This window comes from Phoenix dactylifera, chromosome 9 (genome assembly GCF_051530095.1).
Source record: "Phoenix dactylifera cultivar Ajwa chromosome 9, Ajwa_hap1_PhDact_Kaust_v1.1, whole genome shotgun sequence".
Classification (NCBI taxonomy): domain Eukaryota; kingdom Viridiplantae; phylum Streptophyta; class Magnoliopsida; order Arecales; family Arecaceae; genus Phoenix; species Phoenix dactylifera.
In genome coordinates, this window is record NC_143198.1 from 33629775 (window position 1) to 33746818 (window position 117044).

Consider the following 117044-nt stretch of genomic DNA (forward strand, 5'->3'; position numbering starts at 1 on the left):
CATGCCAAAGTACTTTCCTAGGCATCCTCTTCCTAGGAATTTATTTTCCAGGAATCATATTCTTAAGAGGAATGGAGCTTAGGACTAATTGTACCAGAGTAACTCTGCCCATCATCGATAGCGCACCCACCTGCCAGCTCTCCAGTCTACGTCTGATGCTCTGCTCCATGCTTGTACACTCCCCCCTGCGCAGTCGGCATCCCATGATCGAAACCCTGAGGTACCTAAGGGTCCCCTCCTGCTCACCAAGCCCCAGGATGCTCATGACAGACGCCTTCACCGCAAGCTCAGTCTTCGGGCTAAAGCATATGGCTGATTTGGACAAGTTGACCTGCTATCCTTCTGACCAGATATCCGACTGTATGCGCTCAGGATCCTCCTGATGGCTAGTGTCGACCCCCTCGTCGCACGAGCCAAAAGCATACAATCATCCGTGAATAATAAGTGTGAGATCGGGGTTGTCCCCTGCATCGGGCTGTAGGCCTCTATCTTCTGCATCTACGTCGCCTACTGTAGAAATCGGGATAGAGTATCCGCATATATGATGAACAGAAGGGTGATAGAGGATAACCCTATCAGAGTCCCACCGATAACTCGAAGAAGCGAGATGCCGAGCCATTGATTAATGGTACAAAAAATGGTGTCAGAATGCAACCCTATATTCATCTGATATACCGTGGATGGAAGCCAAATTCCTCCGGACAATGCACCACGAAGTCCCACCTCATGTTTTCGGCGTGAGGTATCCTCCCACAGCTCCGTGGCCGTTGGAAGGAAGAAAACCGCTTGCTAGTCCACCGACTTTATTTTCCCGGGTGCTGTACGGATGCTTGACAGTGACACGTGCAATCATCTAGGAGACGTTGTGTGATGCGAACCCACCGTTTTTTCCAGCCCCCAACTTACCACGTCCAAAACCGTCGGTAAGGTGCCTTTTTCTAATCCACGGTCTTCTTTGCGTCGTTGGGGCTGGGGCCTGGGTCTGGGAGCAGATATATCACGCCACCCCTCCCATTACGGTTACAGGAGACGACAGGCATGAAACACGAAAGGATAAAACCCCTCTTTGCAACAATATTCACGAAGAAAACCCACACCGACCTAGCATGGATACATCTCCAAACGTCAAGAAAAAAAAGAAAAAAAAAATTGACACGAGGGAGACTTAAAGTCTTATAGTCACTGCAACTCTAGACATTTAAGTATTGTACAACAAATAATGCAATCAAATCAGCAGTTTCGTCTGTCTCGTGATATATAAAGATGACCTATGTGGCCACACCATATTTTTTAGAACTTATTATTTATATAAAAATGAAGAATCATCATCAAAAAAAAATAATCATGGTATAACATTCTTTGATTCGAAAAATCTTTGCCAACAAATCAGTTTAACGCTCAAAATACTATATTAAAGAGAATTCATGTACTTATCAAATTTTTAAATACTAATTTGAGATTTTGATCTATCCCGATTTAATTAGAAGATTGGAAGTCTGTGGAAAGAATATATATTGCGATTTTTGATATATTGAAATTGACGTAACGGTTAGTATGAGTTGGTATGTTCTGTTTATCTATTATGCACGACAAACTTCACTCTTCGAAAATGATGCATAGATAACTTTTGATTTATCATATATTATATAATAATTATCTCACAACTCAAACTTCATTGAATAAGAAAGGTAAGTCTGAAGTAGAAATTAAGTTTCTGCTCCACAAAATACCTAAACTACTTCTAGTAATAGCATCTTAAAATCAAGAAAGATTATTTGTACCAGCTCTTCGATAACTCCTGTCATCCTGGAGAGAGTTTTCAATACAAATGAAGAAGGTAGAATTGCCGTCGTTGAAAAAAAAAGCATCAGCTATTTTTAATTATCTATCTTTATATATTCAAAAATACCAACTATTTAGTCCGGCATCAAAGCTATCATATCAATGAGTTTGGACTAGACTTAGCTTCAATTTTATTAATTTCAAAACTAATTAAAAAAATAGATCAACGGGAATAATTTTGAGTCTAACAAATGTTGAAAAAAAGAATAGCCAACATGGAATCACGAATGCCATATGATTTGTTAATTAGTCTTTTTTCTCGGCAGTCATTTGTTATTTTTATTTTTATTTTTGCTAAAACTTATTTTTTGAACTTTGAGCTATCGTAACTACAAATTTTCAAAGCACAGGGGCATGCGTATGTCATTCCCGGCAACTTGAGGGGCGTCCTAAGATGAGGACTGCATGTGCTGCAAACCCCCGCGGGACTTCGGGAGCAAAACAAGCGACTGCCCACCAGAGTCTCGAGGATTCCAACCAAAAACCATCAGCTGCGACTCTCTTTCCCCCACCTACACTGGGGCCTATAAGACGACACCCATCTCTCTTCCTTTACTCACAAGCCCAAGGCTCGAACCTTGAAACCCCTCCTCTTAGCAAAAAGAAAAAAACTCCCCTCCACCCATCCCCAAATTAGAGATCGTTCTCAGGAGGAAGAATGGGTTCCGTTTCTCGCTCCTCTCTGGATCAGAAGCTGGCCATGGCAAAGCGCTGCTCCCACGGTAAGCCATTGTCCTGCTGGATCAGAAACCATCCTGGTCCCAGATATATATAGTACATGATGGGGACGAAGTTAACCCGGCCCTCATTCATCTTTCATAGTAGCTAGCTTGTTGTCCCTCTAATTTATCGCCAAGCTAGCTAGGAGACGGGCTTATTAAACTTGCTGTACGTTTCCTTGACATTGCTAATCTCATGGATGGCGTTCTCTTTGTTGGAATCGCTGGCGCAGAGGGAGTTGTCGCGGGAGCCAAGGCGGCCATGGTTGCAACCGTTGCCTCGGCCATTCCCACTGTAAGCATCTCAAGTTCCACGCTCTCATTACATATTATCGTCTGAGTTAATCATCATGTATTCGTTACTTGTATGGATCTAGCCATTTGAGAATGTTATCTTTGTTTTTTCTTTAATTAGTTGGCTAGCGTGAGGATGATCCCATGGGCGAGGTCCTTCCTTAATCCCGCAGCTCAGGCCCTCATCGTTTCATCAGGTTTTCAAGCACTTCTCTTCTTGATTGGTCCCCCATATATATATATATATATTATGCGAGAGCAAATTAAGCAAATAAATGCTTTTTTTGTTTTTTTGGAAAAACGAATACTTTCATCATAAAAAAAACAAACAAATACAAGTTGTATATGTGATTGATAAAGCATGGGACTTTGGCTGCATGCAGCGGCGGGGGCGGCATACTTCATAGTTGCGGACAAGACGGTGCTGGCTGCAGCGAGGAAGAACTCGTTCAGGGACGCTTACCAGGCTTGAGAGTCCCGCATTATATCTAGCCGTCTGCTCGTAGAAGTTGATGCAGATATCCGTCTTCTCTTTGTAAAAAGTGCAAGCTATTAGTGAATAAATGGAGGTTTGAGATTGAAATTCGGTGTCGGGCCAACTTGTCTTTCCTTTATTTTTTTGGACTTTTGAGAGAGATTGCATCAATTTCTCAAGCTGATCTGAAATTAATGGTGCATAAGTCCCCATCCTTGGTTAATTGGGCTTAAGATAAAGCAAAAGCGCACAACCCGAAAAAAAAAAGAAAAAAAGAGAGAAAAAGACAAAACCTGTCCCCTCTCCTCCACGCCTAATCCGCGTAACAGTAATAAAAAAAAACAGCTGATCCATACAAATCAAATGTGGAAGCCAGAAAGATACGAGAAGTTCGATTTATCAGACCTACGCTGCGTATGATATGATTCATAAAAAGCGTCAAGAACTCAAGATATACGACACTCACAGACTGTAAATAGGTGTCGGAACTTATGCCATCATTTTTACCTTGTTTTGCTTTAGCATTCAAGGAATGCCATGTAAATGTTTCTTGCTAGCGAAATCTCAAGGACTTCTACTGCTGTGAGCGAGCGTCGTTCTTCGAGAAAAAGATTAAATAGATTGGTTTCAGATTTTTTGGGAATATGGGGCCAGGAAAAGTAGAATGAGCGTCTTGGATTGTGCCAAAGAATGCCTGCAACTTTAGATGACTCATTCAAGTGCGACGCTTGATATCTAAGTAGTCCAAAATGCGCTATGTGACATACAATGTGGACTCTTGAAGTTGGTAAATTTTGCTCTATATCATGAATAAGCATTTTATGAGTAATATAAGGTATTAAAGAATTATAAAATACTGTGAAGCAAGGTTCTTAATAGGCTATTTTGATATTTAAAATACCAGGAAAAGGAGGAAACTGCATCTGCTCTGCTGAAGAAAATACACAGGCACTAGAGAGAAGGCCGAGTGCCTAAATATTGTTTTCTTTATAATTCACCAATTTTGCACGGAACCCCTCCGGAATTTTAGGATGGGTTAGGGTGTATTGTGCAGCACCTATAACATTAAGTTTGAGTTAACCCCTGTGTTGAGTTTATCAAATCTAACATGTGAAAAATTTCTGTAACATTCTAGTTAGGTGTCATAAAGTCGTTCTAAGTTTTAGCTAATTGATCGATTCCAACAAACATTGAAACATGGACCAGATTAAAAGAAACACGAACCGGATTAAAAGCTATAATTTGGTCTACCAAAGAATCGATTATGGTGTCTCTTGCAATAAATGTTATATTAAGTTTCCACTGGTCCCAGCATGATGCACGCCGCAACTAGTTCAGGTTTTAAGTGAAGGATTACTGAAAAAAAATACCTCTACTGAATTTAAATATTCCAATTTAGTTTATTATTTTTTCTTACTAACTTCGGTTCCAGTCACGATCCCCGCACCCATTCTCTTTTCGCTCTCCCGTTCGCCTCCGGGAAAAGGCTACAAGCAGCAGTTGCAACCCTCCGCCCTAGGACCTCATCCCAAAAACGTGAAAGTCATGGTCTAATAATATAAGACCTCATCCCAAAAAATTAGTCGGAAGATTTTTTTTGGGTTTCTTAATTCTGTATGAATATTCAAGATCTTCTCAGTGAATAACCAATGTGGGATTAAACACACGCCCGCACGGATCCTCACATACTTTTTCCGTTCAGGCCTTAATGTTCTCGTCAGGCTAAATATTCAAATCTATTCAAATCTAATTACAAGCACCACGATCGATCTATGGTCAACCTCCATAAATCCATATTGCAGTGTCCTTTAGTCCACATGTGCTATGGGCCAACTTCGCTCTTATGCCATTTATAACAACTCAAGACCCTACTCAAAAAAACTAGTCGCAAGATATTTTTTTGGATTTCTTAGTATTGTATAAATACCCAAGATCTACTTGGCGAATAACCGATGTGGGACTAATATACGCTCGCACGGGTCCTCATATACTTTTCCGTTCAAGCCCTAACGTCCTCGTAAAGCTAAGGGTACAAGCACCACGATCAGTCCGTAGTCAACCTCAATAAGTCTGTGCTGTAATGTTTTCCAATCCATATAGGTTATTGGCTAGGTCCGCTCTGATACCATTTTGTCATAATCTAGGATTTTATCTAATTATGCTCTGATACTATTTGTAAGTTGTAACAACTTAAAATCTCACCCAAAATAGCTAGTCGAAGGTATTATTTGGATTTCTTAGTCCTGTATAGTGTCCAAGATCTTCTCAGCAAATAACCAATGTACGCCCGAATGGATTCCCACACATGGATAATATTAAGATTGAGTCAAAAGTATCATATTGTTTATTACGCTTGGTTTTTTTTTTTAAGGAAATGGAGGAAGCAAGCAGCCTACCACTATTTATTAAGGGAAAAAAAATGTGGAAAGGTTTAAAAGAAAAGAAAAACAAGAAGAGTGAAGATGGGGAAATACAACACGAGCAATCCACTTGAGGAAGGATGTGGAAGCACCAAAGATCCGAGGCTATTCCAAAGATTAGCATGGCTTCCTAAAGCTTTAGCAGAGTACAATTAAATGCTTCCAGCAGTGTAAAGTATGAGGCGTCTTCTGAAGCACAGTATAGATAGAAGAGCTCCGCCTTGTGAAGATCCTAGCATTTCTTTCCTTGCAAATCTCCCAGCACAGAGCTGCACAAAGCTGATCTCTTGCCTTTCTTAGAGTTGGTTGAAACTTCCTCCTCCTCCAATCGGTCCAAAGGTCATGTACGTTTCATGGCCAACCTCTCAAATGGAGCTGAATTTTGATGGAGTTCCAAAGACTTCTCAAGAAAAGGCATTTCAAATGTAAGAATGTACGTGATTCCACCCTTTGTAAGCTACAACCTCTCCTATGCGAAGCTTGTTCTTAGGTATGGCTGCTTTTCATATAACCTTATAATGTGGATAAACGAGACCACCATTATTAATGAATCTATGGTAAGAGTCTATAGAGAAAATGCCATTCTGAGTGAGTTTCCATGTGGGAACATCTGCAATCTGAGATGGTCTAATGAAGGAGAGGAGGCCTCTCAGAGCCTCTGACTGGTTGGTCTGCTCTCTAGTCAGTGGTCCTGTAAATCCTCCACAACTATTGAGAAACAACTCGGCTGTCTGGCCTTAGAGCTCTAGAATAAAGGTCCTCTCAAACAATGAAGACAACGGTACCAGGCCAAATCCAATTATCCTCCCAAAAGCGGATGTCTCGCCCATTCTCCAATTTGAAAGATAGGCTGTTCGAGAAGGCACTCAATTGCTTCATTGCGAGATCCTCTCTCCTTTACACTTGGACTCTCTCTCTCTCTCGATTCATCGAGAAATGCTGAAATTGTCTCGCTTTCTTTTTTTTCCCCCTGCTATATTATCTCCCATCTCTGTTTTGCCTTATGCTATTATTTCCAGGAACTCTGTTATCCTTGGGCACCACCAACGTGAAAACGAGTGCTCTAGTAAACTCAAAATTTATTCTTTCCACACGTCTGGAAATTCATGCGACGATTGTTGGTCAACGTGCCCTTTTCACTGTACATTTTGACCCATCTTGATCTCTTATTGTTGTGAACAGAACCAGACTCTTTCTAATTCAAGAGCGTGCACATCATCACTGATGGTCTCTCGAAGTGGGTTTTCCAAGAAGAGGGCTGAGTTGGTGGCGGAAAACAATTGTTGGAGCGCAACGGAGAAAAGGTTTTTCTTGTTATTTCTCAAAAGAAGAAGAAGAAGAAGTTTTGTTGTTGGACGAGGCATAGTTCGTTGATGAAAAAGAGTAGGAAGAAACCATATTTTTCGAAACATGAACTCGCGCATGCCTGATAGCCTGAATGCAGGACGCATGGGGCAGAAAATAAGTACACAAGATGGCACACAAGTGCGCACACAATGCTCAGAAAATATCTGTAAACACTACCTAAATTTAAGAATTTGGTCCATATAGACAATTATAGTACAGGTTGGTTCTCATTGTTAGCAGAGTATGTTTTTAGTGCTACGTTGTGTATCCGCGTATATTATGTGCGTAGGCCGGTATGATTAGGTTTTTCTTTCTATGCCTGCACACAAACTTTGTAGCTGGACGCTGCTATAGAAGAATTTTTAGTTAAATAAGAGAACTTTTACATTCTATAAATAAAGACAAATGTGCCCGAAAATAATTCAGACTCCTATCTTCCCTTTGTGGACAATGAATCCTCCTGATGTGTCCAAACTTCACACCTCTTCTTTTATTTCAAACATGGTTAAAATTTGTAATTATCGATACATTCATTTAATGAAAAAAAAAAGAAAAAACATGTCGCTTCATCCGTTATCTCTTAAAAGTGCACGGATCTTCTCTAGTGTGGAGGCTACATGACAGAATGTTAATGTATAGCCCTCGATGGTTGCACATCACTCTACGATGTGGCCTGTGCACTGCAGAGAATCTTAGTTGTTCTCAAAAAGAAGCGTCAAAGGAGCTTTGATGAAGAAAAAAAAATTTCTTACCAAAAAAAAAGGGATAAAAGAAAACTCGAAATTTATTCCAAATCCACCTGACCTACTTATTGTTCGTTTTTTTTATTTTTCAATTTTGAGGGAAAAGGGAGGTTGTTAACACTTGCATTCGGTAGCCTTCACAAATCCAGTCAACAAAACCGCATCAATAATTGTCACGTAAACTAGGAATCTGGTGTATCCTACAAAGATGTGCATACAGGTATGCGTACGTATATACACATGAAAAATTTCTATGGAGGAAGGAATATTCTTGCAGGAAAAGATTTCTGAATTAAAAAGAGCTATAGTTGTTGTGGTTGACCGTTAGGATGCGTGTGCGGTGGATTTTCGGGTGTGGGCGTGCGGTATGAAGTGATGAAGCGGCGACGTATGGTTGCGGTGGAGCTGGGGGAGTAGGCGGTAGGTTCTTAATTAATTTCCTGCCCAAGGTTGGAAGGGCGTTTGAAATATTCATTTGGTGCGCTGAGATGGTGTTGCGTTCCGGTTCCTTCTTATCCAATTAATCCAAGGTCCGAGATGGAAGCACCCGAGCCACGCCCAACTCCTGGCATCTTAGCTACGAGCTACTCGGGGACGGTGTGTCCTCCCGTCACCGCTGGGCTAGTGGGATCTAAAGTTCCTTAGAATCATGTACGCATGCTAAAGGTGATGGCACGCTCTGCACATGCCGATCGAGCCAAGAATCTCATGGGCAACTCAGTAAAGCACGTGTACGCGCGTTATGTTCCCACGAATTAGATTTGGTTGCGTTTCTTGTTTGACTCAATGATGTCCCGGTAAAAATCTATGGGAGTCGAATGAGAATCTTTCTAACCCTAGATTATATATGACGCAGGTTAAATATGATTCGAGCGGTCGCATCTAGCTTGCGGAATCCTCGGCATTTTGTATCTAAACATTTTTCCAGCATTTTTTTTCAAACAAAAAAAAGGGCGTCCAAACGACCAGAGCATCTAATGCCTAACATTGATTTGCATGTATGAGATGAGATGCATTTACCGAAAGTTGGAAGACAGAGGGGATGCATTCATTAAGTAAGCGGATGCTGCTTTACGCCTCAGAGCCATCAAATGCACGGAATTTGGAAAGTTAGCTTGGATGGAATGCAGTCGGCATTTACTCTGCTCTTTTGCACACAGGCTTATCTAATTTCAAAGTTGACAAAGCCGTGATCTAAATTATTGATTTCGTTATCTACCAAGTAACTAATCATGCATGCATGACGTAATATTCTTTTCATTTCATTCAAGTTTGCATCGATTTTTTCGTGCCTCATTTTTTTTAATAAGCAGAACCTCCATCCCCACATGAAACCTTCCTCGCAACATTTCATCACTATTTAGGATGAGGGAATCAAATAAAGAGTAGAGGTTCGTCGTCAAAAAATCTGAAATTCCTATAATCATATCGTCCATCCCCTCCAAATATCCCCCAGGACACATATATGCCAGAAAAAGATGAGCTGAGAAAACCCTTGGCACACCAACTTTATATAGCAGCCCCTTCCCCCAAACCAGAAGGGAGCATTCCCCGGTCCCAAACGCCACACCTTATAAGAGCGCACGCCACAAAACCATCCAAGCTCGTCAAGCCATCTCGTGCTCTGCTTCACCTTCTTCTTCTGCGACCCTGTCGCGCGCTTCTTCTACTACCACCAAGTGAGTTTTCTGATAATTATATCCCGCCTTCTCCGGTTCCCGTTGGTTTAGAATTATGCGGAGTTGAGTAACTCAGTTACAAGTGGATATATATATATATATGTATGTATATTTAAATGTTTGCTCACGCGAGCATGCAGGAGGACTACGTACGTACCAGGGAGATGGACAGGAAACCAGGAGACTGGAACTGCAGGTCATGCCAGTACGTCAACTTCTGCCGGCGGGACTCATGCCAACGATGTGGGGAGCCAAAGCTGGGCGTCGACCGGCCCGACTACACGAGCATCGGTGGGGCATGGGACGTCAAGCCTGGTGACTGGTACTGCTCATGCGGCGTCCACAACTACGCAAGCCGCTCCAACTGCTTCAAGTGTGGCGCGGCGAAAGATGACTCCGCCGCAGAGGTGGCTCGGTCTTGGGGATTTCGATGTGGTGAGCCGGCCGGATGGAAATCAGGGGACTGGATTTGCACCAGGTCTGCTCCCCTCCCCGTATTCAGATTTTTCCTTGTCTCGACTTCTCCGGCCTATAAACTACAGTTCCTAGTATGCTCGTATATATATATATATTTTTTTTTTACTACCATGCCTTCGATGTCTCGGCGCTGAAAATTTTAGCCACCAATCCAGCCTTGTCCCAGGTATATGGGAGCAGCTTTATGAATCAAAATGTGATCCATGGAAGTTTCAAATTAAGTAGTCTCGCGAGTGTTGGCTAGACGTCCATCTTCGGAGAATTTGGTGCGATCGAGAAATTCCCAGCCACAAGCCACTTTGGTGTGTGTGTGTGTGTGTGTGTTTGTGTGTGTGCGTGTGTGTGTGAGAGAGAGAGAGTGTGTCATGAAACCTAAAAGGCCATTGGGACCACATCAAGCAGTCGATTCCCACTATATTACTCCGGTAGCGACATGCGTCCTGATTTGATTCGGGTACTGGTCAGCCAATACGACAGTAAGTATTGAATAGAAGTTGCCAGCTAACCTGCTGGTAAAGCCTTCCATAGTGGTACCTGTATCAGAGACGGGATGGTAATAGTTAATTATACGAGCTAGAGATGTGGAGTTTGGGGGGAATTCGGGGGTATAGGGAGGGCTACGTCCTGTTTCATGACCCACTAATCAACACGGAATATGCACAATATACCAGACATACATGTATGTATACGTATACATACATATTGCATGCATGCTACTTGGAGTGGGATATGGTGAATGAGCTAAAGCAAAAAATGCCACTGCAGGTCATTGACTGACTTAATGCAGCGCATGCATGTCGATTCTTTGGTATCTGTACTGAGTGATTTATATCTGCTTATGAACAGATCCGGGTGCAATAGGCACAACTATGCAAGCAGGACAGAATGCTATTGGTGCAATGCACCAAAGGACCATGGTAACTAATCACTTTAACAAATTCACAATCTCCCATTTTGGTCATGCTTCTGCCTTAATTTTGTTTCATAAGGGCATGTTATGCTATTTTTGCCGTTCTCATGTTATATGGCTTTTCGTTTGGGTGCAGATGCTAAGGAGAAAACTGCAGGAGATGAAGTCGGCTAAATAAAGTCTTGGTCTCATATGTATCCAAGTTTTTACTAACTCTGCCCCAGCTTGCCCATCTCGTTGTCCTCCTAGGGCTTCTTGCCTTCTTCAACAGTAGTATGGAGGGGAACTCGTAGGGAAGCGTCTTTTTTCCCGCAACTTTGTTATCTTTCCATGTTATATCTGCCCTTTAATCTTGTTCAAGTAGCAATGTATCAGAAGGGCTTCTAGCTATTTGTAAGACATGCAGAATTTGAACCTCATAAAAGCTTATCGAAGTCGCCCTTTCTACCATAAGAAGAGTGGCATGGCATACCTAGCTTCTGCTTGTATTCATGTGGACGAATGAGCCTATCTGATGGCATGACGGCAGCTCTTCGTTCTTGGGTGATCAAAGGAATGCAATGACAACTAAAGCTGAGCTCACATCACCAAAAATCAATCAAATATGCAGAGAACCTCAAGGCATCAAAACCCGATAAGAACTCGTATCACAATGCTAAAAGTGGCAATGCTTCAAAAGGAGGGTGACGAGATATCAAGTCAAGAGCCAGGGCAGTCTAATCTGCCTCTCTTTTCACTGGTATCCCGGGATCGGACCAGATGCTAGAGAGATTTTGAATTTCACCTAAAAATTCGACGAAGAAAAGATATGTTGATGCAACCGATTATGATGAAGTAGAAATTCCACCACTGGCAGAATATCTTGGTTGGACATTCAAAGGATATAGCTTTCATGCACTCGCTTGCGAATCTTAGAAATCCATTAAAAAAAAAACAGAGAGAGTAGAGAGAAGGCAAGAAAAGAATAATTTGCCCAAATGAAGGTATTTATAAGTAGTACAAGAAGACCATTTTCTTCAACCTTTCAATATAAAATTTTAAATTCTATTCTAATTCGAAGAACCTTAAATACTAACTTTTCTAATAACATCAACATTCTCAAAAATAAAGTTCCTAAAAAACAAAATTACTTGAAATTAACTAGCATCAAACTTTCCTAAATGAGATAGAAAAATAACTAATCATTAAAAACTAGTCATGTCCTGAGACTCGTGCGTACAAAACCTGCAACTCATGCAGCTGCACGTGCACCCTAGACACTTTGGTATCAGAACCTCAATATTTTGATGTAAATATATTATAGTTATAACTAATAAATGAATGATGATTATTTGCATGGTTTGAGTTAGAAATAAGAACATTTTGGTGTGAAATCAGCGATAAGAATTTGTGGAAGCTTTTGCTTGAAAAAAAATGGAAGCTGCTGATTGTTGCCATCAAAACCTGGTCTGAGAGGTAGAAGAGCACCACTTAGTCTACATGGGAAGGAGAAGCACTGACTGGTGATATGAAGGGTGCTGGTAGATCCACATGGTAGATGAAGAGGCATTGGTTTGCACGTAGGAAGAAGAAAGCAAGAGGTGGTCGGAGCTGAACAGGGCTCTGGCATGGGGAATAGAAGTTGTGAAAAGACGAATGAGAAGAGAGAATAGAAAGCTTGTACCTCATGTGCGTGCTTGGAGTTTTGAGCCTTTCTATATACATGAAGAGTCCCCATCCCATCTGAATTGGACTTAAAGAGTCTAGAGCCAGATGCAGAACTATTCTTTTGACTTTTTTTTATCTAGATCAGCCTGGAAATATGAATCTAATTGAAAGAGGTCTCCTTGACTCTAGGCTGATTGGTAGGTTGAATTTGGGCTGCATCACCGACCATATCTAGAGCATCTTATTCTTTACCATGAGCATCTATGTCTGACAAACCAGGATTCATGTCCATGGTGTCGGTTCATGGACTAGCTGCTTAATTTCCATCAATCCGACGCACCATTAGGAGTTGAATGTCTCGGTATGAATTGAACGACTTAACAGGCAATGCATTGTTATATCTACAATCTGATGCATCACGTGCATTCGCCTTAACTTGTGTTTGGTGCCATTCGGATCCACAGTATCCATAGCCTATACCTGATACTATGGGCTTATCTGACTTAAGCCCCATCTTGGTATAATCAATTGGAATTCTCAACATAATTTATGCGGCCTCTTGAATGTGCTATTTGCACAACCAGGCCGTTGGCATGGTCTGCCACCAAGATTACTCTACAGCTGACCAGGGGCCTCGTCTCGATTTGTAATTTATTTGATATATAAATAATTTAGAGATAGTAAATCACATCCAACAACTCAGATTGTTAACATTCTCCGAACCCGTCACCCGGGTCCGGCACGCGACCGGCCGCATGAGCCCTAGAGCAAGGCCCTAAAGATCATGCAAGGCCTAAGATAAACAACAATTCCAATAATTCCATAAATGCCAAAATCAAAGATTGATGTAATTCAATCAAATCCAGCTACAATGTACGGATTTATTACATAATTTCAAATGTCCATAAATAAAAGATAAATTGACTTCTAACTATCTAGCAGTCTGACTCCAGATCGAGCTCACTTCTTGTCCCATCCGACAGATTCTACGAATCCAGTGCCTCTGAAAAAAAATGGAAGTGTAGTATGAGCTTTTCCAGCCCAGTAAGAATCCCAACAGCCATACACAACAAAATCATAAAATAATCAAGTATCAAAATATATATATCATTTCATCATTTCAAAAGCTCAACAAACAACAAATGTATGTAATCAGTACATATACACAAATCCTTTTTCACATTATGTGATCCATTCCCGTATTACTCAAATTCCAAAGTTTTCAAACTTTTCATTTCTGGCGTTGGACTAACCAAGATCATGTCCCAGTCCAAGACTGCACAAATCCCACGCATAAGCTCGTGGCAGCTATCCTACGCGTAAGCCCGTGGAGGCTATCCTACGCATAAGCTCGTAGAGGCTATCCCACGCGTAAGCCCGTGGAGGCTATTCTACGCATAAGCTCGTAGAGGCTATCCCACGCATAAGCCCGTGGAGGCTATCCTACGCATAAGCTCGTAGAGGCTATCCCACGCGTAAGCCCGTGGAGGCTATTCTACGCATAAGCTCGTAGAGGCTATCCCACGCATAAGCCCGTGGAGGCTATCCCACGCATCAGCTCGTGGCCGCTATCCTACGCATAAGCTCGTAGAGGCTATCTCATGACAAGGTTAGTCCAACCCATATTACATGTCTAGTTTTACATGTTCAATCACATTCCCATCACATCACATATTTTCATAAATTTTCAAAAAATATGTTATTTCTTCCCAAATGAATTTATCTCAATATTTTCATTATAAACAACATGCATGCCTCATAGGTGCCGCATCAACTCATAAACAATAACAACATAATAATGAAAATATGTTGATAAAAATTCGTCTCATATGTATCATATCAACTCACAAGCAATAACATCAAAACCGTAAATAAATCCAACGATAAATCAATATATGCATAGAAGTGCTCAGATGTAGGGATTCTTACAGAAATTGTAGACTGACTCAAACACAGTCCGAATCGCAACCTACGCGCTGGGGTGCTGAGTCCCCTGATCAAAACCTCCTGGCTCCGCCGACTCTTCCTCTACAACATCAATTATATTTCACAAACTAAATTATTCAATATTTAAATATTCTAAACCATAATTCTCATCTGTTATGGGGTCCATCATCAGGTCCCCAAACATCTCAATCCTCCCAGATCTAGGGCAGTCGGGATAGTCCGACTCCCATCTTGTACCACCGGCCTACGTCGTCGCCAGCCGTGGCCGCTGCCATGCCGGCGATGATGGCCGGTCCCGGTAAAGAGACCAACATAAAGGAATGATTCCTCTCTCTTCATGGTTGGGAGTACATCTCCCTCCTTCAAATCTCTTTGGTCTAAGGGTAATAGCCATGGTGGCTGTGCCCTTTCCTTCCCCAACCCGACAACACCACAGCCACCACTAGCCACATCATCGCCGGCCAAGAGAAGGAGGGAAGAAGAGATATCTTCTTCTTCTTCTTCTTATTCCCCCAAGAATCGGCATGCTTTCCTCCCTTCCTCCTCCCCCTTCACCCACGGAAGACCACCCTGAGGGTGGCTCGGCTCCCCCCACCCGCCAGCAACCACCTCACCGTCGTCGCCGGCCGGCAGCCAACCGATGAGAGGAAGAGAAGGGAGATGGGATCACGAGGTAGGAGATCTCGGTCCACCTCTCTCCATCCCCTCTAAAACCCTAGAAATCCCTCTCCGATCCTCACAGCAACCTGACCAACCCCACCGCCATAGATCCCGGCCAATCCCGGTGGCCGGCGGCGGCACAATCCGGAAGAGAGAGGCCGAAACAGGGGTACCCTGTTTCGGGCTCTTCTCCGACGATTCACCGACCAAACACCCCATCAACAAGGCCCTAATCCTAGCAAATGAAGCATAAAGAAGGAAGCCACACTTACCTCGGTTCGACGGCGTGCTCCGGCGGCCTTTCCGGCGAGCAATCGGAGGAGGAAATCCGTGAGCACACGCACGGGTCCAAAGCTTTTTCTCCCGTTTGCGGGAGGTCTTCACCAAAGAAAACTTCCTCCGTGGCCGGCCGGATCTCGGTCTCCTCTCCGGCGATCAACCCCTCCAGCGACCAACCTCTCCCCGGACGCTGCCGCCGCCGCTCTCCCCCTTCCCTTTTTTTTTTTTTGTGTTTCTTCTCCCACGATCGTGCCCTAGGCACGATCGTATATGGTGGATGGGCCCGGTCTTTTCGGGCCGGCCCGTCCACCTCTCTCTTTTTCTTTTCTTTTCTTTTTTTTTTCCTGGGTATCACACATTGGATCCCTATTATTGAATCATGACTTTATCAGATTTCCATAGAAATCCATTCGGTTGGTTCCCAGTCTACCTCAACAGCTCTTTTTGTTTGTATGTATATTTTATGTGACTGCGCGCGTGTGCACGTGCAGGATGTTAAAAGGTTTAGCCTCTCAATAATAGAGATTCCAGCAAGTCAGATGGCGTCCGAACTCGGATCGACTTTCACTCCACTGTCTTGAAAAGTCAAGATCCATGGGCGGGGCATGGTTCCCGACGCTAGAAAGATATTCCAGTCTGCTACTGTATGGAACTCGTAATACTTGACGCTTAAGAAGGCTGGATTTTTGAACCCAGGAAAAAAAAAATGAAGGCTGGATTTAATTTACAACAATGAACTGAATTCAAACGCAAACATGGGACGAGAGTCATAGGCCCATCAAGCGACGTCTTATCTTTGGTCTGGCTGGCCCCAATTTCAGCCCTGCTCCTCAGTGACCATAGTCGCTGTGCGTTGTGAAGCTGGGCTGGGTCATTGAACACAACCCAATTTGGTCTCTGGTCCGGCCGGCCGGTCTTGGATTTAAGGCGGCCCGGCCTATTTACATCGGTAGGCCGTTAGGATCAGACGGCTTGAGTAGGACTTGACAAGATGATCACAGTCAGTGAGAGGCAAGATCCCCCGTAGCTTACATAGAAAAGCAACCCACCCTGTCCCATTACCATACGAGACTCCCACACACAGAATATCGCCTCCGTTTCTGTTTCTGTTTCTGCTGGAGGCCCGAGTGTGCTCCCTCACTCGCTCCTATAAATACCAAGAAAGGGAGAGAAAAAGGGAAGCGCCGGAACAGAGAGAAGAAACGAAGAAACGGGAAAGAGAGGGAGAGAACGAGAAGAGAAGAATAGCCATGGCTACATGTGAGTCTCACATCGGCTCTTCCTTCCTCCCGAATAATGAAAATTTCCATTCTTTCTTTCGGTCGATGATATTGTTTGATGGGTTTTTCCTTCGAAAACCTAATCATAAGTGGTTTCTTTGTTCGAACGCCATCAAACGTTTCTTTAAGTTTTTTTTGCAAATTCTTCAGCTTGATTGCTTGACGGTTCTTTGAAAGTCGAATCCTGATTGGTTTATACTTGAACGCTATCAAAGATTTTAATTATTTTTTTTGTTGTTTTTTTTCTTCTGCGTATTTTGATCCCGTGTTCTTCTTGCTGTTCGCACGATGTAGCGGCAATGTTCGGTCATGCCCTCTTGCATGCTCTTCTTGACTTCTCCATTGTTGTTGAAACTTCCTTTTCTCTTATTTTCCCTACTTTTCTTTTCCCTTTTACCTCATTTTTTTCAGTGTTCTTTTTCGTTTGTTTTTTTTTTGCCCCCTACTGCTCTTTGATATGGATATTAGTCTTCTCGGGGAATTTGTGAGTGCTTGAAATCTTGTTACTGACTCAGTTTCTTGAATATTGAAACTTATAGTCGTTCTTTTGTTTGATTTCATCTGTGATTTCTTCTACTTGTTCGTCTTCTTCTTGAAATCTTCTTCTTTATCTTCTTTCTTTCATTGACGGGGATTCAGCCTCCACCTGTGAGACAGCATTGCAAAAGCAAAGATTGGGATTTCATGACTTGCAATTTCTTTACTGATTGCACAAATCGATCTTTTTGGTTTTCTCGGGAACCAAACCCTACACAAACAAAAGCTGTTCTCTGTTGTGTTTTAAGATTCTTAAATTTTGAGGATCTTGTGTGTTTCAATGGATACTATCAGATCAAGATGTACGCCAAACTTTTTGCACCAAGTAGGACGCTTGGGACATGCTATCTTTCTTCTCCATTCACTTTCACCATCAGTATAAATGGTAGCAACTTGAATAGACTTAGAGATAACCGTAATTAGGAATAAATTCTTATTGAGGATTCGTATAATGCATCTTGATTAGTTGGTGCAAGGATTGATGGCTATGGCTATGGAACGTATTTAGCTGATTATTCTCAGCAGTCGCTTTGATACTTTGAATCTGACATGTTCTCTTCTGGATAGAATTTAGTTATTTAACACCTTGAAGCCAGGTGAAGCAGATCGGTATTTCTGTTCCTACCATGCTACACCTCACACAGAGATGAGGGAAAGAACTTATACCCCAATGTGTCATTGATGTCTTCAAAGCCAGTTATCTGGAAAAGCATGATACTTATTGGTTGCATCAGGATGAGGAACCCAGTTACTTTCTCTCCTCTGAATTAAGTAATACTTTATTTGGACAGCTTGAGTCCATGAATCAAACTGTTTTTTTTTGTTTGAATTTTGAAAGATACTATATTGTTCTTAAAATTTTTAAGGATGCTATATTACTTTCACATTGTCCTGTATCTTATGCAGCCACGATGAAAGATTTCTTGAGTCCAATCAGTTGTATATTTTACTGCATAACTATTCCAGAATTTTGCACTGAGAATCTTCTACATCTTTCCATGGTAGGAATATGTTCACAACTTGCTTGAAAGGAAAACTGTAAAGCAGGACATCAATAACCTCAGGACAAACTGGCTGGTTATTGTAAAAATATTACTGGGACATGATGAACATAATTGTTAGATCAAGGAAAAATGTAAAACAAGTGGGCAGGCCATGTAGTGCTATTGTCAAACCAAAGCTGTGAGAAATTTGACATCTTTCTGGATATGGAACAAGTGATTCATGAGTGGAAAAATTGCCATCATGAAAGAACAGATATAAAGAGACCTTACCAGGAGGCAGATTTGAAAATGTGGCGTGGGAGAAAATTTGCCAGTGTATGCTTGGTCAAACAATTCTTCATCCCTTCAAATCAAATGCTTCTTAATATAAAGCAGGAGAGATATTTAACTCTTGTTGCAGCAGTGTATGGTCAACAGTGCTGGTGTACCTTAAAACCCTCCATAAATCCTTGGTATACTTTGTTGTTGAAATAACTAAAGCTATTGGTTTTGTTTCACCTTTGGTTTATTTTGCAATTCAGTCACATACTCATGCACGGTTATATTTTTTATGCTGACCCAAACATTAGTGCTAGATTAGTTTCCCATGACTCTGCATTATTAGTTTACCACGATTTTGCATTCTTGAATCTTCTATCTGTTAAGTGTTGCATCAGATATGTTGAATTAACTGGTAAACATCTTATATAGTTTTACATTATGTCTTGTTTCAGGTGGTCTAGGAAGTACATCAAATGTCAAACTGCTCAGTTTTTACCCAGACTTCAAAAAGCTGAGGAGCACTGCACTGTTGACTCCTCATAATCTGAAATGCGGCGGATTAGAGACACTGAATGGGTCTAAAGGAACTCAGATATGGAAAGAACCAGTGCATGCTGCAGGATTTGATAAGCAGGCTCAGAGATTCTCAAACTCATTGGTTGCAAGATGCTGCATATCACCAGGAAGTGTGTTTTTCCATAATTTGCAACTATCTGTTCAGATCTCAAATATTGTTTTTAGATTTCTCAGACAGATAATTGCAATTGGTTAGACAGATGGTTGCAATTTGTTTCAATAGTTTTTCTCATAATGGAGGGTAAGTTTTTTCATAATAGATGGAAAACTTAAATAAAGCTTGAGGTCTTATATCTTATACTACACTAGCAACCGGGCACATACGTTTGAGGGGGAAAAAGAAAATCAAATCTTAAATTACATTAATACAAATAATAAATAAATTAATACTATATTTTTCAAAAAGTAGTTCTGCAAAAATAGGATTTGGTTTGGGAGGAATATTTTCATATATATATATATATATCATATTTGGTTTTCAAAAATAATCCAAAATCTTTCCATATTTTTTATCGGATCATTTTTTTTCTCAAATCAGTTTTAAAAAGTAATTCTCCACAAATGCGGTATGATTTGGAAGAAATATTTATGCATTTTTATCAAGCTGGGTTGTCAAAAGCAATTTGAAATCTTTCCAGATTTTTCCTTTTATTTTGGATTTGGATGCTCTCTACCAGGGGTTGGACTGGAGAGGTCCAATCTTTAATCACGGGCCACCTGCGATTGGCATGACAGCTCATGATGCAGCGGGCCCTATGCCTTATGTCGACTGTCCAATGTGCGGAACTTGCTGGCGTCACGGACTGTCGTGCCAATCACGAATGGCTTGTGTTGGAGACTGGACCTCTCCCGTCCAGTCCTTGACTGGAGGGGATCTTGGTCCTTTTTTTTTTGATAGTATATTTCCTTTTCCCTTTTTTAACAAACGGAAGTAATGAGGGGGATAAGTTATATACTGTGGAAAAGTGGGAAGGCATTTTCAGTATAAAAAAGTGATTGACGGAATTCACAGATGATATTTTTCTAATTTGGAACTGTCATTTTTTTAATAAAGTACAAATTGTTTGCAGCAACCTTCCCACTTCATGACACCCTGAAACTTTCTTTTTAAAAACCTTTTTTATTTTTCTTCTACTACCTACCAAGATAGGTTATACCTAAGTATCAGAAATGTTTAGGAGGTATACTATTTTTTGAATCATTAATCATATAAACCAGAAAATGTAATAGAATATAATTTGATAAAATATATTCTGCTACGTATATACACACATGTAGAAATTTTGCAAGCTTTTTCTGCTATGGCATTATTAGACAATTTGATGTAATCCTGATGGATATTTAGGGGTTGCTTGCAATGTTGCTTGGACATGCGACAAGGGTGTCGTATCCAAGATTCCAGAAGAATGAAACATGGGAATTTCTAAAAATCAGTTGAAGGGTTATATCTGTATGTTATAAATGTATATCTAAATATGTACTGATGTATGCATATGATCAATAATGAGCTAGACCCATTTTCTAAGTTCATAAAATTTGATGAAATTGTTATTGCTGGTTATGGTTTAATTAAAAACTTTGACATATAAGTGCCAGAAGTAGAAGTGTAAAGATGATGGCATCATAATTTGATGCTACGAAGTTTCAAAGAGTGTCATGAAACATCCAAAGTGTGCAGGTGTCTGGCATGCCGTAAAACCTGAAATTTGGAGTGTCCACGTAACACTGGTCACTCGTGAATAAGCAGATGCAAATTCAGTTGAGGTCTGGAATGATCTGAATTTTCTTGCAGTATTCAGCCTTCCTACTTGGCCGAAATTGTAAAGCAGCTTCAAAACTGATCACAGATCTGACATTGAGAGGCAGACTGAAACAGATTTATCCTCAGATATGATTTTCACCCTGATAACCAGCAACGATCTGCTGTATACTGCTGTTTTTTATAACAGCGAAGGGAAAAATCGAAGCAAAGATCAAAGGGAGGGAAAGAGTAGAAAATAGAGAACAAGATGAAGCACAAGGGTTGGGAAAGAGGTGATACAGATAGAAGAAGACTTGCATTGAAATGGTTTAATGAGCTTACAAGCATTTTTTCCTTTTCAGATAACCAGGCTGTGGAATGGGACCTATTATGAAGTGGGATCCTCCCATATAGATGCTATAGGGCTAGTGATTTTTTATGATGATTATGTAACCAGGATATGCTCAGACACATTTAGACCATTGTTTTGAAATGTCAAATGCACGTGTATGATTCCTTTCTGCAAAGCTACTGCTGCTCTTGCCTGCTTATTATTCTGTTTTTCTCGGCTTAGCTGCTTCAGGCATATAATTAGATATTGACTCATTAAAACATTTGCATTTATTGTGTGCACAGATTGCATAATTTCAACTATGCAATTTTAAGGAGAAAATAAGATGGTGGATTTTTCTCTATATTGCCTAATTTATGGTTGTTTCATATCACTAAACAAATTACTTTATATCATTCTTCCACCTCTAGCCAAATTTGGTATCTAAGTTTTGAACTGTTATTTGACCATGCATTGAAATTCACACTTGTCTGCATGAAGGTGAGAGTCATATGAGCATTTACTTTTAATTGGTCGAAGAGTCTCTGTTGTCTGATGTTAATTGTCTGCATGAATCTGTGCTAACATGTCTCTATTTTTTCTAAATAGCAGAGAACGATTCAAAAGTTATTGAGTTGGAAGAAAATAAATCTAATGGGGACCAAATTATCCCAGTTTCACTTGAAGTGAGTACCTCCTTCTGATTTGATTGATAATTGTAGCTTTAAACGTGAATACTGCATAAATGTCCTGCTGCATGTGCTCTTATAAAACCATGGAAGTGGATTTCATGTTTGAAATCTGCATTTATTAGAACTTCAAATGAAAAAAAATAATTAAATGTTTAAATTTGGCAAGAGGAATATGATTGACTCGAATCCCATATCCTAAGTCCTGATTTTTCCTAAATTTGCTTCTCAACATATGAATTTTTCTAAATTTTCATGTTAACAATATAGTGTTTGTATGGTGCGTGGAAATATTAAAAAGGATTGCGTAATACTGACATGATGACTAAAAGGATAATCCTTAGTAACAAAATACAGCTCCATTACCTATTGTCATTATACATAATGTCAATCTACGATCAATTTGTTAGCCTAATAGTTTTTTATCTTGAAAAAAATGGTTTCCAGTTCAAATATCTGCAGCTATTATAAGTTAACAAAGATGATGATTTATTTTCTTCTTTAAGTCATGAACCATAAGTAGCAACAATTTAGTAATACCGATTACAGGGGATTATACATCATTCCATATTTGCTGGAAAGCTTATTTGTCTTTCCAGTGATAATTTATGTTCAAATTTCTCAGGTGGAGCCATTGCTCACAGCTGTTTGTGATACAACTTCTATCGCAGAGTTTAAACTGGATGTAAGCCATTGCAAACTATAAACATTATGGAAGAATAGTCATTGTTATTTTATTTTCTAAAAAATATAATAAATAAGATTAATTTTGTTTATCTGTGTATTTATCTTTATGCTTAGTTTGCAGGCTTTCGCCTCTATGTCAAAAGGGACTTGGTTGAGAAAAATGTACCCCCACCTATTCCAACTCTTCCTCCAACCCAAACCAATACTACAAACCAAACTACTGATTCAAATGGGTCTGCTGCTACAGCTTCGCTAGCCATCTCCAAACCAAAACCTTCTACAGGTGGTATCCAGAGAACAGCTTCAGATGAAGGTTTAATGATGCTTCCATCACCAAAGGTGACTGTTCATGAACTTACTGCTCTTTTTTTCTCCTAGAGGAAGAATTAGGCTTTTATTCAACCACAAACAATAAACAGGTAGCCAAGGCTAACCGTTTACAAGATCATTAGAAAGCAAATGGACTTCGTGTTCTTCATTTTCTTTCTTTTTTGAGTGGTGTTTGCACTGATTACATGTTAAGCAGGTTGGTTTCTTTAGGAGATCCCGAACCATTAAAGGAAAGCAAGCACCTCCATCATGTAAAGAGGTAACTCTTTTAACTATGCACATGCTCAAGCTTTTCACTATTGGAGCTAACTAACCAGAAGCGGCTGGTCAGGCTTATACTGGGGCCTTATCTGGTCTGTTTTGACAGTCCGGAAAATAGTCAAAATTAGATTTTAGTCCTTGGCCTCGCCTATCTCTTCAAACTATTTTACTTTTAACTGAAATTTCGGCATACTTTTTAAAATGCTGTTATATGTTTTTGGTTTTTATCAACTTATGGATCTCTTAAGTGATTGAGCCATGAGGTCCCAGAATTAGAATTGATAACTGGTCTGGAACAGGCTGAAAAGGTGCTCAGTGCGTTCAGTTGGTGGCCTAGCTTAAACATTGCCTAACGTAAAAGTAGCTCACATTTTTCTTTGAAATGTCAGTATTAGCCTGGATGAGTATGATTTCAGTACAAGCACAACAAACTAAGTTCACTTTACTGATTGAACAATAGTAAAAGTTTAATATTTTTAATATCTTTGATTGTTTTTGAAAGTAGATTAATATAATTACTGATCAATGAGTTATAAGCTTGGCAATGATCATCTCAGAAAATAGTTAGCAGCAAAATACTGGACGAGGAGATGCTCTTGTACTATTTACCAACTTATTTTTACCCTTTTTTTTTTGTTCTCTTTAAATACTGCACTTGTGTCTCTTACATACCATTTCCCACTCCTTTTATTGATGCAATCCCATGTTACTCTAGAAAAGAATTTATATTTTTCACACCAAGACCTAAATTAGTTTCATTTGCAAGTCCGAGTAAATCCTGGTATCTCATGAATCTTTTAATTTGTTAATTGCTAGCATAATATAGGAGAATCTTTCTCTCTAAGTCCTAACTCAGTTGTCTTTGCAAATTCAATTTCATGCAATTTATATGTCTATCCTTGTTTTCCGTGAATCTTTTTTCCCCCTTTATGACCTTACATAAAATTTTTACAGTGAACTATCATTGATCTGTCTGTGATTCTTTAAGATTTGACAACATTAGCTTTTCAAAGTTATTTAGCACCATGGTTGCTAAAAAGGTGCATCGAACACCCCCCCCCCCCCCCCCCCCCCAAACTCTATAATCGTCACTACCTAACAAAATTTGAAAGAAAGATAAGTGATGCACTTAGCATAATCACTGGTTGAGTTTGCTTACTTTAGAATCCAATAAGATGGAAACATGTGGGGACTGGATAGTTTTATTTTCAAACTTTATCAGCTTTCTAGGATGTAATTGAAAATTGAAAATCGTGGTAGTTACTGCACAATCATTGTGTAATTTCAGATTATTTAGTTTGCTTAGATGCTCTAGAGAATCATGCTGAAGGTGGTGACACAAAGTTGAATATAACCATTGTTTTGAGAGATTTCTGTTGATACTATGAGAATTAAATTAGCCAAGCCATGCACAATAACAAAGTGACGAGCATTGATTGCAAGGTTGTGCTGAAAACACTTGACTGGAGCTTTCCTTTTCTTCGTCCAGAGCCACTTCGCTTCTTTGTGATGGTTAGTGTGACTCCTAATGATTTCTTTCATGCTTCTAGAGGCCTTCATGCTTCTTTTTTGGCCTTGAGATACAAGTCATAGATGTACTATAGATATGTCCCCTCCTCAGTATTCTCATGGAACAGTTGTGGATTAATAAATAAGGTTCTATGAATATGAGAGAAATGCATGAGACGCACCCTAGAAATTCAAGAACAAAGGACTGTGAAGGAATGAGAAACTGCTGCAACACTTCTTAAGATTTTCTGTTGTGTTTTCATATATTCTTTTATAAAAGCTTCTTGCTTCTTTTGGACAGCTGTCTGGTAATCAGTCCAACTTATGTTTCTTGTACTGCTGCCCACAACCATTTCCCCTTCTTGTATTTTTGGTTTCATGTAGGCTTTTCCCTCCTATACCAGGTGCCATTTATTCTTGAGCTTTAATTGGTCAAGCATTCATCTGTTTACAGTTCATGGATGACGAACTCCTTTTGTTGTGGACCTTCTGCAAATGAAAAACTGAGATGATTGTCTCACCATCAAAGGGACCTTCATGTTTTCATACAAAGTTATATTTGCTGAGATTTATATTATGTCTATCAAAGTACAATATTGATTGCCTTAGCAAAAAAAAAAAAAAAGAAAAAAAAAGAGTACAATATTGTTTTTCAATGGCGGATGATTTTTCCAATCATTTCTAAATAACGAGACTGTTTATGAGTTTTTCGATCCCAGCGTGATTGGACTTGAGAACATTCAAATTGCTATAAATTTTTCTAGGTTTTCCGAGATCAAGACTCTATATTTGCCTGTCTTGTGCGCCAACGTTTATGTTTTCAGAACTTACTTTTGCCCTTAATGAGGCGTTGTATGAAAAGAAGATCTAAGACTGTCTTGCGCATGCCACCTTGCTATTTTGTTTGCTGTTCCAGTAAGATAATGCGTCTGATCAGGTTGAAGTGATCCAAACTTGACATGATAACTGACAAAAGATCACCATGGCCTGGTCAACTACCTGACTCATTGATGCCTTTTCTTTGTCCTTCATTTTTTCAGTTACTGCTGTTCTTCTTTTGCCCAGTTAATGCTACAACTGTTCTTTATAATAAAACTAATAAATCTTGATCTACCTTGTTGTCCTTCTTAGGCCGTATCTAATATTTTATGAACTTACTCTTGGCAGGGGCAAGACGTCAGGGAAGACCAGGTTCTTTGTTACATTGAACAACTTGGTGGAGAGGTTCCCGTAGAGGTACTAACTTGTGTCCATTTGTAGAAACTCTTGGATCAAGGCCAATCTGGCGGGCACAAGTTTTTTATTTTAGTGCACAGTTAGAGCTCGCTTTGATTTTCCTTTTATTACCTGTTTCAGTCTGATGTTTCTGGGGAGGTAATCAAGATACTGAGAGAAGATGGCGGTAAGGATGCCAGGGTACAGTTTTGTGTCATTGTTTATGTCGTGGCTATTACATGATGCTCATTGACGTAATTTATGTTTTTTGCTGTGCTCTGCAGAACCAGTAGGATATGGTGATGCTATTATAGCAATCCTCCCTTCCTTTCCTGGGATAAAAAAGCTTCAGCAGGCAGGTTCTTTCCCATAGTTTACATAAGGTTATCGACGGAACTAAGGTCTCACCGGGTGTTTTGGTAGCCAACTTATACATACAGAATCTTTTGAGCTTTTGGCTGGTTACAACGGGCTTGCGCTGCTATTTGAGGTGCTTTCTGAAATGATGAAGTCTCAAATATTTGTATGGACCATAGATGCCAGAAACTTTTCCATGGTGCTGCACCTACTTCATATTCTTGCTCTTTTTTCACCCAGATTTATATGTTTCGAATTTTCGGGAACCTCTGATTGCAGGGATAAAGTTCAGTTTGTGCTCAATGATACTATTATCATACGTAGTTTTATCATTTGAAAATCGCATATAAACTTTTGCTTAAAATACCACCAGCAAGCATGTGGTGTTACAGTATGGCTGCTGATGGGTGAGACGGAGGTGTAGGCTTCGTCATTCGAGATCATGATTCCAAGCTAGTGGCGTTGGGGGACAGCAGATTTTCGATTCGTCGATGGTGTGTGCTGAGCTCCGAACCGCCTGGGAAGGCATATCTTATGCGAGACGGACACTTGGTGCAGACCAGATTATTCTTGAGGGCGACTCGGCCACGGTGATTGACTGGATCAGGGGTCGGGGTCGTGCAGGTGAGGGTAGGCCGCTGCTTCTGGACATTCGTAGATTCTTGCAGGCATGTGACACCCATCAGGCTACATACGTCTACAGGAAAGCGAATTGTGCAGCTGATTGGGTCGCTTCCTATGCGGCTCACCATTCTAAAGTCCTTGTTCGGAGGGAGCACGACACAGTGCCGGAGTTTCTTTCTGATTTGTTATTTTCAGATTTTGCTGGTCGTATCCACACCCGTAGGGTGTGAGCTGCCGTTGTACCTACGGGTGTGTGTGAGCTGCCATTGTACCAAAAAAAAAAAAAAAGGAAAAGCATGTGGCGTTAGGTAGATGAGCATGTTTTCCAGTATTTATCAACCCTGCTGTTATAGCTTTCTGCTTGTGTGGTATATCCATGCTTGAAACATTCCTCCCTCTTTTCTACGTGACAGACATAGCCTGTGCTTAGATAATCTAGCATATAAAGTTAGAAGCGATCTGGATCTGCAGGTGGGATGGAATTTTGCCCATGTTGTTTTAAAAGAGACATGATATCAATGAACTCCATCAGACTTCGGCCGGTGAGGGTTATTAAAATGGTGCATGGCCTCGTGGCGTCATCTTCTGGCTTCTTTACCTAGCTGTAATGCTTCTAATTAATGGAAGTCGTGGAGGTGTGGGCACATATTTCACCCCTATGTATCACGAAGAAATACCCACCATCATCGTGTACAGACTCTGGCGCGTCATGACATGATTGGGATGCACGGAAACGTGTTTTCTTCCATCTTATTACGGAATTCTTTTATTGTGTTTAACTGAACTTTGGAGGAGGCGAATTTGTCCTCTCCCTCTCCCTCTCCCTCTCCCTTGGAGTAAGAACCGATCCAAATAACTTGTATTTATTTATTCAAGACAAAAGTACTAATGATAGCAAGGAAGAAATAGTAGTAATGACGTGGTCCAAAGAAAGAAACATCTGCAGAATGGGAGGGAGACCGAGCGATGGGGCTCGGTTAAGAGGTGAGTTTTTAAAGTCACAATGAAATCTTAAGGCCATATTTCCTTCCTCAACCTTTCTTTCCTTCTTTTTGATCTTTCTACCGTCCGTCGCACACCGTGGCCCATTGCATGCCGCGACTAACAGAGAAGAGGAGATGAACGGGTTTCCTTCTTCCCATCCGAGCATGACGCAAGATGACTGCCGCGAGTTCTCCAGGTACCACGGCCGCTCAAACTATTCCCATCGCCTCTCCTCACGACTGTTTTATCTTGGATTTCTCTTTTTAGCATGCTAAATGTGGAGGTCGTTAGATGGATACAAGCCATAACATGATGCCCATCAAAGAAAGAGAAATTATATCCTATACCACGTGAGGTAGTGCGCCATGCCAATCCGACTTTGCCACATAATCCGATGCATCACATCAGCTTAAATGTCGGCCCGATCCACCACGTTGGCCAAAATTAAGATAGCATTTCGTGACCCAAAAAAGATCTCCAAAGTAATCTTAGATCACCGGAGATTTTTATCCTGAGATAATATAATTTTTGATGATTTAAGATCATTGCGTTTGGTATGCTATATTCCAGTGATTAAAGATTCCTAGATATTCATAATTGACCTATGTGGTATTTCATCAAAATCCAAAATCACTCACTATATAATACCAAAATTATCTCTAATATATTCTATAAAAATATATTAATTAATTATATAAAATATATTATTATATATATATATATATTAATTATTAATATCTTCTACAAAATATATTTATTAGTCCTATATATTATTAATCATATAAGATATATTAATTATTATTATAGAATTAATATTTTTATTTATACTTATAATATATTTTTAATACTAATAATTATTTTGACTAGAAAAATAAGGCAAATAGAAGTAAGAGATTAAATATTTTCATTATATAAATATAAAGTACAATAATATCTTTTTATTATAATTTAAAATTATCGTTGAATAATAATATGACAATAATATGATTAATAATATATTATAATATATCATATCATAAATATAATATATATAAGGTATATTAACGGTATATTGATATACCAATATTTTCATTAGATTAAAAGGTATTTTTGACTTCAACTTTTAGCCTAAGATCACTGCCTAGGTGATCTTGGATTTCCGGCCTTAAAGGCGGGCATCTTATCACTGGGTTGGGCGGTGATTTGAGGAGTGAAGATGATTTGGAACCAATGCCACGTAGATTCTGTGGTGTAACTAAATACAATAATTTTATTACCTCCATCCATATTATGCTTGATCTTGGAATGATACCCTATACCAAATGCCCCTAAGGGAGTAGAGGAAAACCCTAGCCGTTTTGCTCCCTTCCCACCTTCCCATCATCGCCGCTAGTGGGGCTTGCATCCCCATCATCGGGTAGATGTCCCCCTTGATCTCCTCCCATGTGAGTGCGACCGAGAACTTGGGCCGCTCCCTTCTCTCAGAACTCTCCGATCTAAGGCGGACCGTCTTCTCCCAACCACCTCTCTCCACCGCCGCCGCCGCCGCCGCCACCATCAATAGAGAATTGTTACTAATATAGTGGGATTGCCATAGTTGTAGCTTGCTCTTGCTAATGATATCAGTTGAATATCTAAAGCCAAGAGTTTAAAAAAAATTAACCACAAGTATATCTAATTTTTGTAACTAGGTTACATCTCCTATGTACATTAAATCTTTGAAATTTCAGATTTCAGAGCAAATTCCATTCCTATTAGGTAATCTAGGTAATGTACTTTCTCTTTCGTGGGAATTGGAGGAATAAACTTTTAATTTTTAACAAGCTTATGGACATATATGTTGGAGTGAATGAAAGAAGTCTTGACAAGCTTGTTTATACGAGTATGGAAGTCAGAATCATTTCCTATAGACTTAACAGCTGGTAAAGTCTTAGAATTTTATGAATACAAGATAAAGTGCATGACCTTTAAAAGCGTGGTCTGTTAAACAGCAATACCTAAGTATGACGTGGATTTAATCTTCATACAACTCTATTAGCAAGATCAAGGTTTAATCCTCTTATTCTTAGAGTCTGATGAGATATATTCAAACTATAGGTTTCTCTACCTATAGTACTTCATCATAGAAACACATATTATTAATATGAATAATTTGTTTATTTTGAAAATAGTAAGAGATTATTATAGTTTTATTTTCAAAAAACTTTTTTTTCTTGTTGTCTATTAGAGGTTGTTATTTTTTTGAATTTTTGATCGTTTGGTTCCCTTAATGAAGAGACACTTTGTTTACAGATCTTCTTAACCGTCGAGAGGAAGTTTTAAACTTGGACATGCTATGTTTCTTTTAGGAAAAGTCATTTTTTTTTCCACTTCTACATAATACGATGTACTTTGGCACATACTGGATAACTCTTCCTTCTCTTTTTTCTTACAACCGCAAACACTCTCCCTTGCAACCATACTCTCTCTCTTACAACCACGCCCTCTCTTACAAATTAATAAATGCAAGTATTTGTGTGCTATACTTTGGGGTACAACCTAGAGAATAAAGGTATGGGGGCTTTACAATCATGCGGATAATATTTTTCACAAATTCCACCTGCAATATACTGGGAAAATAATTATCTTAAAAGGCGCCTTTAGTGGTGTGCCTAACTCAATTATTTATTCCTATTTTTTGCAAGTTTTCTTTGAATGTGGTATGTGAAGTTTCCCTTGCCCTTTCCAATGCCGACTCCAATTGCTCGCTCACCTTTTTGCTAGCTCCACTCCTCCATCTTTGCCACCGTTGTCAAAAGGGTGACTGAACCAAGATGATCATCAGACACAATGAGAACCATTTTGGCCACTACAAGCAGGGCTGGATAGGATTCGGGAGCAAGATTTCTTCATATTGGAAAGCTGAGTCGCAGACCAAGCTTTCAAAGGCCATAACTTGGTCAGACAACGTTCTGATTGAGATGATTTTTTTTTTAATCGGATAATTTTTTGAGATCTATAACGTGATGCCAAGCCCTTTAGGAGACGATGCCTCTAGCGATCGAGCCCAAATTCCATCGTTTAGGGCTCAAAATGGCCCGGTCAAACAGAAAGTTTTTTTTTAGGCAAAATTTTGACCGGACATAGCTCTCTATCTGAGAAGAATCAGGCGGATCGACAGAAGGCAGAGTTAATATATAAGTCGAGATCTACCTCCTCGAGATTTTTAGCTTTTATAGAAGATTTTTACTAGCGATGTATATTTTAGGAAAAAGAGTCCTGCTAGGATTAGAAAGAGAAATCTGACCCAAATGGTGTTGGACGGATCTTACATTATAAATAGAGGCTATGAACCTCGCTTTTTAATCATTAATAAAAGAAAAGAGGACTTAAGTCCTACTTACGAAATTCTACTATCTTTTTCTAGTTATCTTTTGTTATTTGCTCCCTTGCCTTTCTTTCTGTTAGTGCCGTCGTACTTGTTGCCCACCCCGCTACACCATGTCATCAAGCTCTCCAAGTAGGCCAGCAAAGACTCCCGCTCCAAGCTCAAAGTTGCTAGGGAAGCTTCTTTTTTTGTTTATTTATTTGCTTCCACCATTGTTCTTTTATCGACTCATGGAAAGGACTAAAGAACATGTATTGATATGAAGCTTCCTTTTTTGTTTATTTATTTTCTTCCACCATTGTTATTTTATTGACTCATGGAGGGTACTAAAGAACATGTATTGATCTAGTCAGTGATGGAGAGGTAAAAGCATCCAAAGCGGATATGGATGAAAATAACACCCCTAAAAATTTTCTTCTCATGAAAATGACATCTTGTATTATTTTCCCATTATTTACCCATTTTTGTATATTAAAATATATAAAATCGCTACTGTACAAAATTATGTGTTTTGAATTTGAAAAATATTTCTTTCAGATTTCATCAATCATTTTTTGATCCTAAAAATACCACTTTCATTTTCTCATAGATTATCTATATAATCTTGGCAAAAACAAAATTAAAATCCTAGGTTTAGAGAAATAAAAAATTTCATTTAATTATAATCGTGGCAATAAATAATTAAAGAATAGAATATTCTAACATATCGGTATATCATCGTTGTCATTCTCCTATCATTATTGAAACAATGGAGGGGTCACACATATCGGTATAGGTAGCTCGCAGTGGAGCAGCACTGGATCGTAAACAAATGTTAGCCTTCTGCGGTGGTGGAGTGGTACTGACAGATCACGCCCTACTATAAGGTTGCTGCAGCAACCTCGAAATCGGGGGGCAAAAAATAAAACAAAGGGAAAGAAAAATGTGGATGAGGAGGAGAAAATCGGGGATATCCGATCTCTTGGTGTGTTGTTTTTTTTTTTTTTTTGCTGTTTCTCTGTTCCTCTTCCTCCTCTCCATCTCAAGTCGTCGTGAGTGGATTCAGACATCCTCCAATCACCCAACAGCTCCTTCACTCTCGAGGTGGCTGCAGAATTGGATCGTCCAACAACAGCAAGAGGGTGCTCGTATCCGTGGATGATTTCGGAGCAAAAGGGGATGGCTACAATGATGACACCAAAGTACACACATCAATGCATTACATTGTGATTACATTTTCTTTCTTTTTTTTTTTCTTTTTGTGCTGCAAATTTCTGTTTCCTAATTTGATTTTCCTTCCTTCTTTTCTAATAATGCATGGAGAAGAATCTTTCTTTTTTTCCTCTTTATTTTCCTTGCGGGAGAGGGGTTTAATCATAAACTATCAAGACCGTTGTCCCCAATTGATTTAGATAGAAGAAACCAGTATTATTAGATAGAATTCCTATTGGAAAAACTTCTTTTATACATTGGAAATCTCTTAATTTAATATTGCTATTTAGTCTTGATTATTTAATAATTAGCTTTCTACATGCATAGAATATAATAATTTAAATTATAGATATTATCCGATTCGAGGCACATTATGGAATGTACTCTCTTTAGAGTAGAATTCGTCCTATTTAGGTGCAAACCGTTAATAGCAGTCTACTTCTAAGATACAAAGAGTCGCTTCATCATTTTTCTAGAAGTACAGTCTAATAAAGGAGAATCAAAATCGAACTTGAACCAGTCAAATCTAGATATAGTAAAAATTAGCAAAATAAATTGAAGAAATCTCTTTTAATCTTTTCTTATATGAGCCCAATCCTTTCTTCTTAAATGCTCAAAAGGCGCACTTAAGTTCACTCACTTATTGTTCAATTTACTCTCTCAATTCTCTCATCATACTTGTGTTATAATTTTCAAGTGGATAGACATGGCGGTTCTCTTTCCCATTTATAGTTATGAAAGGATGAATGTGATAGGGTGTTTACTCATCCCTTCACTAGGTGCATTCCTCCACCACATGATCCATCCAATTATCAATGGTTGTATCTCTTGGAATCATCAGTCGATCAAATTCGTCAAGATGCATATTTTCGTCAATCTCTTGTGGCCCCTTGTATAGAGCATGTCTGCTTCATTGATGTGATCTTAGCCCCTTGTGATTCATGATCATGATTTATGCAGATTCTTCAAATTCCAGCAGAAAATGTATGTTTGGAATATGAAGAATACGAGTAGATTTCAGGAACCATCATCCATCCGCTCCGAAAGATGCTGATACCGGGGAGGGGCCGGATCCTCAAAAGATGGCTATCAGCAGCTGGGGCAATAAGAGGCGGAGGGCATGGGGACAAGACTAGCGAGCAGGGTCTTGCAAGAGAGACCGAACGAATGTAAATAGTGTTCTGCTTGCTAAAAAGTTGCATTGCAGAGAAAAATTCTGTGCTGAGCTAAAAAAAAAAAAAAAAAAAGTGAAAGGAAGGTGGTGGGGTGAAAAGCACTCCGAATCGCTTTTCTGAAGTGAAATATATTTGTGTGTGTGTTTGTCTGGCGGTCGTCATGCGCGCGTGTTGTCAGAATTTGTCGTTTGCGGCCATGGCCCCGCGCGCGGTTAGTGGTGTGAACAAAACTCACGCATTTCTGATGTTTTTGACTGTAGTCATGTATGTATCTCTGCTGGCCTCCTCCGGTCCTCGACATTACTCGATCGGAACGTCCGGCCTTCTCCTTATTCGGATCCGGATCCGGATCCGGTTACAGTTAATAATACTATCCGACTCGAATACGAGTCGCGACCCCTCGAGTTAGCTAGCAGCAACCTAAGCTCCTACCCATCTTAACTCCTCTCCCGACGGCTCCGGGAGAAGCAGCGGAGTGATATCGTTTTCCGTTATTTATTTAGGGTTCCGTTTTCTCTTCTCCTTCCGCTTTCCCCTCCCTCCGGCGACTATCAGATAGGATCGGATCGCATAGGAACGAGCGAGCGATGATGGAGGAGGGGAGCGTGCGGATCGATCTCGACAAGCTCCCGATCAAGCGCCTCGACGCCATTGATGAGTTAGGAAACGAACAATTCCCTCCGTGAGTCACAGCCTTCTTCCTCTTTTCCTGCCTCCCTTTTTTTTTTCTTTTTTATAATTCCAGCAGCAGCAGCAGCAACAACAAAACATCAGATCTGATCAGTTGAGATCTTCCTCTCTCCCTCACCCAACTCTCTCTCTCTCTCTTCGCAGAGAAATCGGCCATGAAGAGAAGCGTCTCTCCATGATTCGCCGGATCGATTTCTCTTTCGTCGTGGGGAAAGATGAGAAGCAGGCCAAGAGCTCCAAGGAGACGGCGGCGGCGGCGGCTCAGCAACCAGCTTGGCCGTGGCAGGGCTTAGTCGAAAATCTGCAGCTCGCTCATCAGGAGCTATCCATCATCATAGATCTCATCAACACGGTCGGTGAGCTTTTCACTTTTCTTTTCTTCTTCTTTGTTTTCAAAATTTCGCAGTAAAAAAAATCGTGAGTTTGTAAAGTTAGGAAATCCTGGGAAAGGTATTGGTTTTTGGGTTTGGAAATCTTTGACTGCGAGATTTCTATTGCAATCATCGAGGATGTTTTAGAAAGCTAACTAGATTGCGAGTTTCATGAATTGGATGGTGCTGGATCCTGGACTCTTCTCTTCTGTGTCAATCACATTTGTATATACACCTTGACAACTCTTTCAACATATTCTACTCCGTATAAAACCTCAGAAATACATGATTTTGCGTTTGGATGAGAATCAGCTTAATCATATACCGTGCTGTCTTTTAGTTGCTCTTTGTTGATCGCGAATGACGCTAAGTGGCTCCTATGCAACCAAAAATCACTATTAATTTTAACTCCTTGTTGATTGTGATAAACAGACCCTAGGACTGGGGTTTCGATATATTAGTCTGCACTCATTTTCTTTTTCTTGAAGATGCTTGTGTAGGTTGAAGCAAATGATGCTGTAGCAGTGGCTGGAATGCAAAGACCAAAGCCTTTGCCAAACGAAGTTCTGTCAGACCTTTCAGTATCTGCAGCAACTAAGCTTCAACGACTTCGGGTATATGTCTTGGCATAAAATCATGAACATGGTAATTCGGTGCAAGTTGTGTTCAGATTTGATCCGTGATTCTGTTTCCTCATTTGCACAGCATTTGGAAAGATGATGATAATTGTAAAGCAAAGCTTCTGACATGATAGTTAGAGAATTCATAATGAGTGCTGTGGTCTCAAACATGGACTGCATGTGTGTTCCTACACACATGTATTCACTACACTATTTGCTCTGATTATGAGTGGTATGGTCTGAAATTCAGTGTTATATCTGCATTCTCCCCCCTCCCCAATATATAGTCTGTTATATAACTGGTAATGATTGTTGTTTTTGAAAATCAATGTCCATGTAAGTGTGTGCACACACATGCATGCATGTTTGTGCTCGTCAATATGAACTGGCATTGGACAAAATAATGCACATATTGCCTTGATCTGGAAAGAGAGCAATTGAATGAATGCCTTGATCCAGTTTCTCATTTGTTTGCCTCTTTCATATTTTTTGAGGCAATATTTTGTTTCTTATTTTTAAAAATAATTTTACCAAATTCTATGACACTTTCTTTTCTGGAGCACCTTTTTAATTTTCCTCTTTCTGTGATTCTAACTTTTCTTCTACTTTTCCAGAGAAATATTATTTATGTGTGTTCACACATCTTAGCCATTATTCCCACTGCTATAGTTGGTGATTTTGCGGCTGCCTTTCCCCACAGTTGTCATTTGGATCCTCTCTACAAACCATCTTCGCTCACAAAATCAGCTTGCATCCTCAATTGCTGATTTTGCCACCTTTGCCCTTGTTTGCACCTTCGTTCAATCTCCCAACTGTTTCCCTAATGTTATCGACTACACAGCAATTAGATTGAAGGGATGTTTTTAAAAAAGAGTAAGAATGTCGGTACAATGGTGGAAATTTAAGGAGTCAAAATTTTGATTTGCGATATAAGAATCAGGTTTGTCAGTATGATTAGGATCCAAGCATGTTAGGAGCCGAATTTTTTTGCATTAACAATTAATGCATCCAGATATCCCTTTTTTCTTTTCTTTTTTTTTTTTTTGGGGGGGGGGGGGGTTTGATATCTTTTATTTCTTAGACAACTGTTGGGTCATAATGTTTATTTGCAGTTTTCTTTTTCCATTATATGTCTGAGGGTTTTTTTATGAATTGTTTAAAGTTTATAGGAGTCTTTTGTAATTCATATTGAGATAAGATATGCAGAGCATAAAATAAGGGGGTTAGGCTGTCAATGTATTTAATGCTCTATGTTTTATATGCTCTTTTTTTTTCCATTAATTGAGTGGTTTTAAAGTGCGGTCCTTCTGCGTTTGGGTTTCATCTATGTTATGCAGCATCTTGGAAGATATTTTAAGCAATCTTCTAAGGCAATGGAGCAGCAGGTCTCTCGGGATGCAAGGTTCTATGGTTCACTTATCAGGTATCTACACCTTGTCACTTGTCAAAGGCGCCAACTTTCTTGTTGAACAACATATATCATTCTTACTTTTGATGAACTGATAGGTTGCAGCAGAATTGGAAAGTAAAACGGCAGCGTATGGCAGCAATAGGTCCAGGAAGTGAGGGCTTCTCTTTTGATCTGCTAGATAATTCGTTCTTAGACTTGACTGCTTTATCTCGTCCATCATCGATATCTACAGTTCGTGTTGATCATCACTATTCAGGCATTTTGTCTATACAAAGGCCTCAAAAATCATGTCGCTCTATATCTCTTAGATTTATTGGGGCCGATCCTCGTTGCAAACAGAAAAGCTTCAGTAGAAAGAAAGTATATAGCTCAGCTGAGCATCCTCGAACAGCTAAAACAGAAGCTTTGACTGATGAAGATGTCAATGAATGTGTTAAAGATACTCATTCAGTTCTTTGTGAAATCCATCAGTCTATATTTGAAGAGCAGGTAGATTTATTTGAGGTCCTCTTTGCAATCCTTTTTGTACTTTATGACATATTCGATCATCAAATTTCAGGTTTTTGACATGGTAAACCATGAGACGTACAACCCATTGCCGGGTGTAAGTGTGACTGGGATGCGAGAAGATTTTTTACAACTAGCAATTGGTCAAGAAACTTCAGTATGTCTGTGCCTCGTGCCTTCTGGGAAAGAAGATGTCTCTCAAATGGTTGACCCCTTGGGAGACAGTCAGAATGGAGAAAGCGGACTTCTAAATTCCGACTCGATGGAATTGTCAATTGTTGGAGATGATAAACCTGATTTCCTTAAATTATCAGGAATGCCCAATCCAGTCAGTCTGGAAATTTATTTGCTATTTATTTTTCTTGAAAATGTTCTTGCAAGGGCAAAGGAGAGACGCTCTTGTCCGGTCAGAGCTCAAGTGTCCGGTCAGCCTGCAGATGACAGTTGTGGTGTCCTAGGTCACTTCTGTATGACGGTAGCTCATAGAATCTTTTCCAACAAAGTGTTGTCAGAACTAGAATCCCTGGTATGAACTGGTTTTCATTTTACACATTCAATGAAACAAAGAGCAAAAAAAAAAAGAAAAGTATCGAATATTCTGTTATCGATTTTTCTCTGTCTGTGTATGCAGGTGAATGGAGTTCCATATATCCAATTGTTATCTCATCCTACCTGGCATTCTCGAACGTCATCATGGTCTCTCTCCTTGAAGGTTCCCCAGTCAGTTCATGCTGCCAGGCGATCCAAGATTTCAGACGATCATTATCTGAAGCATGGAATGAGGTCACAGTTCCACACCAAGGTTGTGGTGAAGGATGACCAAATTAATGTAAGTGGCGAGGGTGCACCTAGTATCATTTGTTCATTTAGGGGCAGTTCTTCTGATGTATTCTCGATGAACTGTTATGGATGTGACTTGGAAGATCTGCCGATGATTCTTCTGCAACAGGTATGGTTTTATTTATAATATATCATATCAATTTATTCTTGAAGAAAGCATAAATATCCAAGAGCTAGTGAACTATAGTGCTTGAGATTGAGTAGTTTATTCTGGTGAGCAAAGGTGACATTGCAACATCAAAGGGTCTATGTCAGTTCAGATCCTGGACAATATGCTTCACATTTTACTCAAAATCTTTTAAAGGTGCAGCCTTATAAATTCTACTTGTGAACTGTGATAAGTAACTTTTCAAAATATTGTTTCATCAACAATCAGGTTCCTGCTTTTAGCAAGGTCCTGAAAGGTAGAGACAACTCCCAAATCAGAGAATGAGATCAACAAATTTATAAGGACCATAAACAAGAACTTGGAGATGCTTCGACTAACAAACTTCCTCTTAGTTCCTCGTTCAACTGAAAACTCGTGTGATCTCCAGCTATTTTGATGATATTATCATCTGAAGAAACTTTGGAATCTGTAATCAGCTTGTCTCACCGGAATCATGCATGTTTGAAACACAGTTCACCATAGCATACCATATTGTCCTGGCCATATAAGACTCTTTTCAAGTTATAGGTTAATTTTGATGGTTTGCTTATTGGCTGCGTGAGCTTAGACTTTGTATAAGGTAGGTCTGCTTGCTTCTAAACCGGCTTTCTAGGTTTTGTGATAGCTCCCATCTTTTTCAAAAGTTTTCTTAACTAGGAATTTGCACCTATTAGATAAGGTTGATGTCATGTTGGCAACAGAAGTAAGATGTTCTTTAACTTAGATGCATCATACTTCTAACTATAATCTGGTACATGTGAAATTCTCGCTCGATAAAATATCATAGTCTGTTATTCTTGCCTGCAAGTTCTCTTCCTTGTGCCAGCAACTGTAGAAGAATTACCATAGAACAATTCCATGCAGTTTGGCATCAGAATATGACCTATAAGCGAGCATGATTACAAATTGTGATGTAGAACTAGACTGAAGATTCCAAGTAGGAGCTAGGTGGTTGGTGAAAAAAGCTTATGGGCATAGAAGAATTCCTTGTGCCAGCAACTGTAGAAGAATTACCATAGCACAATTCCATGCAGTTTGGGATCAGAATATGACCTATAAGCGAGCATGATTACAAATTGTGATGTAGAACTAGACTGAAGATTCCAAGTAGGAGCTAGGTGGTTGGTGAAAAAAGCTTATGGGCATAGAAGAATTCCTTGTGCCAGCAACTGTAGAAGAATTACCATAGCACAATTCCATGCAGTTTGGCATCAGAATATGACCTATAAGCGAGCATGATTACAAATTGTGATGTAGAACTAGACTGAAGATTCCAAGTAGGAGCTAGGTGATTGGTGAAAAAAGCTTATGGGCATAGAAGAATTCCTTGTGCCAGCAACTGTAGAAGAATTACCATAGCACAATTCCATGCAGTTTGGCATCAGAATATGACCTATAAGCGAGCATGATTACAAATTGTGATGTAGAACTAGACTGAAGATTCCAAGTAGGAGCTAGGTGGTTGGTGAAAAAAGCTTATGGGCATAGAATTACATGAATGTTCAAAAAACTATTGCATTGAAGAGAATCTCTCACAAATCTGTTGAGAGCAGAAGAGCTTTCTTTTTATAAAAAAAAAAGGTTCTTTGGATCTTTTTGAATATGTTCATTACCATCTTTTGTCGAAGAATTTGACATTTTAGCAGATTCAGTCTTTCTGCTTGCTATATAATTTTCAATGCAAGAGCTTACTGAGAAGATGGGGATCTTCGTACTTTTCTGAATATACTTGTTACCGTCTTTTGTAAAATAATCTTGGACATTTTAGCAGATTCAATTTCCCACTTGTAATTTTCAGCATAAGAGGAGCATTCTGGATTCTTGCACATTTGTGCCAACATTGTCGTTATTTAGTTGACAAATAAATCAGAAAGAAAAAGAAAAAGAAAGATCATTACATGGAATTTTGCTAGCGCTTTCTTGTCAACAAGAGCATAAAATAAAAATAGCATTTATTCAGATTTGTTTATGTTTCTATTGATTATTTGAAATTTTAACAACATGGAATTTCCATTTCTTATGGCTGCAAGAAGTGACGAGGGAAAACCTTCTTGAAACTGTACATCTAATATGTGTTGAAACAAAATGATTTTCGTATCTTCCACTGAGGGACAAAGAACTTGCTGCAAGTAAGATTGTGGATTGGCTGTTTGCTCAGGAGTATTTCAAATAGAAGATACCAAGTCATATTGATTCGTCTACTTATGTCATGTCAGTCATTATAATTTTATTTTTGCCTAAATCATGACTCCCTTCCGACAGGTAGCGAGCCAGGTTATTCGGTGGCTTCATGAGGAAGCTTTGGTAGTTGGAATGAAGGCAAGTAGGGACTTCTTGTGCCTGTACTTCGATTTGGACCATGGAGACACTCTTGGCCTAGTGGCGCACGTGGACCCTGATGACATCAATGGGTGTATTTCGTGGTGGGTTGTGATGGATGATGGTTCGGCGGAGGGAAAAAAATTGACGGACTATGGTGAGTCCGAGGGTCGGAGATTTTTGGGGCATTTGTCTCTTGAAGCTTTATATGCCACAGTAATGGATCTAGCAAGCTTGTGCAGCATCGGTGGCATTCACTGATATGTATTGACGAGAACACGACATTTTGCTTAAAAAGGATTATGCTCATACATATGGTGGGTAGATGGGGGCGTAAGCTGAAATCCCCGGCTACGGTTGTATTGAGACAAGCCGTACCTATTGGGGTTGGCTCCTGGAATTTTTCTGTCCTGCTTACATATTGAAATGGTATGTATTTATTGTCTTGATTTTGCCCTTCGCTTTGACAATTTCCATTCAAAGCGCTTTAAGGCTTACCCGTCCGCTCGGGTTCTCGCGCGGGGCTACCGAGTGAAGTCATGCCTCTGGAATCTGGGGATGTTTAAGTTCCATCTGTTTCTCATTGGCCTCGTAGGCCTCGTATCTGCAGCAAATTTTACGTGTGGAATGCGAGTATTGCTACCAATCAACGGCGCATGCATTCGCTAGCCCGATGGTGCCGTGCGCGAGGCAGACGGTCTCAGATATCGCTTGGCTAATTACTGACTTCCTTATAGAATTGGTGATCTGAGCGGTGATCCAAGTAAGAATCATCATCTGACATGTGGATGCATACGGTGGTGGCCGTCTCTGCACCGTGGTGATTTTTATTAAAATATTTTTTTGAAATTTTTTTTTTTTGAGAATATGATGTTTGAGAAAATGGTTTTAGCATACTTGCTTGATCATGAAAAGTCGCATGTTTCAGAGTGATTTATATTTGGTTGAGCATCTATTTTTTTTGAAAAAAATTGTATGAAATATATATTATAGTCTTAATAATAATAATAAAAAAAAGGATCTTACTCATAAATTTTAATAGCTTAAACCACATATTTTCTCCCAGCGAACCAAACAAGTTTTTAGATTTTTATTCGGCTTCTTGGTCTTTGATGTCATCTCTTGGATTCCTCTTTCATGCAGAGGAGAAATTTTATCCTACAGGGAATACTCAAGGAAATAAAGTGTATTGGAATTTATGGCAAGTTGGATTTTTTTGCGAAGACAAAGGAGTTGACCCTGCTATTTTTTGGTTAGATTAGAAAGCGGATAGGGGGAAATAAAAAAAAAAAGAAGAAGTAATTGTAGAGATAGAGGTAAATAAAAAAAAGGCTCACTTATTGCCCTCGCATGGTATAATTATGGAGGATAAGTTTCTCCTATTACTCTACTAAATAGTGGAATAAAGTTATTCTGTCTAGGCTCGCTTATAGCCCTCGCATGGTATAACTCTTAGGCTTGCTTTTGTTATTTAGCAGCAAAAACATGGAAGAAGGGCCTTATTGCATGAGTTATTTTGCCCACCGCACAAGCCTTTAAGAAGGGCCCTGTTCCATGACTTATATTGCCCACGACATAAACCCTTGGACTGTATATTTTTTTCTTCTAAAATCTCTTCATATCATTACCTAATTCCTGTTATAACTGATTCTTTTTAAAATGATCCTTGTTACAACTAATCTTTTGTTCCTTTTTATTTTTTTCTTAAAATAAATACTAGCAATTAAGCACATGCAATGCACATTTCAGGGAGGTGAGAGGAGTGTGATCAGGTTCAATAAATTTAGGAGTCAAATCAAAGATCAACCTGTTTATCAATCGAAGTAGAGAAAAAGATGGAGTCGTGTCTATTTTAGATTCTTAAAAAATATATTTGATTGGCAAGCTCCCCTTCCGGAGTCATTCAGTATTCCAATGCAAGCCCTGATGATTTCCTCCAATTTGTTAAAGAGAAATTCCTTCGAAGAAATCAAACGAGGGAGAGTACTCTGATATGCTATATTTCGTATAATATCTAGTTGGCTATGGATGCATCTTACAAAATGTAATCCGAAGCCCTGGATGGATCCTTTGAAAGATTCAATACAAACCTATGAGCTCACCTAAGTGACCAAGATAAAAGGATCCTTGACAGCTAGGGAAATCTGTGGCGCTCTTTCTATAGGTCCGACATCCCAAAAGATGATTTTCTTCATTTGGAAATCACCGTCCTCCAACTTCTTAAGATAAACTTTGATGGTAGTGTGCATGAAAGATGATTCTATGGTGGAGCTAGTTTCGTCATCACGAATCATAATTATCATTTGATTGCAATAGGTGGTACCTAGGTTTTTGACTCTACTGTCTGGTGGTTGAGCTTTATGGAGCATGGAGGGATTGGTGTATGCTACATAGATTTTGAGAGCTTTCCACATTCTGCTAGAGAGCGACTCCTCAATAGTAGTGAAGTGCCTATCAATGCCGATGCATAATCATGTCAATTATCACCCCATACTTCAGGACTATTGGTGGATGGAAGGTAATCTTTAATCTTTTGAGGTGAAGCATATTTACAACGAAGCTAATAGTGTCACCGACTAGGTGGTCACTTATGTAGCTAATCACACGAGCTATTTTATAGGCCTTTGTTTCTAATGCTCCAACCCGTCTTTTGGATATTTTGTCTTCCAACTCTCGTGGATGTATTTACATGAGGAAAGTATAATATTTCTATCCTATCGAAAAAAATATTTGATTTACCCGGAAAGAAAGAGAGTGGATGTGTAGTTAATTAATTTTTATAAGACAAACTCTTTTTGGTATAAAAGAAATGATAGACAGAATTAATAGAAAATATTCTTTAAGGTCAAAATATCATTTTCATATACATCATTAGATTTTCATCTACTCTGCTATAATAAATGTCCATTATTATATTGATATTAAGATTGCTTTGTCCAAAAAAGTGCAATCCATGTTTAAAAATCAATTTTTTTATTAATTTATACAGTATTAGTATGGTCTTAAAATTTTTATATTAGTTTAACAAAGATAAATTATTTGGAACATGAATAAAAGATAAAGTGCATATTTTTTTTTTCCTAAGAACATGAATAGTAGCTCTAAATTATTAAAAATTCAATCATTGATTGAATACATTTTTCTTGAAAAGTATTCCTAAGTTTTCTCACCATATAGCTTAAGTTTTGTTATTTTAAAATATATTTTCTTGATCTAGGACAAATCTTAAATTTTTTTTTTATATTTTCTAATTGTATAAATTAATTTTTGATAATGCATATTGTTGGTACTTTCTAAGGAAAAATTTCATTATGCTCATTAAAACTACAAATAGATTAGGTTGACCCGTGACCTAACCTCACCAGACCCAATTTGACCTAATTCGGACCTAGTTTAAGGACTTGTGGGGCTAGGTCGGTTTCCAAATTTAGACCTGTTCCATATTTTGGATCGGTTTGGGCTTATTAAGCTCTGACCTAATTCGACCTGATTGTTATATGGGTTTAATTTAGGTCTTTTGACCTATTACCCGACCCAACCGGATCCAAACTCGATATACCCATCAATCTCTAGGTGGTTGGCGGGTGTTAAGCCGATCTCCTATCTACAATCTACTCATCTGAAGTCATATTTAGAGATTAATTCCATATAATGGCGGCATTTAAATGGTGCCATCATCCCACCAATTCAAGCTTCTTGATTTGATTTTTTCACATAACATAGGGGATGTTGTGGCAAACTAGATAACTGAGTCATATCCTTGAATGGAAAGTTTGACTTTTAGATTGTAGATTGATACCGTGACTTACTTGACATTCTATCTATGCTCTATTCCGGTCTATTAGATATCTTTAAAAATAATAATTTATATAATTTATAAGGGAATGCTTAACTTTTGGAATTTTTTAAAAATAATATTTTTAAGTCTTCTTGGAAAAAAATATCACGCTAAATATATTATAATATGCTTCTAAAAAGATATTAATATTTTATGATGAAGTTAGGGTCTACTTTTGTTCAAATTTAACTCTCTCACTTTAAAACTTTATATGTATGGTCTGGATCCGATCCGGATCTGAATTTTGAAGATTGAAAACAGTTTATATGTGAATCCAATCTGATCTGAATAAACTATTAGGTTATAAATTTTAGCCATACATCTGATCTAATTGAATCTGATCCGGACTTCTATTGAAGAATTAGGAAGAATTTACACCAGGACGACAAATGGGAGATTTACAAAGGTATGGGCGGATAAACAAAGTAGAACAAGAGGGGACTATGACGATTCCATGCAGCCACAGCAGCGAACAAGAAGTCAAGTACCAAATGGAGTCCGCCTCTAGCTACTGTAGGCTGTAGCCCAGCTAAAGTAGTGAAGTGTCATGATTCAGCTAGGAGGATGGACCGGCAAACTAACAGCAACAACTTCCAACCATCTTCCAATCCATCCAGATTCCCATGAAAGCCACAAAGATTCAAATATTATGCAGAGAGCTTGGGATGTCTTTGAAAACCACAAAGATTCAAATCAACAGCACTTGTACACGGCACCATGTTGCAATTGTCTAGGCCACTATGCATCCTTCATGAACCTTCATCTAATTGATTATTGGACAGTGATTTCCCACGGTTTCAGTTCTATATGTTTGTTTTTATGAGAATCATCGTGGTTTACAGCTTGTTACAATTGGATGCATATCTTTATTAGATTTCGGGGAAACCATATTTGTGGTTAAGGAGTATGAATATAACAAAGGAAGAAAAGGTCTGGGACATGGCTTCATCAAAACTCATAAGTAGGCGTAGGCCACCCCTCCTTTCGATTGGCCATCTAGGCTCCATGGCAGGCCCTCTCTCGTCTAAAGTTGCCCTGTCTAGGAACAGAACGCCAACTGTTGGATGGTTGACATCGGGTTGTCAGGGAGAAGGCCAAGAGGCGCTTGCTCGATCCTTCAGTTTTTCCCGGACTATGAGATATGAATCAACATTGTGATATTTGATGCAACAATGGAAACTTAAGAGAACAATCTGTTTTGCGGCTGGTTTTTCCCTTGTTGCTGTTGTCATCCACCATGATAAAGACTCGAGGCTCTTTTTGTTTTAGTGGGTCGTGTTATTCGCTTCAGATATCATGAGAGCTTGAGTTCTTAAATCCTCTTTAGAACTATGCATGGTGCGCTTCATAGATTTTTTTTTTTGCATATGTAGCTTTCAAATTTAAATTGGATAAAGGTTCCAATCTCTCTATATATGATGTCATGCGTACTTGGCATCTTGATACCCTTTTCTGCATACTTCAGAGGATATTTCAGTTTATTTACCTTTTTTTTTTTTTTTTTTTACTTTAGTATCAGCGTTTGAGGTAAAGCTCGAGCATTTTGGAATGAAAATAGGTCGAGCAGACCAGTGGGATGGAATGTTTCTCTAACATAGTCATGATACTCTTTTCAACTTATTATGCATGGTTTGATATCGCTTAGGGTGGCACAATTCAGTCGCATGCTGGCTTTTCTTTTGCACTACTGCATAGCATCTAAGTTCGCCAGTGCTCCCTAATTTATTTTTTTGCTGAGCAAACCAACTTTCATTTGAAAGGTCGTATGCGTGATTTACGGTTACAATTTGTTGTAAAAGAGACTGGTTGTGCTGGAAATTGGATTTATTTTGCATAAACTGGGTCGCATGACCTGAACTAAATGCAGCATCAATTTTGCTTTAAAAGAACCTTGCTTGCTCATTTTTGTTGCTATCCAGCATATTTTAATGTATTTCCTTATCTCGAATTTGCATGGCTGCGGAAATCATTTATAAACATTAATTAGAATATGCATATTGTAATTTATTCTAGAGCAATTTGTGGGGAATATGGAACTGAAACCATAAAATCCTCCTACTTATGGTCTTTCCCCCTTTCTTCTTGTTTCTGTAATAAAATTTTTAATTTATTTATTTTCGTAATTCTAATCACAAGAACGTTGATGTATGCAACCTTGATGGATTTGCTCACTCATTCAAAGGTCTCATTGCCTTTTCGTTTTTAAATTTGAATAAAGCTTAAGCAGGAGTGTTCTTTTTTTTTTTTTTACTTTACTTATGGAACTTTTTTCTTTTTTTTTTTTAATGAAAGAATTACTTTTTTTTCTTATACAAGCAAAACGCTAAATTATGACTCTGATCATTAGATAGATATCGGACGTCTGTTATCTAAGTACCATTTATGGTCCGGTTCGGATCCAGGGGTGGGCGTATATTATCTATTTAACGTTCGTCCGTCGATCCTACAGATCTCGTCCGTCTGATCTTTTTGCGTCGTACGTACTACAGTCCGTGGAGACGAGAAGTCGAGGCCGGATCGCCGGGGGTGGAGATCAGACGGTCCTGGGTGACGTTCTTGGTGGTTTTTCCCTCCCGCGATTTAAGTAAAAGCCGATGAGAACGTCAAACCCGAACCCCAACCTCCCCTCGCGCCCTTCCCTCCCCTCCATCTCGCCCCCTTCCCTCCCCTCCATCTCGCCCCCTTCCCTCTTCCTCAGTTTGCCCTGGGCCTTTGGGCTAAGGTTAGGTTTAGGTTTTCGTCGTGCTGTTCTATCTCCGCCGCCGCCGCCATGGAGGAGATCACTGATGCGGTGAACAATCTCAGTATCGGCGAATCCCGCAAGAAGAAATGTATCCAAGTCTCCAACACCAAGAAATCCCTCTTCTTCTAAGTCAATCTCGACAAGGTGAGAGAAGACAATAACCCCATATCCTGATCCTTTGTGCGTGTTTCTGTCTGTGTTGAGGGTCTTTGCGTATCTATTTTTCCCAGTCTGGATCGGATCACAGCTGTTGGCAATAGCTTTCCTTTTACGCAGTTGGATTAGGGTTTCAGCGATTCTTTCCCTTGATTCTTGATTCGGTTCGGCTCGGCTCCCTCGTCCTTGGAATAGGGCGGCCGTGCAGCCCCAGTAGTGTCTTTTCTTGGAAGAGGGTTCTTTGGTTCAGGATATGTTTGTTTGTTTGTTTATTTATTTATTTTTTAACGCATCTTCCTTTCAAGTTTGGCTCTTCTTTTTCTTGATATTCTTCTTTCTGTTGACTGTAGCATAGAGCTGCATGTATAAATTTTTGTGAGATTTATCCTTTTGCACTTCCTCTCAAATACATCTCTTCCGTCCACCAACGTCATCGCAATGTTTGTGCTGTTTGATTGCATTCGCAGAGGTATATGCAGCAGTATAACGAGGTCGAGCTCTCTGCTCTCGGAATGGGTATATTGCTCTTTCTGTCTCTCTGTTATTATTTATACAAATCTTTACTAGTTTCTGATAACTGCTAGCATGCCCAGATTTTTGTGTAAATTCTAGGTTCCCTGTACTTGCTTTGGATAGTCTTATTCCCCATCCCTCCCTCGCCTCTTACAAATCTGGATTCCTTATTTGGAATAACCTGATAGAGCACAATGATGAACAGATCTGCTTCAGATTTTTCTCTTGACTAATTTTTCAACTTATCAGAGAGAGAACTCCTATATTGTCAGTGCAATTGCTACCTATGGAAGGAAAAAAAATGAAATAAGCTTTTAGTCTATAATTGTATATTCTCATTAAATTCTTGAGAATGAAAATTGTCCTAATGATTTATTTTTTTAAAACCTACCCATTTTGTATGCCTACAATTTTTTTTTGACGACCTATCAGCAACATCTTCTCATTGCATTCAAATATATATCATGGAGACTTCTAGAAGTTCTCTCATCAGTTATAGTATAAGATAGTGAACAAGGCCATGTCATGGATAGCTCCGTTTGTTTGTGTAAATTGAAATGTATATACTTGTAGCAATTTCAACTTCTATGTTTTGCAGATGTCTCTTGAATCATTTAGATACCTAATGATAGCTCCTCCTAGAAATGACTTTTCCTTCAGGTCAACTGATTACTGTGCTTTTTGTGCTCTATGTTGCTTTGCTTGCAAGCTTGCCGTCCTGCTCTAACCTTTAGCATGCCTTCTTATGATTGAGCATCCAGGGCCATAGGTATCTGAGTCAGTTCCTCTTGTAGTGAACTCTATTTCTACCTTCCTCTCTCCAAGCTCACTGGCCTTTTTCATTCTACATCCTAACTGGAGGGAGCGGTCCACTTGTGCTTCTATTCTAGAAAGAAGTGAAATCACGTACACAAGGTAAGATTTGTTGTTTAGGGTGGCATTCTTGGCGTTTATGCCAGGACCTTAGAGCCAGATCACATGATGTTGGTGTTAGGAAGCACATTATTTATTTATTAATTTCCTGCTTGCTGACAAACTAAAAGATTTCTCTACCTTCTTGGGTAGTTCAATTGACCACATTAGCTTCGATTCCTATTGATTGGAAGCTAAAGCCAATGCACAAAGAGAGTATATATGTACCTGACATCCATTCCTTATCTTTAGAATGATGTATGATTAAGCATTGCTTCTTGTTCTGCTGGGAAAAAGAAAGCTGATCAAAAAAAGGTCTATTTAGTGAGAGGCTATGCCTATGAGATTCCTCATTGGCCTTGAAGTAACCCCCCTCTTTCTAAGGAATATTCTCCTGGTCAGAAATGATAGTATTCCGACAGGGACCTATTCGGTCGAGGCATAGTTTTGCCTTGGTTATGGGGGAGGGGACTGAGGAATAACCTGATATAAGCAATGGAAGGCATAGAATAACTTTATTCTGCCTTTTTGGCAGAATATCTTTATCCGACTTGTGAGTGATAAGGCTTGGTTTGGTTGCAGGATGGGATGGCTATCCCTCAAGGTTCCTTCATCCTGGGTTAAGAATAAATTTCTTTTTGCATAGGAATTGGTAGGGATAGCTAAAAATGTATAAAAGGCTGGAGGAAAAAAAAAGTAAGAGAGAAGCAATAACTCTCTCAAAATTTTGCTAGGTTAAAACTATGCCACCTCCTTAGTTATTGAAGTTTATCTCACAACCGAATGCAGCCTAGGCATTGAAGTTTTTATCATTAAAATCATGATATATAATAGGGTTACCATGCAAATATCGATGCCCAACTTCTGGATACATTAACAAATGACCTAAGTGAAAACAAGGCTAGCAATAATAGTCCTTGTCAAGATAAAACGAACCTCTAGAGAGTAATAGGGCCATTTTAGTTATTTAGGTCGGTTGAAAAGCAGTCTCATAATGACTGATGCCCCTCATAAAATTTTAGATGGTAGTTCTTGTGATTAAGAAACTAGTATGAGAGCCTTTGGTAGAAAGGATTTGTGAACTATAGAGGTGCATTATGTCTTCTAACTCTTGCTATGTAAGAAATGGCACGTGAAACAAATTACTCACATCCACATGTAAATGTACCCTTCCCTGCTTGTTATGCATGGAATGTTCAATGTCATTTTTCACATCTGGATAATTGGCTTGAAGTCATTTTTGGGTGATGTCAAAAGGATATCAGTATTGGATATTTATGTAAGCTTAAACTGTTAGGTCTAAACCTTCCAACATGTGCTAAATCCTTGATGTCCATTTGAATTAATTTTCTTCTCTAATTGCATGCTTGTACTGCAAAATAACAGGACAGTGCTGCTTATGATGACCACCTATTAGAAATTCAATAGGGTAGATGCACCCTCTAATTTAAATAGGAATCATGGTAGGAGAGTTGAATCTATGAAAGCTTGTTATTCGATTGGCATTGTGAATGTCACAATTGTGACATTTGGTGATGCTTGTATTTGCTGCATATTCCTATGCTCAATCTTTCAACTGCTGGGAGAGTACTCTTATGGTGTTAAAAAGTAAAGAAGAGGCACAATAATGAGCATCGACTCTGCTTATGTATACTTAAAGGAGCTGTGTCTGCAGCTTGTGCAAATGTTTGTTTGTCTGCACACATAAATGCATGAGCACTTGTATAAGCACTTATGCATATGCATATGTGCAGCCATGTGCTTGTCTGTGGGTATACCTTCTTATTGAAGTTGAATTGTGTAAGTGTTTAAGGATCACTATCTAAGCCTAATGAAGAATCTGGAAAAAATAGTAAATTTTGTACATATGATAGTTTCTTGGCATGCTAGGTTTTGGGAAAGCTTGTCATAAGATAGACTTTGGAACATTTTTATAGTACTTGGTTGCAAGCACACTCACATGGTGGTCATAACATTTGGATGTTTAACCTAAGATGGCTGGATAACTAGTCTTGAAGTTACGGAGCATGATAATTCATTATTACATTTGTAGACCAACTTAAAACCTAAGAGAATTGAACCAGATATGTTGCTATTGTGGACGATGTCAATATGTGTTTTCTGCACAGTTTTATCTCTCGTGTCATGTCATATGCATATGACAACCACATGCATGCTTCCATCCCATGATTCAGAGGTGTGGTGCGAATGTAACCTGGCCTTTAGCGGATATCATTGCCTAACCTATTCAGGTGTGGTTTTTGATGGTTTTATTAACTTGGTGATTTGAGGTCAAAATCTCATCTATTATTGTAGTAAGCCATCAATAACCTGAAGAGTTGAGATAGTGTCACAGAGATAAGTGTGCTTCTGGAAGAGGAGGGGGGGGGGGGGGGGGGGGGGGGGGGTGGAGGGGGAGGGGGGTGTACAAGTAAATGTATAATTCAGTAATACCTAGAAAATTTATTATTTTGTCTGGAAAGAACAGTTTGTTGTTGCTTGGTAAAGGCATGAGGTGGGATTTGAAATGCTGATCTTGTGTCCCGTTGCTTTTATTCTTCCGCCCTTAAATAAGATTTGTCATATTGATTCAGGAGAGATTGGATGTTTGCTTCTCTGTGTCAGCTAATGTTTTGCATTCTTTACTTGCGGTTGTATATGGTTTGGACTCTAAATGTGGCTGTATGACCACCGTCTAAGTTCCTTGTTTGTGTTGTCTCTGTTGGAGCTCCGAACTCATGTGACTTTAATGGGAGTGTTTTATATTCTCATGACTCCTTTGGAAGAACTATCAACTTCAATGCAGAAAATTTGCAACAACCGGAAACTTTTTTTTTAATTTGGAAAAGCTTTGCTGAAGAAATCCCATACTTAGCGAAAGCTTTAGATAAAAACTCAAATTTCTTCACCAATATAGCAATGATTTAGTCATAACTGTCTTGACCAGGATCGGCATAACCGTCCCGAATCGGATGGTTTCGGTTGTACCGAGCCATCCTGGTGGCGGACTGGGACGGTTCCGACAACGGAAATAAAACACGTTGCCAGAGGGGGAGAAGGAGAAGGAAAGAGAGGAAAAAGAGTGAGCGGTGGAGGGAGGGAGAGAAAGGAAGAGAGAGGGAGGTGGAGGTTGGCCAGCGAAGACTGGCTAGTGGAGGGTAGGCGTAAGTTGGCGAGCCGCGCGGAGGACGCTCCTTCGGGCTCTGCGGCAGGGTTTCCTGTTTCGTTCGAAATAGGGTTTGGCCGCTTTTTTAATTTTAGAATTTTGAAATGAAGTCGGCAAATCATCCCTTTTAAATTTTGTAATTTTTAAGTGAAGTCGGAAAGCCGCTTTTTTAATTTTACGATTTTGAAGTGAAGTCGGCAAATCACCCTTTTTTAATTTTGCAATTTTTAAGTGAAGTCGGCAAGCAATTTGCCAACTTCACTTAAAAATCGCCAAATTTAAAAATAGTTGAATCCCTATTTTGTTCGAACCTGGCTGCGGAGCCTTTCTGCCACTTGCCCGAGTCGCTGGCCTCTGCCACCCTCCCTCTCTCCCTCTTTTCTCTCTTTTTTCTTTTCTTTCCTTCACCCTCTCCCTCACCTTCTCTATTGTGCAGGTTCATACTGACTCGTGCCGCTGGGCAACCGATCCGTTGCTCGGTGCCAGCCCAACATACCATGGTCACAACACAATCAAACTAACTCACGTAGCCACTAGCAAAAAATAAAAATTTAAGTTTTTGTTTCCACCCGCGTCTATTATATAGGTTCACCTCTAAAGATCTTCAAATGCAGGCTTAAGAAAGAGCAAAAAGCAAAAGCGGGGATTTCACTGACTTGATCGATTGAGGCCCCTTCGACAAAAAAGACACCCCAATGTACGTCTCTCACCACTATGGGATCTAGAAAGGGTTAGATATGCGCGGCCTTACCTCCATTATGGAGTAGCTGTTCCTATGTTTCGAATGATTGACACCTAGGTTACAATGGAGCAACATTTTTTTGGCGCAAAAATTCTCAGTTTATTCTTTTCATTATAGTAGTCTATGTTATGAAAGTCAATATTGTTTGTTACAAAAGCTTTTCCCATTTGATTAGATTCTATCAATGATGGTATCATATAAAGGTTCGAAATACATCATATTCATATGATTTGAGGAAGTATGCATTTCTGATACAGTAGTTTTTTTGGATATGCCTTGATTGTAATATGGCATCTTAATTTTCATCTTAATATTAGAAGGGCTCAGTTTTGACATATTTCAAGATTCACTTTGGACTTCCGATCTGGCAGGGTGATCATTTTAAACCTTGTTTCTCTTCATTGTTTGTCTTTTCTTTGTAATTACCCCTTTAGTTAGCAATAAGTTAGTACTGATGTCCACGTCTCCAACAATTTGCATTTCTCATCCATCTCATCCATTCAGCTTGTACAATCCTTCGCTGCCCTTTCTGGGGTCATTCGCAGAAAGTTGCATGGAGATTTATACGTTCATAACCCCCCCCCCCCCCCCCCCCCCCCCCCCCCCCCTCTTCTCTATTTGCATAGTTAATTGTTTATGGTAACCGTATACGCAGATTCTGTAGGTTGACAAAGTGACAAGTCATCTAGTCCTATATTTGAATTATGGGAAGATATATCTGGTGGATGAAATTCTTATTCTGTTATTTGCTGAATAGTATGGGAAAAGAGAAGCTGAAGCTGAAGCAAAATTCTATATCCAAGCTGTAGATGTTGCCTTGAGAATTTGCACACAAATTTCTATAAGCTGCAAACCTGACAAACAGTTGAGGATTTGCCATGGGATGCTGTTCTAGAATGTCGCTAATGCCTGTGATATTGTTATTTTCTTGAGAAACCATTTAGAGCTACGAATCATCCTTTATCAGTATAATTTTTGCAGACCTCAAAGCACGAGCGAAATCCTGGGCAGAAGGTACCAATTTGGCGCAGCTTGGTCCCAACCCTTTACATAGCCCTCCAAGCCCACGCTCTTCAAGTGTGGTTAGGATTGCATCAAGTAGGTCTGTTAATGAGTCGAGCCCGAGCCTCGGGCTCAGGCTTGGTACCGAGCTCGGTATTGGGCTCGAGCACGGGCTTGCTTGGTAAAGCAAAGGCTTGAGCTTGAGCTCGTAAAGTTCGTTTCAATTACGAGCTCGAGCCCAAATCCGAGCTCGAAAGAAGATAAACATGATAAAGATTTCTATGAACAGATTTTTCTCACTCAAAAACATCGACAAAAATTTTATTTGTTTTAATCTCCTCAAAATAAAGAGGCTTTTTCAAAGCTCAATTACTAAAAGCTTGATCAAAGAATATTATATATAGATTAAAAAAAACAAATCAAAGAGAAGAGAAATCAAAGGAGGAATCAAACCAAGCAATCCCAAGAATTAGAGGGACCCTACTGCTAGATCCTGACGATCTTGCCAGCATCGCCGGAATCCCACGAACTCCGGCCATCGGATTCCACGCTAGGCTCCAAACTCGATCGGTGTGGCCTTCCAGCCTCCACCTCTCCCTCAGCTCTAGATTTCCCTCCAAGAAATCCATTGCCTATGTGCCGCTCGCCGCCCGAGATCAGTGGTGCCGATCCAACCAAATAAACAATTCGAAAAAGAAGAAAGTTCGTCCGGAGTAAATAGCGATGGAATGGTGAGGAAGGAAAATAGCGATGGAATGGTGAGGAAGGAAAGGTCCAACATACTGATGGGATATCTAAGGAAAATGTATAAATGCATAGAAAGAAAACAAATCTCTCGATTCGAAGGTGGGCAGCAAGTTAGAAGAGGAGGTCTGTTTGTTAGTCGAGCAAGAATATGATAAAAAGTCCCTCGTCGTCGTTATCTCGACCGGCGCTCTGCCAAAATGGGTAAAACCCTCGAATTCTTCCTCTCTCGATTTGAAGGTGGGCAGCAAATCGAAAAGAAGGATGGTTGGAGAGGAGGGTTTCCAAGTGAGATCCAGGTCTGACCACCCACAGTTCCGTCGGTGGCGCATTCTCGACCGTCGGATTCTCAAGCAGTGTCAAGTCATGAGCTCCGTTTGGCCTCGTGAGCTGCTCGGGCTGGAATTTAAACGGACCTCATTTTGGGCTGGAGCAACGAGCCCGAGTCCGAGCGGCTTGTTAACAGGCCTAGCATTATGGACATTCTTATAGACTTGCACAAGCTCCTTGCATGTGCTTGTGGCTCACCTCTACCGGTGCTTAAAATAGCACTAGATGTGGAACGCTGTAATTTTACCAATTTCCCCTAAGGTCCTTAGAGGGACATCTTCAGTATCGCATAAGCAGCAAACTAGCGTATTACAGCATATGGTACAACTCCTATTAGACTTGGAGTGGGACTGCTATAAAGCTCTGATGGGTCTCCCTTCCACCAGATTTTGAGGAAAGCATGTAGGAGATGCATCGGCATCTTGCTGCAATTAAATTGATCAAACTTAGAGCCGGCTGTATATAAACTAAAATCAGTTGATGATAAATGGCTGTCCATATAATTGCTTTTAGTCTCAAATAATTCCAGAGGATATGTACACGAGGTTGAAGTGACTCAAGCAAATGCTCCCTGCAACCAGTGAGGAGGGGACTTGGACCTTGGGTGTTTACCCTGCTTTGGGGTTCAAAATCTTCTTAGTTGTATTACGAGCAAATAACTGCAAAAAACACAATGAGAAAAGATGGCAGAGATGGTTAGTACACCATTCAATTCAGATGACACCAACACCTCAGAACTACTAACATCTTTATGATAAACAGAAAAAAGGAACTGACAAGAAAGAAGGGGAGAAGGCTTTGATTTGAGATAATTTCAGTTTAAAATAGCTAGTCAAATCAAGTCTAATATATTATGACCCGCAGTTGTACTGTACAGGCACATGGAAGGCTAGAAGGTGGTTTCAAAAGATATAAAATTTTCCAAATCGCACTGTTCAGGAATTTATTACAATTAAGATGAATGATAATTACAACCAATGAGATATGAAGAATAGATGTGAACAATTAAGCCAGTTTGACATCTAATAATATGTCATTGCCACTACAGATTCCATATAAAGTCTATCTGCAAGTGTCATGCAATTCTGAGAGGAAGGGAACTTGAGGGTATAAAAGAAAGCTAGAAGGCCTTTATGACAGATCTCATATAATATCCAAAAAAAAAAACAAAATAATACGCATGAAAAAGTCAGCCCAGCCCAATAGCCAAAATTGTAAACTAGCTACCTAGAATAACAACAGCAAGCTCCGGATTGATAATCATTTCACTGAACATTATACCAGTAGACTGTCATTTCCTCATGTCAATCTGTTAAGTAAATTAAGGTCTACATTATCTGTTACCAGTTTAGAAGTTATTGTATCACAAATAGCATTGCACTTCTATGAAGATTTATTCTGTTGTGTATAAAATTGGAAATTAGCTGAGAAAGAGATCGTTCACATCATTACGGAGCTTATTCCCATAAACTTTTCCACGGCAGATCAACAGTAACATATTTAATTTTTGAAGCACTAGCACTTAGATATTCAAGATCTTTGAGAGAATGTTGGATGCAGGAATCAGTTTGCGAACACAGCCCAAGCATCTTTAGAGCATCCCTTAAGGTTAATACACTATATATTGATGATTGGATCCTCTTGCACCTATTATATATCATGATTGGATCCTCTTGCAGCTGTACGCTGCAGATGGTCACTCCCAAAAATTATATGCCACTAAAGATGCAAAAGTTGAAAAATATCAGGTCTCATCAGGAGCAAAGGCATCACGTTGGGTGCTGACGAGGAAGCCATACACGCTTTGGGTTGGGTTAGAAAACATGCTGTCACATTATCAGAATAATGAATTGCAAAATTTGGTTAATTTCCTTACTAAATGTAATGCATGAAGAACATGAAGCACAAAAACAACTGCTTTCTAGTGCACAATCTGCCTATAACCTTACACTGCTAAAGCTCATGAAATATGCAGTTTGCTCAAGTTCTTGAGTTGCCTGTGTTCAAAATTAGCAACTTTTATTGGCATTTACTTTCTACTAAACTACATCACAGGTCACCACTCAAGAACAAAGACACAAATAAGAGGCCCTTATTCAAGGATAAGTATATTCCAGTTCCCTGGAACAGTCATTCCAGGAATAACCAAGTTGATGGGAATAACTATTCCTCTCTCAATCTTGCTTCTTAAACCCACTTTGCACAGGGTCTATTTCAGGCTTTACTTTGGGTTTATTGAACATAGCCTTCATGCATCAATCCTGCAGCAGATCTATGTTTTATTTAATTTTGTAATTCTGTGCTTTATTTTATCTGGGCTGTTTTCACTATGGAATAAGAAATGGTGGAATAGGATCCACTTCTTATTTCTATCTTTGTTTGGCTATGATCTGTGGAATAACTCTTAAGTCAAGGGCAGCTTTGCTCATAAAAAAAAGTAGATATATTCCTTCATCTTTTTAACCTGCCTAGCAAGAACTAGGAATATACCAAGCCTTCTGCTTTACTCCCGAACCAAAGATAGCTTTAATGCATCAATCAGGTACATTTTTTTATAATAAGGATCATCTGTCTAGCTGTAATCTTGTGCTTGCTTTATCTTATTATGTGTATGTTTCCAAAATCCAGCCCCTAGAATTTTTAGGGAAAAAAATTAAGCAGAATAACTATTCCTCCATTTTGTTTTCTTAAAGTCAACTGGCAGAAATAAGGCTTATACCAAGCTCTATTCCATCTTTATTATTCTCAAGCCAAACACAGCCATAATGCATCAACCAATTGTGCAAACTATGCACAAATTAATTTGGATTTATTAACAATGGTCACCTGGTGCTTTGTTAAATTTAGAACGCATTTGGTTTAGGAAAAATAAAAAGTGGAATATAAATAATTATTCCTCTTGGACACATTATTCTATTTTGTTTGCCTAAAATTTCTGGAATAACTCTACGCTGTGTTTTAGTTCATAGAGAACAATGAGTCTCGCATAAAACAGAAACTTATTTGAAATAAAGCTATTCCATTCCCCAAATAGTTAATACTTGGATAAATAAGTTTGACAAATAACCTTCCTCATTTATTCATGCCTTTCAAACCCAGTTGCAAAGCTTTATTCCTGCTTTATTTTTGAACCAAGTATAGGCTTAATACATCAATCATGGCATACTTTTGTGCTTTATTTAATTTGAATGGATCAATATGGTCTAATTCTATGATTTATCACCAGCAATGAAGTTACTCCATCCCCTGGGGTTTGACTAAAATAGTGAGATGAGGGCGAGTATTGTTGGACTGTTGAGCACGGGAGGGTGGGTGGAGAGAGAGAGAGAGAGGTGGTAGAGCAAGCGATGGGCTTGGAGTAAAGGTAAAGAAAGAGAGAGGAAGCGGGCCAGGGCAGGCCGCTGAGTTGAGGAGGGATGCAGAGAGAGTAAGAAGAGAGCAAAGGAGAAGGCAGTGATGGCCCACTGGGGATGAAGGCAAAGAGAGAGGAGGAAGAGAACCTTGGAGGCTAAGGTGGTGGAGCATTAAGGTGGTTAGCAGCATCAATAACTAGAGGGAAGATAGCCATGATTCAAAAAAGGTATAGTTTGGTTCAATTTAAAAAAAAGGTGAGAGGGAAGTCTGTGTGTTGGGTTGTATATATACATACATATATACATATATATATATATATATATATATATACACACACACACACACACACCTCGAGTCAGCTCAAAAAAGGGAAAGCTCGAAAGCCTAATTTTAATCAGCCTGAAAAGTTTGGGCTCACCCTGGCCCATCAGGTTGAAAATCTAAGACCAAGCCTGGCAAAAATCAGGCCCAGCACTGCTGGGTTGGTGGGCCGCCTCATTTCACTTAGGTCTACTTGCTTCATGAATAAACATGTTTGACTGAAATAAGCATTCGTCCTTATTCCTACTATAATATTGAAGCAAAGACAACCTTAATGCGTTAGTCATGGCAAACTTCTATACTTTCCCGTGGTCTAATGCTATGCTTTATATAATTTAGCTCGCTTTTGGTTTGAGAGTAAGAAAAGGTGGAATTGGAATAATCTCTTAGAATAGTTACTCTACGGGCTCGTTTGGTTCGCGGGAAAAGAAGGGGAAAAAGTGTGGTCAATGGAAAAGTAATGAGATGCCTCTTGTTTGGTTGGAGTTTTCAAAGGAGAGAGATAAAAAAGCTGTATTCCCATGGAAATATGATTCACACATTTCATGAAAAAATCTTTTCCATGAGAATCATGGAAAAGTTACTTTCCCATAAGGCATGAATCACTCTATCTTTATTTTTTTCCAAAAAAGCCCTTCAGCATTAAAGAGGCATTAAAGACCTAATTTTTATTAAGGGCATAATAGAAATTGCACATAACTTTTCTAGGAAAGTGGATGGTCAACCAAACATAAACACTCTGAAAATCTGTCACTTTCCCATGTTTAACCAAACATGCCAAAAGTACATTCCCAAGCATTCTCTTCCTAGGAATCTTCTTTCCAGAAATTATATTCCTAGGAGAAAAAATGCTTCACGTGAACCAAACGAGCCCTACAAGTTATTCTTACATTTGTTTGGCTAAAGTTTCTAGAAAAATACTATGCTAAGGGTGTTTTCTTCAATAGACAAAAAGGAGGAAAAAAACGAATGGAACTTATTATAGGAACAAAGTTATTCCAGCCCTCAGAAGCTGCTTTTCAAAGCTAGCTTAGCCTAACTTCTCTCAAGCCCTATCCCTACTTTATTCTTGAGCCAAAGACAACCAATAGCATCAATCCTGGCATATAGCTATATGTAATTTTCCTGCATCAATCATGGCATTTTTGTGGTTTACTTAATTTAGACCAAAATTGCCAATAAGGAGAGGGAAAGGAGTACATAAACAAGAATTATAAAATAATGGTTAAAAATCTCTTTAAGAGGAAAATAGGTAGGGGTGGCAATTTATGACTCCACCCATCAACCCGACCCGTGAACAACCTGTTTTAAGTAGGGTCGGGTTTGACGTAAATAGATTTCGGTCATAAACGGATCAACCTATCTAGACCTGTTTATTAAATGGGTTGGGTTCAAGGTTAGACCTTTGACCCATTTAACCCATTTTGACCCGTTTAATAATTGGGCATTTAATCGGTTTAAGATTTGTTTAACCTATTTAAAACCTATTTAACTATTTCTGTCTTGTTTAACTCGACTCGCTTAATCTGTTAGAAACGTAGTTAACCTGTTTAACCCATTTAAATTATTTAATAAACTGGTTATGCAAGTCGGGTCGGGTTATCTATTTATAAACAGGTTGGGTTCAGATCTGAATTTTAGACATGTTTAATAAACATGTTAGATTCGGGTTGATGACTTTTTTAACCAACCTACATCCAACAACCCGACCTGAATGACAACCCTAGAAATAAGATATGGCATTATAAACAAATAAAAATTCATAAAATTTACGATAAACTACAAAGAATTATGGGAACCACTGAGAAACTAGTTTGCAATGGTTTTCATTTGATTTTCTAAGTAAACCAAACTAGAATATTATCGAACTAATATTAAGCCAATATGGGCTCGCTCAATTCAAAATTAAGTTTCATTTAGCAACATACTAGTGTAGAAAAGCCTAATGTTTCTATCAATCTTCTGCTCCATCTATGGGGTAGAGGGGAGAGAGGGAATTGAGAGTAGGGATGGAGAGAAGGCCATTATGCCTCCCGTACCTTTTCTCAAGAATGGTGTTACAAATCCTAAGGTGAAAATGAACGGAAGGATGGAGCGGAAGATGATTAATAGTGATGAGTAGCTAGTCTTGTCCGCACATCTGTCTTCCCATGTGACAAGTGAATTGAACTTGTCTTATAAATGCGATTATCCAAATTGATTTGGTGTGGGAATGAGAAAAATGTGGAACATGAATAGTCATTCCACAACTTGTTCTAATGATCAAATCAAAGAGAGAAGCAAGCAATCCCTTCAATCTACCTGACTTGGACCTTGCAAAAAAATAGTAAAATAATAATGGCAAAAATAATCTTTAGACCATTTTTTTCTTTTATTAATAATATAATTAAAATTTTTATACAACTTCTATATTTACACTAGTATGATCCCCTTTTGGATCCAGGTTGGATTCCACTTCTAGTTAAAAGACAATAGAATTTGTTCTCAAATAGTAAATAATTTATATTAGGATGAAATTTGCTTTGGAGTTGTATCTAGACTTCTATATCTACTTTTGCTTCTATCAAATCATCTAATTCCTCCCATATTGGAAGATACATCTAATCAAAGACTTACCTCAAGGGAAAGTTTTACTTTGACCAACCTATTTCAAGGTCTCAACATCGTCCTGCCCCCACGTTAGTGCGATGAACCCCTTGGGGATGATCACATGCGCATAGATCTTAAAAAGTTAAATCAATTTAAAAAAAAGAGCATTAGAACTAGATGTCATGCGGGAATGTTATGGCCTGCATAATTTTTGTGCAATTCAGCCTCAAATGTGGAAGTTCTTGCTCCCAAACCTCTGCACAAACCTATCAGAGATGGCGAGAGTTGTCTAATGATCCTCCTAGATCATGATAAGTTGAAATTTCAAGAATAACCATAGGCTAAGGGTATTTTGGCCCTTTAGAAAAAGAATATAGGAATATCGAGGACCTTACTCCATGAATAAAGTTATTCCATCACCTAAAATAGTTATTGCACTAACACGCAACTTTAACAAGAATAAGTACTCATCCTTTATCCGCATTTTCTTTTTTGAAAGGAATAACGCTTTCTTATTTTTCTCCTAAACCAAATACTATCATAATTCATAAAATCACGACATAGTTTTGTACTTTATTTAGTTTTAGTGGATCAAAGATTATCAATCATTGCTTTATATAATTTAGACTTTGGTTCAAGGATATGATAAAAATAGAAAGTTATTCCTCTCGGAATAGTTATTGTGCAATTCCTATTTTTGGCTGGTTAAAATTTTGGATTAAGATGAGGTTGTTTTTGTCACGGAGAAAAGGTAGGAACAAGAGAAGACCTTGTTGCTATATTGAAGTTATTCCAACCCTTAGAAGAACAAGTTTAATTGGATTATTTATTCCTCACTTATTTTTGTATTTTTATTTGGGGCAGGAATAAGGCTTACGACAAGCTCTATTCCTACTTTATTCTTCTGAAGTCAAGCATAACCTTAATGCATCAACTATGGTGCAGATCTATTCTTTAATTATTTTTTAATTTAAAATCATGGTCTAACTTTATGATTTATTTAATTTACATAGACTTTGCTCGTGAGCCATAAAAAGTGGAATATGAATAGTTATTCTACAAGTTATTCCTATTTTATTTGGCTTAGACTTTGGAATAACTCAAGGCATCCCTGACCAGAGGAGATATTTTTGACTTCAAGAACTAGACTAAAGGGTTGTGATCACTTAACTGTTTGTTTGATAAATAGTATTCTTCTAAGTTTGGCAATATATACTGTCAACTTTTTATATATACTGCCTTCACCATGGTTTTCAGCTCCAAGAAAGGTTCCCAAGCTGTTCTCAAGAGAATAGTGTAGGTTTCCAAAAAATTCTTCGATACAAGCTTTGGTGGTAGTTTGCTGGCAAGGCTCTTGCCTAAATTTCATATTGTATAATAAGTCAATATAACAAAGCTTAACCTAAAACTTTAAACTTCAATCAGATGTTCTTCATTGCCCCAAATGTTAGAAGAAATCTTATGGTCTGCTCAAGCTATTAAAGATGGTGCTTCAGAACTGCAATGACTAAGAAATGCTATCAAGTATAGGTTATCCTCATTGTTTGGATTGAGTACTCTGGTAGTTTATCAAAAGCCTAAAGCAACTTTCCTTTGCAAACACTGGAACACCCAACTAAGATATTGCACGTGCATTATGCTTTTGGGATTACCACATTTTAAAACCACATCCTAGAACACTTTGTTTTTACCTTCATCTGTTGCAGTTTTCTCTACCATATCTTCAAAGTAGACTTTCCAAGCAAAAGCGGAGAATTAGCATCATAATTAATCAGAAATTAATAGCACAATAAAGCTAGAAGAAATTGATGGAAAGAGATCATTGCCTGTCAGTAGGATGGTTGAAGGGAGGAGGAAGTTGAACAAATCGACAGCTGCTGGCTGTGCTGTTGAAAGAAGGGGTGGAATGCACGAACCCCTTCAATATACAATGGTGTCTGCATTTCAATCAACCGTGAGACCTGCAAAATGAATTCATTAACATGATTATAATAATGAATTTATATTGAAGGCATAGGTATGAACAATATTGACAGTCAATTAGATAGAGAGAAAGGGATAACCACAGTTACACAGAGTAATCTGAATTAAAATGCCAGTGTTTTAACTGACTTAAGAAGTTTTTTTTTTGTTAAAAAACATGCATGAACAATCTTTACAACTTTTCTCAGCTTATTAATCGAGCTGGCTTCCTATAAATTATTAGTTCTAATTAGTATTAGAAAGTCCCACGGCCACTGTAGATGACAAAACACTTCAAAGAAAGGATATAAGCCATGGAAACCAATAAAACCTTCCTCGCAATAATTATTAACTCACAGATAACTGCTTTTATCTCCCTCAGTAAGCATTTTTTTTTGTTTAAGTAAAACCTAGGTAAATTATTCAAGAAAAGGATAGAATTGAAAAAATTGAAAAAAAGCTTCATCAGAGTGTCAATCAACAATAGACAACAAAAAGGATATGATCCAACCTACCATGCTTGGTTTAGATGGTTGCACCATGATCATCAGTTAAATTCCTTCTATGTTTTCCTTGTGGTGATACAGAGTATTATGGGATGTAAAGGAGATAGGGTTAACGAGCATTGAGTCTTGCATTGCGAGCCACATACACCCAACTCGAGAATGAAGACCATAGTGAGAATAGATATCCATGGCACTATAAAAGATGTACCAATATGCAAAAAAATGAAATTTTATTTTTGATTCTAGATTGATAGCATGACAAAATTAGTAATCAGTTGTCCAAAATCAACATTAGGCACATTTAAGGAAGTTAGAGGTTAAGAATATGAACAAATTGGAGCAAAAAAACATGATGATGTTACTAAATAAGGAAATATATATGGGATCAAATTTTATAGTTCAAATAAATCTTATATCTAATCTTACCTAGCACATGCACAAATTTCATACAATTTGAGCAAGAAGAAGGACGATAAAATGAGGGAGAAGAAGAAGAGGAATAGAGGAAGAAAGAAGGTAAAAAGATGACAAGGGAGAATACAGTATTGGAACCCAAGGAGAATAAGGAAGGCACAAAAGAAGATATGGTAATCTGCTAAGTCACAAAAATTACAAACCAACTAGGATAGTTAAGGAGATACCCTAAGATATGTCTATCTAGTGTATTAACAAATCAAGACACTTCTCCAAGAATTTCACTTAAGATAAAACTTCTAATCAATTAAACCTCCTTAGTTAAAGATAGTTTGCACCAATTGTGACTTGTTAACAGTCATCCTAAATTTTAGCACAAAAAAGAAAAAAAACAAATATGTAAATACAGAATAAGATAATTCAAAATCTAATGGGTCCCTCTCCTATCTCCAATCCAATCTCTGGAGATTAGAGAAGCTCCAAATCTGAGTTTATTATTCTTATTATAAATTTAAATATCTGGCTTCCGTTGTGAACATCTTGTTTCAATCCTTAACAGATGTAGTAAGTTAAATGCTCATTATTTGTTTTCATGTTCCACTAATGCCTTTTCTATTAGCCATGATTGCGTTGGTATGGAACTCTTTGCACTATTGCGATTGAAGGAGCTCAAAATGCCCGATTAACTTCCAGCTATGCTATTTATGCAAAATCTAGAGGCATCTTCAACCAACTTATTCACTAATCAAAAATATAATATGCATCTTGCCTTTATAAATCATGCCCATAGATTAAACAATAATCTAAACCAAGATTGAAATCTTGAGTATCAGTATTATACCAACAAAGGACCCATATGGTACATGCCATATTGATCAATACACTCGATACAGCCAGTAGGCCCTTATGTAGAATATTTTGGCCTCCAAAATTGTTTTTTTTTTACCTTTTTCCATATTGATAATTTATAACAAGGTCATGTAACTTGCGCCTAGAAATACATTGGAAACATATATGTTAAATTTAACAATTAAAATGCAGTGATCATACACACTGGTAAACCCACTGACAACACATTCCCTGCAATAGTTTATTCAATTTAACCATTATTTGTTCTTGGATTTTTGAAAAGTTGAAAAAGAAGTAGGGAGGCCATTTCTAGCTCCAAACTTTGAAGGTCTCTCCCTGCTTGTTGCAATCATGAAATGGTGGGAAACAAACAAAAACAGAGGTTAAAACAGTACAACAAACTGGGGAGCATGGAAAGCCGAACCGGTCGATATCGGCCAGTTTGGGCCGTACCGGACTGGTCTGGCCTGTAAACGGTATGCCAGACCTATGGAATCCGGTTCCAAGCAATCTCAGGCCGAAACTGACTGGTACACATGCGTGCCGATCGTGTACCGGCAAACCGGCCAGTTCGCACCAGTACAGTAATTTTTTTTACCCACAGCGTCGCGTGTTGTGGATGTTTAAATCATAGTGCAGCATTGTGGCGTCCGAGTGCGTGGCCGAAAGGGTCACGCGCTCCCTCGGGGAAGAGCGCCCACGCGGACGCGGGGCTGCGCGCCCGCACATGGTTCCCCATCCCCGCGCGGTTCCACACGCTGGGAACTGCTGTTGGCCCACGGGGCTTTGCGGTCCCAAACCCCACGCCAAGGTTTGAAGGATGTCGTGTGTTGGGACCGTCTTGATGTGGGTATCGCTTTTTCTTCTTGCTGCCGTGGAACCGCGCCGTGTGCTATTGCCTTATGGCTGCCGGTGGTGGGAAAGAATCAATGGTTGGGGCACAATGTAGAAAAAAAATTGACTCTATTCCAATCAAGCAACGATTACAAGGACTCTTGGCAAGATCCGGAAGGAACCTTGCATCGCCTAAAACAATCTAAGGGGAGTGATGTTCTTCACCTTAGCCCAAGCCTTTCGGCCGACTGAAACAAAGGGATACAACCCTTGACACAATGCTAGAATTCAAATGCTAAGAGATGCCGACTAAGGGCCCTAATGGCTCCTTTTATAAGCATAATGCCTTGGCTTATTTGCGGAAGAAATTCAAATGACAAAAGATTCTAAGTTAGCCGCAAGGGGTCTAACTATGTTTAGCCCTTTTCGGCCATGTGCTGGTTTGGGTTGGACGCACGGGATGCGTTGCCCGGTTGGCCGGGGCGCGTGTCCCATGCGGATGTTTCCATTTGTCCGCTGCTGGCCTGATTGGATCTCCTGATTTTTAGGCCAGATAGACTCCCGGGATGCACTTCCTGATTTACCGGAACGCGCTCCCTGCTGCTTTTGCTCCTGCGGATCGCTAGCGTGGCATCCTCTCGTGCATTCATCTCGCGGCCTGGTGCATCTGGGCCGCCCATGTCTTTGCCTGTCGGATCTCCATGGAAGAGCCAACAGGCTCCTCCGTTGATTCTGCGCATGCTCTTTCCTTGTTTGGCCCGGCGCTGGTGCGTGGATGTCTGCCATGTGTCTCGGCCGGCTGGCTTTGGTCGGGTGCTGCCTTGCGGGTGCTCTTGCGCGCGCGGATGGCTGCCACTTGTCCCTTGGTCGTGCCTTTGGCTTGGCCGACCATGGCTTTCCTTGTTTGGCTCTCGGGCGCGCATGCGCTGGCTGGTCCGGGTTCAATGTGCGTGGGCTCGATAGTCTTGCTGTGTCTTTGGCTGGGCTCGACCCGTGCGCTGGCTTTGGACCTATGTGGCTTGGATGCGCTCGGCCAGATGCAGCCTCGGACGAGCTTTGCGCTTGCTGTGCCTTTTGTGCATGTGCGCCCAAGTGCGCACGCAAGGGCTGATGCCCCTGGTTGCCGCCCGTATCCATGCCCATGTCTGGCGCACGTGCAACCCATCGTTGTATGGACGCCAAGTGTTGGCGAGGGACGGGGAGGCGGCCTTGCTGTGCACTGGCCGTCCCTAGGTCTGGCGAGGTTCGGGCGTGCCAGACGGACATGGGCGCGGGGTGCCTGGCACGCACGGCGCTGGGCTGGCCTGGCGCTCGAGCGCTGGCCAGCTGGGCTCCTGCTCGGGCGCGCGGAGGCTTGCGCGTGTAGGCCCGCGCGCTGCTGGGCTTCGGGCGCGCGGAGGGCCGCGCGCTGCAGGGCGTCGGGCGCGCGGGTGTCCGCGCGCTTCTAGATGTCGGGCACAGGATCGCGCGCAGGCAAGCACGCGCGGGGGTTTGCGCGCCGGCGGGCGCGCGCTCAACGGGCCCGCGTGCGGACCGCGCGTCCGTGTCTGGCGTGCGCGCGGTTGGCCACGTGTGGTTTGACGGTCAGGTGCGGGCGTGCGCCCCTGCAGGCTGGCGTGCGGAGGGTCGCGCGTCGCTGGGGCGTGCGCGCAGTGGGCTGTGCGGGCTGGGGGCTGCCTGGGTGCGCGGATGGCTGCCCTCTGCTGTGGCTGGCTGGGCGCGCGGTTGGCCGCGCGCTGCTGCAGTGGGCGTCGAACCTCGCGTAGGCGCTGGGCGTGGTCTGCGTGGGGCTGAGCCGGTGGCTGGCAAGGTTGGCCACTGCTTGGGCAGACCTCCAAGCAGTGGATTTGGCCCGTGCGATGGTCTTGGCCGAGGTTGGCCTCGGCCGTGCCCAATGGAATTTGGCTTGGCGGGCTGAGGTGCCTATCAACTGCCCCGCGCGCAGTTTCCCCACCCACGCGGGGCAGGGCGCCCACGCGATCATTAATGACAGAGTAACATTTAATGCCATGCAATCATTAATGCCACTCTGTGGTATTTAATAGGGACGCGCGCAGATGCGAAAAAAAACCGGTTCGTATTGCCCGACTCCGGTACGAATCGAAACCACATCGATTCGGTAGGTGACTGGTACGCTATCGGTACCGGTATGGCGAACCTTGCTGGGAGTACTGCTCGGTTCAGCACAATTTGAGACCAATTTGGGCCTAATGTGCCCCAATACAGTTCAATACAGTCAGCTTGGGCCTAATGTGCCCCAATACAGTTCAATACAGTCAGATTGGGCCTAATTTAGCCAACCTCTGGTTGTACATTGCCCTAGCATACTAGCTCAGGGCTAGCATGCTTGAGATTTTATTCCTTGAACCAAATCAACATATGTTGCAACTCAAAAAGTTGTACTTAATTGTACTCAAAAAATTTAACCATTATTAGCCTTATTGCTAGCTCACTCACATTTCTTGCTCGAGTGTTCATTGAAGTTTAGGCAATACCATCTGTATTAGCTGCAACTACTTTTGCTGAAAAACCTTAAACTGTCACAATTGAGGATGTCAAATTACATGTAAAGTTCCACAAAATCTGAATTCTACAAAGGTTCATTGGCATGGAAAACTAAACACAAGATAAGCAAGTTAGATAAATAAGAGAACTACAGGTTTATTCATCTGCTCTTTTAATCAATTTCGTAGTTTAGAACTTTTTGCGAACAGATCTCCTTATATTCGCTAATTTTCAATGCAAAGATCCAAGATTCGCAATCTCACTACCGGAACCCATACTAATACCATGCAGGTACAACATTAGTAAATCTAGTACAGTGGTCAATTTGGCATAACAAGACTCGATGCACCCCTTGTACAGAGTTATGGTTTCATACTAATACGGTAAAGTGCGCCTGCTATGGGGTGGTAATGCATTAGTACGGCAAACTTTGCGTAGATCTAAAAGAATCTTTTTCATTTTGCATGCAAACCGGTTAGTTTATGCACATAAAAATGTGAGTAAAGGTCAGATGCTCTTCTGAATATCATAATGCAAGTTCCCTTTGCAACGGAAATTAAATTAAACAATCATTCTTTCTAATTATGGTAAGCTCAGCTTTTGTTTCTGGATCAAAAAGGAAAAGGTTAACCAAAGGGAATCTAAAAATAATGAACATAAACAGAGGCCATGTTGAACCTAGAATCGAAATTCAAAGACTTCTACCAAGGCAAATAACTCCATATGAAACAGTTAAGGCACATGATTCTTATAAAACAATGGTATATTTTGAACCCAAACATAATGGTGTGGACCACTTTCTTGCTTACATCTTAAAAGCTTCTGAAGGACAATATATTACAAAAGGAAGGGGAAAAGGCAAGAGAGAACACTTCATTTAAAATCTCCAAAAAGTATCAAGAAAATTGAAAATCTGACACTATAGTTACTACTCAATTTACATTATTATTGACAAGCTACATGCAACATATTGTGTTGCCTGCACTTAAGCCTGCACGCAAACAGATCAATGAGGTGACACATGTTAAAAGTACACTGCTGAGAACCCCAATAGAAGAAATGCAAATATTCAGATGTTAGGCTCAGGATATTACATTATGAGACTGATGAAGAATTTTGTAAATCTATAGGCAGTGTGCCATGCAACAATCTTGCCAACAGCCTACTGGTCTATGTCTATATGCGCATAGATTATATATTCTACTTCTACCAGTCAGAAATCTTCTAAAGCACTAAACTATCTAACAAATCTTTCAGAAAAATAAAATGAAACCAACTAGTGTATTCTGGTACTTACAGCCCTGCGAAAGGCAAACATCTCTTCCTGGCCAGATAACAAAGATATGATTCCAGAAGGAGGCGGCCCTGAACCGGCACTACCAGCAGCTAAAACATCTCGTCGCAGTTTCCCACCTTCTGTCTCAGTCTCAAACTGAAAACTGCAGATTTAGAAGATGCCACTTTTAACAAATCCATCATACCAAAACTAACAGTCCTGTCTACCGACATGCAATTTTGAGGAATAATTATTATTGAGAGAATCTTCAATATGACAAAAGATAAAGAGATACATCAAATATTTCATTCTGTTAGTGCTTGTTTGATTCTCGTGTTAGTAAATTCAAAATGCCAAGCATAAGCATCTGCCTGATCTGATAACATGGCATAATATACAGGATTTGGGGAAGCTCAACTTAAATTCAGACATAGTTGATATCCCAACAAATAATTAGCAACAAAAAACAATTTTCAATCCATTGTTTTGCACTGTGCTAGCACACTTTAGCATGAGTGAAGAGCAATGGTTGCAGGCTTGCAGCATATGGATTGATATTGGCTTATAATAATGTATATACAGACAACATACACAAAATAATGCTAACACCTACAGGAATGTAGGAAAAGAAGTTCCAGAAAATGAAATATAAGTATGATTCCAACTTTCTTCAAAGGACATAAAAATTGCAGCACTTAGCTGTGAAACATATTAAACGGTTCTACGTTGTATAAAGTAAAGGTAAAAGACAAAAAAATTGGCATATATCAAGATTCATCACTTGAAAACATCAAAGAACTTTTGTGGAGTAGTTGCCTGCATAACCGGAGGTTCCATGTATGGGTCTGACAATTACAGCATAACATACCTCTCGAGATCAAAAAGAGCTCCTTCATCAGTTCCTTGAAATAGATCATCAATGGAAGCAGCTGCTAAACAGACAAGGCGGCAGTGGTGATTGTACAACTCATCAAGAAGAGTGATAAACCTCCGCGCCTGAGGCAGAAAACAAGGAGTATTATCAAATATATCATCAGTTAAAAGGGAGAAAAAGATGCAAATGAAAGGGAGAGAATGTTTTGTTTAGACAGAAGATTTGAATAGAGTGTGGCTGTACACATTGCAAATCCCATATTCTTTTAGACGAAGAAAGGGCGAAATTATGAACATTCTGAAATTCGTCTTCCTTGCCACCTCAAGTGTTAATTCATCAAAATCATAAATTGACAGGACTTGCATGGATATGTCAGAACAAGTGTTCAGAACCTGGTGACCCATATCGAACCATTTCAGGTTGTGGGTCCCAGCTGCCTCAACTCCTATCGATCACCTTGACACCTTCTCTGTGCTACCACCTCAAGCCCTCAATCAGTCTCAACCTCATGACCTCAACCCCCTTTGTCCCACCTCCTCTCAGGCATTGATGCTCAAGACCCCTCATGCAGCCTCTACTGAATCACCCCATAGTCCCAAAAGTGTGGCCACTCACGAACACCTCTAGAGCCCCAACATCTCAAAGAGGAAGAGAAAGTGGTGAACAGTGAAGCATGGTGGCAGCGAATGGCTCCAAGTCCAAGCCTTGAAGGAACTGAACAAAGCCCTAATAGTTTCCCCCTTCTCATTTCCTTTTTTTTCATGTTTCTTTCTCACCTTGATTCAGCCCTGGTGGTGGTAAGCAGGTCAACTTGTTTGGATTGAACTAGTCAACCATGCCCTATAACTTCCCCCTTCTCGTTTCCTTATTTTATTCATTTTTGTTTCTCACCTTCATTCAGCCTTGGTGGTGGCAAGCTGGTCAACTTGTTTGGATTGAATCAAGATTCGCCGTCTCGGTGCCGGACTTGTACAAGTACCATCTTATTGCAATATCAGTTTGCAGAATGGTACAAGACAACAAGGTGTACCGAGTATCAGTACGGTACGAAACTGTGTACCAGTTCAATACTAATATTGTACGGTACGGTGCATCCAATACAGCGAACCTTAGAGATTGAACTGGTCAACCATTTGATGCAGGAAATTGAATAAGTTCTCTAAAATCATGAGTCGTTAGGTGAGCCGACCTGTTGAGGTTTTGGGTGACGGGTCGGGTGGGTCAATTGGTCAACCCACCTGGGTCTCTAAACATTGTGTGAAATTGTTGGAGGTCTTTCACCTCCCTACCAAAGTCTTCCATCCAAGTATTTATGGAAACATAGATGATTTCTTGAGTTTAACAGGAGAGGAGAAATCTCTGAAAATATAATCTGCATCATAGTGATTGTTCAAATGTAGAGAAGAACCCAATACGGTCTCTCTCACGGCATATTGACAGCCTCAAGAACTAATAAATTATAAACTGCTGCAAATAATACTTGAATACAATTAATCTATGTTATGAAGGAAAATTGTTTAAATGATCTGTGATTTATTTAAAGAAAAATGTACATAGAATTTGCATAGAACAAATATACCTTGTCAAGAATTCTCATACTCATCACTGGAATCCCCGATATGAACACTGTGTGAAAGTTTCTGGCTACTGCAATATAATCTGCTGCTCCAACCTTAATATAATGGAGATAGAAGTTAGTGGCAAATATTTGCTTAACAGTAAAGCTATTAAAAGATTAAAAAGAATCTCTTTTACAAAGACATTATTCTGCTAGCTTAATAAATGTAATACCTCAATCTCATCCCAGATGTAGAGACACGAGTCTTTTAATTAGTGAAGAAAAGCAAAAAAGTAAAAAACCACCCAGTCATTAAAGCAAGAAAGCTAGCCTCTATGACAATGAATAGCCAATGCGTACATAAAGTAAAACTTTCATTGAATGTCACACTTTTGAAAGTGAGTCAAGCTTGGAGTGTCAGCAAGTGAGGAAAGATTAAGGAAGTCAAGCTAGTCAATCCACACTTGCCTTTCCGCTCCATTAGATACTTTCTAGGTTTCTTGATGTGTTTCACATGTACCTGCCACCACGCTATTCATGAAGACAGCCTAAAAGATATTCAATGTTTTTTCCTTGGTGCCCACTAAATAAGCTCTCTTGGTTCTCTATCTAAAACCGTTCTCAAATTAATAAAAGGTAAACAACATGCAGATTCTTCCTTGCAAATTGTTCATATTAGTGCTTGAGTTCCATAATTAGAATCAAACAATGCAGTCAAGTTGAAGGAACATAATATGGGCAACCTTAATATACAATAAAAAAAAATGTGTCAAAAAAAAGGGGAAGGGACACGTGTATTACTGGGCGACCACAAAGATACTCAAAGTTGAATCTTGCTATTCCGTTACAGCTTTCAGGAACCTCCAGGGATCTGTTTGTGAAAATTATCCAGGCATTAACTAACAGAGAACATCAAAATCATGCTATCTTGTGAAGCCCTTACCTCCCAAACATAACGGAAATGATTCTCGGAGCAATATTTTCTCCAGCTTGTTTAGTGATGTCATGCCACATGGCTTCATATTCTCTGTGGGCATCAGAATTGGATGGCCAGAAGTAATGACACTGTAAGAAATGCACACTAATGAATTTATAGGCATGGCCTTGAATATGGTCCAAGAAAATATATCATGACAGCTAATAATGTTAAGAGTCGTAGCAGCCAGTACTCGACACTTGTTACAAGGAACAAGAATTCAGAATTAACATGTCACTTGAAAACAAGTCTATACAATTTTCCTGACAATGGTATTTCATATAATAAATGATAAAGGTTCTTCTGCTGTTTAGTGTACCACACCAACCCAACACATACCGCTAATTTACCGGTACATGATCCGGTACCTAGACTGAAAATCTCGATCATATCAGCTCATAATTGTTTAAAACCATAAGATCTAAAAAGCCAAAACAGTGTAACCAAGATCACGTTTAAAAAAAACGTTAAAAATCTGACACTGCAAGACAATATTACAAACAATATCTGTTTCTTTTCGACTGATAAAGAAATGCAAAACCTTCAAGCAAAAGAAGATTACATATACTTCAACTCATAGATTTGAAAATGTGAAGCCAATATTAATACATGAATAAAGCTTGGCTCTGAACTCTATAAGAGAGTGATGTGTGAGGATGGAATAAGCCTCTTTGCACTGTCTTGATACAAGTGGAGTAGATTAATGTTGACACAGACAAGCATTGTCATAGAATCATAATGAAAAACTAACAATGAAATGTCAGTTTATAGTATTTTTTTGTTGTCAAGAGCTTGTGGGAAACAGCTACAATTGACTCAAGCAATGGAAATTAGTGCCCACTGAAAATTAAAGCACATCATAAATACCTACTGATTTGAAGCACCAAATGGTACAGGACAAGTCCATTTATCAGGAATAAAATTGGTTTCCATATGCATTTGTTGCAACTTTGTGGCTCCATGCGCTTCACCCCACATAGATGCATAGAAATAAAAATCCAGTCTATATGGTTATGAAGTGAAAGACAGTATCCTTACTCTTACTGCATCCAGTTTTTAGCTTTTGTATAGTTAAATAATTATCAACACAAAAAAAACTATGATTGTTCTATGCCATAGTAGCTCCAGACTCATTGTGAATAACTAGAATTGGGGTAATTACAGTGAAACTGATTGTTCTTCAGCAAGAATTTAGCTGGACCAGAAAACACATGAATGCATGCAAACAGAAGCACACATTCACAAGCCAATCACACACATATTCATGCATCATTAGTATGATGCTATAAAACTATCTTCAAGCATCAGAAATGTGATGCTTACATGATTTTCAACTCACCTGATCTCCTGTTGTATTTGGTATTAGGCGGCGATAATCAATCTCACTACCAACTAGAATTTTTTGACAATTTTCCTCCAACTTGGACAAGAATGCTCGGAAGATATCTTGCTGCATACTATCCTAGAATTTTGAAGCAAACATGACTTCCATGAGCATTAATATGAAGTATTTACAAATTCAAACAAAGATAAGATAGAAAGCATCAAGCATTTGCTATGTAAAATATTCAAAGAAATGCTGGCGGCAAATCCGTTATTCATATCAAATAGTGCAAGTAATGATGTAAAAACAAAATAAACACCTGCACATCAATGGTGAACATGGAGATACATTTTAACAACTGCTCAAGGAAACAACTATATAAACAATTACTTATATTTGAAGGAAAAAAAAGGAATTAAGGCTTAATTACATATTGGTATAAATATTTACCATTCAACTAAACTTTGATGACCCATGAAGAGGATAAAATAAAAGGTTATGTTAGCAACTTCTTAGTGCTCTGCTTGATTTATTACATTATCTCTAAAGACTGTCAGAGATACAAGTACCTCATCCTCCAAAATGCAGTGGTACCCTTGAATTCAACAGCCATTATTAACATTTATTTTGAACTTCAAATTGATAACGATAATAATATTGTCAAATGAAGAGTTTCATTTACTAGTTTCTCAGCCTCATAATTACAACCATCACAAAGCTCATGCTCTGTTCTTAAATTTTCATTTCTTTTTTTTTAAACTTAAATAAGGATGAAGCTTATATTACCACCAAGGAACCATTTACTGTTAGATTCCAAATATATTGAAAATAACATTTACTTGTTTACAAGACCTTTGACAATGCTATATCTAACATGCAGTCTATTCAATACCTTAGTCTGGCTTATCATAACTGTACTTATGCCCAACAACTGAAGTGGATAGAATTTCTATAGTGATCCACTCTTCTTCACTGAAGAAATGCTAATAGAGTCAAAAATGATAATCCGAAGATCAAAGGTAAGACAACAACCTACCTGATTCAAATCCTCAGGTGCTCTGTTACTGGTAGCCACAAGAACTGTTCCAGTGCTTAATAATCTACTTAAAATTCCAGATAAGGCCACAATAGCAAACACATCAACAGTCTGTGTAGAATAAAACAAAAAACATTAAAAGAAAGCCCACAACCACCACAGGTCCATTGAATCATTAACTTTTAAGTTTTAACTAATTACATAAGTACAATCTTCAACTGTTCATTAAGAGAATTCTGCACAAGCATAAATTTGCACTAGAGAATAGATAAAACAAAATAGCAGAATCTGCTAATCTCCTTCTAGTAAATATTTAATCCTCATTTCATGTTGTCAACATCCTCCAGTATCATCACTAGTTCTAGATCTAAGGATAAATCCAGGAAATGACAAGTTACTGGTTTCATTGTCTTCAAACTTCAAAGGCTTCTCAACAACTTACTTCCATGATAAAAAAACATAGCATAATGACTATAATTTACTACATTGAATTCAACATTAGACATCCATATCATGGTGTGATAGCATTATAACACTTTCTGGTTTTAAGAAAAAGCCCGAGGCTTATTACATTGATGTAGGAATACAAAGTAAAAAAGCATTTCATATGATAGGAATAAAATAACCTCATAAAAACTTAACAACTGAATAAGGTGACTATTTGAATAAAGTGCAAGTCACCCATGAGTCATGGGCATAACTCATGCACAAAACACGAAGCATGGTGATACATGCAAGAGGGAATTATGTATCAAAAATAAAGCCAAGAATAGAACTTTTCAATAAACCAATGGCATTGTACCTTTAAGCTACCTCATTACCCTCTTGAGGGCACTCCAATGAAGTTTATAGGATCAGCTGGTGTATCAACTAAGCCTTCCTTATGTACAGGAAATATCAGATATTGGAATATTTAGTTTGTGCTAAACTCTCTCCTTTATTCTTCTTCAATCTAATATTAGCATCAAAAGGAGTGCTAAGTGGTTTGCATCATAATGATAGAAACTCTTGAGTCTTGAGTATTCTTTCAATATAATATGATTAGGAAATTCCAATATCTTCAGGAGTTTTGGTTATTTTAAGTCCCAAGATCAAATAAACTACTAAATATTTCATGTCACAATTTTGAACGAAAAAAAAAGTGGCTTAGTTTGATGCATTATTACCATTTCAATGCTAGTTTCAAATAAGAGAATATCATCAAAATGATTTTACTAGCTGCATATTTCATATTCTTGTCCTGGATCCAGAAACGCTTATGGTTGGTCCATATAAATCTCTTCTTCTAATTGTCCATGTAGAAAGGCTATTTAAATTTCCATCAGATCGAATTCTAGATTGTAAATAGAATCTAGAATGATTAAAATGCTGATTATGGTGATTTGAATAATAAGTGTGTGTATTTAAGAAATCAATATCTTCATGTATTTTAAAATATTTTGCTACTAGCCTAGCTTTCAACATTTTCAATCCAACACCCAAATAAGATTCTCTTTTTTATTTCCTATTCTCATTGATTTTCAAATTCAGTTTCTAGGAATTACAAATTCTCCAAAAGCATTGGCTCTAATGCGATAGATGAATATAAAATTTGAAAAAAATATAAGTCTACAGAATACCTTCTTCCACTGCCATTAAAATTCTAGCCAAATAAATGTGTCTCGGTCAATCAACTCCAGAAGCATATTATTTCTTTCAACAGTTTTTCCAAGAAAAAAAAAACTTGCATGTCTCCCCAGTAGTCATGCTCCACACTTATTAAGTGTACCTATCTCCTTTTCAGGAATTAATAGTAGGGCATCATTCTTCACATTATGTTAAAGTTGTTAACATTACATCTCTTAATCTGTCATTCCATTCAGCAATATCTCCAAGGAATACAAATAGGAAGAAAAATCTACTTTATAACTACTGCAACAATAAAAAAAGACTAAGCTCATTCAGTTTGCATTCCTTTCGTCTGACGGAAGAGTTTTTGTTTACCTTTCTAATTAATTTTCAACCACAGTTTTAAGAATTATAAATTCTCCAAATGCTTTGTCCCTGGTCTTAACAGGGTACATGTAACAAAAACTGGAAAAATATCAACTACTTTTACAAAGTACCCTTTTCCACCACCAGTCAAAACTATATCCAAATCGATGTCTCCATGAATCAATTAAAGAAGCATACTCGTTCTTCCAACAATTTTTTTTAATCTCCCAAGCACTCATGGTTCATACACATTAAGTGTACTTATCTCTATTTTGAGGAATTAATATAAGAGCACCATTCTTACCTTGTGCTAACATTACATGTCTTATTCTACCATTCCAATTGTCACATAGCTCAGTGGGGAAAATATAGGAAGAAAAAGCCACTTTATTATTACTGCAACTATAAGAAACTAAAGCAGCAATTGTTTTAAATAATCCCTAAACTATTTAAATCAAATTTCACTATGGTTTCTACTAGTTACAATATTAATAAAGTACATTTTTCTTCTCATTTACTTCCATTGACTAATGTGATTTTGGCATGGTTAATCAGGACATGTTAACGTAATATAACGAGAAGAGTGAGGCTTTTAACCTTAACGTCTAAACAGAAATAAAAGAGGAGTGATATATGTGTACCAATTAGACAATTAAGAAAGTCTTTAGAACTGTTGGAAGAAGAAGAAAGTTTCGATAATTGATTAATGGTGAGGTGATTTGTCAGCATGAATTGTTTACGATGTCAATCCATTCATTCTCCAACCCCTTTCAGTTGACTTGCATAAGAGGCTATAACTCTATTAAGTATTAACTATTCCACTAATAAAGCTCTTTAAATTGACTATTAACTATACCACTAGTTTTACCGACAAAGTACCTTCTTCCACCAGAGTTAAAATTATATTCTAATCGATGTCTCTTTGAATAAATTAAAGAAGCATACTATTTCTTTCTACATGTGTAAAAAGATTTCTTGCATGTCTCCATAGTACCCATATTTCAAACATGTTAACTGTACTTATCTCCATATCAGGAACTAAAATCTCTTTATGTTGCGTTAACACTACAATAATGTCTACCAATTGCCACATAGCTCAATGGGATATAAAAAGAAAATTCTACTTATAATTAACACAACTATAAGAAACTAAAGCAAGTAGGCAACAGTCAATTAAGATAGTCTTTGCATTATTTAAATCGAATGTTGCTATGGTTTACACTAGTTACAATACTAATAAGTTATATTTTTCTTCTAATTTATATCCATTCAGTAATGTGATGTTTGGCATGGTAAATCTGGACATATAAATGTAAAATAATGAGAAGAGTGCAGCCCTGAGCCTTCATTCTCAGACAGAAAATAAATAAGAGTGGTAAGTGTGAAATATGTGTACTACTGAAAAAAATAAGAAAGTGATGCGGGATAGGTGATTTAGGGAAAAAGATAATGAAGAGAAAGGGGGAAAGAGAAGATCTGGAGTCCACCAGATGCCAAAGCAACGTTTTTTCATTCAAAATACTCTAACTAAAACAGAAGACATGGGGGTTCCATATATAGCCCCCTATGCAACTACCCATGATCCCCACAAGTGATCATGTAACTACCCATGATCCAACAACATCATGGTTCACTACAAATAGCTAAATACAATCATAACAAACCAGCAACTAACAAAAAGACGAAAATACATAATAAATAAACGAAAATACACAAGAAAAGAACACTAGGGCCAAAGTGCTATGCATGCCGGCGACGTCTATAAACATGCTGGAAACGGTGGTCTGTGTCCCCACCAACTCCTCTCAGCTGAGAAGAGTTCGCCTCTGGCGAAACGGATGTCTGATAATGCTCCAACAGGTCTGAAGCAAGTCGCTGAAGCTCATCACTGCTAATCCAGGTATCATCTGACGGAGGTCGACCATGCCATCTGACAAGATATCGCTGATAACCACCGCTCTGCGTACTAACAATCTGATTATCCAAAATCTGTTCCACTGTGTTTGTGATCTGTGGAGAAAAAGGTACAGGAGGCAAGGCAGGAGCAAGAGATATGTTTTCAAAATTGGATGTGAGGTCAGTGTCAGGCTCATTGAATGGGTCTGCAGGAATAGTTGTTGGACCTCGGTAGGCAACTAAGTCTTCTACGTTAAAAACTGGATTAATCCCAAAATCACTTGGAATATCCACCACATATGCATTAGATCCAACCCGTTTCAGAATTTTGTATGGACCCATACTTCGGGCGTGCAATTTTCTAACGGCTCCTGGTGGAAACCGTTCAGGTCTGATTCTAATCATTACATCATCACCCACTCGAAATTCTTGATAACGTCGACGTAAGTCAACAGCCATTTTATATCTCACATTATTGATTTCAATTTTCTTATTAATCTTTTTATGTAAGTTTTGCATGTGTTGCGCAAAGGACTCAGCGGTCTCAGAGATTCTGTTGTTAGGTGCTACTGGGAGAAGATCAACAGGTTTTCGCGGAACATAGCCTAAAATAATTTCGAAAGGACTCAAGCCAGAGGTCCTGTTCAAAGAACTATTGTAGGCGAATTCAGCTGTGGATAGGAGAAGATCCCAATTACCTAGGTGATCACCCACTAAACATCTTAGAAGGTTTCCTAAGCTTCGGTTGACCACCTCAGTTTGACCATCTGTCTGAGGGTGATAGGCTGTGGAATATTTACGCTTTGTGCCCATAAAATTCCAGAGGGTCTTTCAAAAATAACTAACAAATTTGATATCTCTATCAGTCACTATCGATTTTGGAAGCCCGTGGAGGCTAACGACCTCATCAAAGATTATCCTCACAACTTTGGAGGCGTCAGAAGTCTTGGAAGTGGGCAGAAAATGTGCCATCTTAGAGAACCGATCCACTACGACGAGAATGGAATCATGCTTACTTCTAGTCTTTGGCAATCCTATCACGAAATCTATACTAATGTCCTGCCAAGGACGGTCTGGGACGGGAAGAGGGGTATATAAGCCAGTGTTTTGTTTGCGCTGTTTGAATAAGTGACAAGTACGACACTGACTAACAATTTTCGCAACATCCTGTTTTAAACTAGGCCAATAAAATCTTTGCTCGACCATTTCAATGGTCTTATTTCTACCAAAATGGCCAGCTATTCCTCCCGCATGGAGTTCCCAAACAAGAAAATCTCTAAGGGATGTTTGAGGGATACATAGCTTGTTTCCTCGGAACAGGAAAGCATCAACCACAAGGTAGTCACTACTGTCCCTAGTGTGACCTTCTAACACACTAGCATAGATCTCAGCGAAGTCTGGACAAGTTGCATAATCGGCAATCATACGATCAAATCCAGTAACCTTTATACTTACTGACAAAAGTAATGCTACACATCGGCTTAAGGCATCAGCTGCCTTGTTGTCAATTCCTGCTTTATGACATAACACGAAGGTGTATTCTTGAAGAAATTCAGCCCACTTTCCGTGTCGTGAACTCAATCGTTTCTGAAAATTCAAATATCTCAAAGCTTCATGATCGGAATATAATACGAACTATTGAGGTAACAAATAGTGACGCCAGTGACGCAACGCTTGTACAACTGCGTAAAATTCTGTCATAGGTGGAATATTTTTGTTTGGCATCATTCAGCTTCTCACTGAAGTATGCGATAGGATGTTTTTCTTGGCTTAAGACTCCACCTATACCTATGCCAGATGCATCACAAGAGATTTCAAAAACTTTAGTAAAATCTGGAAAACGCATGACCGGAGCTTTTGTCATTCTAGTCTTGATCTCTTGGAATGCCTTTGAGGCTGTAGCGGTCCAATGAAATTCACCTTTCCGGATACAATCCGTAATCGGTGCAGTGAACGTACTAAAATTCTTGATGAACCTCCTATAAAAGGTGGCTAAGCCGTGGAAGCTTCGCACCTCAAACAATGTAGTGGGTTTGGGCCATTCAAGAATAGCTTGGACCTTTTGTGGGTCTGCTGAAACATCCTCAAAAGACACAACAAATCTTAAGAAAATTATACGATCAGTCATAAGTGAACACTTCTTAAGGTTCGCATATAGGCTTTCTTTCCTTAGTGAATTGCAGACCAAACGTAGGTGCTCAAGGTGTTGTTCTTTGTTTTTGTTATAAATTAAGATATCGTCAAAATAGACTACAAGGAATTTTTCCATGAAAGATCTTAGCACTTGGGTCATAATTCGCATAAATGTGCTAGGTGCATTTGTTAACCCAAAGGGCATGACTAGCCACTCGTATAATCCATCCTTGGTTTTGAAAGCTGTTTTCCATTCATCACCAGGGCGGATACAGATTTGGTGGTAACCACTCTTAAGGTCAATTTTGGAGAAAATAGTGGCACCTGCCATCATGTCAAGCATGTCATCCAATCGTGGTATTGGAAATCGATATTTAACCGTTATCTTATTAATTGCCCTGCTATTCACACACATTCTCCAGGTGTCGTCTTTTTTGGGCGTCAGAAGTGCAGGCACCGCACATGGGCTAAGACTCTCTCGAATGAACCCTTTTTGGAGTAGTTCATCAACTTGTCGCTTCAATTCAGCGTGTTCAATCGGATTGAATCTATAATGAGGCAAGTTCGGAAGAGTTGCCCCTGGGATCAAGTCTATGGCGTGCTGAATGTCACGCATAGGGGGAAGCTCATTAGGAAGGTCCTCAGAAAAGATATCCTTAAATTCTTCCAGAACATGATGAACTTCCTTCGAAAAATCTATTTGGAAATCAGGAACAACTCCTTTGGAAACTAACACAATAACTATGGATTCTTGGGTTGCTACTTTCTCAAACTCCTTAGGATTAATAATTTGAAGGCGCTTTTCAGCCTTCACATCCTTCTTTCCAACAATAGAAGGCCTAGGAGGCAATGGGTTTAGTCGAATTTTCTTTCATTGGTAAACAAAAGAACAGAAATTGGATTTTCCATAAATGGTCACATCCAAATCATAAAGCTACGGTCTACCAAGGATGATGGGTCCAACGTCCATGGGAATAACATCACACCAGACCTTATCATTATATTCAGAAAAGTTTTGGACTAGACAACGCTCAGTGACTGGTATAGCGGTTTTATCCACCCAAGACACATTATAAGGGTTAGGATGAGGCACTATCTTTAACTGTAGCTTCTTGACAGTTCTCGTGGATACAACATTGACGCTACTCCCACTGTCGATGATAACTTTACAGCTATATTCGCCACATTTGATATAGGTGTGAAATATGAATCGGCGCCTCCAGTCATCATCTCCTTGCTTAGGTTGTGTAAGGACACACCTAACTACGCCTAAAGGAGTGCAACCCTCAAGTGAGCCGGATTCCTCACCTTCATCTGACTCTTCAGGGTCTATCTCTGGTTCATAGACCAACTCATCCTCTTCATCATTTCTATCTTCTTCGATGACCAGTGTTTTCTTAGTAGGACATTGACTAGCTCTATGCCCAAAACCAAAACATCTGTAACACTGATCTCGAAAAACTTTGGGTGGTTCACTTAAAATTTTCTTATTCTTTTGATCATTAATTTTTGGGGACTCTGTCGCTTGATTTCTAATATTAAGCTTACTCCAAGTGTTAGTTTGACTACCGTGGGTGAACTTGTGATTGGCCTCCTTAAAATCAAATCGCCTAAAGGTTGTCTTATTAGTATAACGCTCGATGTCTTGGACAAGTTGATAGGCATGTTCTAATGAATTGACCTCGCGTGGAATAAGCTCTTTTTGTAAATCATCTCGCAATCCGAACCTAAACCTAGAAAGGGTCAATTCCACACTCTCGCGTGCATCGCATCGCATGAAGAACTCATCAAAGCGAGCGATGTACTCAGACACAGGTTTGTTTTCTTGAATCAGTCGTTGCCACTGATCTAACAGGCGACTCTTATAGGATGTAGGGAGATATTTTTCTCTTAACTTCTTCATTTCATCCCATTGTATCATAAAGGGTTGCCTAGCTCTAGCAAGCATATTTTCTATTGTATTCCAATGCAACTTTGCAGGACCAGTGAGCTTCATTTTTGCAAAACGAACTCTGCGATCTTCAGATAGATTATACCATTCAAAGTAATGGTCCATATCAGCGAGCCAGTCAATGAAGACTTTTGGGTCGAGCCAACCATCATAACTTGGTGCATCGATCTTAATACTGCGCATTACATACTCATCTGGTGTCTCACGCGCTCTTAGATAGTCCCTTTGGTGTTGTTGCCCAAGGCCTCTGGAGCGGGGCGGTTCAAACTCACCAAGTTCGGACTCTCCATCGTTGTGAGTAACTTGGAGATTGGTGATTGAATTTTCAGCCATAGTCAAGTGGGTGTTCAGCCTAGTTTCAAAGTCAGTAATCCTTGCCCCTAATCTGGTTTCTAATGCTGCTATGGCATCTAACACCTGTTGGTTTGGGTTGGTAGACATCTCATGTGAGTAGGATGTACCGCTGCGAGTTGTCATGCTCTAGAATACGAAAATCCTAGATATAAAAATAGCATTTAGATTAAAATCAACAATCTTGACTAAAAGGCTTATGATAGAGTCTTGGTTACTCTTGAATTAGCACAGGTGATAACTAAATATCGGGACCTTAGATACTGCTAACCTTGGCCTGGGTCATGCAAAATTCTTCGCAGGTTAATCTAATGAAAGTGGGGTCCTTCAAATTGATTTGGGCTTCACCAGATTTAAGTAAAATTTCCTACTTGCCTTTTGAGGATTTGAAAAAATAATTGGTAAGGCTCAGTATGTGTTTTTTTTTTAAAGGGCACAGGCTCTTATAAAATTAAGGTCCTATCGCAAACCGACAACATGAAGTGAAAGCAATAACAATCTAAAGATAAACTAGTTTATAGGGAAAGGTTGAAAAATTATTTAAAAGAAAGATACGACCTTTTCTTATAGATCTGATTCAGTGGAAGAGTTGGATATCAGAGTGCAGAGCGCAGAACCGAAATCCGACGAGTTGTGGAGGATACTGCTGGAAGACGGTTGAACTCCTGATCCAGGCCCGCGAAGCAATGGGCCAAAAGAATCACTTGAGCCCAAGTGAAAATGGGCCAATGGCGGATAAGTTGGCCTGCTCGCCTGAGAATGATACTATAGAAGGGACCCGAAGCTTCTGGAGTGGCTTCGGATCCCTCTGGGCGGTGGGAAAAAAAAAACTCTGAGGGAGACACCGGGCGAGAGAAAGAGAAGACGAAGTCCTTTGAGGGAGGAGATCTTCGTTTGGGGGTGATGGAAGCGGCGAGACGACGTGGGCGGAGGCGACGACGGAAGTCGGAGGTGGCGGCACAGAGGAAGAAGGATCTCGGTGAGATGGGAGGGAAAAGAAGAAAGGGGATTAGGGTTTGAGGGATGAGAGATGGGAGGAAAAGGGGTCTCGATGAGCTGGAGGAAGAGGATATAGTGTGAGCTCGAGGGATGGGGAAGGGTGAAAACAGCGAAGAAGATGAAGGAGGTGGCGGCGTGACCGAGGCGGCGGCGTGTGCAGTCACAGCGGAGATAGGCGACAACGGACGAGGGCGGTCTGGCGGCGACGAGGAGAGACGGAGCGGCGACAGCGAAAGGGCGGCTCAGCGACCTGCCGGCAGCGGCTCTGCGGGTGGCCGGTCGTGAGGAAGACGAAGAGGTATTTTATTTATTTATTATTTTTTTCTCTGTTTTTTTTTACTAGCTTGTGCAACTCACGTGTGATGAGCACGTGTGCCTCACGTGGGTTGAGCACGTGCAACTCGCATGTACTCTTTTTTTTTCTTTTTTTTTGTTTCTGTTTTTTTTTCTTTTCTTTTTTTGTCTGGAGCGGATCCGAGCTAACAAACTGAATGACGAGTGAGGGACTTACCCGTTAACCAGTGCTCCTTCAACCTTCCGACGGTTTTGAGAGGTGGTTCCGGACTATGTGGCTACTGCTGCAGAGTGAATCCTGTGGCCTGCGGTGGTGGACGACGGCCGGTCACGAACTCCTGACTGGTTGGTGAGAGCTGATCGAAAGGGAGGGGAACAGTGACGAAAGAAGGGAGGCTATGCTCCTTCCTTTTTTTGTGCATGGCCCTTCAACACGCTCTGGCATCCTTGGCGGTCGGGGTACAGTGTAGATCTCATGCGCCCACCTGAATCCTGGAATCCGACGCTGCTCCGCCATACACCAGGGTGGAACTTCTGTGGGAGTTTTTCGGGAACAAAGGAGACAGGAAAAGGATTTCTTTTTTTTTGTAGTCTGTCCCATTGCAGCCCAGAAAGGAAGAGGTTTTGGCAACAGTGGTAAAACCGGGGGTTTTGATACCAAACTGATGCGGGACAGGTGATTTAGGAAAGAAGATATGAAGAGAAAGGGGGAAAGAGAAGATCTGGAGTCCACCAGATGCCAAAGCAACGTTTTTTCATTCAAAATACTCTAACTAAAACAGAAGACATGGGGGTTCCATATATAGCCCCCTATGCAACTACCCATGATCCCCACAAGTGATCATGTAACTATCCATGATCCAACAACATCATGGTTCACTACAATAGCTAAATACAGTCATAACAAGCCAGCAACTAACAAAAAGACGAAAATACATAATAAATAAACGAAAATACACAAGAAAAGAACACTAGGGCCAAAGTGCTATGCACACCGGCGACGTCTATAAACATGCTGGAAACGGTGGCCTGTGTCCCCACCAGAAAGTCTTCAAAAAATGTCTGAAAAAGAAGAAAGTTATTATAATTGATTTAAGGTGACCTGATTTTTCAGCATGAATCGATTTACCTTGTCAATCTATTCATTCCGCAACCCATTTCTGTTGACTTGCATGAGGGGGTCATAACTCTACACTATCTACAAAAAAAAATGACCAACTAAGCTCATTAAATTGTCTGTCTGACAGAAGAATTTTTGTTTCCCTTTCTGATTGGTTTTCAACTATAGTTTTAAGAATTGCAAATTCTCCAAATGCTTTATCCTTGGTTGTTATGTGATACATATAACTTAATTTGAGAAAACAATAATTAAGTTTACAACATGCCTTCTACTACAGGTTAAAATACTATTCAAGTTAATGTGTTTCCCATGAATCAATTCAAGAAGCTTAGTATTTCTTTCAACAATTTTAAAAAGGATTCTTCCTTGTTTCATTAGCACACATGTTTCACGCATATTAGTCATATTTATCATAGGAATTCAAACTAAAAGCATATTTCTTCTCATTGTGTCAACATGCCACATCTTATTCCACCATTCCAAATGTCACATAACTCGACGGTATATAAGTAGGAAGAAAATCTATTTTATTATAAGAAACTAAAGCAACAATTAATTAAGATAGCCTCTGCATTAAATCAAATGTTGCTATGGTTTCTATTAGTTGCAATATCAATAGAGTGCATTTTTCTTCTTATTTATATCCACTGAGTAGTGTGTTATTTGAAATGGTAGATTATGACATATTCATGCATCATAATGAGAAGAGTGATGCCTTTAGCATTAATTTCTAAGCAGAGATATTTAAGGGAAATGCGAAATCTGGGTACCTATGAGACAATTAAAAAAAAATTGAATGAAGTAAAATGTTTTTTGATTTCATTGATGGTGGTGCATTTATCAAAAGAGAAAAGGAGGGAATGCTACTAGGTAAACCAACTCGACTACGTTTTAACAGTTTCAACATTTAGTTGCAAGGCTCTAGGTTCCCCATGTATATATTATAAGCATAATCACATTATCTGCTTCTTACACTTGGAGGTGTTATTTGAAGGATAGCAAAAATACTACAATTTAAGAATGTTTATGTGACACTTAATGGATAATATGTTTTAGATTTTCCCCAAAAGTGCTTTGTTGATTTTTTTTTTTATTGGCATGTTCAATACTATTGAAATTTGCAGCAAGAATGCATCACAATTTCCTATTTCAAGTTTGTTCAAACTTTGGCTATCTCAGAACTATGTCGAAGGTTGAGACATGTTCTTGCTTGCAAAGGCAAATATATTGATTGTTAATCTTATGCTCCATGTATTACGAAAAGCTCAAACTTCTATAGAATGAACATTAAGCAGCAACTGGCAAGGGTATAAAAAGCTGATCAGTGTTAACCCAGAAAAGACAATGCGGATTAATTGCTTTGATAGAGGACCCTCAATAGAAAGCTAAAAAATCTCTATGTGCTGCAAGTATAACTACAATCACCGGACCACAACCACATTGAGCTCATGAGAGTCGTAAGTTCACAATGATAACTATATGCAGCACTCCTATCAAAATTCTCAACCCTATTCAGGCTTCATGTTAGAGAATAGTTCTAGGAGGGATGTAGTAGAGAGTAAGCAATGGGAAAACACTTAATTAAGTCTTGTCAGAATTCTTTTCTCAAACAGATCTGAGAGAAAGAAGTAACATATCTGAACCAAGCCGAGTATGCAAATGTATTGATAACAAACTGCCAATATAGGTACCAGCACAAAAAAATAAATCCAGATGTGCCACCTCTTTCAAGAGTTGATCTTATGAATTCTTCTATAGTTGGTCTTATGAATTATCTATAAAATTTACAACATCTGTCTATATCTGAGCCATAGTTGTACAACAACAACAGCTACATATGACAACAAAAGCTTCCATTACGCGATTACATTATAAAGGTTAATGATCTGAGCCTCACTTCTAACAGTCCTCTTGCAATTAAAAAAGAAAATTTACTAGATGAGCCACCAAAACCCATTTGAAAGCATTTATATGCATCAAAATAAAAAAGTTCAAACATGTATAGTTGAAGGAAAAACAATTGTGATAGGTCATGTCAGGAGTTATCTGTGATACCTGTATCTCGTCAAAGCAGAGAACACTTGCCCCAATCTTATTTGCTTTCCTGTCAACAAGAAATTTATCTGCTACAGCAGGTAGAATATGTTTTGTTTGTACCTCCTGCTTATATCTTTCCTCTCCAATCAACCACTCTTTGACTTTCACATCAAATGGGAGACTAGTTATCCAACTGAAAGTACTGGATTGGACAGACCTGTCATTGTGCCGGTTCTTCCATATGTCATGCATATGTTCATGTATTTCAAGCATTGCCTGTAGGCAAAGATGCTGAAATTAATGAAGCTTACAAAAACTAAAAAGCACAAATAAAATACTCATATGCTAAACAAAGCCTTAACAATATCAGCGTGCTAGTGTGCTAAATAGTCAGCATAATTATTTAATTGCTGATTGAGTGTGCTTGGCCAGAAGATAATGCACACAAATGCTCATAGATTGCCCATGTTATTCTCAAGTAAATAAAATGAAAAAAAAATGTTATCAGGAAATCCTATTGCCAACTTTCCAACCTAGGTTACCTCACTCTTTTGCTTCTCTTGGTTTTTTTACAATGATAGGCAGCCTTTTTTCAACATTGCTGATAACAGTGCTAAGCCCAAATGGCAAAAGCATAGAAGGGCTGACTAAGGATTGTTGCTTATGGTAGATAGAGGGCAAAACAAAAAACTTTGCCTTCAGAGACTTTGTTATAATAAATCATAAGAAAATATATGCGGCCGCAGACACAGAGGAATACAAACAACGCATAATTGATAAAGACCATTTATCTATATTATCCATATCAGATAATAACTCGATTTGGATATCTATTTTCTGTAACAAGATAATTTATGGGTACAGGATCATCAAAAACTAAAGATTATAGAAGCCTGGCCTCCTTCTGATCCTGCCAACCTCTCCATCCTCTGAGCCTTCTCTTTCATCCCTTCACAACCCATGTAAGGATAGTACACAGATATAGTACTTGGAGTCAAAACAGGCCCTTAATCTGTACTGCATAGGTATTGCATTTGTATGTGTGTATACATGACGGATTCCAAGCTTAAGACTGCTTATATGTGTATCTACATATCAATGAATGCATGAAGGATCATATGCATGCATGTGTGTATGTATATGAGAAAGTGCGAAAATATACTGTCAAGCACAAAACTAAATAATTCACCTCATGAAAGTGAAACCTCCGCCGGTGCTTTACAATACCTTCAGTGGCACTGTAAAACATGTCCATTAGCATAGTCTTTCCTGCATAAAGAATATATCCATCCATTAGGCATCAGTAGTATACAAAGTGTCTATGAGAATTTATTTGACTAAAAAGGCCTGTCAAACAGCCTTGAAAGCTAGCACACATCCAAATGCACTATGAATAATATGGAGCCCTCAGATAAGAACATGATTCCAAAGATGCACTATGAAATGAAGAACTTAAAATGGTGATATATTTCAACCAAGAATTGTATAGTTCAGCCAAAATAAAATAAATGAAAATGCCATCATCTCAGAAGTTTTTGCTTCATGTCAAAAAAAGTAAATGTTTTGATGATATTACCACTTCCAACGTTTCCATAAAGATATATTCCTTTTGGAGTTGCAGGTGCAACTGGTCGGCAACCAACTACAGAATCTAGCCTCTTCTCTCGATTAAGATATGACACCATTTTTCCAACACCAGGTTCTACATTCCCACGCCTTCTCCTAAGTCCAAAAATTAATCTATGAGTAAGGAAACCAAAACAGCCATGTGACGGTTGAATTAACAGCATGAACATAAAAAGCAGGCCTGGTTTACACACCATGAACGTGCACTCTACTGCACTCAAGAAAAAGGGAGGGAAAAAAAAAAAGAAAAAAAGCCTGTAACCATATTCATGATTGTGCAGTACATGCCACCAATATGAAATGCCAGTGTAGTTAAAAGATCACTAGCACATGCTGTTAGCCATAAGTAATCTGGTGATTAAAACTTTCTACACGGTCGCAACTAGCAACCTTTTATCCTAATTCATCAACAGCTACCCTTATATAAATATCAAAATCAAATGCATGAAAATGAAATCAACAATGTTTGTTCTATGTCATGTCCATGTTTTTTACCCCGAGTGTGGCTAGTCAATTATCAGGAAAATAACTATGACAATTTATGTACTAGTCATGGTACAGTTCTAGTCACACACAGCATCACCATGATAGTCAGAAACAATAACCACAAAACTGCTTCTAGTTCAATTGGGAAGTCAGTATCACACATCAAGTAGTCAATATCTGTAGTGGTCATGCTTTCTGGTCAGTGAAATGTCTATGGACATGCATACTTGGGCAAACATTATAAAAAGCAATGTGGATACCAACGTTAGGCACATTATGGACTTGTGCATTACCAGGTGGCAGCATTCACAAGAATTATAACCAACCAAGTAGGGAATCCCTACCTAAATATCCACTTGTCAACAAATCCACTCCTGATGTTTCTTGCTTCCATCCATACACCCTCCTGCTGTTTAAGCTTAGCTTCTTCCAGCAGAAGTTTGTTTCTCTCACTCTCTCTATTCTTCTCCCAAATAGTCAATTTTTCCTTAAAAAATGGAAAAAAGAGAAATTAGCTCCGTTTAACAAAACTGGTGCCCATGAATCTGACAGAACGTGGTTAACTAATCCGGTGATACATCAATATATACTTCAAAAAGTATGCTCCAACAACATACATGGTAATCGTCCATTTCTTTCCCATACTGCTCTAGTCTTCCAAGTAAATCTTCTAACTCAAAGGCTACTTTTTCCTGGTAAACATCATATCGAAGTTTCCCCCGGCTAACCATGCTCCTATATGTTGAAAGTGGGCCTTCAAACAGAAACGAGAGGAAGAGGGGGGGAGGAAAGTTAATTTCAGTAAACAAGTTTATATAAGGATCAATGATAAAATACATAAAGACAACTTCAATAGAAGCATATAAATACAAAAAAAGTCATTTGAATCCACAAGAAATAAAAAACCAATAAGAACATCCAACAAGAATACATCAAATCTAGTGAGTTCATGGAGCCTTCTCTTTATCGTAAAGTAACTATTGTTACATAACATATATTTGGTAGACAAGCATCTGACAAGATCCAGACAATGCCCCCACCTCCAAAGCTTGGTGTGCTGGACCAGCAAGCTAGTAACAACAATTACTCTTACCAAAAGAATATATTTCCACTTAAGGATGCACTATCTTGTTCACGATATCTTAAACATATATTAATTTTGATGGTAGTGAGAAGAGTGATCTTACAAAGTTCCTTGGCTTTTGCATTACATTATCATAGCTTGCATCCATAAATCTTAGGGAACATGAATATCAGTAAACAAATCCAACTGATACAGTTGGTCTTCATTAAGGAAGCCTTTACCTTTTCTTTGATGACTCTCAGAATGGATTAAACATCTTCATCAGCATCTGACATGTTTGCTAGGTTGAGCCAAATTTCTTGCAAGGGAGAGCTTATGTCAAATTTTGTAACTTATATAGAGTATAGACATTATAATATACTTGGTTGTGTTGGTCCAAGGAGTTCTTTGTATTCAAAAGATTTCACAACTTCTGTGCAGAAGTATTTTGTGTTGATTATTTCTGTAAACAACTACCATATTCTCATTTACTTGCTTAGTGATACAGACTAAGTTTCAACAGCTATTGTCCTGTCCTCACAAATCAAACCTACCTGCCTGCCAATCCTGATCTAGCCTATGTTGTATTTGCCGTGATTTTCAGTTTATCATTTATAGCTTGTCAAAGAGCACCTTTACATCCTTATCTCTCCAAAATTCAGATTACGCGTTCAAACCTTGCACCTCACATAACAGTCCAGTTTCCAACCCACACAGTGATGCCAAGCATGCTAGTGTTTTACCAAGTTTTAATATTCTTCCTCAAGTCTCACCAGCATGCAACAATTATACAGTATCTCTCCATCCATCTGTTCATATTTCATCGTCTAAACATTCATCGACCTCCATTTTTCTGTGCAAAAAAATCCAGGAGAACAAGCATAGCAACTTTGGTTAGATCCTAACGATCAGCTCTGCTTGCATTTTTAGTTTCAGAATAATCCAATAGCATTTGGATTCTGCTTAGAGTTCAGCCAATTCTCTTCCCAACTAACACCGACATCCAAAAATCTAATATATACAAAGCCACCTTACCGATTATCATATTTACTTGATCAATGGAAAGTAAAGAAAAAAATAATTAAGGCTCAACCAGCACAGGCCAACTGCAACTTAAATTTCACTATTCTTATTATAATTCATTCTTACACTTGTCACACTTTCCTCATGCATAACTCTTTAATGCAGCTATGTTTCTTAATGCCATCACGGTACTTCTGGAATTATTCCACTGCTTGATCTGGACAAATTTAAAATGTAAATCTCCTCTTTTTCTCTTTATTTAAAGTGTAGATCTCTTCTTTTTCTCTTTAAACTTTCATTTAATTGTCCAAAGAAGAAAAATTGCCTGGAGAATCATCTTCCTAAGAAAACATAATGCATTAGTTTCAAAGATCAATAATTCTTATTTAATTGTTGTTCTATAGCTCCCTTATGTCGCTCTATGGTGCAGTTCAATAGTTTGGTTTCATAATAGTCAGTCAAACATGTTCTTTGCCCTTATACCTCTAAATTACTATCCAGAACTTGTCCTAAGACCATAATTATTATCCTTTTCTATAAAAATCCATTAATTATCTAGTTAATTAAAAATATAAGTTTCTTAAAAAAATTCATGCATTTATAGGTTTTATAATTTGGTTCTAATGTCTAATTAAGCTGTCACTCTAAATGCACATAACATGAATTATAGCTCTGGTTTCACTCTTCATCTTTGCTAATTTATAAAACTCCTTTTCACCGTCATTAGAAACTCCATGGACCATCTTAAGCCGCACCTACCTAACATCATCAGCTTTTCTGCCCTTTCAGGTCTTTAGCAATTAAAATCTTTAGCACACTTTATTAATGATACATGAAGCAAATTCAGTTTGTCAACTACTGGTTCCTAACATTCCATCAACAACATCCAACATAGGCAAATCTTGTAGTTCCGTCATCAAGATATTTTTAAGTATCTAGCAAGATTCTTTGACTTCTCCCTCTTCACTAGTTTGTCCATGAAGAATGTGCATGTGGGAGCTTCCAGCACTACATTTCACCAGCTACATCATATCACCAACTACGTTCGCTAAAACTTTAAGGCCACATCAAACAGCTGCTATCTTAAGTCATGGGGTCATTCTTCCCTTACCAGAGCATAAAATCTCTAAAATACTGTGCTCTATTCTTGCTATTAAGGAGGATATATAATCCACAGCATGCTTAATTCAATCTCTGGAAGGCATCACTTATCAATCCCTTTTTGAAAACACCAAGTTCATACAGTATCATTATACTATCAAAGTTCTCATTCATGTGTCGCTTTCTTGAGTTTCCACAAAGAATCACAATTCAAATTAACCACGGCTTAGATTATAGGAAGAAGGGACACATGGTCTTCTTGCCCCCAAGATGGTCCCCTAAATCTTAAGACAGTAACAGAAAAGCAGAAAAAAAGACACATGAACTAAATAATAGGAGCAGTGCCGGAAACATGTTTGGAAAAGGTTTAACGAACAAAAGCAGAAAACACTTCATGAAAAAGTATTCTGAAGAATAATCAATCCCAAAGCTGGAGTTTTAAATCTATCAAAGCCACCAGCTAAAATCTAAAAGCAGAAATAGAAGCAAAACATGGATAACATTAACAAGAAAAGATCAAGATTTGAAGAAAACGCAACACCTTGAGAACACAAAGCACGCCTAGTATTGTGGAAGAAGTGGAGCAGAGACGGAGGATTCAAGTACCGGCTCGATCTGAAAAGTTACCGGGATCCTGTATTCACATGGGTGCTGTTTTTCAGAGCCATAAGAACGATTCCAGTAGCTGCAAGGCCCGATCATTATCCAAGATACATGAAATAGGGTTCTGCAATCGACTGTGCAGGCCGAGGACGGGAAAAACCCGAGAAAAGGAGCGAACACTTTAAAGTATTATTCTCAGTTATTGCTATTAGCCTAGGATATTTAAATCGCTGCATGCTTGATCACTCTGAAAACGCATTATTTGTCAATCTCTTTCTGAAACGATCGAGTCGGTATTTCTTGATTCCTATGCAGGCCTAAATTTCTCCGAGAGAACCAGATCGCATACCAATCACGGTTAGACTATAGAAAGAAGGAAAAGAATCCTTTTCGAAACCCTAAAACAAAAAAGAGAAAAGCGAGAAGAAACACATGCAATGCAATTGAACTTAGTTGCCGGATTCGTTCGCATTAAACTGTTATCTTTAATTTGTTTAAACGATGCGACCATCCGAACTATGAACAGGACTAGATGAGATATTACCCCAAGACATCAATAAGAAAAGAAAAGATCTCTGCGTTTAGAAGCAAGAAATGACATCAAGAACTCGGAAGATCGATCAAGAATCGCGTAAAAGAGGAGATAGAGGACTTGACTACGGTCCAGACCTGAGAGCTGGTGGAATCTTGGGTTTTACCTGGGCGCCGTTCGGCCCGTTCCGCGGGCCTCTGCGATCGATCGCAGTAGGAGCGACTCCTGGTCCTTTGAAAGGCCCAAGGTCCATGGGCGCCGCGGGCGAGGACCGTGGAGAGACGTCTTCGCATTCCGACGCTGGTGGAAGAGGAGGAAATCAGAGAAGAGAAGAACAAGATATTGGAATAACAAACACGGCGGAGAGGGCAGCGACTGACGTGCCCTCTCGACGGACCGCTGCCGCTCCTTGGGGGAACCCAATTCTCAGGGATATACAATATATATCCATATATATATATATATATATATATATATATATATATATATATAATGATATATTATTTGGAATAGGTAGATTAGTCTGTTTAAAAATTAAAATAAATATTAATTAAATCAAACAACAACAACAAAAAAAAGAGAAATAAATTTATTTAAAAAAAAAAATCAAAACAAAAGCTCAGCTTCTCTGGAAGGAAGTCCCATTTTACAAAAAAAAAATAATAGTCCCCAATCCCTTCATATAAACCTCACCTTCTATTTATAAAACCACATCTCTTTTCCGCTATAAAAATATCACCATCTCCTATTAAAATACAAAAATATCAACATCCCACTCTAACTAAAAAAACAAACTCAAATATACTCCATCTAAAAGAACTAATAGTAGAATTGAAACAATAATAAACTATATATAAAATTCTAATATAAAAAGAATTAGCAATAGGTTTTCAATTTTCTTCATTGCGAAGGCAATGCTAACAATATTGAACTTGTTGATGTTACAAAACACCGCAGTAATTATTGCCAATACTACAATAATAACATCAACATACAACATATTTCACCATATTTCGAGTTCCGACATACAACTCCAACTTGAACCCTTCATAGAAAGATTGTGGTCGGTGCATCCCCTACGAAAGAGAGTTCCCGCCCGTCAGTTTTTTTTTACCTTCCAAGTGTTATGCGCCCTTCAACTCACAGCATATCAAACTCCTTAGTCCGTGTTTCAAGATGGATCGAATGGGGAGCCCACGAGCCATTGTCTGGAGCACGTCCGTGCCCCAGGGGCCACGTCGAGGTAATGCGCACTGCATCCTCGGCCGTGCCGACGACACTTTCGTGGGTGGGATCAATCGCCCGAGCTTCGGCCGCTAGCACGGCCCACAATCAAATAAATTAAAATAACATAGATTTTTTATTGGCTCGAACAATAATTTCTTCAATGACAAGTCCCTTTCGATACATATCCCAAAGTTTATCCTCCAACATATTTTTAGCATTGGCTCCACGATTATTATGCTGAACTTATATCAAGCATCTAGCTTACCCCATTGTTGCTTGTTATTATTGCTTGCTACAACATCAACTATTGCCTACACAATATGCAGAAAAAAATAAAATAATAATAAGAAGCCTATTGGTAATAATGCTCTTGACTGCCTGACTCGTAATGTAGGCACCATTCCTCGTAGAATCTACATGGCCCGATTGTTGGCAGAACCAATCGGAGAAACCTCAAGAGGTTCCTTTATTTCTAAATTCTCATCAACCCCATTGCCTGAGATGCGAGACTAGTTGATCCACCTCGTTCATCAATGCTTGAAGGGGGCAAATTACCAGCCTCCAAGTTACCAGGGATCATCCTCCTTTTCGTAAAGAACTTTATTAGGACCAGAAGAAGCATTGGCTTCATCACGACTTATATCTAAAGCCACTGCACGATTTTCCGCAGTAGGAGGCTGATGCTGGTCTGTCAATGTGGCGCCACCAGGCAGTTCTTTGTCAATGGCAGTTCTATTCTAGATGGCGTAATATTTTCAAACTCGAAAGCATCAACAAAGGAACTGCAAATAACACCAGAGGCGCACATACTGCCATCTCCAATTTTTTCAATCAATGGGTTTACTCTCATTCTGTCACGCCCCGGATCCGGCTCCGTGACACGGCCGTGCTATTGCCGACTACTGCCCACAATAGCACGCAGCCTCGTACATGTTCAACAGGTAGTCAAAAGCAGTGTAACTTGTATATATCAAAAGAAGGTATTACAACCCACTGGTTCATATAAAGTACAGAGCTTCTACATAGTTTATATAAACAAAAGTTTATTTATATCATCCCCAAAAATAAAGAAGCCCTGTTGCAAAAGAAAAATGCTTCTGGCAGCTGTCACTGGTGGTGACCTAAAAAAAAACGTAAATGAACAGGCATGAGCTACACGGCTCAGTAAGTAATCCTGCATAATCTTGTCGAATCAACTAAAAATGCTAACCATGCTTATCAGAGTTTGAGAAGCTGACATGTATGCTACTAAATCAATCGTCATAATAAAATATCCATGCTGAGTAAATAAAACAGTATCCTACAATGTCAAGAAATCATGTAATATGCACATGTAGGAAAAATCGTGCCACCGGCATGCCGTGGTCGTGCTCTTAAATGCTACTGCGAAGTCATTCTTGGCCACTGGCGAGACCGGCTCAGTTATTAGGCGGCCACTGGCGGGGCTGGCTCAGTCATTCTCGGCCACTGGCAAGGCCGGCTCAGTTACATTGGGTCAGTAGCTCTTAAGAGTTCATAAATAATGCTTCGTATAGGTAGTACCTCATAGATGCTACGGCGAATTCATTATTGGTCACTGGCGGGGCCTGCTCAGTTATTAGTCGGCCACTGGCGGGGCTGGCTCAGTCATTATCGGCCACTGGCAAGGCCGGCTCAGTTGCATTCGGCCCGTAGCAATAGGAGTTCTTAGGTACTCCTTTACAAGCAATATGCCGCTAGAGCAAATCATTATCATTCTTTACACTCATGCTAATAAAAATCATAATATGGAATTCAATTCATTTTGCATGTATCACAAGAGCTATGAAAACATAATATGTGCACAACTATGAATTATGTGACTGACATGTACCACCCATGTTCATATTTCATAACTCATATCTTAGCATGTAATGTAATCCCAGTATTTTGTAGGCATAACGGAATATAAAGCATATATCATCATATCTTGTGTAACTAGAGCATGTCAGATACACATATCGTTCTTAGCCTACAGTACATGCATAACATGTTAAATTTCATGTATGATCCATAAAGATTAGGGCAGGCTACTTACATACATGATTCACAACAAGATTAAAACAAGTTACTTACAGTAATTTGCCTTTCTCCTAGGTCTCCTGCGTCCTGGTGACGAGTCCTAAGTCACCTACAATCATGTCATAATAACAATATGTTATTTCCTTTTCTACCTGAAATTTAGCCCAAGCCTAATTCCTCTGTATTGGGGTCTTGGCTGGGCTCATAAGTCTTAATTGGCCTTCCGATTGGCCACTAAGCTTAATTCCCAGCTTAATTGGGTTTAATTTCGGGTTTAGGGTCACTGTGACCCGTTTGGGCCTGAGTCAGGGTCAATCCGGGATCAATTTGGCCCCCCAAATTAATTACATTGGCTTGAATTGGGCTTGAATTGGGCCGATTTCCATTAGTTTGGTCTGTTAGGACCAATTCCAGCCGAATTGGGTTTGGGCCTCATTCCATTTGGGCTTAATTTTGGTTAAATTTATAGTCTGGCTTGTCCAGACTTAGCCCAATTTGATTGGGCTCGGGTTTAGTCAAATTTGGCTAAACCCTTTCCCTTTTTCTTTTTCTTTTTCTTTTTCTTTTTCTTTTTCTTTTTTTTTTTTTCTTTGGGCTTAACGGGTTGCGGGTTCGGATTCGGATCCGACCCGCGAACCCGTTATCAGGGTTTTTCTCCCCCCTTCCAGAGGCTTCCGCCTCTTCATCTCCCGCTCTCCTCTCTCTCCTCTCTTTTCTCCTTCGTCTCCACCGAACCCATGCCTCCGGCCGGCCCTCCGGCTCCCCTTCTTCTCCTCCGGCCGGATCTACGGCCTCCTCTCTCTCTCGGTCACTCCCTCTTCTTTTCTCTCTTCCACTCTTTTCCTCTCCTTTTCTCTCTTTCTCCTCGTTTCCGACCGAAAGCCCTAGCCCTTTCGGCCTTTCGTCCCCACCGAACCCTCCGTCTCCTCCCTTTCTTCTCTCGCAGGCGACCGGGGAGACGAGGCTCCCCACCGATCCACCGACCGAGGCGGAGCTTCCTCCCGGAGCACCGGCGGAAGAAAGGCCGGCCCCCCTTCCTCTTCTCCGAAGCGATGCCGGAGAAGAGGAGTGCCGGGAAGTTGGGTCGCGGCTGGATCTCCTCCGGGAGATCTCCCCCTGCTCCGACCACGGTGAGGTAAGGCCGGGTCCAAGAATGAAGCCTCTTCGGTCCGGTGAGTTCATTCTAATTTTTCCTCCCTCTCTCTCTCTCTTTTTTTTTTTTTTTCCTTGGTTCTTCCTTCCGGCACCACCACCCGTTGCCGGAGAAGAGGTGGTGGTCCAGCCGGGGCTGGCGGCCCTGTGGCCGCCTCTGTTGTCGTCCCGGCCAGATCTGGCGGCCCGGGTTGCCCCCCGAACCCCAAGGTACCCGCGGCCGAGGCCGCGGTGTCCGGTTCGTCAACAGGCCGAGCCCGGTTGGGTTCGGTCCGGATGGTCGCGGCCTGTGAGTCCGACCCGACCCGGGCTTGTGGGTTTTTCTCCCTCTCCTGTGCCGGCCTCCTCCCCTCTATTTCACTATTGACACAGAGGGGAAGAGCACCCCACAGAGGGGTTTCCTTACTTCTGTTAAACCCTAACCTAAAAAAAAAACTCCTTACCTTGGCCGGTTGTAGTCGGCAGTGCTTCCTCCCTAGTAGTCCTTCCTTTCCCAGAGCTTCAGGGCTCCTTGGCCTTAGGCTCCAGGGCTTCGGCTCTCTCTCTCGTTCAAAGTTTAGGGAGTCTGTAACTTGGGGTTGCCGGCAGAGGCTTAAATAATTGTTTAGAGGATGAAACCCCCCTCTGAGAGGTCCCATCCTCTCCTTTCCTCCATACTCCGGGACTGGCCGCCGCCCCCCCTGTCTCCGGCGCGCCGGCATCGGCTGCCAGCAGGGGGTGAGGTAACCCTTCCCTGTCGGTCTTATCCCTTCATTTTTTTTCCCCGTACCATTATAATAACCATTAAAATAATACTGCCCACAGTGAAATTTGGGCCCAAACCCTTAACTGGGCCCATTTCTTATTCGGCCTAGTAGGTTGTGGGCCCGGATATTACATCCTACCCCCCTTAAAATAAATTTCGTCCGCGAAATTATACATACCTCTATCATCGAAGAGCTGGGGGTAACTTTGGCGCATCTCCTCTTCAAGTTCCCAGGTGGCTTCCCGTTCAGTGTGGTTGGCCCACTGAACTTTGACATAAGGGATGGTACGCCTCCGAAGAATTTGCTCCTTCTTATCGATGATGCGCAGAGGAGCTTCCTCATAGGTCAGGTCTTCATTTATCTGCAAGGGTTCATACTGTAATACATGGCTGGGATCTCGGATGTACCTGCGTAGGAGGGAGACGTGAAAGACGTCGTGTACTCCTGATAACTCTGGAGGTAGGGCCAGCTTGTAGGCGACCTTGCCCACTTTAGCGAGAACCTCGAATGGGCCGATGTAGCGGGGACTCAGTTTACCGTGCCGCCCAAATCGGGTAACACCCCTTGATGGAGAAATTTTTAGGAAGACAAAGTTCCCCTCCAAAAATTCCAATTCTCTCCTGTCTTTGTCAGCCCATCGTTTCTGTCTGTCCTGAGCGGCTTGTAGTCTCCGCGTTATTAGCAGTACCTTATCTCTAGCACTCTGGACCAATTCAGGACCGAGTAGTTTTCGCTCTCCGACCTCATCCCAATGCAGAGGAGATCGGCATTTCCTTCCATATAGAGCTTCATATGGTGCCATTTGGATGCTGGAATGGTAACTGTTGTTGTAGGCAAACTCTACCAGAGGTATGTGGTCGTCCCAGCCTCCACCTAGGTCCATGGTACAAGCTCTTAACATGTCTTCCAGGGTCTGTATTGTTCGCTCTGACTGACCGTCAGTCTGGGGGTGGTATGCGGTACTGAGCCTCAATTCGGTACCCATGGCCTTCTGAAAGCTTCCCCAGAATCTGGATACAAATCGGGGGTCGCGATCAGAGACGATGCTCACTGGCACTCCATGTAGGCGCACAATTTCATTAATGTACACTTGGGCCAGCCTGTCCAATGAGGTTCCAACCCTAAAGGGTAGGAAGTGAGCTGACTTTGTGAGGCGGTCGACAATCACCCACACTGCGTCATTCCTTTTTACTGTTCTTGGAAGCCCTGTAACAAAGTCCATAGTGATATGCTCCCATTTCCATTCTGGAATCTCCAATGGCTCTAGTAACCCTGCCGGCCTCTGGTGTTCTGCTTTTATCAGCTGACAGGTCATGCATCGGGCAACATACTCAGCTATTTCTCTTTTCATACCCTTCCACCAGTAATGCTCTCGGAGGTCCCTGTACATCTTGGTACTGCCGGGGTGAACGGAGAAGCGGGATTGGTGGGCTTCTCCTAGAATTTCTTTCTTTAATTCCACATCAGTTGGGACATACAATCGATGACCGAACCTCAGGGTACCATCTGAGTGAATCTGGAGCTCGGGTCGTAACCCTTTTTCCACTTCATCCTTGAGTTGATCTGTGCGTGCGTCAGACTGCTGAGCGATCTTTATTCTGTCGACCAGTGTCGGTTGTATCCTTAGAGTGGCCAACAGACTTTTTGTAGTTTGTACAATTACTTCAACCTGCAGCTTATCAAGATCCTTCTGAACCTGTGGCTGGGTGGTGAGTAGTGCAGATGAACTTACTACCGACTTTCTGCTTAGAGCGTCAGCCACCACATTAGCTTTGCCTGGATGATATTTGATATCCAAATCATAGTCTTTCAGGAGTTCCAACCATCTTCTTTGTCGCATATTCAATTCTTTCTGAGTGAATATGTACTTTAAACTCTTATGGTCAGTGTACACTTCACAATGCTCTCCATAAAGGTAGTGCCTCCAGATTTTCAGGGCAAAGACCACTGCAGCTAACTCCAGGTCGTGGGTTGGATAATTCTGCTCATAGGGCTTTAGCTGTCTAGAGGCATAGGCTACTACCTTGCCATTTTGCATTAATACACAGCCTAGCCCGGTTTTGGAAGCATCACTATAAATAGTAAATTCTCCATTTGTGGATGGCAGAGTTAAAATTGGAGCAGACACTAACCTCTGTTTTAACTCCTGGAAGCTCTTCTCACAACTGCTGTCCCAGATAAACTTGGCCCGTTTTTTGGTTAATCGGGTCAAGGGAGTGGCTATTTTGGAAACCCTTCCACAAACCGTCGGTAATACCCGGCCAGTCCCAAAAAGCTTCTAATTTCTTTGACATTGGTGGGATGAGGCCAATCTACCACCGCTTCTATTTTCTTAGGGTCTACTGACACCCCATCCCCGGAGATCACGTGACCGAGGAATGCCACGCTGCTCAACCAGAACTCGCATTTGCTCAGCTTGGCATATAACTTTTTCTTCTGAAGGGTCTGTAGTACCATTCTTAAATGAACTTCGTGCTCTTCCCTGCTCCTTGAGTAAATCAGTATATCATCAATAAAGACTATCACAAACTGATCTAAATTTTGCTTGAAGACTCTGTTCATTAAGTCCATAAAAGCAGCTGGAGCATTGGACAGTCCGAATGGCATAACCAGAAATTCGTAATGCCCATACCTGGTTCGGAATGCAGTCTTTGGCACGTCATCAGGCTTGATTTTTAACTGATGGTAACCGGACCGCAAATCTATCTTGGAGAAGACTTGGGCACCTTGCAGCTGGTCAAACAGGTCGTCGATCCGGGGCAGAGGATATTTGTTCTTTATAGTTATCTTGTTCAGTTCCCGGTAATCGATGCAGAGCCGCATGCTCCCATCCTTCTTTTTTACAAACAGTACTGGAGCTCCCCATGGAGACACACTGGGTTGAATGAACTTTTTATCCAAAAGCTCTTGTAATTGTGTCTTTAATTCTCTGAGCTCAGCAGGAGCCATTCGATAAGGAGCCTTGGAGATAGGTCCTGCTCCAGGGGTGAGGTCTATAGTAAATTCGACCTCTCGATCAGGGGGTAGTCCCGGTAACTCTTCAGGAAAAACATCCGGATATTCTTTGACTACCGGAATATCTTCTAGTTTGATTTCCTTTTGGGTATCCGTGACACATGCCAGGTAAGCCGTGCACCCCTTTCTGAGTGCTTTAATGGCTCGCAAGGAAGAAATGAAATGCAGTGTCGGCTTACATTGAGGGGGCGTATCGTCATTCTGAAAGAAGAACTCTGGTTCTCCTGGCATTCGGAATACCACTTTCTTATGGTAACAATCAATGTGGGCATGATACTGGGACATCCAGTCCATTCCCAAGATGATGTCAAAATCATGCATGTCCAGCTGTAGAAGATTTGCTTCTAATTCTTTTCCTCCCAACTGAATTATGCAGTTCTTGTATTTAGTGTCAACTATCACTGTCTCTTGAAGAGGTGTGGCAACATGCAATGGTTCTATTTTCTCAGATGTGCAGTGCAACTGTTTGGAAAAACTAACTGACACGAAGGAATGTGTGGAACCAGAATCAAATAGAATAGAGGCATCAATCAAATTAACTGGCAGTGTACCTGTCACCACTTGGTCGCTCGCACTAGCGTCCTGGCGAGTCAGTGCGAATACTCGGGGGGTGTTCCTTGGCTTCTGGCCCTCGGTTGCAGGAGGTCTGGGTGCCCTCTTTGGGCAGTCACGTGCCATATGTCCGAGCTGCCCGCATGTAAAACAGGCCCCAATTTTCTTCAGACAGGGCCCACTGTGATGCTTGCCGCAGCTAGGGCAACCTCGGTTCTGCCTCTTCTTAATCATAGACCCCTTGATGCCCTTGGGCCTACTGCTCTGTCCTCCTGCTGACCTAGCCTTCGTCAGATCACTTCTTTCTAAGTCAGGCCTCATCAAGTCGGCCTCAACCTTCAAGGCCCGGTCCAGCACGTCTCTGTAGCAGGTGAATAGGTGAGAAGATATCCGAGATCTGATCCTGTACCTCAGCCCCCGCTCAAACCGGCTTGCCTTACTCCTTTCATTTTCCATGAACTGGGGGCAGAACCGGCCCAGTTCGTTGAATTTGCTGGCATACTGCAGGACAGACATATGCTCGGACTGCGTCAGTGTCAAAAATTCATCTTGTTTCATCTGGTTCACCGAGTCCGAGAAATACTCTGCATAGAACAGCCTCGTGAAGTCCCTCCAAGTAATCCTGCTGGCGGGGTATGCGGGCTCCATGGTCGTCCACCAAAACTCGGCGCTCCCCTTCAGCTGGGGGATGGCTAATCGGACCTTCGTTTCTTCGGGGAACTGGAGTGCTTGGAACATCTTCTCCATATCTCGAATCCATGTCTCGGCCGCTATCGGGTCCGGTCCGCCATCAAATACTGGTGGGTTCAGTCGTCGGAACCTCTCATAATAAGAGCTGGTTGGTTGTAGGGTAGCTAGCTGTATCTGCTGCTGCTGCTGGAGGAGCTGCGCTATCAACTGGTACACTCCAGCTAGATCCGCGCTACCTGCCCCAGAGCGTGGTGTATCCGGGGACTCGGAGCGGTAGCTAGGATCTGGGGACGGTGGCCTCCTATCATCCTCCATATCTTATAGTGTTTACTGCAACCAAAATTCAAAGTAAGGTCAATATACCCTAATAAGTCTCAACACCCTTAACTACCCGTTAACCCCAAATTTTATTGTTATGTTCTTGTTAGTCCTAAGGCTCTGATACCATGAAATGTCACGCCCCGGATCCGGCTCCGTGACACGGCCGTGCTATTGCCGACTACTGCCCACAATAGCACGCAGCCTCGTACATGGTCAACAGGTAGTCAAAAGCAGTGTAACTTGTATATATCAAAAGAAGGTATTACAACCCACTGGTTCATATAAAGTACAGAGCTTCTACATAGTTTATATAAACAAAAGTTTATTTATATCATCCCCAAAAATAAAGAAGCCCTGTTGCAAAAGAAAAATGCTTCTGGCAGCTGTCACTGGTGGTGATCTAAAAAAAAACGTAAATGAACAGGTGAGCTACACGGCTCAGTAAGTAATCCTGCATAATCTTGTCGAATCAACTAAAAATGCTAACCATGCTTATCAGAGTTTGAGAAGCTGACATGTATGCTACTAAATCAATCGTCATAATAAAATATCTATGCTGAGTAAATAAAACAGTATCCTACAATGTCAAGAAATCATGTAATATGCACATGTAGGAAAAATCGTGCCACCGGCATGCCGTGGTCGTGCTCTTAAATGCTACTGCGAAGTCATTCTTGGCCACTGGCGAGACCGGCTCAGTTATTAGGCGGCCACTGGCGGGGCTGGCTCAGTCATTCTCGGCCACTGGCAAGGCCGGCTCAGTTACATTGGGTCAGTAGCTCTTAAGAGTTCATAAATAATGCTTCGTATAGGTAGTACCTCATAGATGCTACGGCGAATTCATTATTGATCACTGGCGGGGCCTGCTCAGTTATTAGTCGGCCACTGGCGGGGCTGGCTCAGTCATTATCGGCCACTGGCAAGGCCGGCTCAGTTGCATTCGGCCCGTAGCAATAGGAGTTCTTAGGTACTCCTTTACAAGCAATATGCCGCTAGAGCAAATCATTATCATTCTTTACACTCATGCTAATAAAAATCATAATATGGAATTCAATTCATTTTGCATGTATCACAAGAGCTATGAAAACATAATATGTGCACAACTATGAATTATGTGACTGACATGTACCACCCATGTTCATATTTCATAACTCATATCTTAGCATGTAATGTAATCCCAGTATTTTGTAGGCATAACGGAATATAAAGCATATATCATCATATCTTGTGTAACTAGAGCATGTCAGATACACATATCGTTCTTAGCCTACAGTACATGCATAACATGTTAAATTTCATGTATGATCCATAAAGATTAGGGCAGGCTACTTACATACATGATTCACAACAAGATTAAAACAAGTTACTTACAGTAATTTGCCTTTCTCCTAGGTCTCCTGCGTCCTGGTGACGAGTCCTAAGTCACCTACAATCATGTCATAATAACAATATGTTATTTCCTTTTCTACCTGAAATTTAGCCCAAGCCTAATTCCTCTAAATTGGGGTCTTGGCTGGGCTCATAAGTCTTAATTGGCCTTTCGATTGGCCACTAAGCTTAATTCCCAGCTTAATTGGGTTTAATTTCGGGTTTAGGGTCACTGTGACCCGTTTGGGCCTGAGTCAGGGTCAATCCGGGATCAATTTGGCCCCCCAAATTAATTACATTGGCTTGAATTGGGCTTTAATTGGGCCGATTTCCATTAGTTTGGTCTGTTAGGACCAATTCCAGCCGAATTGGGTTTGGGCCTCATTCCATTTGGGCTTAATTTTGGTTAAATTTATAGTCTGGCTTGTCCAGACTTAGCCCAATTTGATTGGGCTCGGGTTTAGTCAAATTTGGCTAAACCCTTTCCCTTTTTCTTTTTCTTTTTCTTTTTCTTTGGGCTTAACGGGTTGCGGGTTCGGATTCGGATCCGACCCGCGAACCCGTTATCAGGGTTTTTCTCCCCCCTTCCAGAGGCTTCCGCCTCTTCAGCTCCCGCTCTCCTCTCTCTCCTCTCTTTTCTCCTTCGTCTCCACCGAACCCATGCCTCCGGCCGGCCCTCCGGCTCCCCTTCTTCTCCTCCGGCCGGATCTACGGCCTCCTCTCTCTCTCGGTCACTCCCTCTTCTTTTCTCTCTTCCACTCTTTTCCTCTCCTTTTCTCTCTTTCTCCTCGTTTCCGACCGAAAGCCCTAGCCCTTTCGGCCTTTCGTCCCCACCGAACCCTCCGTCTCCTCCCTTTCTTCTCTCGCAGGCGACCGGGGAGACGAGGCTCCCCACCGATCCACCGACCGAGGCGGAGCTTCCCCCCGGAGCACCGGCGGAAGAAAGGCCGGCCCCCCTTCCTCTTCTCCGAAGCGATGCCGGAGAAGAGGAGTGCCGGGAAGTTGGGTCGCGGCTGGATCTCCTCCGGGAGATCTCCCCCTGCTCCGACCACGGTGAGGTAAGGCCGGGTCCAAGAATGAAGCCTCTTCGGTCCGGTGAGTTCATTCTAATTTTTCCTCCCTCTCTCTCTCTCTTTTTTTTTCCCTTGGTTCTTCCTTCCGGCACCACCACCCCTTGCCGGAGAAGAGGTGGTGGTCCGGCCGGGGCTGGCGGCCCTGTGGCCGCCTCTGTTGTCGTCCCGGCCAAATCTGGCGGCCCGGGTTGCCCCCCGAACCCCAAGGTACCCGCGGCCGAGGCCGCGGTGTCCGGTTCGTCAACAGGCCGAGCCCGGTTGGGTTCGGTCCGGATGGTCGCGGCCTGTGAGTCCGACCCGACCCGGGCTTGTGGGTTTTTCTCCCTCTCCTGTGCCGGCCTCCTCCCCTCTATTTCACTGTTGACACAGAGGGGAAGAGCACCCCACAGAGGGGTTTCCTTACTTCTGTTAAACCCTAACCTAAAAAAAAACTCCTTACCTTGGCCGGTTGTAGTCGGCAGTGCTTCCTCCCTAGTAGTCCTTCCTTTCCCAGAGCTTCAGGGCTCCTTGGCCTTAGGCTCCAGGGCTTCGGCTCTCTCTCTCGTTCAAAGTTTAGGGAGTCTGTGACTTGGGGTTGCCGGCAGAGGCTTAAATAATTGTTTAGAGGATGAAACCCCCCTCTGAGAGGTCCCATCCTCTCCTTTCCTCCATACTCCGGGACTGGCCGCCGGCCCCCTGTCTCCGGCGCGCCGGCATCGGCTGCCAGCAGGGGGTGAGGTAACCCTTCCCTGTCGGTCTTATCCCTTCATTTTTTTTTTCCGTACCATTATAATAACCATTAAAATAATACTGCCCACAGTGAAATTTGGGCCCAAACCCTTAACTGGGCCCATTTCTTATTGGGCCTAGTAGGTTGTGGGCCCGGATATTACACATTCAATGATGGACTCCTTAACTTAGACTCAACGTATTTCAGATTTTCTTCCGGACTTGATTTATTCTTGAATTGATCAAACTTGCCATGCTTTGAGTTTTCATAATTTGATCCAGTCTCTAATTGATTAAACTCTTTCTACTTCAAATCTTCATCTCTAAACCATTTTTACTCTTCTTTTAGATTTTTGGGGAAGCTTGTAATTGGAATATAATTTTCAGATTTTTTTTTATGATGTCTCATCTTGCTAGAACTTGAGTGGATGACTATAAGAATATCCTACACTTTCTTCAGCTCTTATCTATTATGGACATAGAGATAATTTTTTCTAAAATTTGAATAATGCACATCACCTTCGTAGATGTTCTTCTCACAACTCCATCGTTGAGAATATCCGTCGGCATTGTTTTTGACTAATTCAAGACATCCCATAAATTGTCCTATCAAATAAAACTTGATAGTAGGCTTCCACATTGGATAACATATATTGTTCAACTTTCATTAAGAGACAATAGTAACAAAAGCATTCATATTGATATTGGTGAGATTAGGCATGTTGAACCTATTATGATAGATGGTGATAGCATCAACCATAATGATTCATCTCTCGAATCATTAAACAAGAGTCCACATGCTTGTGTTGCTGCACAACAAATTGTTGTAAACTCTTTAACCATATCGAGCTACAAACGTATAAACCATCAATTTTAAAATATATAGCTCTAATATCATGTAAAACTGCATGCTATCTAGAGTAAATTGATCGGGCTAACTCAGGATTCAGAATAACTACCAATTAAATCAAGCAATAATAATGTAGGACAAAAATTTGTGAGAAAAAAATAAATTTGTTTGAAAAAAAAATAAATCTGAAATAAATAGTTTCTCGCAGGGAGTTTAGACGTACGACACGAGCTTGTTAAATGTTCTCCACCCATCCATCAAGAATTTTAACGGGAGAGCCTTCCGGTCATTGAAACAGCTAGACCTTTTTCTTTGGAGGATTGAATCTGGACCCTCTTCATCGAAGTGACCCAGTGGTACGACCTGGGTGTATTTGAAACTGTGGGAAGCAAAGCCCACTTGATCTGTATAATGGATCCAATAGAAACACAAATATATGCTATGCAACATTTAAAACTTGGTTTAAATCGGTCAGATCAAGTGGGCTTTGCTCTCCACAGTTTCAGTCTTTTTTTTTTTTTTTGATTTAAATATCGATACTTTTGAAGCGAATGACCGTATTATGAAGAGAGAAGTCAAAAAGTCAGTTCCGCGCTGCAATATGCCTTGACCGTTCATGCAGCACGATCGCCACAACAATATGACCATTCTAATAAGCTGGTCAACTATGGAGGAACCATCTCTCCTTTGAGAGGGAATTTCAGCAGTGCAAATTAGCTGCTTTCAGAATTCAATTGGTCTGTTACTGTCATCGGAACACACGAAGGAACAAATCACAGTTACACGTCCACAATATCACATGTGAATCTTGGGTTGTATCGGAATGAGACGATACAATTCCCATCCTCCGATAGTAATCTCGATGAGCGCATGGCTTCCGGTCGTTAAGTAGTCGGCATTCCCTTCTAATCAACTGCGCTTCAGCTGCATAACACAATCCATGAAAGTTGGAGGGTTTTTCCTAGCTTCCTCATCCTCGCAGGAGGCGATGGCAAACCCACACCTTCCCCGCTTCTGGAAGACGTCAAGCAGTTGCCATATTCTTCCCTGAGAGTGAAAGCAGCAGATTCAGAACGTCAGAGATGAGGAAAAGAAAGATAAGATGCTTATTTGGACGCACAAATTTAAAAACATTACTTTCTACTATCTGATCGAATATGGGATACTAACTTTCAATGGTAGCATCAAGCCTCGCATCCCCAGAGCCATATGAAGACTAGCCTGACAGGGTTATAACGGGTTCGGAAAAGGCAAAAAACTTCAAAACGCTACCGCAGAAAAAAGTGGCAAGAAGAGGGACTAAACAAAACTCCGTCTCCTCTCTTCTGTTAGCTGGCTATGCCTCCCTCATATATGACCGGCAAGAGAGAGAGAGAGAGAGAGAGAGAGAGAGAGAGAGAGAGAGAGATAAAATTAAAGAAGTATAAAACAAAGCTCCAACTTTTTGCAAGAGTGTTTGTTTTGCGATCGGTAAAGTTTCCTTGGGCGACAAAAATTTTGATGGCTAACGCTATTACCTGAAATACTTGATAAATCAGGTATTGCGCCTGAAGGATGCCCGGAGTCGAAGCAGCAAGTATCATCTTTGTTTGCCCGGATGGAGTAGCTTTATCAAGCCGACCAAAAATCTGAAAATCCACAAGAGTGGAGTAAGCCGATCAAATAGGTGAACATCCATCATATTATGCCTCTGAAAATGCAACAGATTCGAGGGATTAGTTGATCACGATGTCCTTTGTTTTTGCAGTTTTCATTTCTGCACATATCTCACTCTTGATTTATTCTTAAAGCAATTAGAAATTATTAGAACACTTGAATTTGCATCAATGGAAAATACAAGTTCCTAATATATAATAGATGCATCAATTTTGAGAACGGATTAATAGCAAGACCAGATATCAACCATCTGTCTCGATTACATGATTCTACCTTAGATCATGTGCTCTCTTGAGCACCAAGATCATGACATATTTTGCCCAAACATTTACGACGTTCAAACAAGGGACACATAAAAATACTGTGGACTACTTCCTCTGGTCTCGCCATGAATGGCTGCTCCATCTAGCACCTCCCCACTCCCCTCCCCTTTTTTTGTTTTTGTGCGTGTGCGTGGGCACCCACGAGAGAGAAGGATGGGAGAAACCATGCATTTGGCTCCATTTCAAAAAGAAAATGAAATGAAGCAAGGACCGTCCCGAAAGGTCTAAAAGTAGAATGCTCCATCCAACTTCTCCCATCGAGAAATTTGCTTGCCCTCAGCGGTTTCTCGACCTACATGAGATTCGTCAAGGACCAATAGGAGGTCTGAAAAGGACACATGCTTGTACCGTGCGTGAACAATGAGGGATTTATGCGTATTAGAATAGTAATATACATGAATAACCAGAAAGTAATATGGATGATACATGAGATCTTCTTGAACATATAATATTCCAATATCTCCAGAATTTTTGAAGCATGATTTGCTTTATTCAAATATTAGCGGAGCAAAAGGGTTATGCAAATCTGAGAGAAGTTGCAGGCCATTCATCAGCTTTTTGAAGAATGGATTCAACATCTAAATGATTACTGTATAGCAAGATACCAGCAAGAATTAAAAAACACATCTCTTTCCTCCGCAGTGCACGGACGCCTTGAACCCATGCACGTGAATGCATGTTTACATGCATGCTGCACAGATACACAGAGAGAAAAAAAAGGGTTGAAATGATAGATTTTTACTTTACCCGATAATTAAGAGCACGAGAGCTATAATCCACAAGAGGTACTGATACACCTTGTGCTTTGGTTTCCCGAGTTGCATATCATAACCAGGCGGGATGTGCTTCCGATTGATCCATCCAAATTGGGGACGAATAAGAAGGATAAAACCAAGAAGGAAACCTGTGATGAATCCTCCAATATGTGCAGAGCTATCCACATGGGGAATCATCCCGACAGCCAAGTTGATGGAAATAACAACCACGAGTGTCAGAAGTGCTGCACACTGAAGAAGGAGCTTCCAAGTCACGGTTAAGCACTTCAAAAGTGTAGCTGTAAAGCTTCGATGGACATGCTGACATTGGGGAGTGGATTTGTCTTCACCTTATTTGCATAAATGGTCCAATTTATGATGAGCTCGGAAAGTATAGCCCCTAACAATCCGAAGAGAGCACCTGATGCGCCAACTGATATATTTGTTCGGATCGAGAGACAAGACAGCAAGCTCCCCCCAAATCCAGAAAGTATATATAATATTCCAATTTTCACTGCACAAAAGTCAGATCATCACAAAACCAGTCACGTACCAGCTATACAGATCTTCAGTTCAGGTGGCACGAGCATTTGGAACGTTTAAAGTGCTGCTTATTATGGGAAACTAATGAACAGCACAACATTTCATACCTGGAGTATAAGATTCCTGGAAAATTAAGGTATATCTTGCCATCATCTATCTGATGATAAAATTTTCCGAATGTAGTTTCTTCATTACAATGGAAAATGACAAATAATACCAAATGCTCCATTATGCATCTGGATCCATGATTGGGTGCGGGGCCCCAGCTAACATGAAGCTATGCCTCAGAGCATGTAATCCAATACAAATCCATAGCGATCTTTTGTTAATGATGACCAAAATACAATTCTGAATTTTTTTTTGATGATCAGGGAGGTAAAACCACCCGGCCAGCAATTCTTAAAATCCATAACAAATACTCTTGTAAGCAAAAGTGCAGGATGATGCTTCTTACTTTTGCATCAGGTGGTCAAGAAATATATAGTTTTCTATGGCATTAAATTGCAAAGTAAAGAGAGTCTCGGTCCAAACACACACACACATAAATAGATGGAGAGAGACCGGGAGAGAGGGTCGATTTCTTACCAAATCCGAATTCTTGCTCGAGACGAACACCTATAAACAGAAGGCTCAACATATTAGCGAGCAAGTGGACGACCCCGGCATGCAGCCATGTGCAGGCGAGGAGCCTCCATCCTTCGCCTTCTTCTACTACTTTCTTGTAATCCAATGCGCCCAACCGATCGAGCCTGCATTCATGAATCGACGAATTACTTGCTATCTACGGGAACAGCGGATGGTCATCGACAATGATAATAAGAATGATACGAAATAGCAATGATTATAGCGATTGCGATACGAAGATGGAAAGAGAGCTGATGGAAAACGGACGGACGTGTAGTAATTGGGGCCGAGGAGGTGGTTGACTTTAAGGGGTTCGAAGGCGAAGCGGCCGAGGGCGGGGAAGACGCAGTCGGATGGGTGGGTGTGGAGGGTGGGGCAGTCGTTCACGTACATGGTGTAGGCGAAGGCGACGACGCTGGCGACGGCGAAGGTGGGGACCAGCCACGCCACCCACGACTCCAGCTGCTGCGGTGGCGCCTCCACCGCCCACGCCGCCTCCACGTCCTCCGACGACCCTGGCCGTTTTTTCCCCATCTTCTCCTTCTTCTTAATTTCTTGTTTATTTACTTATCTTCCCTAGGCTCCTCCTCCCGCTTTTCCTCTTTCCTTCTCCTCCACCCCCGTGCCGTCGGCGAGGTGCCGACCGGCAACGACGGAAGAGGAAATGAGAGAGAAGGAAGGAGACGAGCGAATGCGAGCGGAGAGAGGGCGAGGAGGACAGCGAGAGAGGAGACTCGGTTGGCTGGCTTGCGCGCAGTTCCATCCGATGAACGCGTGGACCGGGTCAAATGCTAGGCGGAGTGGACACTAGTCTGATTGACCGGGTCAAATGGTAGGCGCAAACATTTGACCAGGATCGTGAAAACCAAAAAACATGAAAAGTAATCCTACTCGGCACTTCTTTTTTGTTTTTTCCAATTTACTAACAAGTTACGGTGAAGACAAATCGGCAAGATCGGCAGCCGCGAGCCCTGCATTAGCCTTGGCATGCTGCCCGGTGTTGGCGGTGGACATTGGCCGAGGCTGGTTGAGTGGGGTTGATGCAGCAACCGTGGAGAACTACCCCAGCAAAGCAAACGGGGCATTGGAAAGGATGGTCATTGGATGCAGCCAAAATAGCATCAAATCTAATCACAAACCCCGTGCGGAACTTGAGCACGCCAAAAGGCCGTTGATTGATAACTAATGTTTAAATCTACAAATTTAGGGCAATGCATCGGCTACGCAAACAACGGGCGTACATGATATGGTCAGCGGTCGACATTGTGGATTAACGGTGGATCTCCTTGGTATGGTGGGATGGGATCGTGAATGATGTTACCAGTACCATAGGCATTGATTTATACCCTCCACTAATTCTTTTTTTTATTGGCCGTGAAACTAAAAATCTATTTGATCGTGCCTAGAGGTGGCAAACTGTTCATATTGGGTTTTATACAATTCGAGTTAGATATGGATCATAACCTACTGTTGAGGGGCGGATGGGGGACCCGGAACTTTAGTCCCATATTGAAAGAGTAACAAAAAAGATTGTGCCTTATAAGGAGGGGCCACCTCTTTCCTTCCAGAGGGTCTTTTTAAGAAGGACAAAACCGTGAGGGGAATATTGCCCATTAAGAGCTGCACACGACACGCGTCGCGCGATACGTACGTACTTTCCCAAAGCAGATAATACCTCTGATCAGGACGTAGTCATTTTTCCGCTCTAACACCTACTATATTCAATAAATAGGTAACCATGTTGGCATGGAGGTTTCCCTAACATTCAAAGTACAAGATCCAAAAATGACGAGAATTGTGAACATGTTTTTTTTTTTCTTTTTTGCTTAGGAAAAGAGAAGGGGGGGGGGGGGGGGGGACCTCACCTGCGTAGCAACTTCCACTGGGCCTCCTCTTCGCTGGAGAATATTCGATACGGGTAGAACCTTTTTTACTCATGCCCTTCCCACCCGTGGGAAGCCCAACCAGTATGGCAGCTCTATTTCTGTGTGAGTACGTCACACCAGTACCACCTAAATAAACGGCAAATCAAATAGCGACTCCACCGGACAAACCAGGTGGGGGGCATCCGATCTCTGCATTTAATCGACGCATGTGCGTTTCGAACCTGGGCCACTCCGATGGAATCAAAGCTCCGTTTCCACCGTGCTACCATCTCGGTGGTGTGAACAGGCTATTGCATGAAAAAAAAGCACCATTCAACTTCTGCATGGATCCAGCATCTGGTGAGTCCTAGCGACATGAAGTTCCATCTAAGCACCAATGCATCCCAATTGCTTGATTATTTTGATGTTACACACCCAAATCATGGAGCCTAATTTCATTTAGATTCTTAGCTGGCTGCTACACCATCAAATGATACAACCCAAATGGCTATCTTATGCATGTTACGGTGAATGAGTGTTGTTGTCCCTAGTTAATAGGAGCGGAGGGCTTGGGCGATAATTTATTGAAGAGTTGGGGCGGGCCAGCATGTGGAGGAGGACTCTGCAGTGAGACAGCTACTATTGGATTTTTTTAGATCCAGGTGGACGGAGGATGGCGGAACATAGGACACTGGTCAGCTTTCTAGATTGGAAGTCAGAATTGAAGAGGCAGAACATGCAGCTTTGGTTCGGCCAGTGTTGGAGATGGACGTGCAGAGGGAGGTCTGGGCCCTGGTAGGGGACAATACTCCTGGACCAGATGGCTTCCCACCTTTCTCTTTCAGAGGTATTGATGTATTATTTGGAGGGCAGTGGTGGAGGCAGTACCGTTATTTTTCAGCTGGGCCGCGATGGTAGATGACTGGAAGGCTACCTACATCACTTTGATACTGAAGCATTAGGATGTAGCGGAGCGGAGCCACAATAGACCCATCAACTTGTGTACGACTTTGTACAAGGTTGTAGCGAGGAACATGGTGGGGAGGATGAAAAATCTGTTGCCGAGCATCATCAGCCAGGAGTAGAGAGCTTTTGTGGGGGGAAGAAGTATTTCAGATAATATTTTGCTGGCTCAGAAAATGATGGGGGATCTACAGCAAGCCCTGAAGAGACAGAGCTTGATAGCAGTGAAGTTGGACATGGAGCGTGCTTATGATAGAATTTGGTGGGGTTTTCTCAGGTGTGCATTGGAGAGCTTTAGTTTCCATCAGACTTGGAATCATTCGGTTCTAGGTTGTGTACAGGGGCCAAGCTTCTCCATTTTGGTCAACGGCATGTCGTCGGCTTTCTTTCAGTCTACCTTGGGGCTCCATCAGGGATATCCCCTATCTCTATACTTATTTATCATTTGCTCTGTGTGCTTTTCTGTGCTTTGCATGTAGCTTGTGGGAATCGGGAGCTAGCGGCCTATGTTCCAACCCCGAGCGCCCGTCCCATCTCTCACTTGTTTTTTGTAGACGACTGCCTCCTACTTGCCAGGGCGAGGACGAGGGACACACGAGCCCTCCAAGACATGTTGACAGAGTATTGTGCAGCATCCAGGCAGAGATTCAGAACGATCCTAGGGATGCAGGAGCAGGAGAGGGCGTTGAGCTATCTTGGGGTTCCCCTCACAGGGAGAAGGTTGCGGGTGGCGGAGTGTTCCGATTTGGTGCAGAGGGTGGAAGGCATCCTCACTCTCCATGACGGATAGATTGACGCTGATTAGGTCAGTTCTGTGCTCCATGCCCATTTATCTTATGGCCCATACTTTTGTGTCGAAGATAGTGCTAGTGGGGATTGAGCGGCTTATGCGGAGTTTCTTTTGGGGTTTGCTTGGGGGCCACGAGGTACATTTGGTGGCTTGGGAGAGTTTTTATGTCGCAGCGCGAGGGTGGTTTGGGGGTGCAGTCATTTTTGGAGAGGCACGAGGCACTCCTGGCATGTCAGGCGGTGTATTTTGTTTTAGATCTGCAAGGCCTTTAGAGTCAGGTTATGATGACTAGATATGGTCAGGCAGGGGCTGTTGGGCTGGCTCCTGGCAGCTGGAGGTGCTCTTTCATGTGGCGTGAGTTTGGGAGGTATCTGCCTATAGCTCTAGCACATTTCAGGTCGCTGATTGGCGACGGACGGAGCATCGATGTGATAAAGGATCCGTAGGTGGATGCACTTCCACTGAAACTATGCCCGACGATGATCAGTGATGAGGTGGCGGCTGGGCTTCGAGTGTGTGACCTTGTTAGGCCGGGGGAGGCGGAGTGGGACAGTATTAGACTAGGCCAGTTGTTTGGGGAGCACTTAGCAGAGTGGGTTCAGTCGCTCCCAGTTTCGGGTTCTGCAGGGCCAGATGTCAGGGTTTAGAGCACTCTTTGCAGAGCTAGTGTTAGGGTTGGTGATGTTTCTCGGATTCTCCAGCGGGAGTCGGAGCCGGGCCTGGATTGTGGCTGAGTATGAAGGTTTGAGTTACACTAGAGGGTTACTTTGTTTCTCTGGAAGGTGGCCTGGGAGTGTCTGCCGACGAGCTCAGTATTGAGTAGACGAGGAGTAAGCATATCTTTCTAGTTCCTGGATTGCAGGGTGGACGAGTTGGTGGACCATGTGCTATTCTAGTGTGTGTGGGCGAGTGGAGCTTGGATTCTGTCTGGGGTGCCGCGGGATGCTTGGAGCTGAGGGAATCTTTCCTGGAGGCTGTTCATCGATGGTTTAGTATCCCTCAGATGCGTCGAGTGGCTATTAGGGCGTCTGATACAACTTATTAGGTATGGCTGGCCAGGAACACTCGAGTCTTTGGCGAACATAATCCGTCCCCGTGGTCCGTGATAGAGCATGCTCGGGCACAAGCGAATAGAGATCATTTATGCAGGCTTAGATTATAAACCTTTGATAGCTCGGGACATCTAGGACCTTCGTTCTGCTTCGACAGCTTTTCACAGGATATTTTTTTACCTAAGAGTCTCCACCCTCGAGTTTTTTTAGGTCAATTTTGATGGCTCTATCTTGGATGGAGGTAGGAGGATAGGGGCTGGATTTGTCATCAGGGGCCCAAGTTCTACGGTAGTGGCAGCGGAGGACTGTCAGATCTTCGACATCTCAATTCTTGGAGCAGAGTTGCAGGCGGCTTGGATGGACTTGCATTATACGCGGCAGGTGCTTTAGGCTACTTCAATTCTATTGGAGGGTGATTCAGCCACTGTGATCAGTTGGGTCCGAGGAGACCCAAGCAGTGATGGAGGGGTTCGACCCCTGCTCCGAGATATTTAGGTGATGGTGAGAGAGGAAGTGACATTTTCGGCTATGCATGTATTCTATGTGGGCAATAGGACGGTGGACTGGATGACTGC

At 40.5% G+C, this 117044-nt stretch overlaps 6 protein-coding genes and 2 long non-coding RNA genes across 26 annotated transcripts; 5 read left to right on the forward strand and 3 right to left on the reverse strand.

The window, feature by feature from the left end:
- The first annotated feature begins 2401 nt into the window (after nt 1-2401).
- Nucleotides 2402-3438, forward strand: LOC103721311 (early nodulin-93-like). The gene is made up of 4 exons (XM_008811474.5): nt 2402-2564; nt 2795-2856; nt 2977-3052; nt 3239-3438. The coding sequence occupies exons 1-4, from the start codon at nt 2501-2503 to the stop codon at nt 3325-3327; spliced, it is 291 nt and encodes a 96-aa protein (XP_008809696.1). The 5' UTR covers nt 2402-2500; the 3' UTR covers nt 3328-3438.
- A 5895-nt stretch (nt 3439-9333) lies between these two features.
- On the forward strand, nt 9334-11340 carry LOC103721318 (RNA-binding protein csdA). 2 transcript variants are annotated; one of them, XM_026809315.4, is made up of 4 exons: nt 9334-9519; nt 9660-9997; nt 10843-10913; nt 11043-11340. In XM_026809315.4, the coding sequence occupies exons 2-4, from the start codon at nt 9684-9686 to the stop codon at nt 11078-11080; spliced, it is 423 nt and encodes a 140-aa protein (XP_026665116.4). In that variant the 5' UTR covers nt 9334-9519; nt 9660-9683; the 3' UTR covers nt 11081-11340. The 2 variants fall into 2 exon arrangements, with proteins under 2 accessions (XP_026665116.4, XP_088559938.2); XM_088703812.2 differs by lacking the exon at nt 11043-11340 and having other exon boundaries at nt 10843-10921.
- A 2040-nt stretch (nt 11341-13380) lies between these two features.
- LOC148702590 (uncharacterized) lies at nt 13381-15565 on the reverse strand. The gene is made up of 2 exons (XR_015969183.2): nt 15433-15565; nt 13381-14581 (listed from the first exon to the last, which is right to left on the reverse strand). It is a non-coding gene; the product is annotated as an uncharacterized LOC148702590 (long non-coding RNA).
- A 922-nt stretch (nt 15566-16487) lies between these two features.
- LOC103721328 (Single hybrid motif superfamily protein) lies at nt 16488-27150 on the forward strand. Of its 6 annotated transcripts, none has more exons than XM_008811496.6 (9): nt 16488-16699; nt 18974-19207; nt 21779-21855; nt 22484-22543; nt 22660-22884; nt 23072-23134; nt 25813-25881; nt 26002-26047; nt 26145-27150. In XM_008811496.6, exons 1-9 carry the CDS (start codon nt 16690-16692, stop codon nt 26231-26233), a joined length of 873 nt encoding a protein of 290 aa, XP_008809718.1. In that variant the 5' UTR covers nt 16488-16689; the 3' UTR covers nt 26234-27150. The 6 variants fall into 6 exon arrangements, with proteins under 6 accessions (XP_008809718.1, XP_008809725.1, XP_088561310.1 ...); XM_008811503.6 differs by having other exon boundaries at nt 16506-16699; nt 21782-21855; XM_088705184.2 differs by having other exon boundaries at nt 16556-16699; nt 18974-19201.
- Nucleotides 27151-33929: 6779 nt separating this feature from the next.
- On the forward strand, nt 33930-40895 carry LOC103721352 (RNA polymerase II transcription mediator). 5 transcript variants are annotated; one of them, XM_008811529.6, is made up of 8 exons: nt 33930-34219; nt 34372-34579; nt 35099-35212; nt 36556-36641; nt 36725-37118; nt 37189-37662; nt 37768-38085; nt 40387-40895. In XM_008811529.6, exons 1-8 carry the CDS (start codon nt 34125-34127, stop codon nt 40702-40704), a joined length of 2007 nt encoding a protein of 668 aa, XP_008809751.4. In that variant the 5' UTR covers nt 33930-34124; the 3' UTR covers nt 40705-40895. The 5 variants fall into 5 exon arrangements, with proteins under 5 accessions (XP_008809751.4, XP_088561313.1, XP_026666099.2 ...); XM_088705187.2 differs by having other exon boundaries at nt 33989-34219; nt 35099-35243; XM_026810298.4 differs by lacking the exon at nt 33930-34219 and having other exon boundaries at nt 34444-34583; nt 35087-35212.
- A 6032-nt stretch (nt 40896-46927) lies between these two features.
- LOC113463718 (uncharacterized) lies at nt 46928-51304 on the forward strand. The gene is made up of 2 exons (XR_016396582.1): nt 46928-47696; nt 47793-51304. It is a non-coding gene; the product is annotated as an uncharacterized LOC113463718 (long non-coding RNA).
- Nucleotides 51305-55025: 3721 nt separating this feature from the next.
- LOC103721377 (AFG1-like ATPase family protein) lies at nt 55026-94607 on the reverse strand. Of its 9 annotated transcripts, XM_026810309.4 has the most exons (16): nt 94323-94591; nt 93563-93655; nt 90452-90588; nt 90179-90321; nt 89299-89444; nt 88912-88991; nt 87741-87998; nt 74968-75078; nt 73947-74069; nt 72575-72696; nt 72433-72502; nt 71653-71745; nt 70068-70195; nt 69221-69362; nt 62680-62814; nt 55026-55248 (listed from the first exon to the last, which is right to left on the reverse strand). In XM_026810309.4, exons 3-15 carry the CDS (start codon nt 90563-90565, stop codon nt 62683-62685), a joined length of 1662 nt encoding a protein of 553 aa, XP_026666110.4. In that variant the 5' UTR covers nt 90566-90588; nt 93563-93655; nt 94323-94591; the 3' UTR covers nt 55026-55248; nt 62680-62682. The 9 variants fall into 9 exon arrangements, with proteins under 9 accessions (XP_026666110.4, XP_088561314.2, XP_008809779.4 ...); XM_088705188.2 differs by lacking the exon at nt 93563-93655 and having other exon boundaries at nt 89299-89438; XM_008811557.6 differs by lacking the exon at nt 93563-93655.
- A 14870-nt stretch (nt 94608-109477) lies between these two features.
- Nucleotides 109478-112333, reverse strand: LOC103721389 (RHOMBOID-like protein 3). The gene is made up of 5 exons (XM_026810333.4): nt 112071-112333; nt 111761-111924; nt 110983-111146; nt 110625-110884; nt 109478-109526 (listed from the first exon to the last, which is right to left on the reverse strand). The coding sequence occupies exons 1-5, from the start codon at nt 112331-112333 to the stop codon at nt 109478-109480; spliced, it is 900 nt and encodes a 299-aa protein (XP_026666134.1).
- Nucleotides 112334-117044: the final 4711 nt, after the last annotated feature.

Coding starts and splice junctions, on each gene's coding strand:
- LOC103721352 (XM_008811529.6), top strand. CDS start 34,125: ATGATGGAGGAGGGGAGCGTGCGGATCGATCTCGACAAGCTCCCGATC. Junction 34,580..35,098: donor TCATAGATCTCATCAACACG/GTCGGTGAGCTT, acceptor ATGCTTGTGTAG/GTTGAAGCAAATGATGCTGT. Junction 37,119..37,188: donor AGTCTATATTTGAAGAGCAG/GTAGATTTATTT, acceptor ATCAAATTTCAG/GTTTTTGACATGGTAAACCA.
- LOC103721311 (XM_008811474.5), top strand. CDS start 2,501: ATGGGTTCCGTTTCTCGCTCCTCTCTGGATCAGAAGCTGGCCATGGCA. Junction 2,565..2,794: donor GGCAAAGCGCTGCTCCCACG/GTAAGCCATTGT, acceptor TCGCTGGCGCAG/AGGGAGTTGTCGCGGGAGCC. Junction 2,857..2,976: donor TTGCCTCGGCCATTCCCACT/GTAAGCATCTCA, acceptor TTCTTTAATTAG/TTGGCTAGCGTGAGGATGAT.
- LOC103721318 (XM_026809315.4), top strand. CDS start 9,684: ATGGACAGGAAACCAGGAGACTGGAACTGCAGGTCATGCCAGTACGTC. Junction 9,998..10,842: donor GGGGACTGGATTTGCACCAG/GTCTGCTCCCCT, acceptor GCTTATGAACAG/ATCCGGGTGCAATAGGCACA. Junction 10,914..11,042: donor CAATGCACCAAAGGACCATG/GTAACTAATCAC, acceptor GTTTGGGTGCAG/ATGCTAAGGAGAAAACTGCA.
- LOC103721328 (XM_008811496.6), top strand. Junction 19,208..21,778: donor ATGCTGCATATCACCAGGAA/GTGTGTTTTTCC, acceptor TTTTCTAAATAG/CAGAGAACGATTCAAAAGTT. Junction 22,544..22,659: donor TCGCAGAGTTTAAACTGGAT/GTAAGCCATTGC, acceptor CTTTATGCTTAG/TTTGCAGGCTTTCGCCTCTA.
- LOC103721377 (XM_008811557.6), bottom strand. CDS start 94,449: ATGCGAAGACGTCTCTCCACGGTCCTCGCCCGCGGCGCCCATGGACCT. Junction 88,992..89,298: donor TTATGGAAACGTTGGAAGTG/GTAATATCATCA, acceptor TTCTTTATGCAG/GAAAGACTATGCTAATGGAC. Junction 72,697..73,946: donor CAAATACAACAGGAGATCAG/GTGAGTTGAAAA, acceptor CATTTCTTACAG/TGTCATTACTTCTGGCCATC.
- LOC103721389 (XM_026810333.4), bottom strand. CDS start 112,333: ATGGGGAAAAAACGGCCAGGGTCGTCGGAGGACGTGGAGGCGGCGTGG. Junction 110,885..110,982: donor GGACCATTTATGCAAATAAG/GTGAAGACAAAT, acceptor CTCCTTCTTCAG/TGTGCAGCACTTCTGACACT. Junction 109,527..110,624: donor CTCGTGCTCTTAATTATCGG/GTAAAGTAAAAA, acceptor GTGGATTTTCAG/ATTTTTGGTCGGCTTGATAA.